Source organism: Equus asinus, chromosome 14 (genome assembly GCF_041296235.1).
Source record: "Equus asinus isolate D_3611 breed Donkey chromosome 14, EquAss-T2T_v2, whole genome shotgun sequence".
NCBI classification, from domain to species: Eukaryota; Metazoa; Chordata; class Mammalia; order Perissodactyla; family Equidae; genus Equus; species Equus asinus.
Window position 1 is genome coordinate 9,358,678 of NC_091803.1, and position 144,179 is coordinate 9,502,856.

The window sequence follows — 144,179 nt, forward strand, 5'->3', positions numbered from 1 at the left end:
TCAATAGATGCAGAGAAGGCATTTGACAAGATCCAACAGCCATTTATGATAAAAACTCTGAACAAAATGGGCATAGAAGGAAACCACCTCAACATAATAAAGGCCATATATGACAAACCCATAGCCAACATCATACTCAATGGGCAAAAACTGAACCCCATCCCCCTGAAAACAGGAACAAGACAAGGATGCCCTCTATCACCACTCTTATTTAACATAGTACTGGAGGTCCTGGCCAGAGCAAACAGGCAAGAAAAAGGAATAAAAGGAATCCAAACAGGGAGCGAAGAAGTGAAACTCTCGCTGTTTGCAGACGACATGATCTTATATATAGAAAACCCCAAAGAATCCATTGGAAAACTGTTAGAAGTAATCAACAACTACAGCAAAGTTGCAGGGTATAAAATCAATTTGCATAAATCAGTAGCATTTCTATACTCCAGTAATGAACCAACAGAAAAAGAACTCAAGAATACAATACCATTCACAATCGCAACAAAAAGAATAAAAATAGATTGGGGTAAATTTAACTACGGAAGTGAAGGACCTATATAATGAAAATTACAAGGCCTTTCCAGGACCAATTCTTTGATTTCAAAAGCCGCTATCTTAGAGCTTCATCAGAAAGCGTGCTTTTAGCCACACGTAACAAAGGGCTTTGATTCTTTCAGGTTACACAATAAGAATAGTTCGTTACTGCACATAAGGAGAAGTTTGGAAGGTAGGGTGGCGCCAAGGTTGGATAATTCAGCAGCTCAATGATGTCACTGGTGATCTGGTTATTCTTGGCTTTCTCCTCTCCTGTTGTGATAGGTCAGTTTTCTGTACAAGCTAGCTTTTCTTCATGGTCGTGAAGTAGATTCAGCAATATTAGGCATCACACCCAGAATCAACACCATCCAAAAGAACAAGAACGTGAAAAACAAGATATGACACCACATTTCTGGTGCCATTTTTTTTTTTTTTTTTATCAGAGAGGAAACCTTTCTCGGAAGCCACCCAGCTGATTTCTGCTCAAGTCTGTTCTCCAGAATTGGGTCACATAGCTCCCCTGCATGAATCACTGGCAAGAGAAATGGGATCATCATAATTGTTTTGGATTAATCAGAGGTGTCCTCTAAGGCAGATGGGGAAATGGACACTGGTGCTCAAGCCATCAAAGAAGGAGCCACGAGAACCTGCTGCCACAGGGCAAAGGGGAGAATAGATGTCGTTATGGGTCACTTAAATGATAAATGACAAACCTTTTTATGTGCGTACATCTGTGGGCTAAGCATTTAGAAAATATCCTGCGACACATGATAGAATCCTTACTCCTAAGTCATTGTCTTCCCTCCTCGTTCAAAGGGCCCCTGTTTATAAATTTCTACTGCCTGAGTCCCAACTATACACCTTTGGAATATGAAAAAATACTCTTTTTAATTTCAGAAGTAAAATCTGTTTTACCTTTTCAAAAGTGAAAGTCAAACTCTGAGCTGGAGAATATCTGCATGCAGCCATGCCGTCGGGGAACTATAGAGAGGTCCATTCTTAAGAGGTAGTGTGGCTTTCATTGGCCGGTAATTGAAACACTGCCTACTGAGTGCTTACTGTTCAGTCTAACAGCCCAGCTTAATATTTCCTCTTCCAAGAAGACTTCCTTAGTTCACCCAGTCTGAGGTCCTGTTTCCAGTTCTCCGTGAACATTGTCTTCTCTGTAGTCTAGTTATTTAGGTCCACATTTACCTCCTCCTTGCTGACTAGTCTGTGAGCTCCTCTGGATCTGGGCCTCAATCTCATTCTGTTTCTCCAAACTGTGGTGCAGAGCTGGACATAGGACGTATGCAGCAATATTTCTATATGTTGATAAATGAATGAATACGTGACTGAACCAGCAGAGGAGTTAGCTGAGAACAACTTAATAACATTACTGCCAATCACGCCGCTACTAATGGTCAACACCCATGAAGCACGTTACCAATGTGCTGGGCGCTTAAGAGTCGCAACCTTATGAACTGGGCATTCCTTTATTACACGATGAAGAAACTGAGGCTTAGGAGAGGTTTGATACTCGCTCAAGTTGACACATCTGGTACCACGAGGGGCTGGGCCTAAACTCAGTTATGCCCGACTCCAGGGTCTTAAGCACTTTGCACATCTCAGGATGTGGTTGGATTATGTTCCATCACACGGGAAAGAAATGACCTGGATAACAGAGTCTTCTTAATTTTGGTCTAAATGGACTAAATAGGGTAAAAGAGTGAGTGGGTGTGAACTTGGGGTTCTGTTTTTAAACCTCCTGAAAATTTGTGATAAATGAATAGAAAACTCTGTTGCCTTGAATGGATGTGTTTGGTTATCAAGGAGAGAAGCTTCTCGATCTGCTTGTTGAGTGCAGCGTGGAGGCCTGGTCCCTGGGATAGCCCAGGGATGAGGTGGCCTCGGCAGCAACAACAGTTTGTTAAGAAGTTCAGGCTACCCGGCGTCTCCACTTGGATTTCCTCTCTAGGCTTTGGGAAGATGTTCATGGCACTGGATGGTTGTTGACATGTGTTGATTCCATCTCTTGGCAAAGCCTAACTGGTCCAGGCCCTTTTTACAATCCAGGCACAAAACTGTCTGAAGTCGGGATTAGACACAGAAACCCTGAGCTGTGGGCAGGAGGCACAGTAGCAGACTGTGTAAGAACATGGGCTTTGGCGTCAGAGGATCTCAGCTTTGAGCCCCGGGACTCCACAAATGTTATGCATTAGTTGTCATTTCATTATTATTCTGATCTTGACATGGTTACTAATTCCGAGAACTTGATCAAGTCATTCTTGGCCTTACAGATTTAGTTTCCTCAGCTGGAACTTGGGCGTGACAATACTCAGTTCCCAGAATTGTCATGAAGAAAAAATGAGATAAGGGAGGTGACATTGTAGCTCAGGGAGACCAGGGGCAGGCCTGGCTTTGTGGGCATGTGGCCTGTGCAGTTGCACAGGGCCCTGTGCTTAGGAGAGCTCCACGCTTGGTTTAATGATCTACTGTAGCCATCTTGAAATTCTTAATAATTTCTGAACAGGGGTCCTCACGTTTTCATTTTGCACTGGGCCCCACAAAGTCTGTTGCTGCTCTGCCTGGAGATCCCCTGGACATGTTACAGCACCAGTCCCAGGAGGAGAAAGATGCTCCCCAGAAGGAGCTGGCCAGGGAGGGGCTCTTCCTGGTTGGGAGAGCACCGTTTCCACATCTGGTGTCAAAAGGAGTGAGTGATCATCTGGCCCATTTTTTGGGGAACCAGGATGTGCTCTTCCTTACCCCTGGACCTTTGCACACCCTTTCCTCTTGCCAGTAACACTTTTCCCCTGCATGCCTGTCAAGACTGAACTCCTAGTCCTCCACATCTTTTGCTCTTTATGAGAAAAGACCTTTCAAACTTGCGAGCAAGTGGCATGATAGTATAGCCCTGGGGACGTTTGGGAATCTAGGCTTCCTTTAATGCAAGATCAATTTGTATCTCATCTTTGAGGAGTGAGTAGACATAGTGGGGAGGAATTGGACCCGGCACCAGCCAGCCTGGGTTCACATCCCAGCTCTGCCCCTTCCTAGCTCCATGACTTTGGGGGAGTTTCATAAACACTCAATCCTTCAGTCTCCTCATCTGTAAGAAGGAAATAATACTAAAATTACCTACATTCATAGGTCAGCTAGGAGGAGCAGATGAACCCATGCAGACACAGCAGCTGGAGCCATGCCTTTGCAGAGTGGGTACTCTTGTCCATAAGCTAGAATTATGATGCTTTTCCACGCTCTGTGACCTGATTAACTGAAAGACCTTTAGAATCAGTAAGAACCAGTTTGCAACTGCCCCTGGGAACTTGCTAGCTGTGCGAACCCAGGCACAAGCTGTTATATCTTGATCTTACCCCTTCAATCATAGGAATTCTGGGAGTAAGACCTGCGATCAGCTGCAAGAGGTAGGATGTGAGGGAAGGAGCATAGGTTCGGGTCTTAGAAGCCAGCGCGTACATTTCATCTCTTCTCTTTACCAGCTGTGTGAAATTCCAAGTTATGAAAACTCCCAGAACCTTATTTTTCTCTTTAAAAATGGGGGTAGCAGTATCATTTAGAGAGGTGCTCCTCCACAAAAGAACATAAGTTCCACAAGGAGAGGGGTTTGCTTGCTTTGGTTCTTTGCTGCATCCCTCGGACAGTGCCTAGCACTCAGGAAATGCAAAATAAATATTTGAAGGAAGGGATTGTTGAGAGAATTAAATAGCATGATTTATGTAAAGTACCTAGCATGGAGACAGGCCCCTACATAGCAGACGCTCAGGAAAGCAATGGCTGTGGATATTTTCAAGTCAGGTGGGTGGGAACACTGTGGGTCTAGCCAAGGGCTCCATTCGGAGCAGGACTGCCTGTCCCTGCTCCTGCCCAGGCGTGCTGCTGGGATTGAGAAGAGGGATCTGCCACAGCAAGGATGAGCAGAGTTGCTGAAGTGAAAACCAGGTGCGTGGATCTCTCCAGCAGAACGAGGGGAAGGAGATGGCTGTAGGTCACGTGGCAGTTTCCACTTACGCAGCAGCAGGAAGAATGCCCCCCGACTCCCTCAGGCAGAGATGAGGCTCTCATCTCACTCTTTTCTATCAGAGTAAGCTTAGAATCGTGGTAGAGCTTAGCTTACCTGAGGAAGGTGTTTGTATTCCAGCCAGGGAGGGGCTGGGGAAGGCTGGCACCCACTGCAACACGCTGCACAAAAGCAAGCTCTGATTATCACTCCATTTGTTTTGACTAGGCAAGTGTTAGATCCTAATCAAGCAGAGAGGAGCAAATTGGTTCCAAATTTAAAAAATGAAAGAGAAGAATGATCATTTAGAAAGCGTGTCAACAAGGGGCGCTGGCCTGATTCACCGGCAGCATGGCCCAGCAGAGAGTAAGGTGTGGTTTGAGTTCTGATTTCTACTCTAAGCCAGAGTATCCTCATAATACGTTAGGAGAAAGTGGCTCTAGCTCAGGTGTTCTCTTTACACTCACTGGAGAGTGTGTATGAGGTGAGACCCCCTCATCAAGACCTTGAAGAGAGGCTGTGAAGTTGAGTGGAAGGAACACAGGCTGTGGAATTGGGCTGGTCTCGATTTGATGCATGCTCCACTGCTTGCAGGCTGGACAATCTGAGCCTCTCTGAGCCTCAGTTCCCTAAGCAAAAGTAATAAGAACGCCAGTGTGCAGTGAGAATTAAGTGGACATTACATATAGTCTTGCTTAATAAATGTTCCCTGGGTCCATACCCCCGCAATCCAGAATCCCAGGTTCCACAATCAGATTTCAGCTCTGGCTGATTCTAGGAAAGCCAATGAGAGCTGCAATAAATGATTGAGAGAGTCTCACCCCTGATCGCCTCTTCTCTAGGACCTTCCTGGAGTCTCTGGTGTCTGACTGAATTCCACAGGTTCTTGGGTGGAGGGTAGGGTGAGGGAGGGACGGCGGGAGGCAGGCCCATGGATATCTTGATATCAGGGGCAAGACTCTGCTGGGTTCTAAGTGCAGATGCCCAACCACCGAGGCAGCACTTAAGGGTAATATGTGCCAGGATGTCTGAATGACATCTTCAGCATCCTCAGCCAGGCCTCATCACTGCTCCGTATATTCATCATCTGCAGAGTTATGAACACACATTTATTGAAGCCCGCTTTGTAACAGGCCTGTCCTGGCCCAAGAACACAAGAGGTGTAAGTCATGGATCCTGCCCTTATTCTTGGAACCACATGGAATAAGTCAGATAATATCCCCAAGTTACCTTGCTCCCCGTCCTGCATGGCTTCCAGCCTGCTCTCTGTGCTGGACCCTTGTCCACAGGACATAAACTAGTTCATCCATTCCTGTCCTAATGTGTAATCTCCCAAACTGGAGATGCTTCATGAAGTATGGAATAGGAGGTCTGGACGCATAGAGTACAGGGTTTCAGATTCCAGATGCCTGGTGTCTCCATTTCAAGAACCAATAAAAGACAAAGTAGAATTAGCCTCATCGTCTGCCCACATCTCTTTTGCCATCTCTGTGCAAGGCATTGGTATGATTCTGCCATGAAAAATATTTAACAAAGTCAAAATACCATCTGCAGAAATTAGCAGGGGGGGAATATTGGGTTTAAGTAGGAACAAGTCATGTGTGCGTGCATTTTGAGAGGTAGAAAAACCAAGAGCATAAATGTAAGATGGAAAGAGAGAGTTGTCGGAGGGAACACAGAGGGGGCAGTTATGAGGTTGGTCTCTGGCTCGCTCTTCTCCTCTCACTGATATAATGCACGTCTTTGGCTTTCTACGTGGACTGGCAAGTTAATATCTCCAACTCAGATACATCCTCAGTGTTCCATATTTGTATATCCAATTGCCTCTTAACACTTTCTCTTAGGTGTTTCAAAATACTCTGAACTGAAGCCATGCTCTTCATGACTCCCTTCCTCAAGTCTGCTTCTCTTTCTGATTTCCCTCTATCGGTGAAGTCACCGTGATCCATTCACTTGCACAAAGCGCAAACTTAGGAATCATTTGTGACATCTCTTTCTCCCTCCATCCCCCATATCCAATTCATCACCAGCCTGTTGACTTTAATTCCTAAAAGTCACTCGAGTCGATCTACTTCTCTTCCACCTCCTGCCAATATGCTAGTCCAAACTGCCATTTCTTTCCTCAAAACTGCCCGCAGTCTTCCAGCTGGTCTTCTTGCATGCAGTTTCTTCCTCACCCTGCACCCAGAGGGATTCTACCCAGATGCATCTCTGATCACATCATCCTGCCATTGACTCTGTCCTCATAGGGACATACTAAAACTCTTCAGTGGTGGCTCCTTGCTCATATGATAAAGATATGCTCTAGAGCTGGAGGCAAAGTGAGCTCTCCCCAGCTGAGCACGGAAGTGGGAGTGGAGGAAGGGTCCTTTATCAAGGCCAGGTACGAAGCTGCTATAGCACAAGGGGAAGTGGATTCTGGTCATGGAGAGACAGCAGACATCCACCACAAGGACAGGCTCTCAAGGGAGAGTTTTCTCCAGGAAGAACTTTGCAAGGGATTAACAGGATTTCAAGACCCTGTACAGGTGGGCTGAGATAATGGTTTCAGCAAGAGACTAAGAGACCTTATAGGCTTAGGGAAAAGCTGACTGAGTGGAATCAGGGCACATATATCAAGTTTAGGGCAGCGTTAGTAAGACCGCACTAGTGGTGAGGCCAAGGCTCCAATATACATCTGACTACTGAAGACTTCCAGTTCATGGAGCTATACAGGAGCAGGCTGGGGCTGACAGGAGTCTGGCATGACTTGGTCATACTGAACCTCCGTTGGCTTCTCCCTGCTCAGAAACCATCTGTTCTATAATGTCTTCTAGAATTGAACTGGGATTTGATGTTGTACTGCCCGATCTCTAATTCCTGGGAGTCGGCCTTGAATCTTTGTTCTTGCCTGAAAATGAGCTCAATTGCTCATCGCCAGTCTCCTGGTGTCTCTCTCACCTACCTACCCTGAAGATTTCTTCTTTCTTTCTTGAAGTTGAACTTATATTTCATAATAGGTGCCTCTGTTTAATCCACCGTTTGAAGTGCTGGAGGAGCAAGGAAGGCCAGACGAGTTTCTTCCCTTTCAGCCCATCTTCTGTGTCTCTCTAGAGACATTAAAAAAAAAAAGCCAGCTCTCTGTTTAAAAGCCTCCAATTTTCTGCAGACTAAAGTTCAGCCGCTCTAATGTGGCACATGGAATTCTTTGTAACACGGCCTGCATCTTGTAGGGTTTCTTGGTTACAGGCACAGTAACTATCTCTGAATGGTGCAAGCCTTAGAAAGCTCACGGAATGGAAGGCATAGCTGATCAAAGAAGCCTAAGAAAGGACTGGAACCAGGAGACCTCCAATAATCCAGAGAATAGGACTTAAGCGACAATCTCTTCAAGACGCTGTGGCTGGTACAAACCAGCTCCAAGACATTTCCCTCAGCCCCTCCGTTCATGATTTAAATTCCTAAGAACCACCTCCCACCACCATTGTGTGGCTTCTTAGAGGAAATACCAACCAAGGTGTCCCACGTCCCTTGGGTAAGGAGCAGTGACCTAAGCTCAGCCGGCTTGATTGCGGAGGGCAGCGCCATTCTTAAGCCCATGCAGAAAACATCCCTGCACTGAGTCATCCGCCCTAGAAGTCTCCACTCTAGTCCTTCTCCCATCATGTCTTCCCAGGGGATAAGGAGGCCACAGGCCAATGGCACTTGCCTACCTCAACCTGCACCCTCCCTTGTGGACCATTCTCTTGGTCACGGAGACCCTGGACTTCCCTGCCCAAGTTGGCTCTTCCCTGGATCTGTCCTCCCGAGGGCACATGGCACATGAAAGCCAGAGGGGATGTAAAGACTGCTGTCCACCCATTTTCACTGTGCAGGTTATGATGTACTCACACACGTACAAAAAGCCACTACAGTGATGGGCAGAGCTGGGAGTAGGAAGAGAAGTGGGGAACAGGCTGAGGGTAGGGATCCGGGAGCCATAAGCCAGGAGCCAGCTCTCCCCATGCTGCTATATTCTGGCAAGAAAATCTGAGAAGTCAGAGGATTCCAAATTTGAACTTGGCCTTCCGGGTCATTATGAAGATAGGAGGATAGTACATATTTTAAATGACACTTTAATAGATTGCTTTATCACTTTCAAATCCCTGGGCATGTGGTATATGGCCCTTCATTTGTACTCTTCCTCTGGGTCCTGCAAGGGTATAGGCAGGTCGGTCAAAGAGCATCAGGATGCTGCTACCCGAGGAAGAGGCCAGTGATGTCCACATGCTGTTGAGATTCCGTGTTCCCACCCCTGTGTGTAGTGACCCAGCGCCCCGTGACTCAGCTGCCCTGGCCCTGAGCAGACCCTGCAAATGCCGGAGGCTCCCAACTGTCTTCCTGCCTCCACGTTCGCCCCCTGGAGTCTTCTCAGTCGAGCATCCAAAGGTATCTTTGAAACATATAACGAATCAAGCCACTTCCCAGCCTCCGGTGACCGCTCCCCACCCCCACCTACCCCGCCCAGAGGAAAAGTCAAAATCTTTTCCACATTTCACAAAGCTTTGCACGACACCTTCCAGCCTCCCTCCACCGTCTCTCTGTCCTCTTGCTGACCCACTCCAGCCGTGCTGTCCTTCTGGTGGTCGCTGGGACACGTCAAGCTCAGCCCTGCATGGGGTCCTCTGCACCTGCTGTCCTTGTGGCTGGAACATTCTTCCCTTGGTTGTCCCCATGGCTAGCTCTTTCAGCTCCTTCAGCTCTCTGTTTATGCTACTTCCTAGCACAATCTTCTCTGGTGACCCCAACTAAAGTAGGGGACCCCGTTCCCACCGCAGCGTCTCCCACCTCCTTTCCCTGCCTTATTCTCTGCACAGCACTCCCCGTCACACTATGCGTCTTGATTGTTTCTTGCATGTTATCTATCTAGACAGACTAGAAGAGAAGCAACGTGCGGGCAGGGACCTTTGTCTGTCTGTTCCCTGCTGTCTCTCCAGCACCTGAAACACTCCTGAGCTCAGAGGTGACACTCCACAAATGTTTGTTGAGTGAATAATGGGATGAATGAATGAAAGCATACATGCCATGCCTCTGAGCCCCTGCATATGGTCCCCTCTCTTTCTGGGATGCCACCATCATCTTCTCCTTCAAGGCCTAGCTCAGCATTACCCTATCTCTGCGGCACCTCCTCCTCTCCATCCCACCCCAGCAGCATTGTTTTTGGTTCCCCCATCATACTTTACACATACTTCTCTAACAATACTCACTACATTCAATTATTGTCTGGTGGTTTTTTTTCTTTTAAAAGATGTACATAAGCAGTACATGAATACATTCACTTTATTAAATATTCAAACAATATAGTAAGTGAAAGATCTCCTCTAGGCTACTCTCAGAATCTACCTTTCCTTTCCAGAAGTAATCTTGTCTGGGAATTTACATACACATACATGGATAAAAAAGTAAAGTTTTGTTTTGAGTGTGCATGTGTGTGCTTTATTATCCCTATGTTCTGGCATTTTCTATGATTTGCATCTTTGACACAGAGTACTTTGTGTGATTGTCCATTTTGTACCTGTATGCATTTAAATCACTTTAAAAAATACTTTAGCATTGAATTAGATAGAATGGAGGCATGAAGATTTAGTTGGCCAATCCCCGTCTTATGGGTATTTAGATGGTTCACATTGCTGCAGCCATGCCACAGTGAAAGTTCCTACACAGGTCTGTTAGAGCAAATGTGTTTCTCCAGCCTACATACCTAGAAGGGAAATAGAGGATTTGAAAAGTGTGCAGATTTTAACCTGCCAATTCACCCTTTAAAAAGCCTGTAAAAATTATGCTTCTGTGAAGGTGGGATATTTTTAATATTTGCCTATTTGCTGGGAGAAAATGTCTCATTCGAGTTTTGTTTTTCATTTCCCTGATTATTGCTGAAGTTTACATGTTTGTCTATATTTATTAGAATTTAGTTTCTCTTTTGTGACTCGTTTTTCCATCTTCTTGGCCCGTTTTTCTTTTCTCTTGCTGTCACTATCTTACGTGCCTGTTTATTTTACTTGACTGTGAGCTCCTTCAGGTGGTCATCACATCTTATTTATCAAGGTTTTCCCTTCCAGATCACACAGACAGTGCTTAATGAATGTATATCCAATTGCATTATTGAAGCCATAGGCATTACCCTCCATCATGGTTATCATCATTATCATCCTCCTCATCACCGCCAGTACCATTTATTTAGTCTCACAGGATGCTAAGCCCTGTCTCGGGAGGTGTGCGTATATTGTCTCTCATCTTCCTAATACCTTGCCCAACAAAGTGACTATTGGTAGCTCTGTTTTACAGATAAAGCAGTTGAGACTCACGCAAGTTACACGGGCTGCCCAAGGACACTCAGCCGGATTATGAAGGGAGGCATTATGGAGCAGAGTCTTTTCAGACTGGTTCCAAAGTATGTGCAGTCTCCCTTAGAGCAATTGGCCTCTTCCTGGCCACGCATTAGAATCACCTGAACAGGCTTTTAAATGATAGCTATATCCAGTCCTACCCCAGGCTAATTGATTCAGAAACTCTGGGAATAGGTCTGGGGAAGTGATGTTAGAAAAATCCCTACATGATTTTGATGTGCAGAAATGGTTGAAAACCTTTGGTCTACATTGGGAGTGAACGAGCTTTTTTTGTAAAGTGCCAGATAGTAAATATTTTAGACTTTGCCTGCCATACAGTCTCTGTGGCAACTATCCACCTTTGCTGTTGTAGGGTCAAAACAGCCAAAGACAAAAATGAACGAACATGACTGTGTTCCAATTAAAACCCATTTACAAAAACAAACAGCAGCCAAATTTGGTCCATAGGCTGTAGTTTGTGGACCCCTAGTCTATATCACAATACTTCGAAGATCTTGGAATTTCTGATTGTCCCAGTCAAACCATGACATCTGGTCACATTAATTACCTTGCTAAGTCTCAAGGACAGTGGCATGAGAATCCTTGCCCCACCTCAAGAGATTCTGCTTCAGTAGGTTGGGGCCTGGGCGTCTGTCTGCATTTCAACAAGGGATGCAGCTGATTCTGATGTAAGCAGACTTCGTGGGTCCTTACTGCAAGAATCACTGGGCTACCGAAGCATAATGTTCTTGGCAAGTAGCGAAAGCTTGGCTGGAGAAGCAGAACTGGTTCTTATCCAAAAATTCTTTAAGCTCACGGATAGACATTATGTGCGTCCCTGCCTGCCTTATGTTCCAGCATCCTGCCTCCAAGGTTCTGGAACCCTTGGTGCCCCAGCATCAAATCTTCCCAGTCTGCACGTTGGCAGAGAAGGAAGCCGTCCTGCCTCTTCAACTCTGAAATTAGTAGAAGACCAAAGTCCTTGTATATTTCAAAATATTGAAGAAGAAAGTGACTGTTTAACCACCTACGTGATAAAACTGATACTGGCATTTATCAGTCTGTGTGTGTGTGTGTGTGTGTGTGTGTGTTAATAGTTCAATAGTTAGAAAATGGAGCCTCCATTTTCCCGTCATCCGCTTTGAAGCTATGTAGTGGGTGAATGCCATCATTTCTGTTTCCGACCTCTTTAGCATCCAATATTTCTCTGTTGTCCACATCTAATAGTCTGGATCCTTTTAGTTGTTGATGGCGCAGCGATTACTGGGGCTCCTGCTTTAGGATGACTTCCAAATGCATCTGAACAGTTGAATTTACTTACTGCTTCCCTCCTGAAAGCTTTTTAGCATGATCCAGCTGGGGTGGTTTCATCGGGAAAACCATTATTTGCGGCTCTCTTTTTTTGAGGGGTAGAAATAAATTTCCCAAAAGGTGAAAGTGGACGCTGTTCATTGTGGATCTGCAATCTTACTTTTTCTTCTCTCTCCTTCTTACATTCCATTTGCACAGTTTTTCTCAGGAATGACTTCTTTCTGGGTAAATGGAATGTTCTAAATTGCACGATTGAGTCAAATCAATGTTCAGAGTGGCTTGGACTTTTAAGCCTTTTGCTGGATTTTGGCAGTATCATTTTATACTGTAAAACCCCTTTTTCCCAGGTAACCTATAATATTCATATTGAACATTATTCACAGCTTTCTAACACCCCCTCATTTCACTTAGCTATCAGCTAAGCAAATAGTGCTGAAGAGTTAAAAATATGCTATTCTTCCACTACAGCATATGCACTTTTATGTGAAAGGGGAACCGCTCTGTGTTCCTAATCTCTATATACATATCTATCTGTGCATGTAGTAGCTTTCAATACTGTAATTAGACACGGAAACCACACCGTGCCAACTCAGTGCACACATGCAGGTTTATAGAGCAGCTGTGACAAGTATATAATATGGTAAAACACCTTTTCACCAGCTGGGACAAATTCTAGAGTATACAAGGAGAGTTTCAAATGAAAATTAGGTAGAAGAATCTGAACTATTTCATGCAGGAGGACTGCACAGATGAAAATATCTAGGACGCCTCTCTGGAAGAGTGTATTTGAGAGGCAGTGTGCAATACTGGAAGGCTGATAGCTCAAGGAGTCCAATCCTCTTGGATTTAAATCCCAGCCAAGGTGCTGTGTGATCTTGGGCAAGTTGCTTTACCTCTCTGAGACTCAAGTACCCTGTTACGTCACAGAGATAATAGCAGCACGTTTACCTCATGGGGCTCGTGTGAGGATTAAGTGAGGTAGCAAATGTCAGGCTGCAGACACACTTTCATCATCTGAGGATCGGAACCACAGTGTGGTGATGAAAATGAAAGGAGATATGTCATCATTACAACAGAACTCTCTGGAATATGCCCCTCCCTGCCACACACACAGCAAATATGAGTCTCTTTTGTGAACTGTCAATGTTAATAGCATCCACATTTACTCAGCTACCCTCATAAAAAAATTAGGAGCTACACTTAAATGGTTTCTCTCTCTTCCTACCTGTCCTCTTCTTCTCATGCCTGATCCCCCACGGTCACTTGGTACCAAATTGTGCCATTCAGCCTCCGAAATAACTTTCTAATTCGGTCTCCTCAGCTTCATCCTCCCTGTCACTGCCTGAGTTCAGACCCTTATTGTCTTTTGTCTGGATTAATGCAAGAACCTCTTAACCAATTTCAGTATCTTCGGCTTGGATCCTCCATGATCCATTAGTAGCCCCATTTTACAGATTAGAAAATTGAGACAGAGAGAGGTTCAATCAAGAGCCCCAAATCACACAGCTAGTAAGTGGTGTTATAGGGATTCCAACCTCAGCATCCTGGCTCTAGGATCTCTGCCGTTTCCTACCTTGGAGCTTGGTGCAGTGCATTATTTGGTTGTGGAAATCGGCAGTACCTCCTACGTCTGGTAATTGCCTCGAGTGAGTCCTGTTTCCCCCTCACCAGATGTTTCCTTAGAGCTGCTCTAACTGATACATCGATCCTGCAGGAGCTCCAAGGAGCAGCCAAGCCATTCTGCAGGAAGAGAGCGGGTGAAGGAGGAACAGGCAGAAATGTACAAATGAGTTCTGGTGGGAGACCATCAGTGCATCGTGGATGCTGTCCAGAGGCTGACGTGGGCCACGTATAAAAAGAGGAGGCTGAACTAGGGATGGAGAAAGTAGGGATTCAGGTCCATTTCAGCATTTCAGGAGTCTGGTCCAGTGGGTGGGGCCTGGCATGAAGAACTGCCAGGGGGGATGATGCTGGGATTCTGGCAGTAACAGAGGCTGCTGGTTTAGAGCAGGATCGCAGGCAGACGTGATGCTGTGGTACCACAGGGACAGATCATCCATGTTCCCGTGAAGCCACAGCCACTCTGAAGGCGGGGCCAGGGCTTTCCCACGCCCTGTGGTCATAGGCACTAGAGTGGCAGGAAAAGTAAACTGAGAAACTACAAGTTTCTCCTTGTAGAAACCTTACTCATTCTTTAAAGCTCACTTAAAAATTAATATTTATCTAAGGAATCCATACTTGTGCCTTTAAAATCAAATAGTACTGAAGGCTTTATAAGAACCGTGACAGGCCCTCCCCAACCTCACAACCCCAATCCTTACTATCCCCCCAGTTCCATTCCCCATGGAAACCACTTGAGCCATTTCTATCATAGCTGTTCTTCTGTTTACCTCCTTTTATATAACTAGTATGAATACTTGTATTTTAAAGTAATTTTAAAATATTAGATACTAACTTCTTGCCGTGGTAGATAAAATTTGAGTAGGTAAAATTGCAGGTGGATGAAATTTGGTCGACACCCCATTCCCCTCTTCACTCTTCTCAGTCTGTCCTCACTTAAATCTTTATTCATGCAAAGTTCATCTTGGCATGGAAGGTGACCCCTTTCCTGGAACGTGTTCAGAGACTGGTCCTCCCCTGCTCCCACAGAGCTGTGTATCTCTCTTAGTGCACTGTTCCCCTTGCCCTTCCACGTTGGGGTTATCTATAGAACAGGTCACACAACTGTGGTCTTTACTGCTGTGTGCCCGATATTGGTAAACCCTGCTCTTCTTCCCTGTCCCTAGCCATCTCTATATCTCTCTGCTTTGCCAGTCTCTGGGTGGGGGGAAACCAAAGTGGGTACTTCCTGTGTGCCCTGAAAGGCTGGGACGCTGGTCGTTCACTCTGCTCTCTCTTTCCCTGAAAGGAGAGCTCTTTCTAGCTGAGGAGTTCCCTCTTAGCACTGAGTAATGCCAGCTTAAAGGACGGGGTGATGCAGGCAAAATGAAGCTGTTCTTCTTTCTCTTTATGTGTGGTTATTCTCACATTTTTTGTTCTGCTACATTGCTAAAGTTTCTTAAGAGGGCTTGAGAGCTCTCCCAGAACTCTTTTTTGATCATGGGTAGGTAGCAGTCTAATTGTCGATCCTTCTGGGAGGACAGAGGCTAAGATCTCCTACTCCCCCATCTTGGTGACATCACTCACTAACACATCGTTAAGGATTTTTCATTTATATTCATGAGGGATAGTGGTCTTTGCATGTGATGTCTTCACTTGCCATTGAAATCAAGGTAACTCTGGCCTAATAGAATGATGTGAGACCAGCTCTCTCCTTCTATATTTTCTGACATAGATGGTGGGAGATTGGGATTATTTTCTCCTTTAATAGTCAATGGAATTCACCAGTTGAGTCATCCGAATCTTGGCTTTTCTTCCCTGAAAGGGTTTTAATTAGTAATTTAATTTTCTTGTTTGTTACAGATCTATGGAGATTTTCTATTTCTCTTTGAGTCAGTTTTGGAAATTTGGATCTAAGAATTTGCCAATATCTTATAAATTGTCTAATTTGTGGCATAAAGTTGTTCATAATATTCTCTTATAATCCTTTAATTTCTCTGTGGGTGGCCCTTTCTAATTTCTGATTTTGGTAAATTCTATCTTCTCTCTTCCTTGGGGATGCTAGCTAAGGGATTGTCAACTTTATCTGGTAAACAGCCAATTTCTGGTTTTATTGATCTTTGTGTTTTGTATTTCACAGACATGTGTTCTAATCTTTTGTATTTCCTTTCTTTTGCTTGTTTTCAGTTTGGTTTATTTTCCTTTCTTTCCTTTCTTAGGGTAGGAACTTAAATTATTGATTTGAGACTTTCCTCTCTTCCACTATAGGTGTTTAATACTATAAATTTCTCTCTAAGTACTGCTTTAGGCACATCCCATAGACTTTGATATTCTATTTTTTAAATTTTAATTCACTTCAAAGTACTTTCAAATTTTGTTCCCAATTTATTCTTTGACTCATGCGTTATTAAGATGGGTGTCAAGTTCCAAATGTTTGTGGATATCCCAAATATATTCCATTCTTGATAGCTCACATTCCATTGTGGTTGGAGAACATATTTTATATAATTTCATTCTTGCTAAATCTGTTGAATTTATTTTATGGCTGAGTACACGGTCTATCCTGGAGCATGTTCCATGTGCTATTGAAAAGAATGTGTATTTTGTAGTCATTGAGTGCAGTGATCTATACACGTCACTTAATTTAATTTGGTTGATAGTGCTGTTCAAGTCTTTTATAACCTTGCTGATTGTCTTTCCTCTTTTTAATCCATTATTGACAGGAGGCAGTTGAAATTTCCAAGTATTGTTGTTGAATTGTCTCTTTCTCCTTTCATTTCTGTCAAATTTTACTTCACGTATCTTGAAGCTCTGTTGTTACATTTGTAAGCATTGATAATTTTTATATCTTTCTGATGTATTGACATTTTGTCATTTGGATATGTCCCTCTTTGCTTCTAATAATATTTCTTGTTTTAAAATCTGCATTGTCCAGTATTAATACAACCCTCTAGCAATCTTTTGGTAACTATTTGTGTGATATGTCTTTCCCATCCCACTAGTTTCAACTTCTGTTTGTCTTTGAATCTAAGATGTGTCTTTTGTAGATCACATATAGTTGGATCTTGCTTTATTATTCATTTTCCCAATCTCTGTCTTCTAATTGTTTTTTTTAGACCATTCACATTTAGTGCAGTTATTGATAGGATCAGAGTTACATTTCCCATTTTGCTATCTGTCTTCTATGTCTTCAGGCTTTTTTGTTCTCTGTCCTTCCTTTATTAACTTCTTTTGTGCTAAATAAATCTTTCAGTATATCATTTTAATTCCTCTATTGAATATTTTTTACTGTTTTTGAGCTATTTTCCCAGTGTCTGTGCTAGGGATTCCAATATGCATTTTAACTGACTGTGGTCTATTTCAAACGAATATTAACTTAATTCCTATGAAATATAGAATGTTTCCTCCAATGTAACTCTATTACTTTCCCCTGTTGTGCTATTATTTTTATATATATTATATCTATATATGTTACAAAACCAATACTAGAATGTTACAATTATTTCTTTTTACAATCTCATGTCTTTTAAAGAATTTAACAGAAGAAATGAGAAAATATATTTATAGATTCTTTTTTTTAAAACCCAGAAATTTATTACTTCTGGCACTCTTAATTTCTTCCAGCTGATTCGAGGTACTGTCTGATGTCATTTTCTTCCAGCCCAAAGAATTTCCTTTAGTATTTCTCACAATTCAGTTCTGATATCAAGAAATTCTTCCAGTCTTTTTAAATTTAAGAATGTCCTTATTTTACCTTTATAATTAGTGGATAGTCTTGCTGGATAAAAATATTCTTCGTTACCATTTTTTCTTTCAGTATTTTGAATATGCCATTTCTCTGCCTTCTAGGGTCTATTTTCTCTGATAAGCAGTTAGATATTATTTATGTTGATGCTCACCTGTACATATTCAGTTGTTTTTCTCTTTCTTCTTTTAAGATTTTCTCTTTGTGTGTGGCTTCCAACAGTTTGACTATGATGTGTCTAGGTAAAACTATATCTTTGTATTTATCCTACTTGGAGTTCAGTAAGCTTCTTGGATGTGTAAATTAACATTGTTTCATCAACTTTGGGAAGTTTTGGACATTATTTCTTCAAACAATTACAATAACTATTCGATCCACAATTTGAGGAGGTGTATTAGATGAGATTTGGACATTTACTGGGAAAGTCTAGGAACCTGGAAATTGGAATGATTACCTGTATTTGGATTCAGATATAGCTGAACTCATTGGGCACAATGAGTCTCCCTTGATTTCATAAGCAGTTGTTTCTCCCTGTGTGAGGCTGTTCCTTCATTGCTGGTATTCAACTATAGGATGAATCTCAAAATCATTATCCTGAGTGAAAAAAAAGCCAGACAAAAATACACTGTATGATTCCTTTTGCATGAAACCCTAAAAAGATAAAACTAATCTAATATTGACAGGCATAGAGAGAAACAGTTCCCAGATGGAGGTGTCTGAACAGTTTGAAGAGTGAGCCAATATACTGGGGCTCTCAATAGATTGCCTCAATTACTCACTCAGATAAGGTTTGAATACAAGAATATCTTCAAGAGGGGCATTATGTTCCTCAATATTTTATAAAATGATCACTACCCATATGAGGGTGAATGCCAGGTAAGTACACCTCCCCCAGTTACTGCTAGGATGGACTCAGTGTGAGGTCAAGATTAAGGTGAAGAAATTGTATTCCTTCACTTACATGGATTTACCGAGCATCTAGGAAGCCCAAAGTTATTATCAGAGGAGAAGGATATGGTCAAACATATACTACTACTTGGTCGGAACAGATATTCTAAACTCTGTGCACTTTGCCTGGCAGGTGCACACTTGCCTCTGCACAGCTTTGAGGCTTATTAGACAGTTCAAGTTTGTTGTACCTGCCACACTCTCTGCAATTTTAAGGCCTTTAAGGTATACTAAAAGTCACTGCTTTGAGGAGCTTAGCAAAAAAAGTGAAGAGTAACTGAATTCTGACAGTGTCTCTCTCACTTCTCTCTCTCTCTCCAAATCCTAAGGGGTGATCCTAGTATAAGTTACCCCTGAAGGAGATACACACTATCCTCAGGCCCTGTCCGAACTTCCTTACTGGCTCCAGGCCCATAATGGGAATAAAAAACTAGCTATGTTCAGAGTAAAATTGCAAGAAATCCAGAAATTAAAAAACCAAAAACACAAAAGGAACTCAAGATCCTGCCCAATAAAGCAGAAACTAGGTAGCACATAAGGGCGTGGATCCTTACCATATTAGATTAGGAAGGATGAATTATGTTTGGATAGGCTCAAATTAATCAATATGAGTATACTCCCTGTGGACTCAGGAGCAGCCCATGTTGCATTTCAAAGCAATGAAATATGTATTTTCTCTAATGGGATACTGACAAATGTTTTTTAAAACTCTTAGAGTGTTTCTCATGTGCAGCCATCTTTTGTGGTGACACGAAGGGATCGGTGGTGGTGGCTCTTTGATCATGAAGTTCATTGAAATGAAATAGATGGGTATTCTACCTTGATGCTTCTTGAGATATGTATCTAGATACATGTGAAATTCTGGATCTTGTGGGCAGAAAACGAACACAAATCACCACAACAGGGATTCAGATTCTCTTTCTAAATCATTGATATATCCTACTTTATAGACAGGAGGCTTTGACTAAAGGGAAGGCTGGGTCCCTTTGACAAAATTCCTCATAACTTGGTCACAAGAATATACAATTAAACATTTCCCAAAAGTCCCCAAGGGAGACCTGTGGCCACATACCCATCAACTCTCCTTCAAACTGGGTTTACAGTGTATGGTGGCATCATTGGAAATTATGGCTGCTACAATTACAGTCTCACATAGGGGTGGTTCTGAAACGTGTGGTGAAAAAAATCTTCCCAGTGGGTAGAGTTTAAGGAGGTATATTTAGTTCACTTTGTGAAGAACTGACATGTACTTGAGTTTCGATTTATACTGATTTATGTCCAGTAGCTCAGTGAGTTGACAGGTAGTAGGGGGCTAAACAAGAATAAGACTGGAAAATTGGTGACAACAAGGTCTAGAAGAGACATATGTGGATGGAATTCTAAGAATAGGTATTGAATGGGGTTTATAAATGCTTAACAGAGGATAGGATATCAGAGGGAAGAGAACAAGTGAGGTGTTGGGTATTTATTCCTTTGGCTCTCCATGCTGAGCCATGTAATGGGCATTCACAATGTTTCTCTTCCTAAGGCCACAGCTCTCATAAGGGTGGCCTTTTGTGCTAAGTTCTGATAATGTTACCTACTCTCACTACAGCCCTGGGGGTGATAATAACTCTCTACCAACACTAGTTACAGGATGCTTCCCTAACCCTACTCACATTTTTAGAGCCCTATTTATTAGACTCTCCTCAAGTGTCCCATGGTTTCTTGACAACTCACACCTGTTTCTTGAGGGGACCCTGACTAATAGGCCCCACAACAACCCTGATCATAAACTCCATGGGGGTAGGGAATTTACTCTCTTTTATTTGATGTTGCTATCCCAGCACCTAGAATGATGTCGATTGTACAGTCAGTTTTCAATAAATGTTTGTTAAATGACATATGTTGTGACCACTTTCTCTCCTTTGTGATATTTATGTTAAAGTCTATTATGATTGATTTAATATAGTTTAACCAGCATTCTTGTGCTTTTATGTGTAATTTGCTAAAGAATGACAAAGAATTATAAACGTCAGCAAAAAGCAAGCAAACTTGTCGTTATGTGCATGGAAATCCAAGATATTTAACACAAGTATTTATGAAACAATAAGAGAATTCAGCAAGAAGCACTGTTAATGTATAAGACCCAACAGATTTCCTATAAACATCCACCCCTGGAGCACCTGTGCAGACCCTCAGTAGAATCTGCACACTGGGCCCCAGGCGCGCCAGGATGGGGCTCAGGGGTTGGTGGGTCCGGCGGCTGTAAAGGAACAGGGTGGAGGTCCCAGGTTGAAAAATTGTAAAATTATAATTTTACAGCTATGTAATTTAACTACTTCAGTCGTCATGTCTTTTTCTTTTTACAAAGTCAATTTTCCTACATAACTCCAAATTTTTTTCACACCATTTAAGTAACGATATTTTAATATTTTCCGTATCCAATCCGTATTCAAATTTCCCCACTTACCTCCAAGTGACTTATGAAAAAAAATGCTATTTTAATCGGGAGCCAATAGCGGACTACCCTTTGCATTTGACAGCAGAGTTCAGGCTTAACCCTTAACCTCTTTGGGCTCAGAGGACCCTGGGCAGAAAAGGTTTAAGGACATCGTGATCCCGCTTTCGCGGAAAGTCCAAGAGTGACTTGAAATGTAGACGCAGAGGCCTATGGGAAATGTAGTTTTAAATAGGTGAGGTTCACCGCCTGGACTCTGGGAAGGGCACGCCACGCTCCTTCTGCGCATGTGCAGCCGTAGCCTCCTCGTTTGTCTTCTCAGGACTCCGGAGAACCGTTGGGGAACTTTGGGGTGTGCTCGGAAAATGCAGGGTGCGCACCGAGGGCGAGGGACTAGCTGGGAAGGGTGTGCCTGTGCTTGGGGATGGGAGCAGGAAGTGTCTGGGACCTCGTCGCCCCCCGCGGCGGTGTATAAACCCGGGCGGGCCGTCAGAGCGGGTAAGGCCGATGGGGGAGACCCCGGCCCTCGGGCTGCCGGGGGGCGCAGGTGTTCGGGGCGGTCCGGGATGCCCGAGGATCGTGTGACCAGCCTGCCTGCAGCCCGCCCGGAGAGAAGCCCGTGTCGGCGGCGGTGGGTGCGGGAGGGAGGAGTGCGTTTATCAGGCGGACGGTGACCGTGGGTCTGCGGTGGAGCCGAGCTCTGGAGCACTACAGGCCCGGTCAGTGCCAGCTCTGTCACCTGTAAGCAGGGGCGACAGAAGGAACCTGGGCGAGAGTCAGGGTTCTCATCTATAAATATTAATAATGATTGTTTCACGGCGACGTTTGGAAACATAGATCACTATTTTAGACAAGTGCCAGGTAGGAAGCCTTAAGTAAGTGACAACTGCTGTTATAGTTAGAGGACGCTTTGTTTTTTTACTGGATAGTTTAATGGACCCTGACAACCACTTCACCAGAAACCGAGGCTCGGGTCGGTGGCCCAATGTGCTCGAGTCAGGAGCTCCCAGCCAGGGAATTTGGATTCGAGGGCAGGTGTGCTTCGCTTCAGTCTCAGGCTTTGTCTGATGTCACACCTGCCCAAGACTGGCATTACAGCCTTCACAGCACTTAGGAACATGGCCTGTCCCTGCGTCCCCAGGGATGTAAAGGAAAGGATGTGGATGGAATCCCACCGTGTGTCACATGTATCCTGGGATTTCTAGTGTCTCTTCAGGTCCCTTGGGTCAGACAGAGGTGCCTGGCCCCCTCTGCATTGTCAGGCTTTCTGTCCTTGAAGTCTAATGTTATCATGAATTCCAAGAGTCAGGCTTTTTGCCCCCAAGATGAATTTATTTCTCAGATCCATGTCCCAGTTGCCTTGAAACAAACCAGCCCTTGTGAGGCAGGAAGCAGGGGGCCTCTGTGAGGGAGTCGTACCTGGAAGAGAGCGCCCCTCTGACCTTAGACCTCTCTCCAGAGCTTCAGAGCAGAGACCAGAGCCCAGAAAGGAGAAGATGCTAGATTTGCAAGATCAGAAGCAGGTCTTGATCCTCCTGCCCAGAATGAACCAGACTTGATGATGATGCCACCTTCAGGAGCCACCACACTGTGTGACAGTGGGGCATTTGGGCCGTCCCTGGGAAGTACAGGTGAGCTGGGGTGGCCCAGGGGCAGGCTGCTCAGGAAAGGCTGCTTTGTTGGAGAGCCGTGAGGGCAAGGTCTGGGGGTAAGGGACAACCAGGCAGAGGGAGGAAGTTCTGTCTCCAGTCCCCTTAAATGGCCCCCGCTATTTACAGATGCGCTGCTGTCACACATGTCCACCACCACATGTGACATTAGTGACGTTATCCTGATGTCACAGGATCCAAGAATGATGATCTGTGAAGAGTTTTCCAAGGTCACCTACTTCTAACTCTTTTGAAAGATTTAAAGACATTGGGCCTGAAAATTTCAGTGACTTGTCCAGGGAAACGCAGTTTGTGACAGTTCACTCTCTCACAGGTAAGTTACCAAAAGCATCTATCAAAAGGGCCTTTTGAGAAATACTTCCCAGCTGAAATGAACAATTAAAAATTCCTGCCTTAAATCCTCCCATCTCTTTTACTAGGCTTTCCGTGGATTGTGTATACCAGGGGTTAAATAATATTACTGAGAAAAATAGATAAATGATGCATACTGAGTATTTTTCTGCTAAGTTAACTTTAATGAAGGAATAGTGTCTTGTCGTTTGGCGTACTTTAATTCAACGGATCGGTTGTTTTTATTTCTTTCTGTTATTCAGAAGGACGCATGCGTTATTGTTAAATCAATCGAGTAAAGTTTATGTTCACTCAGTAAAAAACTGCAGATTTCAGCTCCGTGGTCATTTCAGAATCACACAAAGACAGGTGTTGCTGCCTGTCCATGATCCTTCTTGTCTCTTTTCAAGGCCCAGAGGGCCCTGTGCCTATGGGGAGGATGATCCCCAACTGGGGTGCTGAGATTTGAGGAGGTGAATCTAAGAGCTGTAAGACAGCTGAATCTCAGGACCCCTGTCTTCTTTCTGTCCCCTCAGCTGAACCACAGTCCTCTGTACTCGCCCAGGAGCCACAGAAAGTGAACATCCCTCAGGTGAGCTCTTTATTCATTCCCCACTTTATATTGTAATGGATTTATAAGGTTTAGCAGGATCCATGCATTAAAGGAAAAGGAGAAGTAGAAATAGTAGAAATCAAGTCAGTCTTGAGGAAAAATATACCGTGTTTTACTATTAATTGTGATGTTGGCTGTTAGCTTTGAGTGGGTAACCTTGTCAGGGTAAGTAGTTTCCCTCTAAGCTACCTGTTTCAATTTCTTTACTTGTGATTGGGCTATTCAGATTCTCTGTTTCTTCTTGATTCAGTTTTGGGAAGTTGTATGAGTCTTAGAATTTATCTGTTTCTTCTAGATTGTCCAGTTTGTTGCTATATAGTTTTTCATAGTATTCTCTTATAATCCTTTATATTTCTGTGGTATCTGTTGTAATTTCTCCTCTTTCATTTCTAATTTTATTTATTTGAGCCTTCTCTCTTTTTTTCTTAGAGAGTCAGGCTAAGGGTTTGTCAATTTTGCATATCTTCTCAAAGAACCAGCTCGTTGTTTCACTAATCTTTTCTACTGTTCTTTTTTCTTTTTTGGTTTCGATTTCATTTATTTCTGCTCTGATTTTTATTATTTCCCTCCTTCGGCTGACTTTGGGCTTTGTTGGTTCTTCATTTTCTAACTGTATTTTAAGATTGCTTATTTGAGATCTTTCTTGTTTTTTAAGCTGGGCCTGTATTGCTATGAATTTCCCTCATAGGACCACTTTTTCTGCATCCCATATGAATTGGTGTGGTGTATTTTCATTTTCATTTGTCTCCAGATATTTTTTGATTTCTCTTTTAATTTCTTCAATGATCCATTGGTTGTTCAGTAGCATGTTGTTTAGTCTCCACATATTTGTCACTTTCCCAGCTTTTTTCCTGTAGCTGATTTCTAGTCTCATAGCATTTTGGTCAGAAAAGATGCTTGATGTGATTTCAATCTTCTTAAATTTATTGAGGCCTATCTTGTTTCGAAACATAAAGTCTGTCCTTTGAATGCTCCATGTGCACTTGAGAAGAATGTGTATTCTGCTATTTTTGGATAGAATGTTCCATATATATCTATTAAGTCCATCTCGTCTAGTTTTTCATTTAATTCCACTATTTCCTTGTTAACTTTCTGTCTGGGTGATCTATCCATCGATGTAAGTAGACTGTTGGGGCCCCCTGCTATTATTATGTTGTTGTTAATATCTCTTTTTAGGTCTGTTAATAGTTGCTTTATGTACTTTGGTACTCCTTTGTTGGATACACGTATATTTAGAAGTGTTATGTCTTCTTGTTGGAGTGTCCCTTTTACCATTATATACTGCCCCTCTTTGTCTCTCATTGCCTTTTTTATCTTGAGGTCTACTGTGTCTGATATAAGTATTGCAATAACTGCTTTCTTTTGTTTGCCATTAGCTCAGAGTATCATCTTCCATCCCTTCACTCTGAGCCTGTGTTTGTCTTTAGAGCTAAGGGTGTTTCCTGGAGTCAGCATATTGATGAGTCTTGTTTTTCAATCCATCCCACCACTCTGTCTTTTGATTGGAGAATCCAATCCATTTACATTTAGAGTGATTATTTAAATATAAGGGCTTAATGCTGCCATTTTATCACTTGTTTTCCAGCTCTGTATTTCCCTTGTTTCTCGTCTTGTGTATTTTGGACTGCCATTTCAGTTTGGTAGTTCTCTATGATGGTTTTCTCAGTTTTCTCTCTTTTGTGTGTGAGGAAGACTGGCCCTGAGCTAACATCTGTAAGCAATCTTCCTCTCTTTTAGCTTGAGGAAGATTGTTGCTGAGCTAACATCCGTGGCAGTCTTCCTCTGTTTTTTGTATGTGGGATGCCAGCACAGCAGGGCTTGATGAGAGATGCATAGGTCTGTGCCTGGGACCTGAAGCTGCAAACCCTGGGTGGCTGAAGCACAGCATGCGAACTTAACCATTATGCCACTGGGACAGCCCCTCAGTTTTCTTTTTTTTTTGTATCATTTGTGTCTCTGTTCTGATTATTTGTTTAGTGGTTACCATCAGGTTTGTATAAAAAATCTCATAGATGAGATATACCATTTTCTGATAGCCTCTTATTTCCTTGGTCTAAGCCAGTTTCATCCCTTTCCTCTTCCTCTGATTTGTTGGTCATAACATATTCTGTTTTGTGTTGTGATTTTGTGGTTAAAATCACAAGATTATAGATATTTTTGATGTTTTCCTTCCCTTTATCTTTCATGTCATAATTAAGTTTTTGCTAACCTCTTCTGGTAGAGAGCTGCAATTTTCTGACTTTGGCTGCCTATTTATCTCCTTGCTCAAGGCTTTGTGAACTCTCTTTTTTCTTTTTCAGGTATGAAGGTCTTCTTGAACATTTCCTGTTTGGGGTGTCTTGTGGCGATGAACTACCTCAGCTTTTGTTTATGTGGGAAAGTTTTTATTTCTCCATCATATCTGTAGGATATTTTTCCCTGGATAGAGTATTCTCAGCTGAAGGTTTTTGTCTTTCAGAATTTTGAATATCTCATTCTCCCTTCTCGTAGCCTGTAAAGATTCTGCTGAGAAATCTCCTGAAAGTTTGATATGGTCTTTGTAAGTTATTTTCTTCTGCCTTGCTGCCTTTAAAAATATTTCTTCTTTGTCACTGACTTTTGCCAGTTTTACTACTCTATGCCTTGGAGTAGGTCTTTTTACATTGATGTAATCAGAAGTTCTGTTAGCGTCTTTTACTTGTAACTCCAGCTCCTTTCCCAGGTTTGAACAGACTTTCTGCTCCTTTCTCCCTCCTTTCTCCCTCTATAATACCCATAGTTTCTATGTTGCATTTCCTAATTGAATCAGATATTTCTCAGAGAATTTCTTCATTTCTTTTTAGTCTTAATTCTCTCTCCTCCTCCATCTGAAGCGTTTCTATATTTCGGTCCTCCAGATTGCTAATTCCGTCTTCCATAACGTCAGCTCTGTAATTCAGGGTATCCAGATTTTTCTTTATCTCATTGTTTTTCATCTCCAACATTTCTGATTGGTTTCTCTTTATAGGGTCAATCTCTTTTGTGAAGTATTCCCTCTGTTTATTAATTTTATTCCTGATTTAATTGAACTATCTGAATTTCCTTGTAACTTGTTGAGTTTTTTAATGTTAGCTATTTTGAATTCTCTGTCGTTTACATTGTAAATTTGTGTGCCTTCAGGATTGATTTCTAGGTGCTTTTCATTTTCCTTCTGGTCTGGACTATTAATATATTTCTTCATACTATTTGATGGGGTTGGTTTGTGCCTTCACATAGATAGTATCTGGTTGCAGATTCCACCTGCCACCACTGGAGGAGGTTCAGGAGCTGTGTATTCTGAGCCTGCTGTGATCCCTGGTGTCTGTGCTTGTCCTTTGGAATCTATGCTGACAGGACCCATCTGCGATTGCCTGCTTGTAGCTGCTGCTTTTCTAATGTACGCACGGGCACTCTACACGGGGTCCCTTGCTCTGGCTGACTGGCTGAGCTTGTGAGCCCAGCAGGGGGAGGGGCACTACTTTTGCATGTGCCATCCCGTGGGTGTTCTCTGTTTGCCCTCGCTGTCTGTCCTCCTGGCGTGCTGCCTTCATGAAGACAACCCCACAATAGCTTAGCCTCCTCTGTGGAGCTTTCCTATGGGATGTGAGGGAACTTGGAGAGCGAAGGCATTCCCACAGAGTCTCCCCCCAGGCCCCTCTTTTCTCAGAGCTGTGCATGGTCCTGTGCCCTAGGTCATTGCTGGGAGGGAGAGGAGATCCCCTTACTTCCTCCTCCTTCCTCCTGGGGGGTCCAGCACGTCCACCTTCAGACATATGGCTGCATGGTTCTCTCAGATGTCTTTTGTGTTGTGTGCCTGTCCTCTGTTGGTTTATGAATGTCCTTTTCATTGTTTCTTAGGGAGGAGAGTCTAAGGGAAGAGCTCACTCCGCTGTGATGCTGATGTCATGCCTGGTCATTCTATTTTTAAGTTTTTGAGGAATCTCTGTACTATTTTCCACAGTGGCTGCACCAATTTACATTCCCACCAGCAGTGTATGAGGGCTCCCTTTTCTCCACATCCTCTCCAACACTTCTGTTTTCTTTGTAAAGATTGGCACCTGAGCTAACATCTGTTGTCTATCTTATTTTCCTTCTTGTTCTCCCCAAACCCTCCCAGTACATAGTTGCATATTCTAGTTGTATGTCCTTCTGGCTGTGCTGTGTGGGATGCCACCTCAGCATGGCTTGATGAGTGGTGCCGAGTCCAGGCCCAGGATCCAAACCGGCAAAACCCTGGGCTGCTGAATTGAGTAGCGCACACGGACTTAACCACTCGGCCATGGCACTGGCCCCTCTCCAACACTTCTTATTTCTTGTCTTTTTAATAATAGCCATTCTGATGGGCATGAGGTGATATCTCATTATGGTTTTGATTTGTATTTCTCTAATAATTAGTGATGTTGAACATCTTTTCATGTGCCTGTTGGCCATCTGTATATCTTTGGGAAAATGTCAGTTCAAATCCTCTGCCCATTTCTTGACTAAGTTTGTTCTTTTGTTGTTGAGTTCTTCATATATTTTGGATAGCAACCCCTTATTGGATAAATGGTTTGCAGATATCTTCTTCCAATTGCTAGGTTGTCTTTTCATTTTATTGATGTTTCCTTTGCCATACAGACGCTTTTTAGTTTGATGTAGTCCCATTAGCTTATTTTTTCTTTTGTTTCCCTTTCCTGAGGAGACATATTCAAAAAGATACTGCTAAGAATGATAGCAAAGAGCTTACTGCCTACGTTTTCTTCTTTGGAGTTTTATGGTTTCAGGTCTTACATTCAAGTCTTTAATCCATTTTGAGTTAATTTTTGTGCATGGTATAAGATAATGGTCTGCTTTCATTCTTCTGTGTGCGGCTGTCCGTTTTCCCAACAGTGTTTATTGAAGAGACTTTCCCTTCTCCATTGTATGTTCTTAGCTCCTTTGTTGAAAATTGGCTGTTCCTAAATGTATGGGTTTATTTCTTGGCTATCAATTCTGTTCCATTGATCTGTGTCTGCTTTTCTGCCAGTATCGTGCTGTTTTGATCAATACAGCTTTGTAGTATACTTTGAAATTAGGGAATGTGATGCCTCCAGCTTTGTTCTTTTTTCTCTGGAGTGCTGTGGCTCTTTGGGGACTTTCGTTGTTTCCAATAAATTTTAGAATTCTTCCTTCTATTTCTGTGAAAAATGTCATTGGGGTTTTGATAGGGATTACATTGAATCTGTTGATTGCTTTCGGTAATATGGACTTTTTCACTATGTTAATTCTTCTAATCCATGAGCACAGAATATCCTTCTATTTCTTTATGTCTTCTTTAATTTCTTTCAACAATGTCTTATAGTCTTCAGTGTATAGGTCTTTCACCTCATTGGTTAAATTTAGTCCTACCCACTTAATTCTTTTTGTTGTGATTGTAAATAGGATTGTATTCTTGATTTTTTATTTCTGCTAGTTTGTTTTTAGTTTTTTGATGGATTCTTTAGCGTTTTCTGTATGTAAAATCTCATCATCCACAAGTAGTGACAGTTTTACTTCTTCCTTTCCAGTTTGAATATGTTTTATTTATTTTTCTTACTTGATTGCTCTGGCTAGGACTAAGAAGAGTGAGCGTGGGCATCCTTGTCTTGTTCCTGCTCTTAGAGGGATAGCTATCAGTTTACACCATTGAGTATAATGTTAGCTGTTGGTTTGTCATATATGGCCTTTATTATGTTGAGGTACTTTCCTTCTATAATTATTTTATTGAGAGTTATTATCATAAATATGTGGTGAATCTTGTCAAATGCTTTCTCTGCATCTGTTGAGATGATCATGTGATTTTTATTCTTCATTTTGTTAATGTAGTTTATAACATTGATAAAGAATACTGTTGTAATCCTTTGTATTTCTGTTATATTGCTTGTGATTTCTTCTCTTTCTGATTTTATTTATTTGAGGCTTCTCTCTTTTTGTCTTATTCTACCTAAAGGTTTGTCAATTTTGTTTATATTTTCAAAGAACTAGCTCTTAGTTTTGCTGATCTTTTCTATTTTCTTTTTACTCTCCATGTCATTTATTTCAGCTCTGATTTCTAGTAGTTCCTTTGTTCTCCTGACTTTGGGCCCTTCATTTTTCTTCTTTTATGATTCTTTTGGATGTATTGTTAGATTGTTTATTTGAGATTTTTCCTGTTTCTCAAGGTAGGCCTGTGTTGCTAGGAACTTCCCTCTTAGTACTGCTTTTGCTGTATCCAATAGATTTTGGTACACTGTATTTTCCTTTTCATTTGTCTCCAGATATTTTTCCATTTCTCCTTTAATTTTGTTGTTGTTCCAATAGTTAATGAATAGCACGTTGTTTAGGCTCCACCTATTTGTGACTTTTCCAGCTTTCTCCTTGTGGTTGATTTCTAGTTTCATACCGTTGTGGTTGGAAAAGATGCTTGATATCTTTTCAGTCTTCTTAAGTTTATTGGGAGTTGTTTTGTTTCCAAACAAACAGTGTATCTTTGAGGATGTTTCATGTGTACTGGAGAGAAAATGTATATCCTGCTGCTTTTGGATTGAATATTATATATGTATCTGTTCAATTCATCTGGTCTAGTGTTTCATTTAAGATCAACGTTTCTTTGTTGATTTTTCTCTCTAGAAGACATATCCATTGATGTAAGTGGGGTATTAAAGTTCCCTACTCTTATGGTGTTGCTGTCAGTTTCTCCCTTTAGATCTGTTAAGAGTTGTTTTATAGACTTTGGTGCTTCTACGTTAGGTGCATATATATTAATAAATGCTATGTGTTCTTGATGGATTATCCCCTTTATCATTATATAATGCCCATCTTTGTCTCTTGTCTTTTTTGGCTTGAAGTCTATTTTGTCTGATAGAATTATGGCTACACTCACTTTCTTTGGTTGTCATTTGGTTGGAGTATCATCTTCCACCCCTTCACTCTGAGCCTGTGTTTTCCTTTAGAGCTGAGATGGGTCTCCTGGAGGCAGCACATTTTTGGGTCTTTTTCTTAACCTTTCCAGCCTCTCTGTCTTTTCATTGGTGCATTCAATCCATTTACGTTTAGGATGATTATGGATATATAGGGACTTACTATTGCCATTTTATCTTTTGTTTTATGGTTGCTCTATATTTCCTTTGTTTCTTTTTCCTTGTGTTTCTCACTACAATTTCAGCTTGACGGTTTTTGGTGATGTGTTTTTCAGTTTCCTCTTTTTTTATGTTTCGTGACTCTGCCTTAATTTTTGTTTTGTGGTTACCATGAAGTTTGTATAAAAGGTCTCACAGATGAGATAGTTCTTTTTCTGCTGATAGCATTTTTGCTTCATTTGACTAGGGAAGTTCTGTCCTTTTCTTCTTCCCTTGCTATTTTTGTTGTCAAAATTATTTCTTTCTGTATTGTGAATTTGTTACCAAATTGGAATGGTTAATGTTATGTTTAATGCTTTCTTTCCCTTTAACCTTTGCATCATAATTTTTACTAACATGTTCTGATACAGAGTTGCAGTTTTCTGATTTTATCTATTTATCAACTTGTTTAAAGCTTTGTATCCTTTGCCTTTTCATTTCAGACAGGAGAGCTCTTTTTGACATTTCTTATAAGGCAGGTCTAGTGGCGATGGACTCCCTCATCTTTTGTTTCTTCCTCACACTTTATTTCTCAGTTGCAGCAGTGGACCCCCAGCTGTCACAGCACCCAAGGACACAGAGCTGATTATTACAGTGTTGATTAATACAGTCCCTAAGTAGCTCTCAAGTACTTGCACTTTTCTGCATCCTTTCTGAAACCACCCTAGTCGAAGTAAGCAACTAAGTAACTGGATGACTTTAATGACCTCATGTCTCTGATCCTCAATTTCTTGGTTTGTGAAATGAGGCAGTTAGAAGGAACACCAAGTTTCTTCCTTCTCTATATTCTGTGATTATCAGAATCTACAACTATGGAGAGACTCAGGGAAAATCAATTCCAGTGCTTTGGGAAACCATCTCACTTTCTCCATTTAAATTAACTCTTGGGGTGACTGAGATTGTGCCTCATATCCTCTCATAGCACTGCTCTTAAGGACAGTCTCAGAATCTTCAAGACAACTTAAAAGAAGGCCCTTTCTCTTAAATAGGAATCTGCCTTATGCCATGTTTTGAGCTGTAGAAAATATTTTAGAATGAGATTCTAGTGTTGGTAACAAATTTTTCTACATTGTTAATTCATCTGAAAGCTCCTATTCTTGAAAATGTCCCATGTGGGGGTAAAGAAGTTCCATGTAAAGGTTTAGTCCATTTTTGTTGACAATCTCTTGAGTGTATGTTAAAAACCTGGATAACAGGATAATGTTAATGGAGATTGGGGGGAGGGACAGTGATGAATGAGTTGGGTTGACTTTCAGCAGTAGTAAGGTCAAAATGAAAGCATTATAAAAGAAGAGTAGAGATTTAGGTCAGGGCTTTCTATGAAAAAAAAGTAAAAACCCTAAGCAGATGGAAAAAGTTTAAGCGACACAGTATGGTAGATTCCACTGATGAGTTTAATAGGCAGCCATTTTAGTGGCAGAGAGAGTAGACTGAAAAGTGAGGAGAAGTTTGGAAAATTCAAGGGACAAGAGCGAGAAAAGCAAGGGGTCCCATCCTGCCCTGAGGATTCTTTTGTTCTGAAGTGTGTTAGCCCAGCTGAGTGAAGACCTGGGGAGGATGTTGTAGGTCCTCTAAAAGGGGCATCCATCAGCTGCAGGAAGATGTGCCATCTCTCCCCAAAGCTCATTAGCAGATTGGAAGTGGGATGCTGCATTACTCTGATTAGCATTAATTTTATAATTCTAGGCATAGAACTTTCCTCCACATGAGTCAGCCTTCACACAAAAACACAGACTCACATGGTGTGGATAAAACACAAGTAACCTTACTGCTGCTTCCCATCTTCCAAGGACCCAGTGGGAAGGAAAACGTGGTTCCCTAGCAAAGAGGGGAGTTAAGGGCTGGAGTTTCCCAGCTCTCCAAGCTGGGTGCAGGTCCCACAAATCGGGGAGAAGTGCAATGCCATCTTTCTGGCAGACCAAGACTTTGGGAAAACTGGGTCCTTCTGATCTGGTTAGGGAAGATGCAGTACTTCCAACAGCCACTGCAGCAGGGCAACAGCAGCATTACAAGTGAGATGAGGAACGTTACCTCAGAGCCTCCCAGGGAGAGAGCATTTAGGCCCCTACCGTTTATTGGGATAACTGGTTCCTGGTCCTTTGGAAAATACCCAGTCATCCCAGGGCTAGACTTCTCAGGAAAAGTAACTTGCCAATCACTTTAAAATTTGCAGCTAAAACCTATCTACACTTTTATTTGTTACATATATTGTTGGGGCTTCATTTCAAACTGCTATATTACAAAACTGTTTCGGATAACTTTAAATCCATGGCAGTGACTTTCAAATTCTTTCGATGGCAACTCACAAAATAAATCTATAAATTATTTTTTATCGTAAATCAGTATATACGCACACACACCAAAAGAATATAAAAATTTTATGAAACTGTTCTTACCTTTTTACGTGTAATACACTCTAATATTATCTATTCCATTTTGTTTCATTGTTTTTTAAGTGCTTGTCACACCCTCTAGAATTATTTTATAATCCACTAGTGGGTCAGGACCTGCAGTTTGAAAAGCATTATTTTAAAATTATTGCTTCCAGGTACCCTAGCCGGTAGTCTGGTATCCAGATTTTTAAAAGGCTTATTAAAATGCGTGATCAAAAAGCAATATTTGCTAAAGGACCCTCAGTCTCTATAAAGAGCACTCTCTTGGGGATTCCAACCACAAGTTACCAGATAAATAACCAGCTTTCCTTTGCAGAACTGAGATATGAGCTCAACACCAAGTAAAAATGACATAAAATCAGAACAAAGTTGGAGAAGGAGGACCACCTCCAAATGCAATATGTGGTCCTTCTGGGAACCATGAAGCAGCCTAGAGTGAGGTGAGGGGGACAAAACAGAAAAAAAACATTAATGGAGAAAAAATCAAGCTTGTAACTTCTGTCTCCAGGCTTCACAAGGTGCACTGGTACTTTCAACCCCAAGAGACAGAGTGATGTTCAGCATGACTCCATAATCCTGTGGCCTTGAGAACCTCAGCAGACATCAGTTAAGTCATTTAAGGATAACTGCAAATTAAATTAGTTCATCCTAATTACGCAAAAATGATAAATTCAAATAAGCAAGGTAATTCAATTCTGAATTAAAAATTTTTTCAATCACTTGACATCTCAAATCAAAGCAAATGGGTAATGTTACCAATTATATCAATTCGACTCTATATTTCAATACATAAACATATGATGAACAATTAAAATTCTTATGTGATATGCATTTAACTTGTTAACATTTATGCTACAGTAGGGAACCACACTCGAGAAACGGGGTCATGTCCTTGAAAACCAAAGAAGGTTATCACAAAAGAGTCTTTGTAAGAATCCAGCAACAGGATGAGTCCCCAAAATCTATTAAGTAAACTATCCCACAGGAAAAGTGAGGCAGATCACACTAGTAAAGGCAACACTATGGAAGCTTATGAAATAGTTATCAAGGGAAACCTTTGATACATAATAAAAATATTTAGTTTTAGGAAGCAGTATGATAGGCTCTGATATGGTTGCACTTATGAGTACAGGACTTTCATAGGAAGGAAAGAAATGGAAATTCACTGAATGTCTGTGTTTTGTCATGCATCACTAAATACCTTCGATTACATTATAGCATTGGAAACTAGGAAGCAGAAATGTTAAATAACTTGTTGTAGGCCACACAGTAATAAATGACAGAACTAGGACTTAAACTCCATCTTCTAATTACACATCCATTATTCTTGTCACATCAATACCACTTTATCCTGAACTAGTACTCAAAATATGATAGTGCTTAAAATATTTGCTTAAGCATTTCTTAGGATTTCTGATCAAGGTCAATTCAAATTCCAATTTCAAGGCTAATGAATAAGAAAGTGACCTTTAAAAGGAAAAAAATACGTAAAAAATATACATGCATTCCGGGTGGCATTATGAATCTTCAAACTTTCGATATTCTTTGTGTCTCGTGTAAGGATGAAAAAAGTTATCTATTGCTGTATAACAAACCACAACAAAGTGGAGTAGCTTGAAACAGTAACTTGTTCTTGTCTCTTATTGTTCTGTGGATTGGCTGGGATTCGCTGGGCAGTTCTTGCTTGGGGTCTCCTAGGAAGTACAGTCAGATGTCAGCTTGGGCTGAAATCCTCTTTGCCTCTATTGTGCTGGATGTCAAGATGGTTCATTTCTGTGTTTGCTGAGGATGCTGGCTATTATCTTATTCGCGGCTGCCAACTGGAGGGCCTGCATGTGGCCTCTTCATGTGACTTGGGCATCTCTCAAAGTGGTGGCTGGGTTCCAAAAGAAAGCATCCCAAGAGGAAATATTCCAAAAGACCAGGCTTCTTACAGCCTAGCCTCAGAAGTCCCAGAAAGTCACCTCCACAGCATCCTATTGGTTGAGCCAGTCACTGAGGCCTAGGGGGAGGGATGTAGACTCCATCTTTTGATATGAGAAGCAGCAGGCAATAAGGGAGGGAGGGAGACTGCCCATCTCACCTTAGTCTTTAGCCTCCCATCTGGCATCTCTACTTTACCCAACTGAGTTAGAAGGGGAAATAGATGATACAACTACAATAACACAAATTATTGTGTGGTGTTTTCTCTATCTCTTTGGCACTCTCTCTTTCTCTGGAAACACAGCACTTCTTGAATGAATGGATAAATGAGTCTCTCCCTTTTCCTCTCTACTCCTTTTTTGCCTCCTCACCTTTCTTTTCTTCTTTTTAACTGCAGATGAAAGGTTAAAAAAAATGTTTTAAGCAGTAACATACTCTAATTAGTAAATCTTATAGTTAGTTTCTACTCATATCTCCCATTTGATCTCTACCTGCCTGATTCGGTCATCGTCCTATAAGGGAAGGTGATAAGAATGCAAGCAGAGGAGAGAAGAGAGGGAAAAATGGGAAAGCGAAAGTAGATTATCAAGGGAAGAAGGAAAATATAAATGGGAAGGGAAATAAATCGGGAGCACTGAACACCGTTAAGCCCAAATGGCTGAAAAGACAAAGGGAAAGAAGCAAATTTTTCCCTTATGATGCTGCAGCCATCCTTCCTTCCTTTCCAACCCATGGCCGCCATCGCCAGCCTAGTCTAACCTTATTTCTTAATGCCTGAATTTTTGCTATATCATCTTACCTAATCTCCCTGCCTAGTTTTTACCCCTTAGAAATCATCAAAAATGGGGCCAGCCCGGTGGTGTAGTGGTTAAGTTTGTGTGCTCCTCTTTGGCGGCCTGGGGTTTGTAGGTTCCCATTCTGGCACAGACCTATACACTGCTAATCAGGCCATGCTGTGGCAGGCGAGCCCCGGATGAAATGGAGGAAGATGGGCACGGATGTTAGCTCAGGGCCAATCTTCCTCCAAGAAAAGAGAAAGAAATAAAATAGATCATCAAAAACACTCCTTTCCTCATGGTGCTCTCAATTACAAAAAAAGAAAAGAGAACACTAAATGACTTCTGAAGGATTAAGTCCAATATAAACATTTTAAGAATTTTCATAATCTGACCTAACTTTCCTTGCCTCTCTTGTTTCTCCAGTCTCCCATATGTGAAACTCTTTACTCAGCCAGAGCACTCTACTCAATGTATCCAAATACACAGAAAAATGAGACTAGATGTCACTATTACATCATGAAAAATACAAAACCTGAATCAAGGAAAATAACAGACAACAAAAATATTACATTACAGAAAGCAGTGTGGTGACATTATAAGCTTCTAATTATAGCGCTTATGGTCCAGCTCACTTCTCACGAATACAGCCTTCTCCTTTTGTCTTCTGTCCTTTGCTCTAAGGATCCTATCACCAGGAGCATTCCCCACCGCTCTCTGCCTTCCTAAATCCTGTCTCATCAGGACCCACAACATTAACTGACTAATTTGGAAGACGTGTGATTAACAGAATCATTCTGGACCTGAAGTCCCTTGTTAACACTACAGCATCAGATTTGATTCTCGATGGACACCAAGTCACTCAAATTCCATCTCAGTTTTTACTCTGTAGATTTGTTCAGTATACGGTTGATTAAAAGACCATTCACCCCAGTTTGGTAGATAATTCAACCAGCCTCCAATCCAAAGTTTGTACAACTTTGATTTGTAGTAATTACAAACAGTAATTACAGAAACAGTTAAAACATTCATTGCTAATATTGTAACTCTTTGGGAACCTGATATAAATGCAGTTTTAAAAAAACAGGATATTTGAAGATAGTAACGTACACCGTGATTAACAAGATTTTGTGGTGAGAGTAGTTTATTGTCAGGTATAATTAAAGCTGTAGATGCTATTCTGAAAGTACAGACTTTAGGGGGCAAGGGAAGAGAGTTTTTGAAGCAAAGTACAAATTAGGAATAATTACAGTGATGGTTATGGAATGTCAACATCCATTTCATCATGATGAGCTCAGTCTCCTTCAAAATTCACTTGAGTCCGGGAAAGCATTAGTGTAAGACAAAAGGCAGCTTTGGGAAAAATACCTTTGAAGTATTAAGGAGTAGAGTGATTGGCAGTCAGCAAACATAAAAATGGACGAAAGAGTAAATGTCTTGATCACCTACGGAAAGTGTACACTTCAAGTATCTTATTAAAAAACCAGTTTTCTTTTTCATGTCCAATGTTGAATGCACCTGCAATTGTTGTTTTTTAATCTATTTTGATCCCCAAACTGGATATAACTAAATGTTTTATGGGAGTCTATAAAGGTGATGAAATTATAAAGAAAAGTAAGTGAAAGATTATCAGACAGGAGAGTGGAGGCTTCTGGGGTGATATCAGCATTGTATGATTTGACATGAGTGGTGGGTCTGTGGGTGCTCACTTCATTCTCCTTGTTTATGGTTTATGCGTGTTGCTGTTTACAACGCAGTTATGTAGAGAATCCGCTGACACTAATACCTTCGACAGTTCATTAGCCCAAGGGTGTCTGTTATGCTTTAACCAGGGCTTTGCTCACGTTCCCTTTTGCCCACATGAAGCCAGTTGTGCATTAAGAGATGACACAAACATCTCTTGAAACAAGAGATTTCTTCTTGTTTTCTAGAAGAAATAGCGAAGCTGGTCTAGCGCTTGGTGATATTTCCAAACAGTCCTTTTGTGAATGGCCGTGAGAAGATGTCCTTCTTCAGCCAAGGATGAAGCCTTGTACTTTGTATTATTTAAAGTACCTGATGCCATGCTACACAACTAGTGTGTGTGCATCCATCCATCTGACAGATATTTATTGACTCACCTACCAGCTGACTCCCTGGGAAGCCAGAGCAGTTTGCCAACTAATATGGTTAATTGGGATTTGATAAGTGCTATAAAGACACCAGAGATTCAGCAGTTTCTCCCAGCTATCGAACTTATTTTGGCTAATGGGTATCACTCCCACTGCCATTTCAATCTTACAAAGAAGAGGATTGAGCAGTCAGAAGGTGGAAACTTAATAAAAATTGAAAGTCAGAGATGGGAGGGAATGAAAGCAGCAGAGGAAGGAGGAGGCAGAGACTGGATGGCCAGCAAGGCCTCAGTGCCCTGCACAGTTTAAGCTGAGCCAGGTATTCTTCCTGTTTCCTTGCTTGATCTTTGCTTGATCCACCCTCTTGCCGACGCCCTCACCTGGAGGAGTCAAGCCCAGCACAGATGCCACTGAGACAGGTCAAAGCCAGGGAAAGGTCCTGGGATCAAAACTTGGCTAAGTATGATCCAAACTTCCAAGCAGTCAGAAGTAGAAAGAGCCAGAAGATAAACCTAACCCATTTTTGAAGGGGTGCCAAAGGTGAAAAGCAGGAAAACCAAAATTACTCATCAAGTCTAAAGGGGGAGCACAGAGCCAGAAGCTGAGAGGAGAAGAGGAGTCAAGCAAGTCAGTGCCAGGTAAAAACAGAAATAGAGAGTTGAAAAAAAAAAAAAAAACCAAAGCAAAGCGAAATGAAGGGTCCAAGACAATAATTGGGAGCATTCCTTGGGGTTTGATAATGGATTTTATGGGTTAGCTTAAGTTAAAAGCAAAAGATGTGAGCGGGTACCTTCCTTCCTTCTGACATTATCTCCCACCTTGTCAACAGTCCATTGTTACCAAGGCATTAACAACACTTACCAAACAAAGTCTAGAAGCCCTTTGGGCAGTCTTGCTAAGAACCAGCTTAGTCTAGACTGATTTGGCCTTGAGGATGACCACATCTCCTCAGGACAGTTCTCCCTGGATTCCTCCATTGGCTATTTTGGGAAATGACGCACTTGGACAAATGGTCTACCTAAATGAATGGTTCAGGTCTGAGCAGCATGAGACACTGGCAGATAGGAATGCCTCCCTTAGCAGCAGGAAATTCAGCACTTAGCATGTCCCATGCGGCATGCTCTCCCAGAATACTTTTAATATGATATCCCAGTGTATTTAACATTTTAAAATTACTCCATTTGGTTAAAATCAATCAGATTTTTTTGAGGATCTTGGTCTTTCTCCAGCCCAGTTTAAACCAGGATTATCTCGCCATGTTCTTTTTCACGTCCCCGTCGTTTCTAGTCAAGCCTCAAAACGTGAAGTCTGCACTGTGGGTTCATAGCACCTCAGAGATCATCTCGATTCTCCCCATCCCACAGTGGGAAAGTGACCTCAGTCAACGTGGAGTAGAGTGTTTAGTATCAGCCTTAAAATAAGTGTTTTCTTTTTTATTGTCTTTTCTTCCTGTCTGCTTTTCAGAGTAGAAGCAACAGTAATTTAAACTTTTCTACTATGTGACCTACACTCCACAGGTACCTTATAATAGCTGAGCCAGGGCTTAACAAAGGAATTGGGTGTGTGTGGTATTTGTGTGAGCATGTGCTTGTGTGTGTGTGTGTGTGTCACAATCTGATTGCCGATGTGGGATGGGAGATGGGAAAGAATGTTTAGGCACTTGTGTATTTATATCAAAGAGATGGTAGGACCCACAAAAAAGAATTCATTTTTTGTGATGTTAATGTTATATTTTGGGGGGAGGTTTTGGGGGAGGAAGATTTGCTTCTAAGGGGTGGACTCATACCTCTGTGTGGGGAGGCTCAGTTATAACGACAACTGAAGTCTCTCCTGGCGTTGGGATATTTCATTCTCGTAGGGAGAAATGCAATGCTCATCCCTCCTCCCTCACACCCCCCACCACTTCCTTGGTGCCCTTCCAAGGTAGGGCCCTTGGTGCTGGCTGCTCATTCCTCCCCCAGGGGTGGCTTTCCAAGGCCAAGAGGGCCAGAGAGGGCTGCTGCCAGAGATGCTTCTGTTCTGGCTCCTTCTCACTCCCCTTCCTGTCTGCTGGGGCTTTTGGTGGCAGCACCTAGTCCTGACGGGGTTAGAGTACCACCCTGGAGCGGATGGTGTGTGCACCAGCAAGCATCCAGTCAATTCATGAGTTATCCTCTGCGTGAGCTGGGCTGTGATGTGCCGTTATTTTCCTGCTCCCATTTTACACTTCACACACCAGCTTTCTCTCCAGACAGTTGTTTGATCACTAACTACTTCGAATATCATGACCATAGGCTCATTTATTTTTTTCTGTTTTAAAGGATGGTGCTGGTGTGCACAGGGAGCAGCCACGTCAATTTACACATTTGCCAAGGTATCCGATTGTGAGCTGCCTATCAAGGTGCTGACTTTAATAAAAGCTTATTACCATGAGCATTATTTAGCATTTATGTGGCTCCTCACAAGTGTTTACCCATTATTTCTCAGCGCTCCCCTGTCCAGGTGATCAGTGTTAGCAACCCGCATTGTAGAGGCAATAAATCCGGGGTCCTGGAGAGGTTTTAGTAATATCCCCAAAAGGACACAAAGTGAATAACCACAGAACAGTGACTTTCCTGGAACCCCTTGAAACTGGCCTGGACCCCTCTCCCTCTAGCATACTTGGCGAGTTCACTCATTCCATCATCTGGTTTGCAGACCTGCACAGGGTGGGCTCTTCTCACAGATTGCAGCTCCGATACCCTGAGGCCTTCCCTGGCAACCTTATCTACAACAGCATCCCTTCCCCAAGGCTCTATCACATTCCTGTGTTTATGGACTCCACAGAGCTTAGTGCCACCTGAAGTTCTCGTTTATGTGAAGTTGTGTGTCTTTGTGTTTGTTGTCTGTCTGCACCATTCAGGAAGTTCATCACTATGAAAATAGCAGTCTTGCCTGGGTTGTTCATGCTGTGTCCATCCTCTTTGTTGAAAGCACCTGTCATTACAGTAGGCACTCAGTAATGCTTGTTGAGAGAATGACAAAGACAGACCCTGTAAATACTGTTACTCACACGTCATTTCCTTTGCCTTTTCATCTCTTTCTGGATTTTCTGGCCATAGTCACACATACAGTCAGTTCTTCTCAATTACGCTGGAGCTAATGATCCAGGCTGTGGATGGCCCAGGTCCTTGGCTTCCTTCCCTCTCTGGCTTCCTCTCCTCTGGAGATTCCTCCAGATCTTTCGGTCTTTTCTGGCCTTAGTTGAGAGGGGTTGAGAGGAGAGTAGGGCAATGAAAGTCCTATTAGACAATCTTGCAAGTTCTAATAGCTTTTGACAGGTACAAAGTTGAAATTATTCATCTGAAGATTTATTTTTTACCTTATTTGTGGATTTAAAAAAATGCATCTGTTTTATATATGCAGTACAGTGAAAAGTGCTTTGAAGAAGTTAAAAGCACTGGATAAATGTAAGAGAGAATTATGTATGCATGTAGTCCCATTAACCTTGGTAATTGAGACTTGGTTGTAGATTTAAAATATAATTAGTTTTGATAGAACAGTAGCTCACACTTTTCTAATGGGTAGAGCCAGACGAGGCTTAGAAAACGTACCTTTGGTAGATTTTATTTTTGAGCCATCAAATCAAGACAAAGCTTACAATCCCTTCAGAGGCTAAAAGGGTGGCAGTAGTGGTGATTTCTCATCAACAAGTAAGAATAGGCAAATGGTCTTAAATGATTGAGTTTTCTTGCTTCAAATTTCAGGACAATGAGAATACAGTTTCCTCCGAAAAAATCTTAGGCTGATCTTGGAAGAAAGGCCCCTGGATCATCTAAAAATAAAGTTTTCTATTTAAAGGTTGGTTTTAATGTTCATTATAGCCCTATGTGCTACCAGAAAATGGTTTGCCTTTTTGTTTTAAACATAAGGAATCAATATAACGCCTTATACCTGATAACCTGTGCTGTTGTATTTGGTCCTCCCTACAACTCTGTCCATAGATATTATTGTTGCCACTTTATAGATGAAAAAATGGAAGCAAAACCATTAAGTGCCTTCCCCAAGGTCATAAAAGAAGTCACCAAGAAGGTGGTGTGGCTCAAGTCTCCTGACTCCAGTTTACTATTCCCCACAATAATGTTGGAAAACCACATTGGAAGGGGAAGACTCATTCCAAGTACTGCTGTCACACCAGCAAGCTTCAAAGGTCAGGCAGATATTTTACTTTACGGTTAAATTGGCCACGTTTGCTCAGTGTGTACTATATCACAGGCCCTGTGCTTTGCCCTGGGAGGATTCAGAGAAAGTAAAAGACGGATTAGACTTTCCTGGCTCTTACAAGCTGGTGGGAATGGGAGACACATACATACAAACGTGGAAGGGCAAGGGGGACAGTGCACTAAGAGAGATACACAGCTCTGTGGGAGCAGGGGAGGAGCAGTCTCTGAACACGTTCCAGGAAAGGGGTCACCTTCCATGCCAAGATGAACTTTGCATGAATAAAGATTTAAGTGAGGACAGATTGAGAAGAGTGAAGAGGGGAATGGGGTATCGACCAAATTTCATCCACCTGCAATTTTACCTACTCAAATTTTATCTACCACGGCAAGAAGTTAGTGTCTAATATTTTAAAATTACTTTTAAATACAAGTATTTGCGTATTAGTTATATAAATAGAGGTAAACACCAGAACAACTATGATAGAAACGGCTCAAGTGGTTTCCATGGGGAATGGAACTGGGGGGATAGGAAGGATTGGGGTTGTGAGGTGGGGGAGGGCCTGCCATGGTTCTTTATAAAGCCTTCAGTACTATTTGGTTTTAAAGGCACAGGTATGGATTCCTTAGGTAAATATTAATTTTTAAGTGAGCCTTAAAGAATGAGTAAGGTTTCTCCAAGGAGAGGGAGGAGGGTGGGTATTTATAGCAGAAGACCCAACATTAACAGAGAGAGGCTTCAGGAGAGCAGAGGGAAGAGCAGGTAACCCATTAGGATGACTGTGGAACACACCTCCCTGCGTGGTGACACATGAGCTGGTGCTTGATTGCACAAGGCCTTGGATAGAAGGGCGCGCACAGACACACACAAACACACACACACACACACACTCATGTGGTTGTCGGCAGGAAAGCAATAAAGGGTATTGGGCAAAGGGGTGATATGCTCAGAACTGAGCTTTACGTACAGCAGTGGTTCTCACCTTGGAGATTACCTTGCTTGTTAAAATTGCTGGGCCCCACATCAAAGTTTCTTCTTGAGTAGGTCCAGAGTGAGGCCCGAGAATCTGCATTTCTAATAAGTTCCCAGGCAATGCTAATGCTGCTGGTCTGGGAATCACAATTTGAGAAGCAATAATAGAGTAATCTGGCAACAAGGAGAAGTCGAGACTAGAGTAGTGGGAGAATGAAGGTCAAGGGACTGTTCCACTAGGACAGAGCAGAAGGAAGGGGGCCCTGATGGGGAGTGACGGTGAGACAGTCCAGAACAGCAATCAAGAGAACAGACTGACTGCTTCAAAGGATAGAGGACCATTGGGCCATGTTCTGGGTCACACCAAATCACAAATCACTGTGAAATCTCCAGTGCTTGGGCCAAGTATGCCAAGAAGCACCTGAAATTCATTTTTAAAGCAGCAATCCTGTCTAGAAATTAAGCTGTCAGTTTTACCTTACTTTCCCTTTCTTCCCCATCTCTAACCTCATTCTAGTGCAATTTAGGTTACAACAGCATCTTCCAGGGAGATCATTCATATCTGCACGTGGTCAGAAAGTGTATCTGTCTGTATATATAAAATCGTATTAAAGCTGGTTTCCTTATTATTCCATTTTAGAACATCCCTGTAGCTAAATGGTGTTCAAAGTAAACATGGAGAACAGAAAGCATCCATCTCTACCTAGTGGGGCAAAAAATGACTGAATTCCCATACCATATAAATACCCCATGAAAACACAGAGGAATCCTTGATCCACCCAACATTCACTGAGTATCTGCCTCGTGGCAAGCACTGCGGATGTGCTTGGATACAAAGATAAATAAAACGTGGGCTCCACTCCCAGCAGTTCAACATCTAGCAGTCTTTGTCCCATGCTCTTAAATCTTGCTAAGGATTGGGTTTTGTTTGTAATAGAAATTCTAAAGCAGGGACAGAAGAAGTTATCTTTTCTAAATTGCCCACCTCTGTTGTCTAATTATTCCACTGAGGAAAACACTTGGTCCTGGGTTACTTCGCTGAGCTCAGATATGTTTTGCTGACACACAGAGTCTGGGCAGCATCCAGCCCCCCGTTTACTCCCTGGTCTTTAAGTCTAGTAAGTATTTTATCATTTACACCTTTCGATGTCCAAAGAGAGTGCCGCTCGGGGTTTAACACATGTAATTTCCTTTACTACCTCCCCAAATAACGGGGTCATTTCAGGACCAGGACAGTTTGGCACTGGGACGTGTTTCCCAGAAGTACTAATAGCTCGAGAGAGGAGCAAGTGTCTTCACAGCTGCAGGTCTGGGTGCCGAACTTTCTACTGTCGGTGAGAATCATGTCCCAGTGAAAATGTAGAAGTGAACCAACCCTGAAAGGGATAAGGTGACAGGGAGTGGTGTTTACTTGAGTCAGAGAGTAACTGAAAATGACTTCTGCAGCTGGAATCAAACAAAGGGTTGAAGGTCAACTTCCTCTTTGATTTTGGCTAGTCAGCAGTTCAAGCAGCCTTTTCAAATGTTTCGTGTCTGCTGACTTGTCCAACTCTATAAAAGACCCCACATCTTGCACCGACCTGCACCTCTTGGGCACTGGAGCGAAACAAAAGGAAAAATGTTCCGTCTTATTAGAATTAATGAAGTCATGCCACTCACATCTGTCCACGTTACTCCACTTTGGTCACCACCATTGTGGTCCATGCTGACATCATTTCTCTCGTAGATTACTGCAGTGGCCTTCTCACTGGTCTCTCACATCCTGTTTACCCCATCCAAAGCATTCTTCACATTAAATCACTGTAATTCATTAATTCACAGTATTAATTCACAGTAATCTTTTGGAAACTCAAATAATACAACTAAACTCTGAATACCCTACACATATAAAGAAATCCTAACTTAAAAATTTCCCCTGGCTCCCCATTGCTCCAAAGACTTAACTAGTTGATTTAGCCCAGAGAACTCTGCTTAATCTGTGCCTCCCACGCTTTTCCCTCTTCTTGCTGCATCACGTTCCTCCCTCCTCACTCTCTCTGCTCTCATCACCCAGATTCCTCTGCCTGGAACACTTCTCCCTCCCTGCTTTGCCAAGTTGTCTCCTACTCACCTTTTACCTCTTAAGCCTTATCAGCTCCTGAGGGGTGGGTGAGGAAGACCCTCTTCTCCTTGGTTAGGCCAAATCCCCATGTTTTGAACTCCCTTGGCACCGACAACCAGCTCATGAACCCTTCATAGAATGTAACATGGGACATTTACACAATCTTGTATGATTAATTTCTGCCTGATCTCCCCTCTAGACTGTAAGATCCATGAAGGCAGAGACTCTACCTTTTTGCTTACCATTGTATTCCAGAGCCTGGCATAGTGTCTGGCACATGTTAGGTACTAAATAAATTCATTCTGAAGGAAGGAAGAATGAATGAGTGGTAAATTGATACTTCTACAATAATAAAGAGGAGGCCTAGCATTTTAAATGAGTGATAATAATGGGTAGCACATATTAAACTTCTAGTGTTAGGTAAACACTGTTCAAAACTCTTTACTCATTCATTCCAGTTCCGAGGACCAACCCTATCAGTACACGTCAGTATCTGCACATAATAGATGAGATCTGAGACTCAGGCTACTTGTGCAAGGCCAGGCAGCCAGTGTAAGGTGAAGCCTTAACAGTTGTCAATGTTGTTACTCTATTTATTACTATTCTCACCTTGGTGGAGTTCCTAAGAGTGCCATCGTCAAAGGGGGTGGTGTTGGGCAGGCACAGCCCTGCCCCCAGGCCTCTGAGCGCCTGCTAAGGCTGGGCCTGGAGTGAGAGTTTGGGGGCCCAGGGGCTGTGAGGGCCTGCCCACCGTAATGGAAATGGCAGATGGAGGAAAGGATCCTTCAGGCTGGGCAGTGGGGAAGGTCACTCAGGCATCCAGAAACCTTCCTCAGAACCTGTCTTTGAATTAAATCTCAACTCATATCTTCCAGAAGCCTGAGGTGAGATGTCTGGCCGTGTTGCTAGTGCCGTCGCCCTCAAGAAGCCAAACAGGCTCTCAGTCTCTCAGGCCCTGCCCCCGGACATGGCCCCGCCCCAGAGCATGCTGGGCAGGACCTCCCCATAGATCCCTCCCATTGCCAATGTATTCCTCCAGAGGATTCTGAGCTCTGCTTGGTGTTTCCAGCTGTGATGAGGTAAATGTAGTCTTGGTCCTCTGGAAAAGTAGATAATTAAGGCAGATAGTCCACACATGTGAAAGTGTTGTGACTTGGAAAGGGCGGGCAGATCCCAGGTTGGGAGGATTAAGGAAAGCATTGAGGGAAACCTTTCAGGATGGTGGGAAGGAAGGAGGAAAGAAGAGATGGAGGATCTCGTTTTGGTTTTGGTTTTGTTTTGTGTTGAAGTGTTTATGAAGAAAAGTTCCCATCTGATGACTTCTCTGTTTCCCTCTGGTGGTCCAGCACATATGATCAATGAGCGAGGAGTGTGGACAAGGTGTAGGAAAGTGGAATTGTTTTGAGAACTTAGGCAAGCGAGTTGACTGAGAAAACAATCACAGAAGCTCCCCCGAGACAGGGCCTCTGTTTGTTGCCTCCACTGGGTGTCCCAAGTGCTTGGAAGAGCGTCTGGCACATGGTAACACAGGAGGAATGACTGGATTCGGAGGCAGTGGTGGAGCTGAGCAACAGATGTAGAACAGAAGTTTATGGGGCACAAACACACTTGTGTGATTTTATCCAAGAGGAAGCAGGCCCTTATTTGAAGGCAGTTCTAAAACAGGCAGAGTTGGATTTTGCTAGACAGGACGAATGAAAGAAGGGGGTAGGCTGTTTAGAGCAGAGCAGTATATTTAGGTTTAGGATTAGGTGATGCCCCATGAAGTTTTCCTTGGAGAGGGAGGAAATGAAGACAAAGGTTGTCAGGTGAGCAGGGGAAAGTATAGAGTGGCTTGTAGTTCCTGAATAGGTTGAGGCATTAGCATGTTGAGGGCATAAGCTGAGAGGATAAAGGGAGGAATGTCAGACTGTATTTTTTCAGAACACACAAGTGTTGCTGGTGATAAGTTCTAGGATATGGCCATAACTGAACTGGAATGAAGGTAAGGGACTCTAAGATGAGAAGGAGCAGACAGTGAGAGATCAGATCATTGGATGGTCTATCTGCATGGATGTTGGGGCCTCTGATTGATTCCTTCCACTTTGAGTTCCTTTCCTGTCCACAGAATTGGCATTTCCTCTACCTCTAACCTTCAGTCCATGGCATGACTCTGGACCAGAAGGCAGAAATGGGGTGGTGAGAGAGAGGGCTGAAGTAGACATCCGTTTTGTTTTTGTTTTTATTTTGACACTCAGCATTCACTCACCTTCCAAAAATAGTCCTTCTTTTGCCCTCTGGGGATCTAACCCCGTTGTCAGTTTCAGTCCATGTCAGGTGGAGTTGTTTATCACTAACGCTCTTACTTTAAAGGAGGGCATTGAAGTCAGGCTTGGCCAAAAAGATTGGTCCATGCTTTTGGCAACAGTGATTAGTCAGGGATGGGCATGTGACCCAACAGGAAACAATAAGGCACAGTGGGACTTTTGAAGGGACTAGTGGGAGAAACAACCCATTTTTAGCTGCGCTTTTAGTTTGCAAGATGTAGCTACGAACTTGCCAGACAGACTTACAAGGTAGCCAGTCCAGAATCTAGAGCAGAGAAATGGATAGAAACTGAAACTTGATGACATCAGCTGAGCCCCAATATGAATCCTCCTGCGTGAGGGCAGCCTTACTCCCAGAGCTTTTTCAGGTGCCTGAGTCAACAGATCCTGTTTTTAAAGTCAGTTGAATTGTACTTGCCATCATTTACATCCAAATAATCCCTCACAGCGTAAGGGGGCTCTCCATCCCTGGCTCCCTCTTCTGTGCTAGCACTCTGAATATATATTACCTTCTCTGTCCTTCAGGTCGTGCCCTTCTATAAAAGAGGGTAAAGAAACCTACTTCAAAGCATTGTAAAGTTTAAATGGGATAATATACATAAAAAGCATAAATTTGTTTCACAACATTGAAGTACAATAAGCAGTACTTAATTTTTCTAAATTAAATCTGGCTCAAAGACCCCATTTTCAAGGGTAGGAAGATATACAATAGTAGTCATTAATGGGAACTTTTTGCCTATTTAGTTAAGTATTCACCATGAAATATGTAGGTAAGAGCCTGTGATCTTGAGTCCATCTTGGTTGCCCCTGGGATTTTCATTGCCCAAGCCCTTCAGGCCCATTGAAAGGCCAGTGGCTGCACAGCCTCTGTGCTAAGTGTGAGCAATGCCGTGTCTTGCGACAGCTCTCAAGATGATGGGGCTTGATGATTAGTCATCTCAGCATCATCACTTCATCCCTTAAAACATTGTGCTGTCTCCTAGAGGACTTCCACACAGAACCCGTCCACCTAAGGGACTCGTCTCTACATCCTGATTCTCAGGGTCTTGGAGCCACTGCTACCTTTAGGCAACTCTCCTTCTCTCACCCCAGCACTTGTGTCAACCCCTATCTCATCTCTCCTTGGAGCAGCCAGCTAAAGTCTCCTCCCACATGAGGGTCTGGACAGGACTGTACAACAGGTATCTCACAACTTCTGTTTGGGTTCGGCAAACATGAAAGCCATTAATAACTCCTGAACCCAGAAGCCCAGAACTTCCTGTAAGACAAATGAGGAAAGGTAACTTTTATTCCTTCTGGAGTCCCCTCAGGTGGAGGGCAGAAACAGCATTATCCTGCTTCAAATGAAGCTTGCCTCAAGCTGGGCAAGAATCCCTGCAAAGGAAAATTACCTACTCTTGTCAGCCCAACCTCCTCCCACAGTGAAGCATTGCTAAACTTGCATAATACTCAGTTCCTTCTCTACCTCCTGGCCCCCATAGAAGGAAGGAACAGACCCCGAGTCTCCTGGGAGAGATAGGGAGGCAGCCTCCACCAATCTCTGAGCTTCCACTTGGCCTCCCTAAGGAAGACCAAACGTGTCCTTGTGACCCCAGGAAAATAGCCTAAATTAGGCTCTGATCCAGGGCCAATGGAAGTTCCAGAGGAAAGGCCTCAAGAGGAGCCCCGGGGCCAGCCCCGTGGCCAAGTGGTTAAGTTCGCACGCTCCGCATTGGCTGCCCAGGGTTTCACTGGTTCGGATCCTGGGTGTGGACGTGGCACTGCTCCTCAGGCCACATTGAGGCGGCGTCCCACATGCCACAACTAGAGGGACCCACAACTGAAATATACAACTATGTACTGAGGGGATTTGGGGAGAAAAAAGAGAAAAAAAGAAGGAGAAGATTGGCAACAGTTGTTAGCTCAGGTGCCAATCTTTAAAAAAAAAAAAAAAAAGAGAGAAGAGCCCCTTCTCATAGCCTGGGCCCCTTCATTGTGGCTGCAGATTACGGCACAGTTCTGAGTGTTAATCCATGTGAAGGCTGCCTCAAGAAAGCTGATTCCCTTAGGCAGCACCTGGTACCAGAGAAATTCACAGTGCCTGAAGCTGAGATCTGGGGTTCCCATACCCAAGCCACATCAAGGTACCAGTCAATTCATGCATTTTATTCGCCCTGACATTAGGTTTGGAGTGTGGGCTTGAGGGTATAAAAATTCAGGTAACCCATTCCCATCACATTCTATGTCACTGAAAATTCTTCGGGTGCCACAGAGTACCATGTAAATGAGACCCCCACCCCCACCCCCATGCCCCCCAAGCTGCACAGCACTGATCTCTGGGTATAAGCAGCAAGCCCATGAAATCTGTTTCTGGAGAAATTCCTCCTCATCTCTCCAGTCACTGTTCAGCTAATACGTTTTCCTTCTTTTGGTAAGAGTCCTGCTTTCCCATAGGAACTGGAATCTGGGAAAAAGGAAAACAGTACTAGAAGCAGAACAAGAGTGTGGGATCACTCCTGGGTGGTACTGTCACCTCATTTGGACAGTTGACTGCCTAGATGTGCTGAGTGTGCAAATTCTGTCTCGTTGCCTCATCCAGTGTTTCTCTGAATAGAAGCAAATATCTGGGCACCAGGTATGACTTGTTTTGTGACCCCAGCCAGTAAGTCAGCCCTTTTGAGCCACCACCTCTCCCTTGGTTAGAAGCTCTTTGGCAATGGGTTCATGGAAAACATCCCAGAATGGGAGCTACATGCTGAATTCCCTAGTACTGGCTTTGCCATCGATTGTGTGATTCATTCTCTGATGTTCAAGCTGTGAGAAGCAAATTTGAAATGATGGATGTGCTATATTAACTATATCAATAAGAGCAGAAGTTAAACCTTGCAAGCTGTAGGGTTTGCTTCCTCTATAAGCCTGGCTATCTCTATGGGAACTGAAGGTTGCTTCTTTAGGCCTATAGTCGGGGAGCTAGAGCAGAGTGGAGATACGGTGGCGGAGCGAGGATGAGCCTTCTTGCACCTAATTTTTCCTCCCCTCTAAGTCTGAATACTGGCAGTGGTGAGGCAGGTGGTTCTAAGGGCTCCTTTCACTTTACCGTTCATGATGACCCCACACCGCCTTTACCTCCATGCCACCTTTCCCTCCTTCTTTGGATGCTTCAATCTCTTTGATGTTTTTCTTACCAGACGTTACTCCGCTTAGCCATTAAACAGCTTTAACTTTGATGACGTGGATATGGATGAGCACAAGGATCCACTTGGTCCCTTTGGTCACTTTTGCTTCAGTGAACTCAGTGGGATGTCCAAGAAGAAACCCTTGTGTTAGGAAGAGTTCTAAGAAGGTTCCAAAGATCCCTTCTTTTGCTAGTCACACCCTTGTATAAACTGCTCCCCTTGAGTGTAAGCTGGACCTCGTGATTTGCTTCTGACTAATAGAATAAGGGAAAGGTGATGGGATATCATTTCCCTCATTAGTTTCCAAGATTGTGACTTCTGTCTTGCTAGCAGACTCTCTCCTGGCTTTGATGAAGCAAGCTGCCATGTTGGAGAGGCCTACATGACAAGGAACTGAAGGTTGCCTCCAGCCAACTCCAGCCAACAGCCATCCAGGTATTGAGGCTCTCAGTCCAACAGGCCTTGAGGAACTGCATCCAGCCAGCAACTATAGAAGTGAGCAAAGAAGTGTGTATTTCCCCAGTCAAGCCTTCAGCTGAGACCCCAGCCCCAGCTGCCACCTTAATTGCAGCCTTGTGAGAGACCTTGGAGCAGAGAACCCAGGTAGGCCTTGCCTAGATTCCTCACCAACAGAAACTATGAATTAATAAATACTTGTTTTTTTAAGCCACTAACTTTTGGGGTATTTGTTATATAGTAACTAACACACCCCTAAATTACTGTAACCTTGGTGTAAGATGTAGCATGGATGGGAAGGCAGGCACCAAATGAGAGGACAACCTCCTTGACAACATTCCTGGAGATACTGTCTTTAATCTCGAAGACTATCCCAAGTTCTCTTAGCTGCAGTGGTATCATTGTGCTCCCCCCAGCCCTGATTAGTCTCCAGGAGGTGAGGCCTAGGTAAGGTAGTGCTGGGTGGAGTGGATGGCCAGGATGTGGGGTGTTAATCTGTCTGGAAGGGACATTTTGAGCTCAAAGTGACCCTCAGGGACCATGAGGAGTGATGATGAGGTCATTCTTCCTTTCCTCATCTTTTCCTTGCTTTTTCACTCACTCCACCATTCCTTTTTCCCTACTTGTTGTCTCCTTTTGCCCCAAGTTCTGGGTGGCTGCCCGACGACCATTCCTACAAATGATAGCCAGGTGATCTCTTGGTCTTGCAATAATTCTACCAAGCTGGGCATCCTGAGGAAGTTTCCCTCGGGAGCGGCTCTTCCCATTCCTTGAGGTGTCCTCACATGCAGGGAGACCTCATTGTTGAGCTCAGAATGTGCCTTCCAGACAGATTACCACCCCACATATAACAGATTCTTCGGCAGGACCCACCCAGTTCCTGGACCCTGCCCTGGCCACTCTAGTGTCCACAATCGCAAAACCCATCCATACACACACCTGAACTGACTGCTCACCTGTGAGATACTCAGGAATCAGCAACTTTTTCTAAATGAAGGTAAGTTACCGTTTTCAGGAAAAGATTCATATCTCTGGTCCTTTTCAGAGCTGCAAGGTCTCTCCTCCCGTCTGCTCCAGGAAGGGTAGAGGAAGGGCAAGGGTGAAGTGCCCCCCATTTTCGTTAGGGTCAGCTGAGGCGTGGGGACGCGGCCCACCACCCAGACCTCCTGAGGGAGAGAAAGGCTCTTAGGAGCAGGTGACATTCATTTCTCACCAAGAGATCCAAGAGCAACATTTCCCCCTGCCACTCACCTCAGGGCCTAAACACCCCCACACTTCCAATTCCAAAACTTTCTGAGGCAACAAGGGGAAATTCTGGCTGTATCCTTCTAGAGGAACGCATCCCACCCTGCAGCTGTGTATAGTTCAGGATAGTGAGGGAGCAGATGGAAAGACAAGTTGAGCCAAATTCTGAACTTGAAGGGTTTTTCTCATTTTGAAAAGGCCTGGAAGTTTTTAGAGTAAACTTTTTGTACTTTTTATGAAAAAGTAAAGTGTTTTAAGTACAGGACATCTGAGTAAGGTCAAATACAGGACCCAAGATAAAACTGAGAAAGCCACTGTCAGGCCCTCTACAAGGGACTAGTCATCTTGCAGAAACCAAAAGAGGAGATCAGTCAGAGCTGACTTCCCTCCTTCCTTTCCCTGAGCATAAGTGCTGGGAACCCCAAACCCACTCCCCCAAAGCACCACACAGAGAACACTACTCTCTCTTGGCAGAAACATTTATTGAGGATGATCAGTATCCTTGGTTGTGCTAACTATGGTTCTCATCAGAGGATGTGTTCTCGTGAAAACGGCAATGCTTTCTCCACAAGGACTGAATGATTTCTTTGGGGACATTTTTCCTCCCTGGAAGTGTTGGAGAAGCATTTCCTGTTTGAATAGAAGAGTCAGATCTCTGAACACAGTGCTTTCATTAGAGGTGAGGGTGGCCGGAGGGACGTGGGATACATCATGCATGCAGGTGGGTCTTGGATGGGGCACAGACTCCCTGTAGGGTGGGGAAGGGGGTTGACTCTGGCATAAATGCTGGTCCTTGAAGGCCACAACTTTCCAGGGCTGTCTGATCCTGTCTCTTTTCTGTCTAACCCTTGTACAAAAACTCTTGTCAGGAGGGACAGCATCTTGGCTGCAGGATGTGGTCCTTGCCCATTCCCCTGGCTGTGGGTCAGAGAGAGCCCCGTAGTTGGAGGGATGTCCCTCGTCAGGCTCTACCTGGGCCTGCAGTTCCCCCTTCTGCTGACTTAACTCTGCAGCCTCAGGTTCGTATCTCCATGCCAGTTTCTCCTCTAGGATCTTCCCGATGGCTGCCATGAGCTCATGAGCTTCAGGAGGCCCACAGCTCACGAGAGCTGCACTTTGAGCTGGGTCTCGGAGCGGTGCAAAGGTTGACGTGAACTTGGCTTTTTGCTGGGGACTTTCCTGCCCTGTGATTTTTTCTTGGAATTAATCCACTGAAAAAACTGCCTCATTTTTTTTCTGAAGTAACTTTCAGGAGGAAACTGTTCATTCTGTGACAGATACGGGGAAGTGCCCTCTAATTCTCTGTCCTCAATAGAGTGGCTCTTCTTTCTGGCTTTAGACGTCCCAACTCCTGAATCCTCGCTTCCACATTCTCCTGCTCTGGAGTCCAGAGGTCTCACTGTCTTTGCAGCTGGTGGGAAATTCCTATCCTGGCATTTCCATGAGACATGCTTAGAGGCCCAGGGTTCCCGCCAATCCCCATTGTCCTCCAAGTGGACTTGCAGTACCTGGGAAACTCCCATGTCCCCACTGGAGACGCTCTGGGACTGAGTCAGTGAGGAGTCGGAAGGCAAGCTATCTGAAGTAAGGGATATGTCAGCGGGAGAGCCTTTAGGCTGGCTATGTTCCTTGCTCTTCAATTGCAACTTCAACTCGGTAAGGAGCTGTTTTTTAATGTCTGATGGCTTGGAATCTTGGGGAACTGGTATTTTTGGTGAGGGACATTCACTGGTCAGGGTAGTTTCTACTTTGCTCACATTGATATTTACCGTTTGGGAGCTTCCCAAGTTGTTGGTTGTCAAGATGTCACAAGATTGTGATGTAAGAACGCACAGCTCCTCAGCCTTGAATATCTCCCTGAAGTTCATGGTGGACGTGGAAAAATGTTTTCAATTCTCCTCCACCATCTTTTGGCCCTGAATCATGTCATCTCTATCACTGGAACTTACATTCTCATCCCTTGGCACATGTCCAGCCCCAGCTTGCCTTGTGGGCACCTCTCGGCTGCATCTGTTATTGTCTAGTGCAGTCTTACTCTGACTCACTTTGTCTATAAAGCTGTGTGTGAGGATCTCTGAAGTCTGTCTGCCATGCTGGATTGCCTGGATGTCCTTGGCAAGCTCCTGGTCGATATCAGAGTGGGATGGTTTTAGGGCCCCCTGTCCTTCGTTGCCCACAGATGAGGTAGCAGGGAGTGGAAGATCCAGGATGGGGACTGAATTCGTTGTTTTCACCTTATTTCCCTGAAAACTTTTAGAGCTTCCCTCAAGGGGCTTGGAAACCTCAGCTTTTGGAATCCACCCCAGAAATATAGGTGGCTGAGGAGAGAAAGTCAAATTGGGGAAGAGGCCATGTTTTGGCTTCTCTCAACTTATAGGATTTTATGGATTCAAGAACTTTGAGGGGTAGGCCCCACCTCTGACTCACGTGAAACCTTATAATATGGGCTTCTAGCACCCGTCGGGTGTTGGGATCCAGAAAAGAAAGCTCTGGAGTGGTCATCTGGGGGTGGACCCCACCTACTGTTATGTTTTTCAAATTTCTGTTTTCCATATTGTTCTGGGAACTCCCAGAAGGAGGGGATGGGTTGTCCTCAGCCAGCCATGAATGACACACCCCAAGGGGGATCCTCCCCACAGTGATCTGCCAAAACTACTGGCTTACATGTAATCTAAGAATGGTTTTCATTTCATTCTGGTCTGTGTCCTTCCTTGAGACATTTAAGAGTTGATTCCCTGAGTAATTCCTTGAGTGACACACACAGCTACTTTTTGTCTCTGAGGCAGCCCTCAGACTCTTTAGTAGGTAGCATTCTGAGACCCTTGGAGGACTATCTTCTGGGCTCTTCTCTAGGATATGTCCAAGATTCCTCTTCATGTCCTGCCTTAGTTGAAACTTTGTTGAGATCGTCTCATGGAAGCTTCCTGGGAAACTCAATTCAGTCTCTGCTAGATCCTTGCTACTCTGGCCCTGAAGCTGACGGAGCTGTGAGTGAGTGTGTCTGCCTTTTTGCTGAGATGTTTCTGTACATTTACACAGAGACTCTAGATTCCTACTGGCATGGAGGCAGCAGTGTGAGAATAGCCTCCTTGGAATGTGGAGCTCCATTTTATCCTGGGGTTCACTGGTGATATGAAAATGGCCAGGAAGGACAGAGACTGGTACATAGGCATGGGAGGACTGGCTGACCAAAGGAGGGGTGAGAGCTTGAGGACAAGTGGCTTCTTGAGATTTTTGGAATGCAGGGACTAAACCCCACAGACTTTCTTGTTGCTTCTGCAACATATGCCATTTCAGGTGTTGATTTTCAGTTGAGATATGAGAGTCTGACTCAATCTGGGATCTATGGAAAGACACTCCATGGTCCCTAATCTGGGATGGAGAAGAAGATGGTAGGATTGAGAGTGGGGATTGAAGGTGGGCATGGGGCTGGACCTGAGTGAAAGGTGGGGGCTGGGATTGGGGGTTGGTCTGAGAGAAGGGTTGCGGATGTACATCGGAGAGGGGAGGAGGGTGAGAATGGGGAAGTGGTGGAGATTCTGGATCCCACATCTTGACTGCAGAAGCATTACAGATTCCATTGAATAAGACAAAATGAGACCCTAGTGGGGCACTACTACTAGAAACCAGGAGAGTGGCCACCAGGGACTCACTGTGCAGAGAGGGAAGACCCCAAAAGGGCTGGGTATATTTCTGCTGCAAGTTTTCTCCCAAAGTCTTGACATACAGTAGCTGTTGACGAATGCTCAGCTGCTCTGGTTTGCCTGTGATGTCCCAGCCAGTTTTGGGGGCTGTGGTGTCTTGTACGTCAAGTGGCTGCAATGAATTCCCTGAAGACATCCGTTGGTTTTCTGAGCACATTTGTTTTGAAAATAGTCCTTCCTCCTTTTCTTTCTTCTCTAAAATCTGGAAATCCATTCTCTTTTTTATTTGTCTTGCCAAGAATGCCTGACCGTTAAGGCCAAGGAAAGAATGGCTGCTGGCCTCCATGTGATTGGTAGCAGAGTCTCCCCAGAGACAGGTCTCTAGTAGACAGAGGGAAACTTGCTCTCGTTGAAAATCAGAGTGTGATAATGTGGGGAGGAACATGTTCCTGGCAGGAGCCTGACAACAAGAGAATTCTGAAATTGACAGACTTGAATGGTCAGTGCCTCTGACTGTTGGGACATAAGTGGACAACCCACCAGGGCTATCTGGAGATGAGTTCTCTGGAAGAGACTTCAATAAGATGGAAACCGATTTAGACTGAGTCACAGTTAAAGGGTGGTCTGTCGGTGGTGAGACAGACAGGCTTGGTGGTCCGTGATGACAAGCTAGTGAATCAAGCTAGTGGATTCATTATCTGGGACAAATTTGGTAAGGCGTTAATATCTTGGGAAAGGGTGCGGTCAAGAGAGAAGATCGTATTCAGAGACAGAGTGGCCTCTGGTTGGAGAATAGGATCCATTGCCTGGGTGTCATGTGGTGGGAGAGGGGGAAGGGCAAGGGGTTGGGGTGGGGAATAGTCTGCTGGGAATTTGGACTCCAAGGGAGGAAAAGGCTCTGGTGGCATAGAGTGACCCGGTGGTGAGGGTGAAAGAAAGTCAGCTAAGGGTGTCATTGGGTTAGGTGAGAGAACAGAGGGGGGCGGTGGGGATGGGTCAGGTGGTGGGGATGGTGTTAGGTCTCCTGGAGGGACTTCTGAGAAGGCGGAGGACAGAGTAAATGATGACTCAGTCCCAGAAGCTATGGAAGCCAGAGAGGACACAGAGGCAGTATCATCTTCCAGGTCCTCCAGGAACAGCAGCCAATTGACCTCCACGGTTGTGCTATTACACACCTCCCAGGAGGGGTCTGGACATAGCAGTTGACGAAAGCAGATGGTATCACGATGCTGGCCCCGGGGACTGAAGGAGACAGGACATACACAGCTGCAGCCAGGACCAGAACAAATATATGGGGCCCTGGCAGGTCTGACAGAGGTAGGGGCACCCATTGCATACTGTCCTTTCACATCCCCCCACTTCCTTGAGCTCACAATCTATGTTGTTTCCTTCTCCCCAAGACTTTCACAATCTGGATTTCAAAATCTGAGGATTTTCCCTCCCTTAGCAATCTCACGTTTCACTGAGGCCCTAGAAATTCTGAGACCCTACTAAGAAGCAGGATACAGGAAAGAAGGATTGTGTTTAGTCACCTTTGCAGCAGAGAAAGCACCTTCCTTGCCTCCTCTGCTTCGCGCTGGCAAGCTCTCCCACCTGGGAAACCAGAAAAGTGATGAAGACAGAAGCAAAGAGATCTTTTAGGAGGCAGAGTAGAATGTCCTTTATGGTACCCTTGGTAGATTGGACTTGGAGAGCTCCAAGAATTAGGATTCAAGATCGCACGGTTAATGATAATAATAAAGCTCACGTATGTATGTTGCTTTATCATTCACAAAGGGCTTTCATTCATATATGTATGTCATCCCATGTGAGGCTCAAAAACACCATGTGAGGAACATAGGTCACTGGTTACTCCAAGGAAGAATCTGATCATCCAGGAAGTCAAAGTACTTTCACAAGGTCAGGAGACAGAAGTTCTGACTCTTGACATCTCATATGGCCACTTATTGGGCAAAGCCCATTGCCCAGGTCCATCACTGCTTCATGCCCAGAGCTGGGCAGAGCAGGAATCTGAGAAATGTTTCAGGTTCTGACTGCTTTCCCATGAGCCTCTCCTCTGAGGGCTCTGTTTTCTGAGAGGGACTGTATCTAGTGACTGACATCCTCAGAGACCATGGACCTGGGACCTCATGGAAAAGACAGGAAGGGTCACCCTTGGAGAGCTCAGGTGGGATAGGTAGAACCTTACCACTTGGTGTTCCACCTTTTCTTCTCCTCTTGGCTCTGTCCTGACACTGAGAACAATGAGAAAAGAATGAGGGGCTGGGACTCATTGGTCTCACTTCTCTGTTTAGGAAAGTCAGATATTTGTTATCCAAGAATAATATGACTCTCTATTTTAATTCCTATAATTTTGCGTTCCTTCCTTTTATTAATTTTTAAAGGTGATAAAATTCTTTCAGTTTTTCCTTCTTTGAAAACCTCGAAGGAGGATTTTTGGCTATGAGGTCCACACTTGATATTCTCAGTCAGAAGTCCTCTGCTCAAGGAGGGCATAGACTCTGAGGCCCACAGTCACATCTGTGCTTCCTCAGATAGGCCCCTGTATCCTGGGACAGAGCTCTTGCTCCAGCATCTGCTCAGAGACTCAGCTCTGTTCTCCTGATCTGCCCAACACGAAGGAAGGCTTGGCAAGTGGCGCCTGACATGGCAAGATGACTCATGATCAAGTGCTGGGAACGGTGTTCTCCTACACAGATCTGAAATGCTAAATAACTGAATCAAGGACTACAGAATCACTGTTTGGGATTTTATTTGGGAACCTACCAGCACACCCAGACAGTCTGTGAGCTTTAAATGGAATCCTTAGTCCTCCCTGAAGCCCTAGTTCTGCCTGTTCTCTTCCCCTAAGAAAGCAATGGTCTGTCCTCTCCTCAGACTTCCCATTTTAGGTGTCTCTCTGGCCCAGCCAAACTCATTTAAAAATGTGAGAAAGGGAACAGGAAAATAAAGAATTATTCTTTGAGGAGTGACTTTTGGTTCCAGCTCCAACACTTAAAGAGCTTGGGAGTCTTTACTACGGTCCTTAGGAGAAGCAAAAGCTGAGCAAACTGAAAATCAGTGGCTTTTCTTGAAGTCACCAGAGAATTGAGGTTGCAGGGCAAACTACTACCCAAAATCTTCAGAGAGGGTGAATGCAGAGAATCACAGTTAAGATCAGCTTACCTGGAGCAGAAGCCACTAGAGCCATAAACTGGTAGAAACACGTAAAAGACACTGACAAACTGCTGAGGATGCATGTGGGCTAGCATGAAAGTGAGAAACTCCTGGAGGACCGTTTAAGGGGAGGCCCCACCTACTCGTGAGTTTTACTTCCAGGAACCCTACTAAGTTCTCACAGTGAAGAACCATGAAGAAACTCTGATGTTTCTGGCACGGGAGGGTGGGGGAGAAAGGTTACCATTTTGAAAGGATTTTGAAATATCCCGAATGTGCTCCATAATAGAAGCCTCCTCAACAGGGGAAAAGACTACCAAGCCTTATCCCACGTGGGTGAAGGGCAGTTACCCAACTGCAGCCCCCTGTAGCCTTCCCGTCTCATCTAAAGAGTTGAAAGAAAAGAAAAAAAAAGCTTAGAAACACTTGTGAACGTCACAACCCAGGGACACAGGCCCACTAAAAGATTTAATTATATCCCCTCCCTTAACACCTTCCCACCGCGTCCCCAGGGCTGCAGTATAGTGATGGGATCATAGCTGAAAGAGTTGCAAGGCATGGGCTCTGTTTAAGGAGGAGATTTAGGGGAACCTAAAGACACAAGAAACACAAAAACAAGGACACTAGAGGAAATGGAAGCCTCTGATACGCACAGCTACGGTAAATATTAAACACAGCCCAACACCTAGCCAGATGAGCATAAAACTTCACACTAAAGGTTTATTTATTTCAGTTCCTATTTCCTAATACAGCGTGTCTGGCTTTCAACCAAAAATTACAAGGCATCCTAAAAGGCAAGAAAAAACAGTCTAAACAGACAAAGCAAGCATCAGATCCACATTCACATTGACACAGGTTTTGGAATTATCACACATAGAATCCAAAATAACCATGATTAGTATGTTAAGGGCTCTGATGGAAAAAATAGATGGCACACAAGAACAGATGAGGAATGTCAACAGACAGAGGGAAATTCTAAGAAAGAATCAAAAGGGAATGTTAGAAACCAAAAACACTACAAGAAATGGAGAAGGCCTGTGATTGGCTCATCTGTAGATTGCATACGGCCAAGGAAGGAATATGTGAGTTTGAATATATGTCAATAGAAACTTTGCAAACTGAAATGCACAGAGAGAAAGAAAAAAAGTTTTAAAGCCCAGAATATCCAAGAACTGTGAGACAGTTTCAAAATATGTAGCATGTGTAATTGGCATACCAGAAGGAGAAAAGAGAAAGAACAGAGTAGAAAAATATTTGAAGTAATGATGGCCAAGGATTTTCCAAAATTAATGACAGGTTAACCATAGATTGTAGAAGCTCAGAAAAGACCCCAACAAGATAAATACTAAAAAAGTCTATACTTGGACATATCGTCTTCAAACTGTAGGAAACCAAAAGATAAATCTTGAAAGAATCCAGAGGAAAATAAACACCCTACATCTAGAGGAACAAGGATGAGAATTGTGGGATTCTCATCATAAACCACGCAAGCAAGAAGAGAGTGAAGTGAAATATTTAAAGTGTTGAAAGAAGAAAAAACACCACCCACCTAGAATTTTCTATCTAGTGAGATTATCATTCAAAAGTGAAGGAGAAATAAAACCTTTCTCAGACAAACAAAAACTGAGGGAATTCATCAGCAGCAGACCTGCTCTGCAATAAATATTTTTAAAAAGTTCCTCAGGGAGAAGGAAAATGATAACTTGGATCCTCATTAAAAAGAGGAAGAGAAGGAATAAATTAAGGTAAAATGAAACTTTTTTTTTCTTATTCTCAATTGAGCTAATAATAATAGTGACAATGTATTGGGTGATTATAGTATATGGATAAGTGAAAGGAATGAAAACACTGATACAGAGGACTTACATTAGTTATAAATGTATATTACAAACTCTACAGCAACCACTGAAATTTTTTTTAAAGAACAATTGATATAGTAAGAGATGAGAGAAAATGGAATCATATAAAATGCTTATGTAAAACCAGAAAACGCAGAAAAAGAGAAGAAAAAAGAATAGATATAATGAATAGTAAACAGTTATAGACATTGTAGATATGAGTCCTACCGTATTTTTAAAAAATCACTAAATATAAATCGTGTAAATTCACCAGTTAAAAAACAGAGACTGTCAGTGCATAAGAAAACAAGACCCAATTAAATATTGTATACAAAATGCCCGCTTTAAAAATAAAGATACAGATAGATTACAAATAAAGACAGAGAAAAATGTACCATGCTAACACTAACCAAAAGAAAACAGGAGTAACTATATTAATTTCAGACAAAGCAGACTTCAGAACAAGGAAAACTATCAGGGATAAAGAGGGGTATTACATAACCATAAAGGGTCCATGCTCCAACGAGACACACAGTCCTCAACATGTATACATCTAACAACATAGTGTCAAAATATGAGGCAAAAACTGGTAGAACTGCAAAGAGAAATAGTTGAATCCATTGTTATGTTTGGAGATTTCACCCTCTCCCTCAGAAATGGACAGATTCAGCAGGCAGAAAATCAGTATAGATGCAGTTGACCTGAACAGCACCATCAGTCAACGTGATCTAATTGACATTTTTCAGAGTACTTCATCCGATAATACACATTCTTCTCAAACTCTCATGGAACATTCACCAAGATAGACCACGTTCTTGGCCACAAAACACACTTTAACAAAAATAAATAGAGATTGTACAAAGTATGTTTTCAGACCATAATGGAATTAAACTAGGAATCAATTACAGAAGGATAGCTGGAAATCCTAAAATGTTTGGAGATTAAACAACACGCTACTAAACACATTGGTCAAGGAAGAAGTCTCAAAGTATTTTAAACAAAATGAAAATTAAAATAGAACTTAGTAAAATTTATAAGGTATAGCAAAAGCAGTACTTAGTGGGAAATTGATAGCATTGAATGCATCTATTTGAAAAGAAAGATTTGATATTTCTGAGGGACCTGATTTACTTACCTGATTGATGTCTCTCTCTGTCCGAAATATTGGGAAACATGGACTCCTCTTTAGGTAGCAGAGTGACAGAAGAAGGAGCCCCACCCCACACAGGAAGGCAGGGATGGGAATACCTAGGAACTCAAGCTGGAGCTCAGCCATGGTGCATTAACATTCCTCAGACAAAGAGGGTGATCTGCATCACCAGAAGTGCACTGCCACCTCAGGCAGCTGGGCATTAAGAGTGCACATTCTAGACTAGAGTTCCAGGCCCGCATCACAGAGCTTTAGCATAGACACCAAAGGTCCTTGAAGGTCGGGGAGGGGAAAACACAGAAGTGATGAACCCACAACCCTTCCCCCACCATCCAGGCCAGCAAATCAGTCCACCCCTCTGAGGCCCTTTAGATACTTCCAACTTACCTTCCAACTCCACATATTCACCATAGCATATATTTCACCTTGGTGAAATTTTCTATTTATTCTGTTACCCAGCTATTACCTAAGAGCCTTTTATTGCTTGGCGATCTCCTTTTGGACCCCCACGTCATCTTTGAAAGTCGGTCCTGTGCCCAGGGATTTACATCCCCAAGATCTACTCGGCCTTCAACTAAAACTTCCCCTCATACATAATGTGTTTTTACCTGTATGAAACCAGAAATACACTCAGCAGCAGCCCCACCTCCCATTATCTCCTCAAAAGAATCCACTATCACCAAAAAGCATGAGAGAACAGAGTAGCCTGTATCAACCAACAGAAAGCATGAGAAAGAGGGCCACAAGGGCGTGGCGCATCCGTGGACCCAGGGCAAACAACTTGAAAATGTTTGGTAGTTCTTCTTTTCCCCGAATCCCTCTTAGGCTAGTCAGCCTCTAAAGGTTCTCAAATCTGGCCTCCTCCACCCATACGGTGTCTCACCCTGCTGCTCCCTCTTTTTCTCTGCCAAATCCCCTCCTCCCAGCAAAATTTTAAACTTTTCCATTATTTTACAGAGCAATTGTGCTGGACCATGACCTGCAGAGTCAAACTCATCTTGATTTAGGGACTAGGCTTCTCTTTAGCATAACTTCTAGTGAGCACAGTTGTAATCATATTTGACAGTACCTTTAGATTTTGTTTGAATCACACCTATGGTTAATTCTTCCATGAAAGGTTTTATGATTTTTTCCCCATCTACTTTCTATCTTTTCCCCAAAATTCCCATTGACATCTCTGTACCTTTTTAAACAATAATGTCATTATTGTTGATGGTGTATATATATTTATTTCATCTCCCCCCACGCTAGCTAGTCATTTAATAGTTATAACTTTTACAGCTTCATTGTTTAGTGCTAAACTGCTGGAATGAAGCCCTGTGTCATGTCCTCCCTTTGCGTGCCCACATTCCCTCGCTGAGTCTGATGAACCTATCTTGGCCGCAGACACCCAATCCTTTCCCTCCCATGTGAGAGGGTTTACCAGTAATGACAGCTCCTTTCTTTCCCTGTCTTCTCCCTCATCCACAGCTTCACCATCGTCTCTACCCAAAAGGAAGGTACACTTCAAGCCCACCCCTCTCATGTACCCTCCCTCGACTGCAGAAGGTCTCTGTTCAGACAAATCCCTCTATGTATCTTTTCTTCTCTGGCATTGCTTTTTTATAGCAAGTCTGGTCCTGACTGCCCCTAAGGTCCCCAGGACTGATGATTGTAAAATCATCCTTTAAAGTCTGAGCAAGATAAGCTCCACCAACAATAGTTTCAGGTCGGGCCGGCCCCATGGTCGAGTGGTTAAGTTTGCACACTCTGCTTTGGTGGCCCAGCGTTTCGCCGGTTTGGATCCTGGGCGCGGACATGGCACATTCATGGACATTCGTGTGTGTGTGTGTGTGTGTGTGTGTGTGTGTGTGCGCGTGTGCTGATAGAGAAAGAGGAGGGAGGGAGCGGAGACAGAGACAAAGTGGAGAGATATCGAAAATGGGTCAAAATACTAATGGGTACACCTGGATAAAGGGTATATGGTTGTTTACCATCCATGCAACTTTTCCACAAGTTTATCTTTAAATAAATACATTTTAAAAATGGACCGTTGGCTGTTGTCCCAAATTTTGCCTAACCTTTGAGATTTCTGGCTTTGATTCCCACAGCTGCCATCACTAGCGTACCCAAACCCCAGAAGTGTGCAATGGTGACTTTAAAACAGTTGTCGCAGGTTCTGTCCCAGGCAAGAAACCCTGGATCCTCTTCGCACATTTAAAGTGTGCTAACATTCCAACAGGGTTTCACAAAATACTGGAAAAGAGCATCCCCCCCAAAATTTTTTTTAAAAAAATTATGCATAATATAAAACAAAAACCAAAGCAAAGAACAAAATATTCAACATGTGTACAGCATGAAACCCTTAATTTCTTCCTTATCTGGTGCCACTGGGTCGTCCGTCTTCTGGGGTTTTGTGGTGTGAGTTGGTTTGCCGGCACTTCCTCTGCTCTGCTAGTCAGTTACCACTCCTGCACCGGATTTCCGTCTTCAAAAAATGTGTTGACATCTTTTGTCATATCTTCTCCCCTTCTTGTCATCCTCAAGGGCCTTATTCTTTTTAAATCCTTTACTTGTTTTAGCAGCTTTATTGAAATAGAGTTCACATACTATACAACTTACCCATTTAAACTGTATAATTCCATGATTTTTAGTATATTCACAGATGGGTAACCATCACCACAGTCAATTTTAAAGCATTTTCATGACTTCAAAAAGAAACTTCATAACCTTTAGCTGTCATGCCCCTGTCCTCTCATCCCCCCAGCCCTAAGCGACCACTAGTCTACTTCCTCTCTCTCTAGATTTCCCTGTTCTGGACAATTTCGTATGAATGGAATCATATGAGGTTATTTGTGACTGGCCTCTTTCACTTCTGCGTAATGTTGTCAGGGTTTGTGCATATTGTAGCATGTATCAGTACTTTTTATTGCCAAAAAATATTACATTGTGTGGATATACCGTAATTTATTTACCCATTCGTCAGTTGATGGACGTTTAGGTTGTTTCTGTCTTTTGACCGTTATGAATAATACTGCTATGGACATTTGTGTACAAGTTTTTGTGTGGACGTATGTTTTCATTTCTCTTGAGTGTATAGCTAGAAGTGGAATTTCTAGGTAATATGGTAATTCTGTGTTTAACTTTTGAGGAACTGCCAGACGGTTTTCCAAAACAGCTGCACCATTTTTCATACCCACCAGCAGCGTAGAAGGGTTTCAGTTGCTCGGCCTTCTAACACTTGCTATTATCTAACTTTTTGATTCTAGCCATCCTGTGTGTGAAGTGCTATCTCACAGTGGTTTTGATTTGCATTTCCCTGGTGACTAATGATGTGGAGCATCTTTTCATGTAATATTTTACTTTTGGGGAAGGAGAGGAGATAAAAAAGTGTTTGATCTCCTGTGTTTAACTCATCATACAGTAGCTTGTTTTAAATGTATTACAGGAAAAAAACTTTCTTCTAAATCTTTGAAAACACTTGCATGGTGATGTGAAGTCCTTATCACATGTACCGTTTTCTCCTTCTGTGCTCTCTACGTGCTGCAGTCACTGTGTGACTGAGGGACTGCAACACCGTGCACTGCATTTGCTTAGGAAGATTCCTTTCTGCGTGGGGTGGAGGGAGGAGTTAACTCAGTGACTTCTCAGGCTTGACTACAGGGCTGAGCAGAACTGATGGCCAGAGCATCTAAAGCTCAGTGCGTTTCCTCCCCATGGCTCTGTCCATCTGTTTTGGGTCAGTGAGCTCCACAGGTAGTAAATGTCAAAGAAACATGAGAGCTGTGACATGGGCACAAAGCATACACCTGAGAGACGGACGGCAGGATGTTCCCATGGGCTTTTGCCCCTTAACCGTAGTGTAGGAGACGGGCCGTATCACACGTGCCAGATGATAACAGTGAAAGTGGGGTCAGGGGTACATGGGAAGTTCCACTGCTCTTGTGCGTGTTTAAACATTTCTGTAATAGAAGCTTAAAATAATGAAAGAAGCTGGGTGCCTCCTAAAGAGAGGGAGGGGACGAGAGGATACCTGGCAAGGGGGCTCAGTCCATCAAGATGAGGGTTCAGCTCTCTCAATAAGGACATTTCAGGAAGTGTAATCATTGAGGTTAGCAAGGAAACCTCTTTTCATATAACAGGAAAGAAGGAAAGGAGGAACGGGAAAAGGTTTTTGTGAAGCTTTATTGACGGAAAGTTCCTGTCTCCTGACTTCTAGTTCCTCTGTGATCAGTGGTCCAGCACATCTACTGAGCAAATGGAGACAGCCTAAATTTGAGGAAAGTGAAGGAGATTTGAAATAAATTTGAGTGTCCCTGGAGAGAGAATGGAGTAAGGAAACAGCGACCTAAGCTCCATTTGTTTTGTTCTCATGTTAGTAAGCATGGGATAATTCTTTGTGGAATGAGTGAGTGATTTCCAGCTAGTGTTGGGGCTGAATTTACTGTGGCATCGGTAGACTCCATTGTGAGATTTAATCCAATAGTGATCAATTAGATATAGGAAGGCATTTCTGGGAAAGGCAGAGAGATGGGATTTTGCCAGACAGGAAGGATTAAAAGGGATTGGATGGGGCCCATTAGTAGCGGAGCTTTTTAAATGTTGGTTACCTGACAGACCATCAAGTCTACCCCGGAGAGGGAGGAAATGTAAACAAGAGCTTGACGGACAGACAAGGAGTAAGTGGAAAAATGAATGGCCTGGAGTTGAAAAGTTAACAAGGGGCATGTGAATCAGAAGAATGAGAGACGAGGCCAAAGGGTGGAATGTCCGACTGTAATAATCTGGATGGCTGAAGTGTTCCTGGTGATAAGCTCTGGAGTGTGGCAGTAACTACACTGGAATGGAAGGAAAGGACCCTAAGATGAGATGATGTAGAAACTGAGAGGCTGGTCTTTGGCTGGTCTATCCACATCGATGGTAGAGCCCTCCGTGGCCTCCTCACCTCTTCAAGTCTCCTGCCCTGGGCCCCATCCCCTTCCCAGGACCTCCACAGAATCTGCATTCTTTCTTTGACCTCAAGTTTCAGACATTGTGGGGTCAATGGCATAACTCTGGACAAGAAGATACAAGTGTGGAGTGAGAGAGGCTGTAGTGGACACCGGTTTTGTTTTTGGTTTTTGTTTTAACACCTAGCGTTCACAAGTCTTTCTGGGAAAACTACCTCCAGTGCCCTCTGGGATACTCACCCCATTTGTGTAGAGTGTGCCTGCGTGCGTGTGCGGTTTTGTTACAATAGTTACCATTATACTTGTATCTTTTCTAATGTCCTCAAATTCCTTTCCCTTACTTGGAGTCTTATTTCGTTTGTCACCTATATCTTGACCCCCTCTTTTTACTTACAGAACAATCATTTTATTCTATTTTTCCCTTTTTCTCCTCCCTTCCATTTTTAAAATCATGTTGTTTTTAGAAAACAAAATTGGTATTTTATTTTTCCACCCTTGTAACCATCTTTATTTTACTTAGACATCTACAACTTAATGTATTTAACGCTCACCATCATAATGCTTTTTGAATTTTGCCCCAGTTGACACTCAGCCAATTTTTGAGTCCCAGTCTAAGTGGAGTTGCCTTTCCTCCCAACCCCTATTGTAAGGGTGGGTATGTGTGCAGTCCATGGTGAGACCCCCATATATCTGTAACCTGGTGCATAGTCTGGGACTCATCTCTGGTTCATGAGCTGCAGGTGTTCTGGGGGAGACCAATTCAAGGCCGTGAATATCAGAGGCAGCACTTCCATCCCGACAGGTGAACTGTACACACTAAGGGCAAGATCTTGTATATTCTTATTAAGCATAGATGGAAGGAAGGCAGCAAGATCACCTTCCCCAAAGAGGGGGATGCCATGCCTCATGACCTCCCTGCAGATATTGTTTAGTATTCAAAGAACAGCCCAGTGCCTTTTTGGAATAAGGCATCAGTGTGCTGTGCAGTGCCTGGATCAGCCTCAAGGTGGTGATGCCTGGATCAGATTGAGGAGGGGGCGGGGGGAACAGGAAACAGGACAGGGTCACCATATGGATGATGAGGCATAAAGCTTTGTTCTACCAGCAAGGTCCTTCTTTCCCCTCTTCATTTTTTCTTCCCTCCTCGCTTACTCCAAGTCATCTTTTCCTTACTCTCAGCTTTATTTTATCCTGGGAGGTAGGTGGCTACCTGGTCAACATTGTTACTACTGGCAGCTGAGTGATGCTTTTGCTCTGCAACAAAATGTCATTGGGCAGTCTGAAGAAATACCTACAGAGGGGAACCACTTCCCCCAGGTGCCTTTCCAGTAGGGAAACCTCAATGTAAAGTTTAAAGTATTCTTCCCTAACACTTTAATATGACTCACATGACAGATTCTTAAGGAGTGTCTGTGCTGTTCCTAGCCCCTCCCCCACCAGCCCAGGATCCACTGCAGCAATACCCTCCCCCACCCCCCAAATCCCATTCAGGGTTCACCCACCTGTGGGGTCCTCTGGTCACTGACCTCTAAATCATGATGAAGCCACTGTTTTCTCTTCATTGTTGTTTTATGAACTGCATACCTATTCTTGACCCTCTTCGGATAGAGAAGACCTGTCTTCCCTACTCTCTGAAGGATGTAAAACATTCAGTGAGCGGAAGGTGTGGGCTGCTCTACACTTTCGTTAAGGCTAAGCGAAGAGGCAGGAGGCAGAACCCACCTCCTCAAACTTCATCAGGGAGGAAATGGGCTTTTGGGGGCACGTGATATCTCTTTTGTCAACAAGAGCTCCAGAGCACTGGTGACCTTTCAGAAGCCAGAGGAAGCAATCAGTAAGAGCTGAACTCACTCCTCCTTTTCCCTAAGCACAAGCCCTGAGTTACCTGAAACCCATGCCCCCAACACAGGACGCAGAAAAGACATCACTATTATTAGAGAATCATTTATTGGGGAGAATTAATATTCTCCACAAGAAGGAATTATTTTGCGGTGGGAAATTTTCCGCTCTCGAAACGCTGGAAAAGCGTTTTCTGTTGACATAGAGACGGATCCCTAAACATAGTGCCTTTAGCAGTGGTGAGAACAGCTGGAGGCCCCTGGGCCGGCTTGACGCCTGCAGCTGGAGCTTGGATGGGGCACATGCTCCCTGCGGGGCACAGATAAGGGACGCTTCTGATCCAATAGCTGATCTTTAAGCGCCACGACTTTCTGAGGGTGTCTGTTCTGGTCTCTGATCCGTCTAGAACATGTAGGATAATTCTGGCCAGCAAAGACAACTTCTTGGTGGCAGGACTTGGCCTTTGGCACTTTACAGGAGGGAGCCCTGTAGTTGGAAGGATGCCCCTGGAGGGGCTCTGCCTGGGCCTGCTCTTCTGCCTTCTGCTCAGTTTTCACAAACTTCCTCAGGGAAGGAAGGGGCTCTTGAGGGCAGGTGACCTCTGTTGCACACCGCTGCCCCAGTTTCTCCACTGGGAACTTCCCAGGGACCGTCCTGGTCTTCTGAGCCGTGGTGGTCCCAGTAACGGCAGCTCTCCCTTTAACCAGGCCTCTGCTCTGTGCAGATGATATGGGGCGGCCCTTTTCCTGGGGATGTTCTTGCTTTTTGCCTTTTGTCCCAGGACGAAGCCATTGAAAAATGTGGTTCATCTTTTTTCTGAACAGACTTTCAGGAGGAGGCTGTGCCTTCTGTGATGAGGTCTGGGAAGACTTGCTCCCAAGCGTCTCCTCTGATGCTGTGATCTGAGTAGGGAAACTCTTTCTTGTAGGCTGGGATGTCCCCAACCCTGCATCCCCTCCACCAAGCTCTTCTTTGTTGGGGCCCGGAGGGCTCAGTCTCATTGTAGCTGGTGGGAATTTCTTATCCTCGGACCTCTTTAGGTCTTTCTTAGGGACCCAAGGCTCCTTCCGCTGCTGCCTGCTGATCCCACTGTCCTCCAGATGGACATGCAGCACCTGGGAAGCTCCCATGTCCCCACTGGAGACACCGTGGGCATGAGTCAGTGAGGCCTTGTAAGTCAAGCTCTCTGAGGCAGGGGCCCTGTCAGTGTGTTGGCCTTGGACCTGGCTCTGATTCCTCTTCTCTAGTTTCGACTTTAATTCCCCAAACAGATGTTCCTTAAGATCCGATGACTTTGGGTCTTGGGGAACTTGTCTTTTTGGTGCAGGGCTTTCAATGGTCCCAATAATTTCTATTTTACTGTGATTCTCACATATCATTTGGGAGCTTCCTGGCTTGCTGGTTGTCAGTTTTTGACTGCACAGCGTTGAGCTCCTTGGCCCTGAATATGTCCCTGGTCGTGTTGTGCCCGGAAAAGGGTTCCGACTTCATCTTTTTGTCCTGTCGCCCTTCTCTTCTATCACTGGAACTCACTCTCTCATCTTTTGTCTCATGTTTGGCACCAGCTTGCCTTGCAGGCAGCTCTGGGGGGCATCTGTTGCCTAGCTGAGTAAATTTCTGACTCGCTTTGCCTGTGATACCACATGTGACAGGCAGATGAGTCTGCCTGGCACCCTTACTCCTCTGAACAACCTCTGCAATCTCTTGCTTGATACCAGAGGGTGATTGTCTCGGCACCCCTTGTCCTTCCCTGCCCATAGGTGAAGTAGCAGGGCAAAGACGATCCAGGACCAGGGCTGAATTTGTTGTTTCCGCTTTTTCTTGAAGAACAGATTTAGAGCTTCCTCTATGGGGCTCGAAGCCCTCGGATTTGGAGTCGACTTCCAAAGTTGGGTTATTTGAGGGGGGACAGTAGAAATAGGGCAAGGACTGGGATGCAGCATCTTCCAATTTAAACGCCTGTATGGATTCAAGGACCCTGCAGGGAAGGCCCCACTCCATCCTCATACGGAAACTTTTAATATGGGTTTCCATCATCTGTTGTGCACTGGAATCAATGAAGCAAAGCTCCTGGAAGGTATTCAGGGAGGAGTCCCCACCCACTGAAGGTGGCAAACTCCTCTGTATTATTTGGGTGCGGGATTTGTCAGAAAGCAGCAATGTCTGCTTGCTAGCATGCCATGAACTGCGCACCGTCCCAGGGAGCCGAGCCTCACTGATTTCCTCAAACTTCTTGCTCAAATGTGCTTTCAGGACATTTTCAAGTTGTTTCTGATCTAGACTTTCCTCCAAGGCCCTTGAAGTTTTCCCTGACAGACTTGCCTTGTGACTATTTAGGTCCTTCTCAGAGTCATCTGCCGGATCTTTATCTGAAGAGCTCTCTGGGTCACTCAACAGATGAGCTTTTGGGCCGTTCTCTGGGCTGTGCCCCTGATCCTTCCCCATCTCCTTCTCTACCTGAAGCAGTTCTGAACCCCTCTCATGGAAGCTTTTGGATTGGCTCAATCCAAAATTTAGATCTTTGTTCACCGAGATCCATGAGAGTCCACGATTGCTCTCTGACTTAGCTATCTCTGAGAAATCTCTTGGAGGCATCATCAGTGACAGACACTCACAGATCCTGCGGGGCAGGCCCCACCGGTGTTGGATGAGCCTCTTTCGAAGGTGATGTTCCAGTTTCTTCCTCAGCTCATCACTGAGAGGAAACTCTACGGGAAGGGTAGAGATGGAGGCATGGGCCTGGGAGGCCTGATGGTAAGGAAAGTTGGGAGCTGAAGAACAAAATTCTTCCTGAGATCTTTGGACTACAGAGGGGGAACCCCACAAACTTTCCTGTTGCTTCTGCAACACTTTCCATTCCAGTTGTTGAATTTCAGATGAGGTGAGAGACTCTGATTCATCCTGGGGTCTATGGTAACACACTCCACAGATCCTTATCTGGGGTAGAGGACCAGATGGTAGGATTGGGAGTGGGGATTTAAGGTGGGCCTGGGACTTGACCTGAGTGAGAGGTAGGGGCTGGGATTGGGGCAGGGTTTGAGGCAAGGGTTGGGGCTGGATCTCAGGCAAGGATGGAGGTGGGCGATGGAGAGGTACTGGGGATTCTTGGCCCATGGAGGCATTTGAGATGGTATTGAAAAGGAAGATTGTGGTGCAGTCACTTGAGTCACGGATAGCAGAGGGCAAGGACTCGCTGTGCAGAGATGGGAGACCCCAGAAGAGCTGCATACATTTTTCCTGTAAATGGTCCTCCAAGATTTTAGGATATGGGGGCTGCTCATGCATGTGCAGCTCCTTTGGTTTGCCTGCACTGCTCCAGAAAGGAAGGGAGAATGCTGAGTCACACTCATCAGCATTTGACTCTAACATTTTCCCCGAAGGATTTAGTTGGTGGCCTGGCCTAAGTTTTTTTGGAAAAGAACCCTTCTCCTTCTCCTTTTCCTTCCACATCAGGAAATCACTCCTCTTTTGGACTTGTCTCTCCAGGAGTGCCAGGACATGAGGGCTGAGAAATGAGAGGTTACCAGGCTCTATAAGGTTAGCTGTAGGGTGTCTCTCCAGAGAGGACTCTGGAGAATGGAGGGCAAGAAACTCTCGATTAAAATCACGTGGTGCCAAGGTGGAAGGTGCTAAGAACAAGTCTTTGGCACAAGCTTGCCACCAGGATAAGTCTGAAATTGACAGGCTTGAATGGTCAGTGCCTCTGATTGTTGGGACATAAGTGGACAACCCACCAGGGCTATCTGGAGATGAGTTCTCTGGAACAGACTTCAATAAGATGGAAACCGATTTAGATTGAGTCACAGTTAAAGGGTGGTCTGTCGGTGGTGAGACAGACAGGCTTGGTGGTCCGTGATGACAAGCCAGTGAGTCATTGGGATTCATTATCTGGGACAAATTTGGTAAGGGGTTAATATCTTGGGAAAGGGTGCGGTCAAGAGAGAAGATCGTATTCAGAGACAGAGTGGCCTCTGGTTGGAGAATAGGATCCATTGCCTGGGTGTCATGTGGTGGGAGAGGGGGAAGGGCAATGGGTTGGGGTGGGGAATGGTCTGCTGGGAATTTGGACTCCAAGGGAGGAATAGGCTCTGGTGGCATAGAGTGACCCGGTGGTGAGGGTGAAAGAAAGTCAGCTAAGGGTGTCATTGGGTTAGGTGAGAGAACGGAGGGGAGCGGTGGGGAAGGGTCAGGTGGAGGGGATGGTGTTAGGTCTCCTGGAGGGACTTCTGAGAAGGCAGAGGACAGAGTGAATGATGACTCAGTCCCAGAAGCTATGGAAGCCATAGAGGACACAGAGGCAGTATCATCTTCCAGGTCCTCCAGGAACAGCAGCCGATTGATCTCAGCAGTTGTGCTATTACACACCTCACAGGAGGGGTCTGGGCATAATAGTTGACGAATGCGGGTGGGATCGAGAGGCCGGCCTAGGGGCCTGCGGGAGACAGGAATTAGAAAACTGTAGCCAGGAGCAGAACAAGGAAAGGAGGACCTGCTGGCCTGTCAGGGGAGGGGCCACCTGAAGCCTGCTGCCCCTTCACAATGCCCCACATCTATGACTTCACCATACACCCAGCAGCCCTCACCCCAAGGCCTTCATTCACATACCCGTTCCTATGGCAAACCCCTCCCATGACTACTGCAGGCTGTACTGAATCCCTGGAATTGCAGAGAACATGTCAAAGAGGGATCAGGAAAGAAAAGACTAGTCACCTTTTCAGAATAGAAATTAGCCTCCTTTTCTCCTCTGTTTCCCTCTGGTAGTTTCTCCAACCTGGGAAACCAGAAGAGCGAATTACATGTAATAAAGGTAGAAGCATAGGTGTTACACAGGAGTCCCTTTATGGGAGACCCTTGGGATATTAACGGGATATTAACTCTGAAAGCCCCAAGAATCAGTAGATGTGGTCAAACGGTCAATGATAATATTAATAAGGTTCACATGTGTTTGTTGCTTCATTTATAAAGTACTGTCACATACATTATCCCATGGGATGTTCAAAACCACCATGTGAGGAACATAGGTCAATGGTTACCTCAAAGAGGAGTCTGATCATCCAGGAAGTCAACGTAGTTTCACAAGGTCAGAAGACAGAAGTTCTGACTCTTGGCGTCTCCCACGGCAACCCACTGGGCAACACCCATTGTCCAGGCCCATCACTGCTTCATGCCCAGAGCTGGGCAGAGCAGGAATCTGAGAAATGTCTCGGGTTCTGACTACCTTCCCATGAACCTTTCCTCTGAGGCCTCTATTTTCTGAGAGGGACTCTATCTAGCGGCTGACATCCTCAGAGACCATGGACCTGGGACCTCATGGAGAGGACAGGATGGGTCACCCTTGGAGAGCTCAGGTGGGATAGGTGGAACCTTACCACTTGATGTTCCACCTTTTCTTCTCCTCTTGGCTCTGCCCTGACGCTGAGAACAAAAAGAAAAGAATGAGGAGCGAGGACTTAGTTGGCTTGCTCCTCTCTCTAGGAAACTCAGATATTCATCCAAGATTAATGTCACTCTCTATTTTTATTACTAGCACTTTGTGTTCTTTCCCTTTCTGAATTTCTAAAGGTGATAAGATACTTTCAATTTTTCCTTCTTTGAAAAACTCGAAGGAGGATTTTTGGCTAGAGTCCACACTTGATATTCTCAGTCAGAAGTCCTCTGCTCAAGGAGGGCATAGACTCTGAGGCCCACAGTCACATCTGTGCTTCCTCAGATGGGACCCTGTATCCTGGAACAGAGCTCACACTCCAGTGTCTGCTCAGAGGCTCAGCCCTGCTCTCCTGATCTGCCCAATACAAAGGACGGTTTGGTCGAATGACGCCCGTCATGGAAATGTGACTCATGATCCAGTGCTGGGAACAGTGTTCTCCTACACAGATCCCAAACTCTCTAAATAACCTAATGCAGGGCCGTGAAATCACTGATGGGATTTTATCCGGGAATCCTCCACCACACCCAGATGGTCTGTGAGTTTTAAATGGGAAACAGTCCCAGCTGAACCCCTAGTCCTGCCTGGCCTATTCCCTTAGAAGGATGATGTTCTATCCTCTATTCAGACTTGCCATCTTAGGAGTCTCTCTGGACCAACTCATTTAAAAATGTGGGACTAGAAATGGAAACAACAATAAAAAATGCCTGTTGGTGGCTTGCCCAGGGATCCTTACCTTTTGGTAGATTTTGGTTTTCCAGAAGGTTGGTAAAGATGGAATCCCCACCAGGAAGCACAGGAACAGAAGAAGCAACCACAACCCACACACGATGGTGAGGTTATAGTCACTATCTAAGAATGTTGAGCAGATGCTCAAAAACAACTCAATATGGCTATTCAGAAATGAGAGAACATTCCATTGACTGAACTCCATTTTCTGAATCGCAAGCCTGCCTGAGGCAACTGAGCTCTGAGAGTGTCTGCACTTGCCTATAATCCCAGGCCTGCATCACAGAGCACTGAAGAGTCACAAAGGGTTTCAGAGGGTGGGGGAGGGGACATGAAGAGGGTGTGCCCATGGCCCCTTCCCCCCACCAGCCCAGCTGATCTCTCCATGCATCCTGGGCCCTCCAGGTCCCTCTGCCCTACCCTGCCATCCTATTTTCCAACTCTGTCCGTTCATGAAATCATACAATTACATTAATGAAATTTTCTGCCTGTTCCACCTGTACTCCAGATATTACCTGGGCCCCCTTTACTGTTTGGAGAGCTTGACTTTGGTTTCACCAATTCCACTGCCTCGAAAGTCTGAAATGCTCCCTGGAATTTTTGCTTGTACCCAGACATTTACACTCAGAATCATATATGTCCTCAAATCCATCTTTCCTTTAGAAAGTTTTTGCCTTACATGAACCCTGATATGGAACTTAAAGTTCTTCTGTACTCATTTGGTTTTGTGAATGTTGAATAACAAATTTTAGTTTTTTGCTTCAGTCAGCCTTTACCATCTTCAGCCAGTGGGGCTGACTCAAATAATTGAAATGAGTAATTCATTATTCAACACTCACAAGACTAAAATCAGTGCAGGCGTACCTCACTTAATGAAAGGGAAATGTTTAGAGAAATGCATCATTAGGCACTTTCACTGTTGTGTGAACATCACACAGTGTACTTACACAAACCTAAGTGGGAGAGCCTACTACACACCTAGGCTATGTGGTGCTACCCGTATGGGACCACTGTCATATATGTGGTCCATCAGTGACCGAAACATCGTTAATATTGTTACGTGGTGCGTGACTGTGGTGGATGACAATGACAAAATGGAGTACCATTTTCAAGGCTTCTAAAATGGAGCTGGGAGGCCATTAAGGAAGTGGGGCTTATGCTTGTACACCACATCCACCACCAGATGTTAACTGAACTTTTGAGCTTTACCTGACAGCAGAGGTCACATCTTGAAGTGTTTCCTCATTCCAAGAAGGGACAGTCTGCCTAGGACCAACTAGGTTCTGGCAAGTCAGCTCACCCCATGCCAGAACCAGTCAGTAACTGTTCACTGTAGACCTTTGTAAGCCTGTGTCCTTTCCTTTTATCTACCCCTGCCTCCTTTGTCTTCCTAGGAGCACATTTGAGCTTCTACTCGAATCTACATCTCCTGAATTGCAATTCTTGAGACCCCCAAATAAACTTTTTGGTTCTTTTGCAGTTTATGCCTCTTATTTGCTGACTTTACATGGTGACAGAAGTGGGATCCCTAGCTACTGACCTTCAATTCTGGTGCCACTTCACAGACACAAGCAAGGTGCCTGCAAAGAATCTTTTGTGCTCTGTCGTCTCCTCCTGGTGGCTCTGGTTCCTGGTGGTAAGTCCTCCTTGGCCTGGACCTCCCATTTTTGGTAGAGGTCCAGACTCTTTCTGTAGGCGTCCTTTGATACTGGTTCTGGCCATCCTTCCGTTGTCAGCTTTGTTAGAAAGGACACAGGCTTACAAAGGTCTACAGTGAACAGTTACTGACTGGTTCTGGCATGGGGTGAGCTGACTTGCCAGAACATAGTTGGTCCTAGGCAGACTGTCCCTTCTTGGAATGAGAAGTTTCTTTGTTAGAAACTTCTGTTTCTTTCACTCCTTTTTGGGGCCTTTGATCCTTTGGTAAGTTCATACAAATGAGAAATCCATTTTCTCAGAGGACCACCAAAGAACAGCCCCACTCTGGGACTCCTGCTGGTTTTGTCTTTAAAGAATACAGACCTTCTACATGTAGATTTCTGTCCCACTGGGCTCAGATTACTCAGGGTGATTTAAGGCTTCACTGGCCTAAATGGGGCTCCTTTGAAATTCCTAAATTGGTTTATCTGTGCACTCAATTGGAAAAAGCCTATCAAACCAAACAAATAAAATGGGAAACTTTTTAAAATTGGTATCTTGAGGCCTCTAAATGAAACACTGAAAAGGACACTTCCTTGCAAGCCATAACAATGTCATAACTAAGAATTTCAAATGATTAAATGTAAATGCCATCAATAAAAGAATATTAACTCCTGCTGTATTCGTCAGGGTTCTCTGGAGAACCAAGGAGATTATATAATATATATATATATATATATTAATATTGCTATATAATAGAATATATAATCCATTGTATCTATATTTAAATTCACTTATTTAGTTCTATAAATTACATATATACACACAAAATTTATATATGAAAGAAACTTTGGCCTCACCCCTAACTGCCTAAAAGAATTTAAGACAGAAGGCCTGTTCCAGGAAGGAGCTGTCAACGTAGGGAACTCTAGATGTGGTAGAGAAGAAGGTACCTAGCCGGGCCCATTTTACACAAGTTCTCTCTCATTTGTTTAGAGATGGCCCAGCAAACATTTGGTTTTCTGTCTCCTTGTGAATTGGCTTCCTCCTCTTTGAAGTCCCAAACCATGACCCCCAACCCCGCGCCTTTGTAAAATATCTAAACCCTAACCATAGGCCTGGCAGACACGCTGTGGACTGAGCAGCAGCATGAAGACCAGGGTCAACCTGATGACATTGTGGGTGGGACTACTGGCTGTTTGTCCTCCACATCCTTGTCCTGGGTGCCCAGGAAGGCAGTCACCCAGCAACTTGCAGTGAGGTGTGGCGTGTGACTATGTTTCAGCCAATGCAATGGGAGTGGAAGTGGTGTGTGCCATTTCCAGGTTGGAACTTTTGAAAGCAGGTGTGTCTTCTCCGTGTTCCTTCTTTCTCCTTGTGCAGATTGGTTGCAGACAATGCTACAGGCATCAGGAATGGCGGAGCCAAGAGACGGGAAGTCATGGGTGACTGACACACCCTGTGGAAGAGAACCACCTGCCCAACACGAAACCCACCTTGGCCTGTAAGGTAATCAGACATAAATTTCTACTCTCTGGTTATTCTTTTTAGGGATGTGCTTGTTATTTTCTTAACTATTATGGAAATATTTCAAATATGCAGAAGAGTACATAGTATGACCTCTATCTCCGGCCCCAATATCCAGAAAGAACAGACGTTCAATTCTGCCCTATTTGCTTCCGATGTTGCATTCATTTGCTGGGGCTGCCATGACAAAATGCCACACGTAGGGTGGCTTAAACAATAGAAATTTATTTTCTCACGGTTCTGGAGGCCGAAGTTCAAGATCAAGGCGTTGGCCGGTTTAGTCTCCTCTGAGGCCTCTCTCCCCGGCCGCTTCTCCCTGTGTCCTCACACGGTCTTCCCTCTGTGTGTGTCTGAGTTCTAATCTTCTCTTCTTACGTGACTATCAGTCACATTGGATTGGAGCCTACCCATGTGACCTCACTTGACCTTAATTACCTCTTTAGAGGCCCTCTCTCCAAATACAGCCCTATTTTGAGGTCCTGGAGTTAGGACTTCAACATATGAATTTTCAGGGACATGATTCAGCCCACAGCGATATCTGTGTTTTTAAGAAGCAAAATGTTGCCGTCACACCTAAAATTCACATTTCCATCCCGTTCTCCTCTCTCCCTCATCATAGGTATCAATATCCTAAAATTAATTACATTCTTTATGATTCCAAGAATATCCATGTGCATGGCTCCATTAACAAAAGATTACATTTTTATGCAGAGTCAAGACATACATGTGTATGTCTCCGTTAACAAATTCTTACATTGTTATGCACTTATAAAATGTACGGGAACAGCATCACACTGCACATGTCCTTCTTTGATTGGCTTTGGGCTATAAATGGGGAAGGAAAAACAGCAGCCGAGGGTAAGAGAATAAATAAATGGCTTATGCATAAAAACCCAAAAGGACAGATTTCCAAGAGCGTCCCAGTTGGTGACCATGTGGAGGTTCTGGGAGAGAGGTGGTTCTGGGAGAGTGGTTACCTGGAGAGGGCGTGGAAGCTCAGTGCCCTTTCCCCATGTCTTGCCCTATGCGTCTGTTCCATCGAGCTATTCCCGAGTCATATCCTTTTCTAATAAACAGGTAATCTAGTAAGTAAGAGGTTTCTCTGAGTTCTGTGAGCCGCCCTAGCAAATTCGTCGAACCGGAGTAGAGAGTCTTGGGAACCTCCTTCTGACAGCCAGTTGCTCAGAAGCATAGGCGACAACCCAGACTTGCTGTTGGCACCTGCAGTGGGGGCAGTCTTGTGGGGCTGAACCCTTAACCTGTGGGGTGTGATGCTGTCTCTGGGTACATAGTGTCAGAATCGAGTCGAATTGTAGGACACCCAGCTGGTGTCCCAAGAATTGCTTGTTGGTGTGGGGGACTCCCCCGACCCCCAACCCCACACACATTGGAATTGGTACCAGAACCTAGGAACAAACTGTGAAAGATAAGCGTCTTAGCTTGGGTTCCCATAACAAAATGCCATAGCGTGGGTGACTTAAACAACAGAAATTTATTTTCTCACCATTCTGGGGGCTGGAAGCCTGAGAGCAGGATGCCAGCATGGTTAGGTTCTGGCGAGGGCTCTCTCCTCAGCTTGCATAAGGTCCCCTTCTCACTGAGTCCTCAGATGGTGGGGTGTGTGTATGCGTGTGAAGAAACAGAAAGAGAGATCTCTTCAACTTCTGATGAGGCCACAGTCCTATCTGATTTAGGTTCCACCATTATGACTTCATTTTCACCATAATTACTTCCTAAAGACCTTGTGTCTGGACATGGTCACAATGGGGGTCAGGGCTTCCATTATATGAACTGTGGGGAGACAGAATTCAGTCCATAGCAATAAATAGAGAGCAAATAAATAGAAACAAAGGTTTGGCATTTCTCTTTATCATTTCCTTTCTTCCTGACTTTACTGTCTCGCTCTTTGTCTAGCTTCTTGAGCAAGCAGCTCGTTGGTTTCTAATTTTTCTTTTTAGATAAGTATATTGAAGGTATCTTTCTTCGAAGTATTGTTTAATTCCATCCACCAGATTTTGTCACGTAGTGCTTACAGCTATAATATTTCCTAAGTTCCATATGAGATGCCTTTCAACGCAAGGTTCTGTAAGTTCCCGGCCATTATTATTATTTTCTCATCTGTCGCTCCTTTTACAAGTATGTAATGTTCCTCCTTGTCACCATGTTGGTTTTGTCTGGAGCCTTACCTCCAGATTTCTATAGATATACTTGTTTATTGACAAGTAAAGGACAAAATGAGGAAATATCTTTGCTATATATAAGCGTGGTATCAGTCTACACTCCTGGGACAGTGTAGACTTCTAATCTGTCACTTATCCACCTTTGTGAAAAGGAATTCTAATATTGGCTCACTGAAGTCATTTTGGTCAACAGCAGAGGAAATTGATAATATGTATGTTTTCATCAGTCAGATAGTCCACGTTGTGCTGTATTCACAACAAACTCCTAAGTCTCAGCTAAAAATAACCAAGGTTTATTTCTCGAACATGCTCCATGTCATCAGGGGCTGGCTCTGTATTATCCTTGCTCAGTCTGGAGGATTGAGTAGATGGCAGCTAAAAGATGCTCGATCCAACTTCTTGCACAACTGCCAGGCAGGAAAAACACACTCCCACTGTTTGCCAAAGGTTCTGTCTGGAAGAGACAACCTCACTTTTGCTCAAGTTTCATTCGCCAAAGGCTCACAGAGTCACCTCTGACTTTAAGGGGCCAAGAAGATACATCCCTTCTGTGGGCCAGAGAAGAGCCGACAATGTCTGGTGAACAGCAGTAATAATAACTATACACTGTGCTCTATTGTGCCTTCCAAAGCTTATTTTTGCTTTTTGTTTGTTGATTTTTCAAAAATTCCCTTCAGTTATGTGAGTTACCATAAATCCTTCTAGTCAATTTCTTTAATAAGAAAACTGAAGTTAGCCAGAGTTAGCTTCTTTCGCTTAAAAAAAAAAAAAAACTATCTAAGGCATTATATTTGGCGTTATAAATGTCACTGAGCGGCTTAGGAAAGTGAACTTCAGTTTTTACACCTTGGGCTGGTTTTGAAGAAAGGGTACACACCGATTTTTCAAGGATAAGGTTTTAATAGGAAAAGAAGCAGGGCATGGCATGAGCCAATATTTAGGTCCGAATAATTATTGGTGGCTGCAGCATGTCAGGCAGGGAGCCAGCTGTTTTTGCATATGCTCTCTAAGTCAATTTAATTCTTTATAAAAACAATATGAGGTGAGTCTTACTATTCATCACTTACATATGCAGAAACTGAGGGTCAGGGAGGTGAAATTACCTGTCCGAAAGTCACTTAACTAGCAAATGATGGCTTTGTTTCAACTCCATCATCTGATCAGGCAGAGGTGAAAGAGAAGAATGCAATGTGTGCTTTTGGGTAGTGGGTACTGTTCGGTTTGGCAGGACTGTGGGATACATGCAAGGCGGAGGGGCCCTTGAGTGCTAAGGCAGAGAGTTGGAGTCTATCAGGTAGGCAGTGAGAGGAAGGTTTCTGCATCAGAGAGGGCACTGGTGGAGCCATGCCTCAGAAACATTGATCTGCTATTGTCCTCTACGATGAAGAGAAATGAGGCACGCTGGAGGCCTGGAGACCAGTTGGAGGAGCATTGTAAAAACTCTCGTAGGCCTGAATGGGCATGGCTGTTGGCAGTGGAAAAAGAAAAAAGTATTCTATCGAGTCTCCAGACGCCCAGGGAATTGCTGAACGAAGTCTGAGTTCTCCCTATGTAGATAGCTCGTACTTTTCATTATAGGTTTCTCAAGAACTTGCTCCCAGAAAAAACCTGGATGGAGAACAAAACAGGTAAGTGCCCAAGTGAGAAATCTACAAAGCTCCTCTCCCCAAAAATCACCTCTTCCCCATCAGTTGTGGGACCTATCATTTCACCAACGGGGTTCCGTTCTTTCAAGAGTCTCTTATTTAAGTAGGACTATCTGTGGACGAGAGGGAGAAGGGACACTGGGAAGTGTCCTCATTAGCAGCATCCAGGCAAGTAACATAAATGTATGAGGGCACTCTGGGGGGGCACCGTGACGAACAGGGCACATGCTCCATGTCAGGGGGGCCTCTCGGTTCTGGCTGAGGGGCCCAAAGTTGCTGGATCTACTATTTCAGCAGAAACCTCATAGCCAAATTTTTTGGGAAAGTCCTCAATTTTACACCACTGCAACCAGTTTCAACTTTTTAATATCACTGCGCTGGCCACATTCAGCTCTTAATTTGTTAGCAGTTTGCCACCTCTAGGTTAAATGTTAGTACCATTTCATCAAAACCTTTCCAAATTTGAAAGCACATCTTTAGTAAAACTAGCTACAGAGCAAGTTCATTTGGATTGCCCAGAGCGGGGATAGAGAAGTCCGGGAGCTGGGCAGGGACTGTCGGGAGGCCCCTGGACCACGTGCTGGGCATCCTGGTGCCTTAGCTTTGAAAGGGAGATGGAAGACAGCAGTGACAATATTTGCTGCAACCGGGCCCTCCTGGGCGACCACCCAGAGCTGGGCTTGGAGCCGAAGGAGGGATGGGCAAGCTGTGCTGCTCCCAGCTCCAGTTGGCCCCTTCCCATTAACATTACAGGAGTGCAGTTGCGTGGTGTTTGAAAAAGCATCCCTAGTTCCACGAAACGATTTACAGGACACCAGACTCTGCATTTCAGAGGTCTCCGGTGTACCATAAAAAATATATTCTAAAGGAATAATCTTTATCTGAGCTGAAGCTGCAGTGAAGGAAGCTCACGTCCAGCTGAGAGCAGCCGTGAGCTTCTGTTCACTCAGGGAAAAGTCTGTGTTCATGTTATTGGAGCAACAGTTTTTTCTCTCTTTGGCACTAGGTATCTAGTTAATATTTAGACACTATATACATTTTCTTTCAACTGTTGTCCCTTGCCAGGGTCCCGCCCCGGCGGAGTCCAGGTTCCTGAGGGATGGACCGCGTCGGCACGATGAGGGAGGGGGCAAATAAAGGGGACGTGAGACTTGGGTTGGTGTTAGCAAGTCCGACTTTACTGTGCACAAGTGTCGTTTATATATTTTTCAGGATTAGTACAGAAATAGTTTTACAAATATTCTCAGAGAGATAAGGAAGTAAGAAACGAGCACAAGAATATTTATTAGCATTCCATTCTATAGAGCATAAGGTTAATGATCGTCTTCTCTGCAATTAACTAGTGTTTGTTGTCTCTAAGCTAAAGGAGATAGGTACCTAGGCATCTGTTGTAATTCATGGTAAAGTTAAATCAAAGAGAGAAGGTCCAGGCCTCCGGACAGGACAGCAGTCCGTCTGGTTACATCCTGGTGGAGCCATCCCTGCCTCCCTCAATCATTTATGCCATTAGTGTAGATGGTTAATGGGAACAAAAGGCGACTCCAGGGTGTCTTATCCCCAGGGCTATCTGCATTCTCAGCGGGCAGTTAAACATCTTTACTTTTTCGCGCCCTTTAGGGGGTGGAAGCATTCCTTTGTCTTTTAGATTGTAGAGCTAATGGTCCCTTAAGTACACTGCCGGAGAAAGTATCATATTGTTAGTAAAATAAAGGGCTGAAAAGCTAAACTAAACTATATATCTTCAAGAATAAAAAAGAGAAATAAGTATACACATAACCTTGATAGAAAGCATGCATATAATTCAGAAAATATCGGGGGTGTTGGCCGGCCATCCTTCACCGAGGGGCATTCTTGCACCCCTCGGCCCTTCTACTCACCAATTATTTATTATTTATTGCTTTTAGGAGAAAACCTCTATAACATTTTAACAGAAAGCAGAAGGTCAAGAATAATATATAGATACTTCTTGATCAACCAATTAACCAACAAACTTAGAAGGACGATGCATATGTATATTTAGAGAAAGAACTGGAGGGAGAAGGAAACATTAACCAGATGGAGGCCATAAACCTAATTCGACATCTTATCTGGGCAGGATTCCTTTCTGATTGTCTCAAATGGGACTGTGTGCTCCTCCATTAATTAACTGAAAAATATCTTGAAAGTTACCTGCAGGTGGTCACATTCTCTTACTATATCTAATTTTCCCAGGAGGTAGTGCCTCCCAAGCAGCCACCCAAAGGAGTGAAAACTGGAGGTTAAGAAAGGAAAAGGAATGAAGGGCAATTAGAAGCAGCACAGGTTTCAGAACTATGTGAGGGGCTGGCCGGTTATTCTTCACCAAGGGGCGACCCTGCACCCCTCGGCGTTAATCGGCTGGACCCTGTCAAACAGCCGATCAAATGATGTAGCCACGGCTCCCAGCAGTCCCTGTTATGTGATCAAACAAAACTGGAGATGCCAACCACATCAGCCCTGTAGGTGAAAGCAGACCCTCCAGGCACCCAGCTGTGGCTAGCAGGGTAAACAGGACTCACTGGAGCCAGCCTCTGGGAAAGACTGGCGCCATGTGCGTGCAGGGCCAGCCCCTGCCCCCAGGAAGCAGAGTTCGCTGGAGTGCCTCAGTTGACCGCTCTGCCTCTTCCTGCCATTCCAGCCTCGCGTTTCCTCTACCTCCCTGAGCAAAAGGAAACAGGAAGCAAAGTCTAGTCTTGAATGTTCCAAAGCCTTATGATGTTTACCATTCCCCCCAGGAGAGGAAGGTGAGGGCCGGAAATCTCTCTGCAAAGAAGATACTTTTTTTTTTTTAATTCAATGAAGTGACGCACAGACACAGCAACACAACTTCTCTCTGCTTATAAGTTGTTAAGAGTGATGATAGTCTCAGTCTATTTTAGTCCAGGGAAATCCGAACTCCTTTAGCCGCAATGGCCCCCAAGGGGCGCATGTGCATCTGTGGTTCAGGGTGTCCAGGAGGAGACAGCCTCTCCTTTTGGAGCAAAAAGCATAGTCAACCGGTGGCGGGACAGAGGCAAAAGCTCTAGGGCAAGGAAATCTGGGGGTTTGTGTCAAAGCTCCACCAATCAGGAGCTTCAAGCTAAGATGGGGAGGCTGGAAAGATGGAAGTTGGCATGGGAATCCTGGTATGGACAAGAAATTCCTCCTGGGTCAAAGGCAGGAGGATGTCCAGGAAGGGAGAAGGGCGGGTCATGGATGGACCGAGTTTGCTTGGAGTCCCATGAGAAAAGGGGAAGCGAGAGCTCACCACCTTGTGGCCCCCAGCTTCCTGGTGTGCGGCTCTGGCGGCAGGTGTGGGGCTCTAGTCTCTGAAAGTATTGGGAGAGGGAAGGAGAAACTGGCGTCCCAGGCTCCCAGGGGAGGGGAAGCACGCGGGGTTGGGCGGCAAACCCCTCCAGCGTGAATGCGTTGCGGGGCGGGGGGCGGGAGGGGGGGCACGATCTCCGCTTTGCCAGGTGCCCCAGCCCTAGCGCACGCCTCCGTTCCGCGTCCCAATCCGCAGGCGCGCGCGAGGCGCACTCACCCTTCTCTGGGCGACGCGCGGGGCGCGGCGCGCGGCGCGCGCACGGGCCCCTCCGCCTCCCCTCCGCGCCTCTCCTCTCTTCCGGCAGGAAGTTAGCAGTGGGGAAGGAACTCGGGGCTGCAACAGCGCGCGGCTGCAGAGGCTGAAGCAGGAGCCGCGGCGGAGCCGGGAAGCGGGGGCGCTGCAGACGGAACAGGTGCAGCCGACGGGTCAGTGCGCCCCCCTCGGGGGTGGTGTAGGGCCACCCGGACTCCGCGGGAAGAGTGGGGAGTGGGGCCATGCAGCCGGGCTCTCCCCTGGCGCAGCAGCGGGACAGCGGCCAGGGCCGGGGGTGCATTGGCGTCGCTTCATGCAGCCGGGGCGCCTGGGCGGCGGCGGCGGCTGAAACCATGTCCGGGCAGCGCCGGGGGCTGCTGCCGCGAGCCGGGAGCCGCGGTGGCCCCGTGGCCCGCACCTCCTCCGCCTCCGCCTCCAACTCTCACCGCGCCGCTGCCGCCCGGCGCCTCTGCTAAGTGGCCGCCGGCGAGCAAGTTGCTTTTTCTGTGCACCTTGTCCCTGTCCGTCACCTACCTGTGCTACAGCCTCCTGGGCGGCTCGCGCTCCCTGCAGTTCACCCTGGCGCTGCAGGAGCCGCCGCGAGCCGCCGCGCGCCGCCGCCGAGCCCCCGCCGAGCCCGCCGCCACCCTCTCTGCTGCCGCCCCCCGTGCACCTCGGCACCCCCTCGCAGCCGCCCGCGCCGACGCCGGTCAACGCGAGCCGCGGGGAGCCCCCGGAGCCCTCCGAGCAGCCCGCTGCCCCCGGGGCAGACGGCTGGGTGTTGGCAATCGGCGGCGGGGGCGCTCGGGACACCTGGCTCCGGACCCCGCTGGCCCCTGGCGAGATGATGACTGCGCCGAGCGCGCTGCTGGAGTGTGAAGCGCAGGAGACCAGCACCACCGACGAGGAGCTCGCAGGCCTGAGAGCGGCCAACGGGAGCATCGAGAGGCGCGGCGCCCTCAGCACCCCCGACTATGGGGAGAAGAAGCTGCCACACGCACTCGTCATCGGGGTCAAGAAAGGAGGCACCCGCGAGCTGCTGGAGGCGATCCGAGTCCACCCGGACGTGCGGGCCTGCGGACCGTGGGCATAGAGCCACACTTCTTCGACAGGAACTACGAAAAGGGGCTGGAGTGGTACAGGTAGGACTCTGGGCTTGGCGCAGGGGATAGATGGGTGGGGAAGACCCAGAGGGAAAGCTGCGGCTTCCCACGCCCTTGGATATCCAGGCACCTCCCCGAGAACCCTTCGCCCCACGAGGGCTCTGCGGACCCTGGCGGGCCTGCTCGGGGGAGCGCGGAGAGGACTGGAGGCTGGCCAGGGATTGCTGTATTTCAGGGTTAGGGGAGCTGGTGTCACACTGCCCTGCCTGCCTCAGGCTCCTCACCCAGGGAGGTGCTTTCTGAAGCTGCCTAGCTCCACGCCTGGGAATCCCCAGCCCAGGTGCCCGCGGGGTGTTTCCCAGCCTGGGCTCTTGTGGGGCTCTGCGCTGCTGCGTTGGGGACGCTAAGGCATGAAGCAGGATAGCTAGATTGACTGAAGGGCTTTGAGATCTCCTGGAATCTCTCAAAATCGCCCTCAAACGTATTTGCGTGTCTGGAATCCGACTTTAGTATTTTCAGGTTAGAGCAAAATGAACAGGGAACAGTTAAAAAGATGATGCTGGCGAGTTTTGGCTTGCTAGAAAAGACTGAGGATGTTCCCCATCTCCAGCAACCCTGGGTTGCTTTGGCATCAGGAGCATCAAGGTCTGCACGACAGTCGGTGCCCTAAGAGTTTTTACATCCTGCACCCCTGCCCTTTCTTACCGTCGCCTCCTTGGCAACAGATTAGAGCTTCTGTCTTGTGAGATGTTCATCTCCCTTGTCTTCCACCGTCTCCCAGCGGTGAGGGAAAGGAGAGGAGAGTAGAAAGTTAAGTGCAGGTAAAATAACTTAGTGATCCGGCTTTCTTGCCCGCCATAACATTTAAAAAACACTGGAGCAGATGCCCAAAAGGCAAACCTCCTTTACTCCCCACCCCTTTTTAGCTCTTTCTGAAAAACATCTGGATGGCTGGTCCCATCTCTGTTGCGTCTCAGTAATTAATTGGAATTGTCAGACAAACACAGGCTTTGTCAGCTAAAGTGGTATTATCATCTTCACAAGGCCAATAGGTAAAATAAGGATTGTTTCCTGACGAGTTGCCTTGCTGTTGAAGAGATGTGCTTTCTAAGTTTAAATTGCAGCCTGCGACAGTTTTAGAAATAACCTGACTTCAGAAATATATAGTAAATGTGTATTATATAATAATACATATTGCTGTATGTGTGTATTATATAACATCTATTATATATGAATATATAATATGTATTGATTGATTTCTTCCGCTTTAGAAAATACGCCTTATGCTTTCAAAGCTTGAGAAAAAGTACACTTAGGCATAAACATTCCAGCAGGTTAAATGGAAACAGCAAACGTGTCTGTTAATGTCTCGTCTGTTTCAACAGACGAGTTGCAACATTTTAGGAGGCTTCAAACAGCCCCTTCCTATCAAAACAGAAACCAGTCAATGCCTGCTTGAACTGGAAAATCAGTATTTATAACATTGCAAGTCATGGCTTCGAGTTTGCGATTATAATTAAAAAGGTGTCAGGATGATTAATGCAACAACAGCAAACCAGAGAAGGAAGGGGATGTTTGGGAAGGTTTCGGTTGTTTAATTGTTGGTTGTAGGAATGTTCTGATTTCTGCTGTGGGGCAGCTTCAGCCCTATGAGGGTCACTGTGGTCTTTTCCAGTTCTACCTTTAAAGCTGTGTATCTTGTGAGAAGTGTCAGATGCCATTTGGGGGAAAGGAAGGCCTGAAGATCAGACCTTTCCAACGTGTGTTGTGTTGCTTTGTGGCAGCTGGAAATAGAGATGGGGGTGTTTGACTCAGGTGACTTAAAATAACGTTGATGACGTGTGCGTGGTGGAGTGCGTGTCAGGAAGTCCCATCGTAGGGTCTGGAGAATTTTCTGAATGAAAGGATAGAAGATGCCAGATTTTCTCATGTTGTTTTACACTGTGGCTGGGAAAGGAAGGTATGAACCGGCCTCGCTGTCATGACATGGCTACTGACGATGTCATTCCAGCTCGGTGGTACTCTCAGCCATCACTTGTGGTATTTGGACCTTGTGGTATTGCGTGTCAGTATTTGGTAGCCACCTGTAGAACTGTTCCACTGGAGAGGTGTGGACAGAACTGGATCCTCTTGATCCTCACTTCAGAGGACCATGCGGTGTCTCTGTGTCCTCGATCTGCTACGCCAGTGACTTGCCTGTGGGAGACCCTTATGCTCAGTGGTGCCGATTGGAAGTGCGGGAGGAGAATCTGTCTAACATAGAGGTAATCATTAGCCACCCAAACCTGGCTGTTGAGAAGACTCCCAGAAACCCGTTGGACCTGCAGGAGCCGAGTGGGCTGGCACTGGCCTTGGACCGCTCTCCAGCCTTATGAGGGACAGCAGTGCTTTGAGGACATTTGTGGGAATTTTACTTGCTGCACCTCTTCAGGCTCCTCTCTCTCCCATGTAGGAAGAGGGGATGACAACCTCACTCTATTGTAGAAAAGGAAACAGTGGCATTGATTGAAACCAGTAACAGAAACCCTTCCTCTTGGTTCCCTGGTGCAACTGCGTCTTTTCAGTGGTGGCATCGCTACTTAAATGGTTATACCACGTATTCTGCCTGAAATCTTACTCTACTGTTTAACTGGTTAGAGATCCACAGGTTAATTAAAGGCTTTGATTTCCCCCCATATATTTATTTTGTTTTTGTTTTTCTTTTCAGCGTGTTTCCCAATAGCCTACTAATTCTGCTAGTGTTTCTGTTCTGGTTGTGTTTTCAGCAAGAGGGAGAGCGAGAAGAAATTGGGGCTGCTCTCGGCACAGCTGGCTTGGGGTTTCCTCATATCCAACTAGGCAGCCCTAGCAGTTTTATTTCTGGTGTTCCTCAGGCTGTATCTAAATCTGGGTTTTGCTTTCTCCTGTGCTGTTGATCTAACGTGAGTCAAAGACACATCTGAGATGAGAACATGTGCATTGGATTTTCAGGGCAGGGTGGACTGATGGATTAGGATGTGTGTGTTAAAGCTATGGAGAAGCAAGCCTCACTTGGTGGATGGACAGAGGCCAGTGATTAATAAGTGGGAGTAGATTAAACCCTCCACTCCTTCCTCTGTCCACCCCCCAAATAAAAGGGTAAAGCCAGAACACACCTTTCAGTATGAGCTGATACACTCTGGCTGGGCAGAGACCTGAACTCTCCTAAGGGATGGGACCTTGTGGCAGGCCAACTGGCTGCCACAGCAGAACTCATCAAAGTGACAGAGACGACTCGAGCTGTGGCCTCCCTCGTGGTTTACAGACTGAACAGTAACCGTGACCACTTTGCTCTGGGAGCCACTCAGCTCCAGGGTGCTGAGAAGGGACCCTCCACGGTTTCCAGTTGTCTGCAGTGGTAGCAGTTAATAGGCAGGTCCCATTGGCTGGGGGAAAATAACTCAGGAAAACAGCTTCAGTCATGCTCATGCCACACAGAGGAAAGTGGTCAGCAGCGTTATTCGCATGTGGTATTTGGAGAGAATGAAAGAGGACAATGGAAAGGCACTGGCATTGATTGAATGCCTGTGATTGTGGTGGTTGGTGCTTCACAGACATGTTATCACATCGGGGTGTCATGATGAGGCTGTGAGTTAAACAGCAACATTCCTGGTTTACACTCCAGGTGGCTCCCAGAGGGTGAACCACTGGCTGAAGGTTGCTCAGCTGGTCAGTGGTTGAGTTGACCACATCTGTCCAATTTCAGAGTGCTGGTTTCTTTCCCTGTGCCACGCTGCCGCACAGAAAGTACTAGAATGTGTTTTCCTTCTTTCATTCAACAAACACTTAATAACGTTTACCATGTGCCCAGTACTGTTTTAGGTACTGGGGATAAAGTGGAGAAGAAGACAGAGGGAGGACCTGTTCTTGTGGAAATGGCATCTTTTAGTAGGGCGTTAGGGGAGACAGCAAACAAACGAGTCGTTCTTTTAACCTTTTTAATGTGGCTGTGGAAAACTTAAAATGACACTTGTGACTCCCATTGCATTTCCACTGGGCAGGGCTCCTGTAGAGCAGTGCTTTTTAAACTTGAAATGCACATGTTAACATGCAGATTCTGATTCAGCAGGTCTGGGGAGGGACCTCAGACTCTGCATTTCTAACTTCCCAGTTGATGCTGATGCTGCTGATCCCTGAACCTCACTTTGAGAAGCAGGAGTCTAGAGAGTAATTGGGGGGTGTATGTGTGCATGCACAGATATTATTTTGAGTCAAATGGTTAAGGGAAACCTCTCTGGGGAGGGGATGTAAATGAAGTGAAAGAGTAAGATCCTTCCATGTGGAGATCTAGGTGGAGAGGTTTCCAATAGAGGGAACAGCAGGTACAAAGGCCCTGAGGTGGAAACAGGCCTTATGGCCTTAGAGAGTGTTCTTTCATTATTTCAAAAGCAAGGTGTTTGTAGCTGGACAAAATTGGGTTTTGCAACTTACTAGTTAGATGATCCTGGTTGGATAACTGATTTAACATCACTCATTTCAGTTTGTTTATCTGAGAATAATTCCTTCCTTGCAGGACTGTTGAGAGGAATAAATGAAATAATAAAAGTGAATGTATTTTCTAAGCAAAAAGTGACTATCCTAGACCAAAAATCCGAATGGACTCAACTGCTAGGTTTTTCCATTTCTCAAATCCTTTTGGTCTCATATGCCTTACCTTCTGTCACAGCTGTCTTAATACTGAGAGAAGAGTCTGTTATTGGGGGTGTTTTTAGGAAAAGTCTAATAATGATTGGCTTTGCAGTCTACATCTGCTTAACCTCTTAAACCAAGGGTCACCAACTCACATGCCTTCTGGGCCCACAGCGATTGTATAAATGAGTGAAATAGACCAGGTGGGGAGAAACTGGGACGCACATGCTCTGTCTAAAGGGGCAGCTACTCTTTTCCACGTGCAAATGTGGCATCAGGGTTATCAGATCTTCCACTTGGTGAGAGAAACTGGAAATCCAGTTTTTGATGTGAAATTATCTGGTGTTTAATGTTGGCAACAGATGGAAATTTCTTCCGAGCGCAGTGTGGGCTAGCACTGCGGACAAACAAAACCCACCTGTGGGCTGGGTACAGCCAGCCGGCTACCAGTCTGTGACTCTGGCTTAAACTCATTTCGGAAAGTAACTGGCACACCCGTACCCTTTGTGGTTGTCAGAATTGTGGCTTCTGTGTGCTATTTTAGGTTAGAGTTTTCCTCCTTTGCAGATTTTGCAAGAGCGTGGGGCAAATACCTGCCTGATACATTGCAACAACAGCAAAAGGAGCTGGGTAGAAAGAGGAACATTGAGGCAGAAAAGGACAATTCCCCCCAAAATTTCCCATTTGTTCCCAATGAACATTTTCCAGAAGTTGAGAAAATTCTCAGCTTTTCACTCATTAATGAGGCAGTCCCCTATTTGATCCATATTGATAAACTATACTTATATAATAGGTTCTGGTCAGGTGGAGAGTGAGAAAAATTGGATTCTGGCTTTGCCTTGCCCCATCCTAGTTCTGTTGGGCATCGGGTTACTTATATTAAATTGTTTCTTTCTCTCCTTTTCTTTTCTTTTCTTTTTTTCTAAATTCCTGTTTCTTTTCTGATGAGGTTGTATTGTCTCCGTAGGGCCCATTGGCCCACTAGAATGCTTTGGTTCTGGAGCAGACGTCTGTGTTAGACCCTTCAGAGGAAGCACGAGAGCACTGTAGGAGGAACATTATTTGGAGCCTGTTTTTGTATCTCTGAGTCAGAATCTACTGCATCCTCCTTGTGTGACCTTAGACAAGTTACTTAATATCACCAAGCCTCCAGTTTTTTGTCTGCAGAATGGGCTCAATGTTACTTACTTGCAAGTGATTATGTGAGGGTGAAATGAAGCGGCCCTTAAAAAGTGCCCCCACGCAGAGTGTGTGACATGATGAATTTCTTCTTCTCCTTCTCTCCTCTCTCTCCTAATTATCCTTTTCCTTTGCTTTTCTCCTTCATTTTCCTTCAATTCCTTCCTTTTATCCTGCCTATCAGTATGGAGGGCCCTACAAGGAAAGCTGTAATGCATTTTTCATTAACAAATCGTCTTTCATTTCAAGATTATGTCTGAATGAGGGATTTCAAACCCTGAAGCGGCTCTTAAGTAGCTCTCCAGAGAATAATCCAAACCAATTCCAGAATTTGGTCTACCGTGACATGAGCCGAAGGAGGAGAAGAGTCTGATTTCCTGGGGTACCTGCAGCCAGCCTTCTCCACTAAGCGGACGCCGTATGGAAGGGGGCAGGCTCTCGGGGCTTTCCTGCTCACATGTTCTTGAGCCCACTGTAGGAAGGAGGCCGCTTGCAGTGGAGAGGGACTGAGGCATTTAGAATGCCGAGGGAATGCTTTGCCTTCCATTTTTCTGCAGAGCTGAAGGCACTGGAGAAGGCAGGACTGTTCTGGCAGACCCCGCCAAACTCCCTACGTTGCGATTTGGCCACTTTCCCTGGAGTTCTCTGGCCATCACAACATGATTTAATTATTTTAACTTTTGTAAATCATACCAGGCATTTTTAGTTTTAAATTGAGTCAGGAGAGGGGCCTTGAGACTTTAGGTGAATGAGAGATTGCTAGGGTTGTGCGTTAGAAAGTTTTAAAGGTTTTGGGTTTGCATAATGGATGCTATTTCTGAAACTGATTGAAACACTGATCTTTCAAGTCATCTCTTGATTCCATTGGTTTCTGCGGCTTGACAAGCTCCTCTATAACTGTTTTGGGAATTTCAGTCTGAAATTATAATTCACTAAGGGAGCTTTTCAGCCCATCTTGCCATTAATTAAAAGCAAGCGGTTGATGATTTTTTTCTTAACACTCACTAGTTAGGCTTGCCTGCCTTTACTTTTTTTTTTTTTAATCTTTATTTAAGAATGTGTAAAGCATATTTACAGGGAAACAAAGCAACACATCAATTAGGCAATACTTTTTTGGTTGTGAATGATAGAAATTGAGCTTAAATTATTATAAACGAAAAAAGATGCTTTATTGGCTTAGGTAATTAGGAAGTCTGTGGGGTAAGTGGCTTCAGGAAAAGCTGAATCCAGGGGCTTGAATGATTTGACAAGGTCTCTGTCTCTTTCCATTCTTTGCCAGGTTTGTCTCTACCTTGCCTCATTCTCAGATAGGTTATCTCACTACATTTTAGGCAAGATGGTAAGCAGGAACCCATACAAACATTATATGTTTATTTAATTCTTTTGGAAGTAATATATATTTTTTAAATTGAGAGGTTTATACTTTCCCCCAAATTACAGAATTGTTAAACCTCATTATGGAAGTCTCTAGTGTATTGTTTTCTTCTGCATTGTGTTGAATTGTAAATGCTATTGAAAATTCCAGAAATATAAAATTTTCTAAATTTTATAGTCTCTTTTCTTGGTCTCTTGAAAATTTTCAGCTAGCTCTATTCACGTAAAAATACCCTCAACCAAAAGCAGTAGTAAACCATAGAGAAGGAAATAACTTCTCCATTAAAAGACAGACGGCTCCACCACAAAGGCCCATATGAAATGACCACACATTCAAGCAAAGCTGAGTTCCCGAAGGCCAAGAAGATTCCGTGATGGATTGCCTCTAAAGGAGAAGCGTAGACCCATATTTTCATGAGTACAGTTTTGCTGATCTAAAGATGTCTGGGCACACTGAACAAAGTACTTTACTTATAAATGTAAGTTCACATTTGTGATGTCTGATCACTGAGATAATTAATAATGAGGCTACATGAAACTTAGGGTAGATAAGTGATTTGGAAAAAATTTTTCTTAAGAGTTTCTGCAAGAAATTCCTGGAGATGCCTGTGGTCCAGGTTGGGTCATGTGCTCCTTCCTAAAGCTGTCGTTGTGTAGTACCCTGATCGGGCCTGGCTGATGTAGCCACCCCTTTGGCCTGGAGTGGTGGGGGGAGTAAGCAACCAGGGCTAGTCCCATTGAGACCATAGGGAATAGTTTCCCCATGAAGATGAGGTGTTCGAGGGTTCTGTTGCTAGAAGAAGTGGGGACCAGTCTAGCCACATGTTTATTAAACCTATAAAGATCTACTTGGGACAGGTGTATGATCTCTCTGAGTATTTTAACCCGGAAAGAGGGACAAAGGGTTAATTTTGGGAGGTTCCATGCACTTGTTATTTTAGTTATTCATTCATTTATTTATTCATTAAACATGTATTGACTTCCAACTTTGTGCTGGGGCAGACATGAATCAGTCATGGCCAGTGATCTGAAAGAGCCTGCAGAGTGGAGAAACGGACAAGTGAATGGTTAGCTCACAAAGTAATAAAAGTCCTGACACAGTGGGGTTTATTCCAGGAATGGAAGAATGGTTCAATCTTAGGAAATCTAATAATTTGACTTATAATTTGACTTATTCTTAATACGGGTAAATGAGAAAAATTCTGTGAATTATTTGATGGATGCTAAAAGGCAAGTGATTAAATTAGCATCTATTTCTAATTTTTAGAACAACTCCTAATAAAGTGGGATCTTACCCAAAGCCAGCATCATCTTTTTTTTTTTATTAATGTTATGGTAGATTACAACCTTGTGAGATTTCAGTTGTACGTTATTGTTAGTCATGTTGTGGGTACACCTCTTCCCCCTTTGTGCCCTCCCCCCACCCCCCCCTTTTCCCTGGTAACCACCGATCACATCTCCTTGTCAATATGTTAACTTCCACCTATGAGTGGATTCATATAGAGTTCATCTAAGCCAGCATCATCTTTAATGGTGTAATACTAGAAACATTCCCATTAAATCCAGAGCAAGACTAGAATGCCCATTATCATCACTATTATTTACCATTGCTCAGTAATTAATAGATGATGCAGTTAGATACAAAAAAGAATAAGAAAGGGGGAGGTAGAATTATCACCATTTGCCAGTAATTTCATTTCTTTTGGAAAATCTAAGATAACCAATCCCCCCATGAATCTATTAGAAACAATAATAGGGTTCATTAAGGACACTGATGAGGAAATTACTATGCAAAATCTGTAGTTTTCCTACATGCCTACCCCAACCGTTTTGAAAATATAATGAGAGAAAATATTCTATTTATAGAACCAGCCAACCAAACAGAATAACTTGAAATATATTTAGCAAAAGTTGCAAGGGACTTGTAAGAACCAAATTTTAGTACTTTATGGAGGGGCATCAAAGAAAGAGGAGTAAATGGAAAGTGACCTCTTTCTCTTGGCTGGCATGTCTTTTTTCCATCCCTCCCCCCCCATCTTGTCCCTGGCTCTTCCCTCCTCCCTCCCCCCTCCCTCCTCCTTTGATTAGAGTTCTTTGCTGCTAAGTTGAGGGTGTGTTTGAGAGTGGTCTGAAAGTATTGGTTATATGAACGTGGCGAAAATGTTGTACTTCATGTATAGAATTCCCTTACTTTCCACATTACAGAGAAGATGGTAAGACAGCTGTTACTGTTTAGATTCATAAACAGTGGGGTGGGTGCTGATTGTTTTCTATCCCAATTCAGGGGTGGTAGGACTGTGCCAAGGTGTGGATTAATAGTTGAATTGGTGTAAATCAGTAAATTTACATGCACTCCTGTTGTTGCAAAGCAAAAGTCCAGTCAGGGACAAATGATGGTTATTCTCAATGGGACAGGGAGATGACGGTGTGGATGGGAAAGAATAATGGTGGCGGTGGTAGTGACAGCAGTGGTGATAGACACATATTGTATTCCTGTGCGTGTGCCAGGCTCTGCTCCAAGCAGTGGAGTCATTGAGTCTTCAGAGGACCTGGCGAGATAGGCGCTGTGATTTTACAGGCGAGGGAGCGGAGGCACAGAGAGGTCAAGTAACTTGCTCGAAATGTGGAGTTGGGATTCAGACCCAGGTGTTTGGCCACAAACATGCAGCATTTCCTTTTATTTGTTACAAATCTCTTTCCCACTGGAGGTGGTGTCTTTCAGCATCACGGGAGTGAATAATCACTGCTGGCGTTCCCTTCTAGGAGCTTGTGATTTTCTGCATGCAGATGGACTGCTTGCCTACCAGATGGGCTAATTGAGGTGGTCTCGGCCCAGCAGCAAACTGTGGCAGTGGCTTCCATTCTGGGACCAGGCTCATTCCCACTGTTCCCTTCTCCTGAAATACTCGGCCCCAGATCCTTAAACTACCATCGGGTCCTTATCTGTCCTTCAGGTGTCGGCTCAAATTTCAGCTCCTGGAAAATACCTCTCCCAGTTACCTAATTTAAAGACCCTTTTCCACGTCTGAGCTTGTGACGCTGTTTTATTTTCTTCAGAGCATTTACTACTTTCCAAAATCATGCTACTTAGTTACTTCTTCCTCACCAGAAGGCAGATTACATGAGAGTGGGGGTCTTGTCCATCTCGTTCCTTGCCGGTGCCCAGAACAGTGCTTAGCACCCAGCAGGCACTCCGTCATGGTAGTTTATTAATCACTAATTCTGAATCAATGAATTAATGAATGGAAGGAGGGCCTGCTGTGTGCTAACTTTTCTTGCAAAACTCCAGGCTTCTGAAAAGAAATGACACTCACGTTTCTTGGGAACTCTGGCTAAGAATTGTTGTCAGCTCTTTCACGTACTATTTTTGCAAGACTATTTTGGGTACAAGAAAGAGAAACCCAGGGGCTGGCCCCGTGGCCGAGTGGTTGAGTTCGCGCACTCCGCAGCAGGCGGCCCAGTGTTTCGTTAGTTCGAATCCTGGGCGCGGACATGGCACTGCTCATCGGACCACGCTGAGGCGGCGTCCCACATGCCACAACTAGAAGAGCCCACAACGAAGAATACACAACTATGTACCGGGGGGCTTTGGGGAGAAAAAGGAAAAAATAAAATCTTTAAAAAAAAAAAAAAAAAGAAAGAGAAACCCACTCAAACAAACCATGTGGGCTCAACAGTCTCCCACAAGCTGCCTACCGCACAGGACATCACCTCCTTTATTCCTCACTGCAGCCTCATGAAGTCGAGACTTTCTTATCCCAGTGTTACACAGAAAGTGAATGTGACCTGGAAGGGAGGGCAGGAGTCCCAGGGTCACACAGCAGGCTGGCACAAGCCAGGTGTCTTCACTGTAACGTGGCTTTTGGTTCCTGGCCTTTGTTGCTGATGCTGCCGAAGTTTTAGAAGAGTTCAATTACTCCCGATAGACCATTATGCTCTAAGAGTGGATTATGTTTCTCTAAATGCGTTATCGAAATTACATAGTTGGCATTTAACAATCAAAACATTACGCTGAGGCCCGTGTTCGATATGTCACTCACTGTAGGTACAGGGGCACCCTTCCCGGTGCCTCCTGGCTGAGCCTTCTGCAGGGGGCTGGAGGGTTGGGTGTCGCTAGAGCTGAGGAAGTATTTGAGCCTAACTGCCTGAGCGCCTGTGTCACAGGGCAGTTGGACTGTTTGGAGCCATGTTGTGTTTTGAAAGAAAAAGCTGAACCTGAAGTCAGAATTAAGGCTTTGAGTCTGAGTTCTGTGTCTACCTTGCCTTGTGCACATAGGTAAGTGTTCAGCCTTTGAGCTTCTGTTTTCTTATCTCTCAAACGGGAGTACCAGTCTCTAATAATTCCGTGGTGCTTTTGCAAGGATAGAATGATGATGCTGTGCTGGGATCTGCTTTGTCTACGTCTGTTAGTTGTTATTAATCCATGCACGTTTTCGTGAATTCCCCCAGGTAACTGGTTTTCTGGAATATTGCCCTCCAGGGAGTACCTGAAATACAGGACGAGCATTCTTATCATAAAGTTAGATTAAGAAATTTAATTTACAGAAACTATTACACACCATGGATATCAAACATCGTGAGGGCAGACTGCATAAAGATCCCGGAATTCTGGAGAACCTCTGTCTGCATCACTCTTTCACCCAGCTCAGGACCACTGATGCATCATTCTTTTGTACTGAAAACGTACAGAGCGGTGGGGTTTCTCATGTATGCCTCCAAAAAGAAATTCTTATTTTAAACAGTGCAAGATGTATTTTAGATCCTGTCTATCTTTCCATTGTCTGTGGCCGTGGGTCCTCTGATTCTCTCAGAAGGAGGACGGATGCAGGAACCGTGCATTGCACAATTTTCAGGACAGATTTCATTTCCAATGCTCACGTTCGCCATAGGCTCACTTAGATTTCTTCTTGGTACCTTTACTTTTGAGTTGGAGGGTACCATCTATGTAAGAACACGTACATACCACAGTTAGAGCAATCCTACCTTCCCTTCAGTTTGCAGAAATCTCAGCTGTCTAGCAAAAAGGCATATGCAAATTGTTTTATTTTCAATGGCTAAAGATTGGAAACCAACTCAGTATATATCAGTATGAGACTGGTTAAATAAATTATGGCATGTCCACAGAAGGGTTGCAATGCACTGTTCCAAAGAATGGGACAGCACTGTGCTGATAGACATGAAGCCATCTCCGGGGTCCATTGTGGATGACAAAACCAGGGCGCAGAGCAGAGAGTGGTGTAAATCCTTTACACCGTGAACTTCTCTTTTTAAAAAATCATATGAGTGTATTTCTTCAATTGAAAATAGGTAATGGAGGGGCCGGCTCCGTGGCCGACTGGTTAAATTCCTGTGCTCCGCTTCAGCAGCCCGGGTTTTCGCCAGTGTGGATCCCGGGCGCAGACACGGCACCGTTGATCAAGCCGTGCTGAGACGGTGTCGCACGTAGCAGGACTAGAGGGACCTACAGCTAGAATATACAACTATGTACTGGGGGTCTTTGGGGAGAGGAAGAAGAGAAAAAACAAGATTGGCAACAGATGTTAGCTCAGGTGCCAAGCTTTAGGGAAAAAAAGTAAAAAAATAAAAATAGGTAATGGAAAAGAGTGAAGATTTGTAAGCGTCTAAGATATTTTAGCAAAAACGTCCACCAGGAAAACTCGGTTGTCTAATGTTGATACTGTGTTGGTTTTGCTTGAGAATTGCGTGCTGAGCTCTCCCAGGGTGGAGGGAACCCTTGGGGATCAAATAGGCACTTGGAAAGAGTTCACCTCTGAGAATGTCCACTTCCGCCCTGTCTACACCTAGGGAGGACCTGCGTCATTCAGTCATACTTAACCCATTTAGAGGCAGCCTCTTTAAAGCTGAGTTATGCCAGTCGGTACATCTCATGACTAGAATTATGATCGGCTTCTAGGGTTGCTGATCATTCAAGTGTTTTATGGAAGACTAAAACTGGGGAGAAACACATGCACACTCTCACACACCCGTGCACACACTTTAAAATGATAAAGTCAGTATTTATGACTTCAACATTATGGACCTCGTGGAAGAGCCGGGGTGGGCTTAAAGAGAGGGGGTTTGGCTCAGCGTGGAGACCCTGGAAATGTGTATTAGACACTTCACAGCACTTGTCACCTGTATTTAATCCTACTCTTCTATTCTGATTGGATTTTCAGTAGGTTTATGTTCAGGTTTTAGCATCATTCTGACCCAGGCTCAAATCTCAGATCTGCTAAATCCTAACTCTGTGACCTTGGGCTAATTGCTTGGCTTCTCTGAACTTTATTTTGTGATCTTGCAAAGTAGACAGTGTAATACCTTTGCTATAAGGCTGTTGATTGGGTTAAGGGAGATGAATTATACAAAGTGCCTAGCCTCATGGCAGCCCCTGGTAGATACTGATTAATTGATAAGTGTGTCTCGTTATGATGATGTTCTGGGAAGAGAGGCCTTCTGTTAGGAAGGTGTTAGTGGGAATTAAAGAAGATCTCTGCAAGGCTGAGAGGGCCAGAGCAACAACACTTTCAGGAACAAGGAATCAGAGACCCAGTGGGGGAAGCAGCTGTACAAACCAAGATTCCAGAAGAATTTCTCACATCTGTTTCTCAGTAATGATAATTAAATTTAAAATCCTTGAAATGTCCTATGGAGTTTGGGAGGGCATCAAGGAAGAATCTGGAGAGATGGGGCCCCACTGAGGAGCCAGGCTGGGAGCAGCAAATCAAGGAATTCAGTGGCGACAATAGGAGTTCCTTTCTGGGATCTCCCTGAAAAAGTATCGGGACACAGTACTTGGAAAATGAACCCATACATCTAATGGTGTGAAAATCCTGTGGTTTCTTTTATTGGGCACAACTTCTGTACGTATGCATATCAGCCCTCCCAAATCCCAGGCTTCCTATACACTTCATAGCACACCTGCCTCATTCTGATCCAGGAGATGCAGAAGGCATGGAACACATTCAGCTTCCCTCATGGGGCCAGGAGTCCCAGCCCATCCTCGTTTGATGAGGTGTAGTTCGGTTTAACAACGCCACCCGGGCATACAGGGAAGCGATAGAGAGGAAGTTCCTTTCTGGGATTTCAAACCCAAAGACAGATTTCCAAGTACAAATTAGGGATATCTCGTATTGTAAGAGACTTGAGGCTTCAGATTCTCACTCATCTCCTTTCCCTTCCTGTTGTCATGGGGACTTCTTTTCCCTGAGTGATTACATCTTGCACTTTGTGTATTGCTTCGGGACCATCGAGTCTCACGTGGGACGTTTTTCACCGCTCGTGGTGTAATACACAGAGGTAATTTCTTTCAAATGATCTTTGCTTGAAGTGGTTTTCAATGAATTCAGAAGAGTCAGAGAATGAATGGAGGACCGACTTTCGAGCCTCGGGTCCAGGCATGGAGCATCTCCCCTCAGCCTTGCCAGAGTGTTAAATGTGGGCTGTTCAGTTGCACTGATGGCACAGAAATAGACAGCTATCCATTTTATTCTCTTGTTTGACCATGAAAGAAAACATTATGTAATGCTATAATCTGTTTAAGTCTCTTCCAGATCACTTTTGAATGTTTTATTTTATTTCTGAAATGGAATGTTGGGATGTTTTCATCAGAAGGGAATAGCTATTATTTCTCCAAGGTGGAGGTTAGTTGTTGCACTGGGGAAACGGTTAGACAAAGCAATCTCGAGGACAGCGTGGTGGAGTCTAAAATTATGCCCTGTGTGTTGCACAGGCAGCCTCTAATAGTTATCTATTTTCAGTATTTTTCAAGGCTCTTGCATACATGGTGTTTTCTTTCCTCTTGTTACTTTGAGCTCAAACAGTGAGAAATTTGACACTAGAACACTTTCTTGGGTTCTTTGCTTCTTGTTTCATTTTATTCCTATTCTTTTCTTTCCCTCTCTTCCTCTTTCCTTCTTCCTGTCCCCCCTTCATCCCTCCCTCCCTCCCTCCCTTTCCCCTCCTCCATTCCTCTCAGGATGGGGCCTCCAAAACCAGCTTCAGGTTCAGTAATTCACTAGAAGGACTCACAGAACTCAGAAAGGCTGTTATAGTTATGGTTTATTACAGTGAAAGGATACACACTAAAATCAGCAAAGGAAGAGGACACGCTGGCCAGAGGCCAGGAGAAACCAGACCCGAGCTTCCAGTTGTGCCATCCCAGTGGACTGGCACAGACAGTGCTAATTCTCCCAGCAGTGGTGTGTGACAAACGTGCTGAGTGTTGCCAATCAGGGAAGCTCTCTGAGGCTTGGAGTCCAGGAATTGTGTTGAAGGTCACTTGTGTAGGCCTGGAGTGCCCACATGACTGACCTTAGGCACTCGGACTCCAGGTCCTCCACCTTCCAGAGGTCAAGCTGATATGGGCTGGCCCAGGGTCCCAGGAAAACAGAAACAGCTTCTCATTGTCAAACACATTGTTTGCATAAACTATTTGGTGCGGTCCAGTGTCCCAGTATACAGAGACACTCTTATCAGGCAGCATATTCCAAGGGCTCAGAGGTTATCTTCCAGCACATGGTCAAGGGCCAGTCCTTTCTTTGGAATGTGCAGGGTTTGGGCACCCCACGCCTGCTGAGCAGACCCTTTAACGTGTGCTGCCATCCCAACACGACTCAAGGTCAGGCAAGTCCAAGCTGCTGGGAACGTAAAGATGCTTCCTTGTATTATATGCAAATCTGAGAACTTCCTTGGGACTAATAGAAGATTTACTCTTCTCTCTTGGCCGTCCCACAGTGAGTAAACAATGTTTTTAGGACCTACTTTGGAGGGAGAAACCTTTTCATAATGTTTCAAAGGAGCAGGGAGTGTAATCATTTTGCTGCACTTCCAATTGGCCTCTCCTGATCCAAGATTGGGATAGAGAAACGTCACAGAATCCTTAAGCGATGTGACTGGAGATGGCCTGCCTTCTCTCGGAATCCAGGGAACATTTCAGTCACAGCAACTGGATCAGGCTTTCTGTTTTTCAAACTTATGTCTTTCAAACAAATATTGTAGTTTCCCCCCTCCTTTGGTCTTCCTCTCACTCCTCTCCCTGCCCTCCCAAACCCTGGGGACCAGGTGAGCATCAGGAAAAATTGCCAAGTGGGCCGCGCTTTTTGGAGGCGCTTTACTTCGGCTACCTTTTTACATTGTATGAGTCCTTTCGACACATGTCTGCTCAAATCAATTGATATTCTCATCCCGACCGACTCATTTGATGAGCCACACTGATATGCCATCTCTTAGGCTGACCCTTGTAACTCTGCCACCAAACCATAGGAAATGCATGATTATTTTCATGCTAACAAGCCCCGGAGAGCAACAGGTGTTTCCTTTTCTAGCTTTTCACAGTGGCACCCATTGACCTTCAGCTGACATTCTGGGTGTCACAAAGGATGGTCAGAACCTGGGTGATCCCATGGATCTCTTGACACCCTGAAGAAGCCTCAAGAAATGGCTTTGCCAATAGTCTTGTGCAGTCTCAACCGATCTAACAATAACAACAACAAAACCTCAAAGGCACCCCCCTGCTTGAGTGGGATCAGTTAGATTTCTGGAGAGAGGCAGTGTAGCTGGGTTATCAGAAGCCGTGTGTTTTAATTGGTGGTCTTGCTCCTGCTCCTTTCTAGCTGTGAGACCTTGGGCCTGTCATCTACCCTCTCAGGCTTTCCGTTTTCTCATCAGTGACACGAGGGTAGCAATAGTACCTACTTCCTGGCATAGTGATGCTGATTAGGAGGATAGAGCACGTAAGGCTTTTAGCAAGGTGGTTAGCACACGGTAAACAGCCATACAATGGCAGCGTTATTGTTGGCAACATTCATAGTAATAATAAAAGTAATACATTCTGATGCAGCCATGGATCACCACACCTACCTTGTAAATTTATGGGTGAAAGGTGCCTTCCCAATAGATGGTCTCTGAGCTCCATCCCATGTAGGGAATTTCTAGAACCTTCTACCTCGGCTTCCTCTTCCTCTAGGATATGGGGAAATGGAGACAGTGGATGACGTTTTTTAGAGTTTATCAAGATGGAAGCACTGCATCTTATTATTAAAAAAAATGGTGATGTGAGATACACATTTTTTATCTTTGGTTATTCTTCTTATTATTTTTGAGGAAGATTGGCCCTGAGCTAACATCCGTGTCCGCCTTCCTCTACTTTATACGTGGCATGCCTGCCGCCGCAGGGCCTGGCAAACGGTGTGTAGGTCTGTGCCTGGGATCCGAGCTGGTGAGCCCCAGGCTGCCGAAGCAGAATGTGCGAACTTAACCTCTGTGCCACTGGGCTGGCCCCTCTTTGGTTATTATTTAACTGAGTAATCTTGACTCTCTCCATCCTGAACCTGGGTTCAGATAACTGGACTTGTTGGATAGTCTCCTCATCAAGCATCTTGGTGCAGGGTGACAGGGGAGTCACCTGTGTAGTGAACAGGTGAGGGCAGCAGTCTGCGTGTGAGTTAGGCTGGGCTCTTTGAGCTCAGAAGCACTGGGCAGTGGTGTGTAATGGGTTCTTGCAGGTTGCCTAAGTTCTAATCCTAGCTTGGCTGCTTACTGGCTGTGTGACCTTGGACAAATTACTTAACCTTTCTCTGCCTCAGTTTCCTCTTTTTTGAAATCTAGATACTCATAGTACCTATCTCATAGGGTTACTCTGAAGATTGAATGTGTTAAACAAATGTACTGTGCTTAGAATGATAGCTGGCATGTATAATAGATGCTGCATGGATGATAGATGGTATTATTAATTGTGTGAAGATTAAGTTCACTCCTACAAAAAAATGTGCTCTCTCTCAAAATTTTTTAAACCGTGACTCTCTTGGTATGTCTTTATAGATGTTTATTTACTAAAAGAAAAGACATAGGGCCATGTAATCATAAATGGCAGCCGACATATGGTGCTGGTGCAGGACTGTGATGGGACTGTGGCTGCTGGGAGATTTGGGGCCTCACCCAAAGCTACAGCCCTGATTCCTTTCTAGCCCGTTGCTGCCCTTTGCACTGTGGGCTCAGTGTTGTCAGAGCTTATGTCTTGCAAGAAAAACCAGAGATAGGAATTTTTCTATGAAATCTCCCAGGTCTTTTTTTTTTTTTTTTGGTGCAGAAGATTAGCCCTGAGCTACCAGCTGTGCCAGTCCTCCTCTATTTTGTATGTGATTCGCTGCCTCAGCATGGCTGATGATTGGTGTAGGTCCGTGCCCAGGATCCAAACCTGTGAACCTGGGCCACTGAAGTGGAGTGTGTGGAACTTTAATCACTGTGCCCCGGAAGTGGTCCCCTCCCCGTTTTTTAGATTGTTACAAATGTATAAAATCAGAGGATAGGCCAAAGAAACCCATCTGTGCAGGATTCCCAGCCAGGTCTCAGAGGCCTTCCTCCTCGTTTGTTTGAATGAGGACCCAGGCCCTCAGAGGGGCACAGCATGACTGTGAGTGTGTTGGCTTGGGGGAGAGCGAGGACTGGAAACCAGGCCCCTAACTCCCAACCCCAGGGCTGCTTGCCATACAACCATTTACTCAACACATGCGGATTGTGTGCTTCTGTTCCCGGCACTGTATGAGGTACCAGGGTACAGCGGGGCCCAGGAAAGACACAACTCTGCCCTCTGAAGGAATTTACAGTATGGTGGAGCACTCAGCCAGAAGCAAGTGAACCATCCCAGGCCTTTCTGGTTTCCCTAGGAGGCCGCAGCGAGTGTCACGAGCAGACCTGCGTGATCAGGACAGGTGAGGTAGTGAGTTGAGGTGGCCTTTCCCGTGTGACACAGATGTATACCAACAGAAGTCTTTGAGAGAGAGAGAGAGAGTGCTAGAAGCTGAAGGGGTCACCTGATGGTGGGGATTTCAGGCTTTGTTATGGGCGGGTGAGGGGGCCAATGGCTACTTTGGCCCAGTGGAATTTTCTTGTGCATCTTACATCATTGCCCCTGGGACACCCACGCCAGGCTATGGAGGGCTGACCCTACCAAGAGCCTGTCTACAATGCAGTGTGCTTTGCGGATTCTGAACGAGCCGTTGGTTTAGAAAACCCTCAGCAGAGTATTGCAATGAGTGCACTCCCGATGTCCGTGCACTGAAGAACTTGGCCACCAGCCCCTTGAGCTCTTGCAGAAGAAGTCTCATTCCAAGCCTAGATAAGAAGCCAGCATGCTCCACCTGCCCCAACATTTAGGCCATCAGCATTATAGGGCATAGTAGTCTATAGTGTTTAGATTAAGTCAGGACTCTGTCTGTTGCAAGTGACATCCCCTTTACCCAGAAAGGAATTTATTTCCTCAACTAAGTGAAAAACCAACATTGTCCAGAGGTTTCACGCCAAGCTGCACCCAGAGCCTCAAAACCATCAGTGTTCCGTCTCTCTCCAGTTCTTTGCTGTGCTCTCTGTTGGCTTCATTCACAGGCAGGTGTCCCTTACGTGTGGCTGCCAATAGTTCCAGGCTTACTTCGAAATGGCCTGCTCACAGCAGAGGAAAGGGAATGCTTCTTTCTCAGTAGACTCAGTGGACGTTCCAAGACTGATTCTCATCGGCCCCAGTTGGGCTGCATCCCACAGACCTGGGTCTCCTGCCGCCCCTGGAGCTAGCGTGAAGGTGGACTGCCCCAAACAACACAGACTAAGAAGAGGGAGGGATGTCCCCAAAGGAAAACTGGGGTACTGATTACTACAACATGGAAGAATAAAAGTTAGGCAGAGAGGCTCTGATGGGTCAAAGTCTCTGCCTAAGATCTTGGACCAGTTTAATTTCCTTAGTCACTAAGTTCAACTTCGCAGTGCTTCTCACAAAGGCCCCTCCGTCTCTCCTAGTCTAGGCTTTCATCCCTTCGTGCCTCAGAGTTGTCTCCAAATAGGCCTCCTCATGGTGTCTGAGCAGAAGTCACAAGATATTTTCCAAGGCTGTCATGGTCACAGTTCTCCAGAGAAACAGAAACAATAGGAGACAGAGAGAGAAAGCTAATGACTGATTATAAAGAATTGGCTCATGTGATTATGGAGGCCAGGAAGTCCCACAGGCTGCCATCTGCAAGCTGAAGAACCAGGAAAGCTGATGGTGTAGTTCATTCTGAGCTTGAAGGCCCAAGAACCGGGAGTGCTGCGGTCCGAGGGCAGGAGAAGATGGATGTCCCAGCTCAAGCAGAGAGAGTAAATTTGCCCTTCCTCCATCTTTTTGTTCTATTCAAGCCTTCAACAGATTGGATGACGCCCACCCACACTGGTGAGGGCAGATCTTCTCTACTCACTCTACTGATTCAAATGCTCTTCTCTTCTGGAAACACCATCACAGACTCACCCAGCACTGTTGTACCAGCTCTCTGGGCATCCCTTAGCCCAGTCGAGTTGACCCCTAAAATTAACCATCGCAAAGGCATAGTAAGGGAGCTAACTGGAGCGGTGGTCCAGAACAGTGTTAGAAGAGCATGTCGTTGAGGATGTGACCACTCTTGGTCATAATGTCCTTACAGAATGACCTTGGCTCTTTAAATGTTGCGTATGATTCATTTGAAGGGAGAAAAGAAACTGTGCTATATGAAGTCGCCTATTAACATGTATGAGGTAGAATTCATCATATGAATTTTGAGGATGTTGCTGTGAGATTACTTGCTGTACTGCACATATGAGATTCCTAGCACTCACTGGATACTCAGTAAGTGTTCTCAGATTGCCTCGAATCTAGACAGTGCACTCTTGTTTGTGTGATCCCTAGGAATAAAGCATTGCCAATTAAACCATAACAATCCTTTTGCATTTAGAATTTTCACATTTTGCATTTACTGAAAGAGCCTTCCTATGCTTGGACATTATCTTCTATCACTCTTGTGATTCATGTATTGGAAAAAGTAAATGCAATTAGTTGGTTCATGTATTCCTCAAATTTCCTTTTCGGCGTTCGACTCTCTAAGTCACCCCCAGGTTGCAGTGTCCTTCCCTGGCATGCTCTTCATAGTACTGTTCATAGTTCCATCAAGGCCATTGCTCTTGCAGCATTTTTTGCAGAGTGCTCATTATGGTCCCCGGGATTTTCTTCCAGGCTGTTACTGGTCTTGGTGCACAGGCCCAGGCAGTAACAATATGTCATGACGACTATGAGACACATTTTTATTTCAGACAGGTTGAAATGTGAATAAAAATATTCATTTGAGATTGATGAAATATGGTATCTTGCTCACTTTTCTCTGCTCTCCCATCTTTACTAATAGCAGCACCAGGGCAGCACACCTTATATTGCTCACTGAATTGTATGCCCTTTCCTGATATGTGCAGAAAGTGTGTGGGTAACTGTGCTTCTGTCCTCTGCGCATTGTGTCTCCTCCAGAAAGTCTTCCCGGCGGGCAGCATGCAAAGTCAGTGTACAACAGCTAAGCCTTTATGACTGTCAACTCAGCTCTCCCTCTTTCCCCATCACTCATTGTGTGCCAGACACACTGGCTGTCTCTCTCTGTTAATTGAAAAGCCCACGCTCCGTTCTAACTCAGGGTCATTGTCTTTGTTCTCTCCTTCATCAGTGGTTCTCAACAGGGACAGTTATGGCCCTTCCTCTTGGGAAGTGAGTGGGAGCATTTTCAGCTGCCCCAGTGACTACAGAGGGGAGCTTCCATAGAGATAGGTGGGTGGGGTCAAGAGATACCGAATGTCCTGCAACGCTCAGCACAGACCCACATAAGAAAAAAACCCCACTCCATACGCCAATAGACCCCCTTCAAGAAAACCTGCACCTCCGTGGCTCTTGCCCTTAGCTTTGCCTGGCTGTCTCCCTCTTCTCACTCACTCACAGCATGAATGGTCTCCTCTGGAAGTGTTCAGAGCACAGCCTGCATCCACAGGCTGCAGCCCTGGTCACTTTCTATCATGCCACTTCGTTTATTACTGTTGTACACTTGCCACTGCCTGAAGTCACCTTGTTTATCTGCTTACTTCATTATCGTTTGTTTGTGTCCTTCCACTAGTGCATATACTACCAGAGAGCAAGGATCTTGCCTGTTTTGTCTACTGCTGTATCCTCAGCATCCAGGAAAGAACCTTGCACTTGATAAATATTTATTGAATAAATGAATGAACAAATGAAGACTTAGAATTGTCTGCTAGTTATCTGAAGCCTCCAATTAGACAGCAGCTATTTGCATCTGCCCACTTTCCCTGTCTCCTCTTTAGTGTGTGACATGCTTAAAAAAAATACGGAGCAAGCAACTCAAAAGACTCACCAATAGTTGGCTGTCATAGTGACTGCGATTCCTGTTCTTGTTTTCCAAGGAACTGTTGACATTGCTCATCATTGTCAAAGTGAATTGGCTGGGTGATGTCTTAAGCTGATGGTTTCCTGAAAAGAAGCAAGACTCCCTGGACATGTCTGTCTCTTTGGGATGGCAATACATGGGGGAGATTATGATGTTGGTTATTGAGAGATGTCCTTTCCACTTAAGCTTTCTCTGAGAATGCCAGTGCAGGTTCACAGACCTTTAGATTACAGGGGAACAATGTATTCCAGCTTTGGCATCTTTCTGTAGTTGAAGTGATTAAAGTAATGGTATCTCTTCAAAGCTTCCTCTGAAAAGATAGAGATAAGACTCAGGAGAGGCTGTTTAGCCAGTGCTCAGGGCTCCCTCTAAGCATAGGACATGTTTCTGTCTGTTCCCTTAATATAAATATTTGCCTGCTCTGAACAGGTCCAGTCTCTTAGATGGAATGAGCCTCAAAGATGGAATGAGCCTTAGGTTCCAGGTGACTCCTTTGACGGATGGTGAATGAACTTGGTCAAGGTGGGACAAGTAGTTAGAAGCAGAGCCACGATTAGCAACCAGGTATTCTGGTTGTGGCTCCTTTCATGTAGAAGAGTCTTGTTGATTTTGTGGTGGCTGATTCAAACCATGCAAAATGAAAGGATGGTTAAAACAATGATCACTCCTTTGTGGTAAGCACTTTCCATGCCGTTTTCTCCCTCCATCGTAGCAACCTATGAGGACACTACTATGTTACCCCTTATGTAGATGAGGAAACTGAGGCTCAGAGAGGGGGAATGACTTGCCCAAGGTCACACAGTGGCAGAACCAGGGACTCACATATTCCCTGCCCTTCCAAACCTACATTCTTAATTGCTATAGTGGGTGGGGTTCCCCCTCCCAACATTATTTACTTTTTAATCTCTCTGTTTACCAAGATCCATGGAAAGAAAGAATGTATGAGTAAATATAGTTGAAAGATATGGTGAGAGTTTCTTATTACTAGATTTTTAGTTTCTGTCTCGAATCTGTCACTATTGCATTTTTGATTATACTATACGGTTTGTGTGTGTACACACTTTACTTTTGCAAAAGGTGTTTGAATTGAAGAGATTTCTATTTTTGAATCATTTGTCTTCTTTCCTTCCCATGCAGGACTTTAGCAAATGTTGCAAAATTCATTGTACACAGACATTTTTCCGTTCCATTTTGCATTTGAACATCAGAGATCTATCATAAATTGGTTTTTTTCCCATTACTTTAAATGATGTACTCCTCAGTCTTTTTTGTTTTGTTTTGTTTTATTTCTATGTTAAGGAAAGCATTTACCTTGCCGAGATTTGATTTTAAGTACCAGCACTGCATTTCCTTAAAGGATGCATTCAAGAAAGAAGAGGAAAAAAAAAGCAATGGGTCCAGATTGGTAGGACTCTATGTAGCCAAATAAAGTCCTCAGTCATAAAGAGCTCTTCTCAGTGAACTTGAGTGAACTTCAGACTCAATCAAGTTTTAAAAATAAAAGAGGCTATTATATCATCTTTGTGTGAAATCATAGTAAAATATGCTCTGCAGCTTCTAACGTCCTCTTGCCTGTATTATTTCATTTCGTTGATTCAGCTTCGTTCAGTGAGGTTCGTTTCTACTGTGAATGTGTCTGGCCCTGTACTAGGTATTGCCATGTGGGGGAAGCACGTTTCTTGCTCTCAAGGAATTTGTGTTGTTCTAGAGAGGCGTGGATACATAAAGAAGTGCGTGTTCTGATAGAGGTGTCTCTGAAGCATGGTGGTGATATATTGGCCATCACTCTCAGTGGCAAGTGACAGAAACCAACTAAAAGGAGAATTTATTTGCCTACATAACTGGAAAATCAGGAGGTTTGTGTAAATATTCAAATAGCTGCGTCTGAGTGTTCAGATGCTCCCCCTGCCCCCCAGTCAGTCCCTTGGCTCTTCTTTCCTTCATGTTGCTTCATTTGTGGACAAGTTCTCTCATAGTGGCAAAGATGTTTCCAGCAGCTCTATGCATTCATCTTACTGGCTTAGGGACCCTGGGTGGTGAAGAGGAAGCATCTTTCCTAATAATTCTACAAAAAGTTTCAGCGTTGATTTGGATTGGACCCAGTTGGGTCTTATGTTCACCCTAAGCCAACCATGGTGATCAGGAGAATAGGCTATGCTTATTGGCCAGGTCTGAAACGTGGGTAACCTTGGGTTCTGGGGAATAGGGTCAACCACACCAGGAAAACATGACAGAGCAGGGTGGCTCCCAGAGGAAAGTAGGGTGCTGTTAGAAGAATAAGGGGGAATGGAACCTGGGCAAGTAAAAGGAACAGAGGTCTGTCATGCTTCTAAGTCATTCAGCCTTTTGAAAGGCTCATGTACTATCTTCTGTAGCATTATGCTGTTTCCATGTTTATCAGCCACTGGGTTCTCTTTCTGCTCTCTGTGTACAGTGTGTGGTTCATGGTTTGAGCCTTAGCATCTGCCTTCCTTTGTCTCTGCTTCTACCTTCTCAAATGGGAATGCTTCATGGCTTCAGTTGTCACATATGCGAAGGGTGGTTTCGAATTCTTCATCTCTAGCCTTGACCTTCCTGACAAAGATGTGCCTCTGAAATCTAACGCTTCTCTTGAACCACCTTCCAGTTGTGCTACATTCACATCAAAGTTTACATGTCACAAACCCAGGATATCAGCTGTTCCACAAAACTGGAATCCCAGTGAGCTTCCCCAAAGCCCCAGGTCATTGAAGGTACCAGAGAGGTCCACAGTTCCCAGTTGCCAGCTCAACATTCTAGACAGTTAACTCTTAAGATCTGCTCCAATAACGGGGCAATCATGGGAAGCTTGCATGTTTCAGCGTGAAAGAGACAGTGTAGCTTTCTGGTGGTGAATGCATGGGCTCCGAGCACCAGAACTCTTGTCTTTGAATCTTGGCTTTGCACTCATCCTCTCATCTGTGTGACCTCAGGCAAGTTATTTAACCTTTCTGTCTCAATTAGCTCATCCATAAAAATAGGGGTAATATTAGTAACTACTTAAGAGTGTTGTGTGAATCAAATGAATTATACATCTAAAGCACTCAGAATAGTGTTATCACATAATCCCTTTAAAAATGTTAGATATTTATTTTGGGAGCAAGATGAGGTGTAAATCAATTAATCAATCAGTGTATCAGGGAAGTTGATATCCTGTAAGACAGCTCATTCTTTGGTTTGATGGGTCTTCTTGTACTACTGACTCCCTCTGACTCTCACATCCTGCTCCACTTTCTTCTTCTGTAGCTATGCAGAATGTCTTATTGTTCTAGAACGTGATGGCTTTGCGAATATTTCCCGTCACCTGTATCATCCCATCTCAGTGTTCCCTTCTTCAGGTTAGGTAGTCTAAATTCTTTGGTTGACGTTTTCTAGGCACTTGCCCACTCTCTCTGTTCCATCCTGGATCCCTTCAATTTTGCCAGCATTCTTCTTCAAATGAAGTGTGCAGAAATGAATTCAATATTCTATCTATTGTCTGCAAAGCCTATTAGAAGGCTCATCTTCTCTGTTGTTTATAATCTACCTCCATTAATGTAATCTGACTTTGAATTGCCTTTCTTAAGTCAGCTACATCACACAGTTGACCGATATTGAGTTCTGTGGTGAGTTAAGACCCCTAGGAGACATACTTTTTCATTTGTTGAGATTTTGACCAAATGTCTTTTATGGTTGCATTTTTCAGTGGGTCTAGACATTTGCCTGAAGTTTGGTTCTGCCACCCAGCACACTGGATAAGCAACCAGCTTGATGTGAAGTGCACGATTGATAAGCTGCAGATATGAGTTAGGATTAAGTTCAGCTGCTGTATATATAACAGAAACGTTCCAAAGAACAGTGACTTAAAATAGGACAGAAGTTTATTTTTCTTTTCAATAAAAGAAATCCAGAGTTAGGCTTGGTCTAACGTAGTCCGTAATTTCTCCATGCCATTAGGGACTCAGGCTCCTTTTAGCAGGTGTTTTTCCCTCTTTAATATGTTGCCTCAGGGTTCAAGATGGCTTCTGGTATTCCAGCCATTGCATCCATATTCTAATTGAAGGAATAGAGAAGAGCCAAAGAAAGGCACATTCCTTCCTTTTAAAGGAGTTTTCCTTGAAATCTTGAAAAATGCTTCTCATTGACCAGGATTTAATCACATGGCCATGTCTAGTTGCAAAAGAGGCTGGGAAATACAGTCTTTTGGCTGAGGAACTATGCACCCAGATAAAAATAAGGGTTCTGTTACTAAAGACGAAGGTGAGTTGGGCATTGTCAGTCTTGGCCACACATGTGTTGGTGATAACATTTTGAACAGGATCAGGCATTGGCTCATGCATTGCACAGCTAGAGGTCTTCCTGAGTATGGCTCTGAGTAGATGATCAGTCCATCAGCATTTCTGAAATGTTTGTCCTCAGACCATCTGTATCCGATTTGCTAGAGATGCTTCTTGAGGATGCAGAATCCTGGGCCATGTCCTATATTTTTATACACATTAAATATTTGATTACTCCCTTTAAAATGGATTTTATCGAAGCATAATTTACATTCAATAAAATGCACAAAATTTAAGTGTGACATTGATGAGTTTAGATGAATGTATAGTCAAGTGCACCATCCAGATGTCCAGCACATGTCCATCATCCAAGAAGGTTCTTTTGTGCCCCTTACAGTCCCCTCCATCACTGTGGCCCCAAGAAATACACTTTATGTCAGTTTATTTTTGCCTTGTGTAGAATTTTATATAAAAAGAGTCATATAATATGTAGTCTTTTGTATGCCATTAAAACTTGAGATTCACTGATCTGCATTTTTTTTGAGGACTATTAGCCCTGAGCTAACATCCACCACCAACGCTCCTCTTTTTGCTGAGAAACGTTGCTCCTGAGCTAACATCTGTGCCCATCTTCCTATCTTTTATGTGGGACCCCTGCCACACCATGGCTTGATAAGCAGTGCATATGTCCACGCCTGGGATCTGAACCAGCAAACCCTGGGTCACCGGAAGCAGAGCACATGAACTTAACTGCTATGCCACCAGGGCAGCCCTTAATCTACATGTTTTTGATAAAAATAAGCTCTGACTTCTCTTAACCATTGTTTCATTTGGTTTTAATTTCTTCATCTGGTTTCTGTAATATCATGGGACAATTTGTCAGATGTTGTATTTGGCAAATATTGAAATATAAATTATCCACTGCATACAGCCTTTCCCCTGCATTTTCCTCTGATTAAGTCATTTCTTCGTTCCTCTTATCATGCATGAGTTGCTTATTACATAGGCTACATTGTTCAATGGACCTACCTTTTGACTCTAAGCTTACTCCATGTCTATTCCATTAGTCTGTGTGCTTCGTAAGGCCACTGCCTATTCTTTGCTCCTTATCGAATCCCCAGTGCCTCTGACAATATCTGGTTTGGTCAGAGAAAAAGTATTTTCAAGTGACTTGAACACAGAATGTTGTTACAATTGTTATAATATGATGTAAAAGTGCTATAGGGCAGCAAAAGAATGCGGCTGAGGAAATTCAGAGAAGGACTTGTGGAGGTTGTCTTCTGGACCTTGAAGGAAATTTGCTAGGCAAAGAATGGGATTAGAGCATCTTGAATAAAGCAATCATTGTGCACAAAAACGTGGAGATATGAGTGCATAGAAGTTAGGTGAGGAGGAAGGAAGAGTTGCCAGTGATCAGAGCATGTGTCGTGTAGCAAGCAAGGAGGGGATCAAGCTGTCAGTCAAAAGTTCATGTTAACCATCACCATTAATCAGAACACAGTGATAGAAATTGATGGCTGGTGTGGAAAAATACTCTCTGCATTATGCCTTGATACTAGCATTACTCCTCTTTCCATAGATTTCTGGCCAGTAGAGGCTGCGGACATGACGGTCACGTAGCCGAGAGAGCTATTTCCGAAGGCAGAGACATGGTTCATTTTCAGCACCATGGGTTGTGGACAGCACCTGTTGCATCCCTGAGCTGTTGCTGCCTTCTACAGCCCAAGACTTTTGGTTTGTCTCCATGCGGGACAGGCCTCTCAACCTGTGGTGGCAGAGTACCAATTCTTCAGAACCAAAAAATAACAAATACTCTTACTGGCACAAGGGTAGGCATAGCCTTTGCGTTTCCTCATCTAATGCTCACAGCTCTTCTCGGGCAGATGTCATTTTGGCTTTTCTTTTAGAGGAGGGAAATGAGGTATAGAGAGATGAGATGAGTGGCAGATTCAGGACTCAAGCCTGCGTCTTCCTGACACCGATATCTGCACTCTTAGCCGCTACCCTTGTCTTCCAGCGGGCACTAACAGACTCTTGTGGAAGCCTTCAGCCTCCTTCAGATGCTCAAGCACAGATACGTCCTCTGCGTAGAACCAGCATTGCAGATAATTTATAGTTGGAATCTGGCTAGGGCCAGCTCAGTAATACTGGGAATGATGGGAAGAGAGAGGCTTTTCCTAGCTGGCTCCCTCGTGAGTTTGAAAGGGCACTCTCAGATAACATGTCAGCTGGCAAGCAGGTGTGTGCATCTGAAACGTTCTAGAAGTTGCACCTGTGAAAGGGAAGTTAGTAGCATCCAGGAATTCTCTCTCTCTCACACACCAATAAAAGTCTTGAAGCGCCAGTAGAAAAAAACCCTCAGCTACTTTCTCACTAATTTCATTTATAATTATACTTCCCTAATGGTTGTCTGGGAGTTGGTCGGTGGGAGCTCCATCTCCAAGTCTGTGGGAGAGATGTGTTGAGCTCTCCCCAGAGTCGCTGGTTCCTGGCTGTGCTTGGATGAGCATGCTCACATATGGCATAAGCATTTCTTTCTTAATGGTTGCATGCCACTCCTCCTCACTTTAAAATGAGCCCACCCTGTGCCCCATTAGCTGAAATTGACATGATGGTTATTTTCAATGCCATTTCTTTAAAGAACTCAGTCTCACTGTGCATTGCTAGCTTTCCCCCCTTGCTAAGCAGAATGAAGAACCCCTGGGAAAGTGTGGTGGCAGCTGTTTGGAAGCTGCGGAGCCCAGCTCCTGCCTTCCCACCTTCACATCTACAGCTCAGAGAGCATCACACGTTATACAGACATTAAATCTTCCTCCCTCAATGCAGAATCTTCTGGAAATCTCAGAATCAAAAAGCTCCATGATAAAAATGCATGAAGCAATGTCCTTATTGGTAAACTTACATATCCAGCTGAGATACTGCACATGATAATGCAATTTTCTATGCAAAAAGGGTTTATCTCCATCCAAATATTCTTCCAAATCATTATTCATTCTGGAGAAGTGATTGCTGTCCTAGGTTAACTGATTGAACTTTTGGAACCAAAGCTTATCTTACTGGCTATTGCCTGACTTCTCGTAAATTGCCATTAGATTGGTAGGAATGAATATATGTACACTCCATTAGGAAATATTAAAGTTTTTTTTATACTGGTTTAGAATAAAAACAGGATTAAAAGGGGGCATTTCTGAGATTCAGTACAGCATGAAATTGAAATCTTTTTGGCATATGAAATATACAATATGAATATTCTTCCCATTTTCTGATAGCTGAGGGGGTTAGGAAGACCGGAAAAACCACTCCCAAGTTCACCTGTAGATGCTGAAACTGGAGAAGTGGGAAAAACCCATTTTGGTAGTCCCAAAGTCTACGTCTATTAATCATCAGATTCTGAAGCAACAACAACAATAATAACAATGAAACATTCTTAAGCTTAAGTGTGTGTCAGGCACTGTCTCATATGCTTGTCTGTTTATAGGCAGATTTTTAGAGTTGTTAAAAAGCTGGAGCAAGACTGCCTTGGTTTCAAATTCATCTTCTGCCTCTCACATGAGTTTTGGCAAGCTCCTGCTCTCTCTTTGCCTCAGTTTCCCACTTTTAAAAGGGATAATAACAACTGTATTACCTCATGAGCCTGTTAACAGAATTAAATTATGTCAGAGATGCAAAATGGATCCTGAAACATAAGAAGCTCTAGATAGATGTTGGTTGTTGTTACTATATTGTTATTATCGTCATTATATTTTGGTGGCTTTTCAAAGACCTCTGTGAGGTAGATATTATTAATCTTAGTCCCATTTTCCAGATGCTGAAATTAAGGTTAGTAATGTAGAAATTGATCATTTCCTGAAGAAGCAGGAAAAACACATACTTTTCTGGTTTGCCTTTGTGGTGTAACAAACTCAAAAAATTTTGTACCATAGAGCAAGCACTGTTTTCTTCGGCTCGTGTATTCTGTCGAGAAGGAATAGGACGGGCACAGCAACGTTGGCTTGTCTCTGCTCTACAGCTTCTGGGGCCTCAGGTGGGAGAACCCAAATGGCTGGGTGCTGGAATCCTCTGGCTGCTTCTTATTCATGTTTCTCGGGCCTGGCCGGTATGATGTGAAGGCCGGGTTCAGCTGGGATGGTTGATTAGAATGCCTCATGTGGCCCCTCCGTATGGCTTGGGCTTCCTCACAGCATGGTGACCCGGGGTAGTCACACTGCGGCTCAGGGCTCCAAGGGTGAGTGTTCTAGTGACAAGGGTAGAAGGCACATGGTCTTTAATGGCCTAGCCTTGGGAGTCACATAGCATCACTTCCTAAACTAGGGGTCAAACATGGTGAGCCTGCCTAGGTTCAAGGGAAGGGAACACAGACGTCCATTTTCCATGGAAGAAGCGTCAGAGACTTGGAGCTGTGTTTCATGGCCACCACGCTACTGTTGAGACTTGATGCTACCTTTGTGTCTCGGGATGGACCGCCATTACTCACTCCATGCGATACGTTGTAGCTCTTGAAAAGCTCAGAGTATGAACTGCTTGAGGAACTTTCTGAGTATTGATGAGCTCAGCCCTTGGTGGTACTGCCATCTTGAAAGCTATTTGCATTCACACTTACACAATTCCTCTCCTGTGTATATTCAGGTTCCCACTCACTCGCCCTGCCCCCATGTGGGATGTGTGTGTGCGCGTGCACGCAAGTACAGTATCAGCCTCTCCTGTTTTCGTTATTCCATCATGTTACTTCACCCTCCTTTTCCCTTCTACTTCTTTCCAGTGGATTCAATTACTTCTCTTTGCTGCCTTAGCAATAAAACAGTTCCCTCCACAGCATTAGAATGAGTCTCTCTCATTATTTCATTTAGATTGTTGTGGTGTTTGAAAACTTGAGGACAGGGCAGGCAGGAGGAAAGGAATGTTAATTTGCAGGGAGTCCCTGTTGTGTGGTGGGAGTGCTGCCAAGAGGAGCCAAGAAGCTGCCACTTGATGTACTCATGGATACGTAAAGAATTGATGAGGGATGCTGAAAACCGCACAACCCCAGTGTCTGCTCATGCTGGGACTCATGACCTTACAGGAGGGGGCGCTGTGTAGGTCCTGGCCAAGCCCAGTTTGAAATGGCCTATTGGCACAACTCCTCTTGTCCATTTCAGAAGAGATATTTCCCCTGAAAATGTGTGTGCAGATGCGACTACATGTCTGTGTGCTCACGTGTATATGTGTGTGGCCTCATTCAGTTTTCCTCCATACTCTCCAATTATGGAAATGCTCTTTCATTGTGGTCATCACTGGGAAAATGCAGTAGGTGGCAGAGACTGAGCTGAGGATCCTTATAATTTGACTCACAGAATGTCAGAGAATGTTACACAAACCAAGGAATTAAGCTCTGTGAGTGCCAGAGTGACATTGATTATGTAGGAATGACATACGAATAATTACAAAGCACTCAGGGTTTTTGTTAGTAATCTGTGTTTAGAGTCCCCTTTCAGGAGTTTGAAATGTCATCAGGTAACTGAATAATGCTAACAGACCTGCATTACATTCCTGCTTCACACTGTGCTAAACAGGAATCATGTTTGTTACTAGACTGAAGAGCATCTCGGTGAAAAAAAGAAAAAAGGACTGGTGGGGAGTAAGCAGGACTAGATTTCAATCTAATTGTCTTTCCTGTTTTCCTCTGCTGTTTGGCTCACACACAGTGGTAGTATTGGTGGGCAATGAGGATTAGACCGTTTGTTGGAAGGCAGAGTGAGAAAGGGCTGGTTCTGCTGCCGTCGGCAGTGATCTCAGCCGAAGATGGATGGAAGGAAGTCTCAAAGTCATTATGCATTAGATGGTTAAAAAAAAATGGCTTTCCCACTGTGTTTCTGTGAGTAGAAGTTTTAAATCTACTCCATGGCTTCCATTTTCTTTTCTTTTTTCATCCTAATATTAAATCTGGGACTGTTTGAAAGCTTCCAAACCAGAGAATGATTCAGACCAGATTTGGGAAGACAGGTAGAGATTGGATAAGATGAGCCTTCCCAGTTCCATTTACTCTCTGAATAAATATGTCGCAAAAAGAGGAATTTCATGGAAGACTTTTGGGGTCGCAGTCACTAATTCTGCCAACTAATTATCAAATCAAGGTGTCGGGCTCTTCCCCAGCATTGCCCAGCTGACTCTAGATAGTCAAGTTCACAACTGCCAATGCTGGCTGACTGGGCCAATGGAAAGCTATCGTTAATAACCTGGAGACATAAAATGGAGGTGCTTTCGGGAGTGCAGACATGCGTGCTCGGATAAGAGAGACTATCCTGCACATGAAAAATGAGATCTTAGAGTTGTGCAAGAATGAGGGGAAAGTTTAGTCGTTAATCACATAGGTCATAATGAGGAGAGGAAATCACCGTGCTGAAAGGGTTTGTCTGAATGGATTATAGGCAAATTCAAAAGAAGGAGGAAAAAAAGCAACAAAGGGCACTGCTGGTTTGGGAATTGGGCTTTTGAAAAGTCCTCAATCATTCTCACAATCAATTTTGCATTTCCTCAATAGCCATGTGAAACAGGGCTGTCTCTTCATCGTCTTAGATTAACCACTAAACTGCAAACCATACATTAAATGAAGTACCGAGTATTTGTCCTCCAGAAATACACTTGAATGTTGTTTATTTCCCCAGTAGGTCTGCTGTGATGCATTTAGGTGCCATATCGCTAAATACTTACTGTGCTTTAATATCTGCACCAGCTCGTCTCCAACTGCCTGACTTAGGAAGCAGCTGTGCGGGGGCCCCACAGTTACAGATAGAGTTTTTCTCATAAACTGTTTAATTGTTTGCTTCTGAAAACAATTCGACTGACAGTATTATAGAGTGAGTGTTGTATTGCAGCTGGCAATCCCCTTTATGAGTTTTCTTAGCAAAATACCATGTTGACATATGCTAGGCCCACACAGAAGATTCAGTTATATGGCGGCCTGATCTCCAAGGGAAATGTGCTCAGCAGAAGTTCCCCGGGGAAAATGACGCTGCCGAGGGTAAGGCGGTCTGTAAACCAGTGCTCTCCTGGCATGGGTTGCCTCTGATCAGACTGGCACTGGGTGTGGACCAGTGGTTCCTCCCCGCTCTGTTGCTGGGGCAAAACCCTGACTCCTTCTTCAGAGCTGAGTGAAAGTGCAGTGTGTGATGCTTCCCTCATGACGCTTCACTCATGACATCTGTCCAGCTCCGCAGGCTTTCACAGGGCTGCTGGTCTGCAAAGCCTGGATAGGTAAAGTGCTTTGGGAAGGAGGCAGGTGTGCTGATATCTTTGTTTCACAGACCAGGTCTCCTAACATAAGTGGCCAATGGGCAGAATGGCCTCCCAGCTCCCCAGTGAGGGTGCATTTCCTTTGGGTGTTTAGTTTCTGGCAGACTTTGTGTTTTGTGCTTTTCATGCACGATGATCTTATTTAATCCTCACAAGCACTTTATGAGTTTACACTCTTCTTATTATTTCTGTTTGACAGATGAGGACACTGTGGCTTAGCAAGTTAAGTGTTTTATCAAAGATCACTTAGCGATGATGCATGACAAGTCCTAGTCTCAAGCCCAGGTCTGTCTGGCTCTAAACCCCAGGCTTCTAGAGGAAATCTTAATAAGGACAAGAGATTTCTTATGCCCAGTGTTTTTTTTTTTTTTTTGATGCGTCAAAGGCCAATAAAAGCACCAAAGAAGTGAATTCCCACTCATTCATTTAATACATATTTCCTCCTGCAGTAATCAATGTATTAAATTTTTCCGTATTTATTCAGCATCTGCAATGTGTCAGACACAATGGTAGGAATGGGTGTATAGGAATGCCTTCATGAAGCTTTCAGGTGGAGGTGAGTGGGATGCATAAAATCGACAGGAAAACAGAAATCTAGACAAAGCAATTTCAGACAGTGAGAATTACTAACAAGCACAGTAATGTAATCATTACTGACTTGATTGTCACTCTTATGATTGAGATGGTTGAGAAAGGCTTTTCTAAGGATATTTCACCTGAGTTGAAGCCTGAATCACGAGAAGGAGCTAGTCTTAGAAAGAGCTGGGGAGAGAACAAGTTCAAAATCCCTGGTAAAGGAATGAGCTTGTTGTGTGTAGGAACTTAAGTAAATCCAGGGTGTCTGGACCAATCCTTGGCAACTATACCTAAGGCCCTGGTGAGGAACCTCCAGTCACACAGTCCACCCATCCCTGCTTCTGTCCATCCATATATCCAGTGTCCATAATCCATCCATCATACATCCGTTTATGCATGGCAAAACCATCCATCCAACCATCCACCTAGCATTCATATATTCATGCATTCCTATATCCATATAGAAACTATCCATCCATCCATCCATCCATCCATCCAACAAATATTCATGCAAGGCTGCTCCTTAAGTCCCATTGCTTGACATTGGAGCCCCAGAGATGAATAAGACATGATTCTTGCCTTTAAGAATTTCAAATACTATTAAGAGAGACAGAAATTAATACAAATAATGTAAAACGTGGGTTTAAATGTAATGTTGAGAGTACTAAAGTTGCTGAGAGAGGCAGTGATGAGCTCTGTCGGGAGTCAGGGAAGGCTTCACTGAGGAGGTGACATTCGAGGCATGTTTTGGGAAGGAGCTTTTCCAGGTAGAAAAGGAGGAAGAGGAAATGGCATGGCCAAAGGCCCAGAGGAGGGTAACCCGAAGCATGCATACAGGGCATCTAAGGGGGAATGGAGTGAGACCGGGCAGTGCTGGGAGGGGAGGATGACCTCTGTATTCTAGGCCAGAGGTCAGGAAATGGAAGCCACAGGTTACATTGGGCTTGCAAGTCTGTGTTGTTCAGCCTGGACTGAAGAAAGGTTTTAAAAAGTAAATCCATTTCTCAGTTTTTAATTTGGAGAGCTCGCACACAAAATTCCAGATTTCCAGCTTGTCTTGGAAAAATTTGGCAACACTGGACCCACCTTCCTGCAGGGTGACAGTGGGCTGGCCGTCCAGTCAAGGCTGCCCTCTTCTGTTGGGGCGTCTGTTCCCCGGGGGCCTAGGCCTGCCCTCCCCGTTTCTCCCCCTGACACTGCAGCTGAGTATCAGTTTTCCTTTGTCATCCCACTTGCGTTGTTGTTTGTCTTAGAGTAAAGAGGAAAGTAAAATACTTCTTTTCCTTCCGTCTCTATTAAAAGAAGGCAAACAAAAGGTAGACTGAGAGGTCTGTCTGTTTCAAGAAAGTGAGAGAGAAAACATATTTCTTTGTAGAAGTGAAGACTATTCCTTCATCTTTAATATGCAAACAAAGTATGTCAGTGTGGGAAGGATGCAACCCTAGGTGGCATTATAGAAACACACACACGCACATGCACACGCACGTGCCTGCCTCTTTCCTTCATGTGGCCTGTTTGGCCCTGAAACACTTTGGAACCTATAAGACTTACTGCCGGCCTCAGGGAGTCTGGAAGGATTTTAAGCAGAGGAGTGACATAGGTGGTGTTTGATCAGCGATTGAGTAAGACCACTCTGGTGACAGTGGGAACGCAGATGATGATGATGGTTTTGCAGTGGGAGGTGAGGGGACTGGGCAAACCCACAAATAGAAAAGCTGTGACCGTTATGCAGTTGAGGAAGGGTGTCAGTCTGCATGAAAATAGGACAGTGGCAGGAGGAGTCAAGAGCAAGGGCAAGAGTGGAGGTTTAGACAGGACGTGAAAGAGATAACTCGTACGACAGCCATTTGTACCCCTTCCTCGGCTCTCATCTCGCCCCAAAGACGAAGACAGGTCTTCAGATTCAATATTGACCATAAACCTTCCCGCGGAAGAAGAGCGTATGCAGCCCCTGGAAACCTACAGCATATCCTCATGGTGAAACGGCTCTGTTGGTAAAAATGCTCCCGGTGTGAAACAGATGTCACTGGTGCTGGTGCAGAAAGATGAGGAAAGATAACGAATTACAATGGAGTTGAAAACACTGTTAAAAAAAAAAAACAAAAAAACCTAACAGCATAGCATGGCAAAGGAGCAAAACTGTTTTGAAGCTGCAAATCTTTCCTGCACCTGATGGTAAAAGCCTGTGAAACTTTCTACTTCATTGAAAGCATCCAAGCAAAATGTGTTACAGTAGCTCCCTTCAGCTCTCATCCTGTGAGTATGTCTTATATATTTAGTAAGATCAAGAACACGCTGAGGGCAGGGATCTAGCCATATGTTTCCTGTATTATTTTAATTACCTGTTACTTGTGTTTTTAGTTTAATAAAATCAGTTTCCCATAGATTCAAGACTGTCATATAAGATTGAGCAGGTTGTGCACTGCACAAGTCTAGCAGGACACTATTCACATAGATCTCAATATGGATGGTGCTCTCTAGATTTATGCACTGTTCAACCTGTGCAGCTGTACTTACTGGCCCTATTAGACTGAATTAACTCCAGTTATCACACTATTTTGATTACTGTAGCTTTGCAGTACATCTGAAATCGGGGAATGTGAGCCCTCTAGCTTATTCTAGTATGACTTTTTAAAACTTGGGTTCAGATCTCAGCTCTAACACTTATAGGCTATGTGACCTCAGGCCAGTTATTCAACTCCCTCGAGCCTTATGTTCCTTACCTTTTTTTTTAGGATTGGTGCCTGGGCTAACAACCGTTGCCAGTGATTTTTGTTTCTTTTGTTTTTTTTTGTTTTTCTCTGCTTTATCTCCCCAAACCCCCCCTGTACACAGTTGTATATGTTAGTTGCAGGTCCTTCTAGTTGTGGGGTGTGGGATGCCACCTCAACGTAGCCTGACGAGTGGTGCCATGTCCGCGCCCAAGATCCGAACCTTAGGCCGCCGCAGCGCAGCACATGAACTTAACGACTCAGCCACAGAGCCTGCCCCTGTTCCTTAGCTTTAAGCCAGGTCCAGTTACATCCTAGGCTCTGGAGCCAGACCACCAAGGCTTGAGCATCTCTTTCTGCCACCTCCTGGCTGAGCGACTTTCAGAAAATTCACTTAAACTGTCTGTGCCTTCCTTTATAATCCATAAACTGGGGATAATAATAGCACACATCCCATGGAATTGCTGTGAGGATTAAATGAGTTAACATGTGCGAAGTGCTTAGAACAGAACACTGCACACAGTAGGTCTTCGATAAATGCCAACTCCTACTATGATGTGCACTTGGTGCAGTGTCTGGTGTACAATAACTGCTCCGTAAAGATTATTATTTTAAATCTGCACGGACCAGGAACAGTCCCAGGGCCTGAGCACACAGTAGGTCGTCTGTTAGTTGAATGACTGCTACATGAGCCTTGCTGGTTTGGTTTTGAACAGACTAGAATGAGGGAACAGCAGATCAAGCAATTGAAGAGGAGAGTGGAAGGTTTTCCTTTGTTAGGTGGGTACTATATAAAAATAAGTTTATTTTTGTACTTTTAAATTTTGTTTTAATTCGTGTTTATTCTATCACTTTTTTACACTTTATAGTTTATTACCATTTTTATGCCTCCCTTTTTAATAGACTATTTTTTTAGAGCCAGATTAGTTTCACAGCAAAATTGAGCAGAAGGCACAGAGATTTCCTGTATACCCTCTGCCCTGACGCATGCACAGCCTCCCCCATTTTCAACCTCCCCCGCCAGAGCGGTGCCTTTGTTACAATCGATGAATCTACATCGACACGTCATTATCACCCAGAGTCCCTGGTTTATGTTAGGGTTCAGTCTTGGACCATCCGTTCTGTGGTTTTGGACAATTTATAATGACTTCTATCCACCGTTATGGTCCCACGCAGAGTGAGTTCACTGCTCTGAAAACCCTCTGTTCTCTCCCCCTTCATCCTCGCCCAACTCCCCATCCCTGGAAACCGCGGATCTGTTTACTGTTTGCATAGTCTTGTCTTTTCAAGAATGTGATGTAGTTGGAATTACATAGCATGTAGCCTTTTCAGAATGCCTCGTCTCACTCAGATAATGTGTGTTTAAAGCTCCCCCACGTCTTCTCATGGCTTGGTAGCTCATTTCTTTTCGGCCCTGAATGACGTTCCATCATCTGAAATAAACACAGTTCATTTACCCTTCACCTACTGAACGACATCTTGGTTGCTTCCAAGTTGTGGCAGTTGTGAATAAAGCTGCCGTAAACATCAGTCTGCAGGCTCTCATGTGGACGTGAGTTTCAACTCCTTTGGGTACATGCCAAGAAGCATGGTTGCTGGATCAGATAAGAGTATATTTAGTTTTGTAAGAAACTGCCAAACTGCCTTCCAGATTAGCTGTAGCATTTTGCATTCCCACCAGCAATGAATGAGAGCTCCTGTTGCTCCAAACCATGGCCAACATTTGGTGTTGTCAGTGTTCCAGATTTTGGCCGTTCTAGAAGTTGCATAGTGCTATCTTACTGCTGTTTTACTTTGCATTTTTCTGATGACACATTATGTGGAACATCTTTATAATTTATTTTTATACTCTCTATAAAAGTAAAAAATATGTCCACCCATTACATCCTGGTCACATGTTGTGGAATTCCTGTGTCCCTTCCTTTTCTTCTCTTCAGGTGCCAAATGTAAGGGACTCTCAGACTCCTCAGCCTTTCTTCCTGGACACTATGGTAGAGCCTGTCTGGTGCAGGCGTTTGCTCAGCTGGGAGCTGCTAGAGAAGCAAAACCTCTGGAGGTCAAGGACTGAGCCTGTCTTGTTGACTGTTGAGTTCCCAGCCCCTCTGGTGTCTGGAATGTTGAAGGATCCCAATAAATGTTTAACATATATGCCCCCGGGTTGGGTCATTGAATGGAAGATAACTTTTGTCCTGTAGGGCAATGTTACCTTCCAAGGGGCATGGAGTTCCTGCATACTTTCTCTCCCCTGCCTCTGACCTGAGCCCCTAGAGTAATTGAAGGCTTTCCAGTATGTTACAAAAAGATTCTTCTGGTACCCAAGGTGGGATAGTGGAGACGCCTTCCTCCTTGGGTACCCTCTTTACCCATTTCCTCCAGTTCTCCCCAACCTAAATGTGAGGGAGGAAGAGGGAGTTCTGAATAGAGCAGGTACTTCCTGCTTCTTTCTTACTTATTTGAACAATGTCTTTGCTCTAGTCACTGTATCATTCCAATCCGATACCAGTAGTGATTATATCATTGATCCTCTTTTCAGTTATTTCTAATTGGTTACAGACATTAATCACGGTCTCTGCATAACAGATTGTATCTGCTGTCAATACCTGTGCTCAGATAGCCGTTGCCTTGTAGATTTAACCCATTGTCAGGATTCTTTGAGGGCACCCAAACTCATTGTCTCTTATGTTGCCATTGGGCCAAGACTGCTTCTCTTTGAGTCCTTCTTTCCATGTGGCTGTCACTGCCAGAGTCCTCAGGAGGGTTGAGACCATCCAGGGGCCTGGGCTTTCTCACTTCTCCGAACTTCAGAATGGATAATCCGTTTGCTGATCCCCCGTCCCCTCCAAGGGCATAACGACCACCTCGGCTCTGAGCACTCAGCCACCTGGGCAGCTCCTTCTTTGCCCTGTGAAGGCAGGTGGAAGAATGGCGATTGGGCGCTCACAGTTGCCTGCAGGCTCCAGATGGTCGTAGCCAGAGAGGAAGAAGGGACTTTGGTGTAAAGAAAGGTACTGAGAAGGGTCACCATGGCTCAGAGACAGCCTCCTTGGGAACAGGAAGTGAGAGGCTAACCGCAGTCACTCAGGTGCCCAGTACATGATCAGAGCACCATTGATTAAGGCGCCTCACTAAAGACCCCAACAGCTGGTGTTCGGCAAGAGCTCCCTCTGCCCCGGCCAGTGTGTTCGTGCTTTTAGGGACTGTCTGATGGAATCTTCCCTGCAGCCCTTTCCTTTCTCTCTTTGCAGCTTCTGTCGTGTTGTAGGCACAGTGCTGGTCACTGAGGATGCTGAGATGAACAAAAGAGAGCACAGCCCTGCCCTGTGGAGCTCACAGTCCCGTGGTGCAAACCGGTAGCAGTGAAATAACCACATGCGGTGACAGGTGTTGGGAAGAGAGGCTGTGGGGCCGCCTGTGCGGGTAGAGGGGCCGCATGCTTGCAACAGGCCCTTTCTGGAGGCTGGACAGGCTGGGCAGGTGGAGGTCCGAGGGACAGCAGGCTCCGGTGGCTGGAGAGTGGAGGGAAGGACCTCCTAGCAAAGGGCCAGCCATGGAGCAAGAGCAGGAGTGGAGAGTATGCGCGTCCGAAGCCCTGGGAGATAGGAAGTAGGTGTTTCCATCGTTTGTAAATAGGAAAACTGAGGCTAATCCAGATTCAGAAATCTGCCTGAGGCGATGCAGTAGATGGCAGACTGTATGAGTTTGCTCCAGCTGCCGTAACAAAGTACCACAGACTAGGGGCGGAAACAGCGGGAACTCCTTGTCTCACGGCTCTGGAGGCTGGAAGCCTGACATCAAGGTGCCGGCAGGGCTGCTTTCTCCATTGGCTTGCGACCGGCCATCTTCTTGCTGTGTCCTCACCGTGGCCTTTCCTCTGTGCTTGTGCGTCTCTGGGGTGTGTCTCTCTGTGTCCTAATCTCCTCCTATAAGGACACCAGTCGTATTGGATTAGAACCCACCCTAAGGACCCCATAAGCTGAATTACTTCTTTAGAAGCTCTGTGTCCTAAGACAGTCACATTCTGATTACAGGGCGCTAGGGCTCCAGCATATGAATTTAGGGGACACATTCAGCCCCCGGCACTGACCTTCCCAAAAAGAGGGCTTGGTAGAGTCTGAGGAGGCGGGTGGGGGCAGCCCGGGGGTGCTGAGTCGGAGACGAGGGGGAAGAATTGCAGCGCCGCCCTGGGGCGGGGCTCCGAGCAGGAGTGCACAAAACGCAGAGGCTGAGCCAGGCCGGGGAGGGTGACCGCGCCTTGCCAGTGGAGTGAATGCATGTGCACTGATCTCCCCGTCAGACACCAGAGTCGGAAAGAGCCAGGTCAGAGCCGGGGCCAGCCTGGGGCGAGGCACAGATCCTGGGGAAACCAGAGTCTGGTCAGAACCCGCTTGGGTGGATTTCCTGCAGCCACATCTTGCTCTTAATTACAAGCAGGTAATCATTGTGCGTCATTCTGTAGCTACCATCAACTCAGATGCCCTGCACCCGCCACTCAATACAACTGTCTGTGATGATGGAGATGTTCTCTGTGCCCTCCAAGATGATGGCCGCTAGTCACAGGCGACTGTTGAGCGCTTGCAGTGTGTCTAGTGCATGTGGCTGAGAGCTTTTACTTTTATTTAATTTTAGAAAGTTTACTTTTAAATTTAAAAAGTCACACGTGGCCACCACATTGGATAGCCTCGTCCTTGACAGTGCAGCTACAATCATACTGATTGCTAGATCAGCCAGGAGGGGTTTGGGATCTCCAGGAGCAGGGTGCGGGGATGGGGAGCCCCTCTGAGAGGTGCACTTGTCAGCTAGAGCAGTTTGTCCACGTCTGCTGGACGCGGAGACCCAGCTAGGGGCGGGAGGGAGCCAGCTCTTGTGAGCTGCCCTCCCATTTCTCATTCTAAAGAGAAGGCAGGGCTCACTCGTTCAGCAAATGTTTCTGAAGCGCCTCCTCTGTGCCTCTGACCTCACGTCACTGCGGGGCTCCACTGGGGCAGTAGTCAGTCCCCAAGTATACTGTTTAGTGCGTGGTTGCCATGTGCCAGCCACACACTCTTTCTGTTATTAATTTAATCCTCAGAGCCATCCTCTGCGGTAGATACTATCTTTCCCACTTCACAACAGAGGAAAGTGGGATTCAGAGATTTTGAGTGACCGCTTCAGCAATTGGAAGAGGCCGGGTTTGAAGCCAGGTCCCTCTGACTCCAGAGTCCACACTGGTAGTGTCTGTTCTCTTTTGGAAGATCTCATTGGAGAGGGGTGCAGGTGAGGGGAGTGGGCCAGGGAGCACATCTTGTTGACTTTTGGAGATGCTGTCACTTGCAAGGCCAGCTTGTGTGAGGAGGACGCTGAGGGCGAGGCATCCACAGGCATCTGCTGAGAGACTTAACTCAAGCAAAAGCCAGGGAGGAAGCTGACTGTGAAAAATGGTGAACCAAAGGGGCAGGTCGTCTGGACACAGGGAAGGGCTAGTCTGTTGGGTCGTGAAATGCATATTGGGACAGGGACAGGCAGCTGGGTGCCCAGGAGGGAGCGTGGGAGTGGAAGGGCTTATCTCCTCCACCTGCTGTGCCCACTTCCTGCACGCTGCCCCTCTGGCCTCTGCATCACATGCATCTGAGAGCAGCAGCACGCTCGGGGTAGCAGCTGCCTGATAAGAAGGCTGCTCCGACCTTGACCTCCAGCAAGGTCATCTGAGACCTGGAAGTTAGGAGAGGAAACAGCAGGTTTAGAGGAAAAACTGGCCTTTGGGGAAGTTGCAACAACTTGTGATTTCTATGGCTGTTTTGCTTTCTGCTCAGCTGCTTCTCCAGGATGGAAGACAGCCCAGGCAATAGGAAATGCCACCTGATGGCCAGCTCTCCAGTCTCCTCCCAGCATGCTTCAAGCGGATTGTGAGGATAATCTTGGGAAGTTTAAACCCAACCAAGGCCCTCGGGGTCCAGAGCAGACATTTTCCTGCCACCTCTGGTCAGACCTTTGAGTGCCGAGTTATTCATGCATTTACCAAATATTTCTTGAGCGCCGGGCACTGTGGTGGGTCCTGGGGTACGGGCATGGAAAGGACAGCACTGTCCGAGGCAATTACCAGAAGGACGCAGAGAAGTTAGCCAGATGAGGGCATGTGGCTGGGGGAGAGACATGGAGTATGCAGGCAGAGAGAAGGAATGTGGGCTCTGAAGGGTGCATTCAGGAGACAGAAAGACATTCATTGTGCCTGGATCTTAAAAGCAAGGAGGAGGAGTAAGAAGTGAGGCTGCAGGGGGATGAGGAAGATCAGACGATGAAGGGTTTCCTAAGCCGCAGTACGTAAACAGATGGTCTCTTAGGTTGACGGCAGTACTGAGCCGCTGAAGATTCTAAGCAGGGGTGCGACTTGCTCAGATTGGAATGTTTATAAAAATTACTCTAGCTGTGTGGGGCTGGAGAATGGATTAGTTGGGGGCAAGAAAAGATTCAGGAAGAACAGTTTGAAAACTAGCACAGGTGATGGCCTGGATTGAATTAGAGACGCAGAAGCCGGGATGGAAAGAAGGGGAGGGGTCAAGAAATGAGGATGATTCTAAGCACTCGGTGAAGGAGAGTGCAGCTTCCAGGCTGACTTCTGGCTCAGGCGACTGGTTAGAAGGAGGTCCCAGTTAGTGATGCAGGAGACACAGAAGGATGAGCAGGTCTGTGGGGGAAGATGGTGAATTCTGTTGAGGACATGTTGGGACATGAAAGGGAGGTGCCCACTGGAAGCTGGACTCGGCGGCCTGGAGCTCAACAGTCGACCTGGGCTGGAGGTGATTTGCAGAGCTGCAAGGCAGCGAGGGTGCGAAGGGCTTATCAGTGCCTGCTGCAGAACGGGAGTGCCTCCATGGATGAGGAGGCGGAGGCGCAGAGAGGCTGAGGACCATTCAGGGCTTCGTACCCAAGCTGAGATTTGAACCACACCCTTTGTGTGTTTGTGTGTGTGTGCGTGTGTGCACACGTGCACGTGTGTGTTTTCCCCAGTAGGCAGTCCTGTCATTACTCATGCCTGTGCCAGCCAGTGTTTGAAAATATCACAGTTGCCTTTGCCAACTTGGTGCATAGCATTGGCTTAATTCTGTAGGACATCTAGCATTGACTGCCCCTAGAATAGGGACGGCACATTGATACTGGAGCTGGGGATTCAAATTGGCATTAGCTTGGTGGACAGGCAAATGGAGGGAGCATAATGTAGCCATGCGTGGTGAATGCTAGATTCAGAGGGTTCCTCTTTTGCACCCGGCCATATGGGCAGCTTCCGTGGCCATGAGCGTATATCTTGGTGAAATCGCTTCTCTGCTGAAGAACGAGAGATCAGAAGATAGTTCCGCTCAGTGCTGCGTGTGCATGAACTCGCCGCGGTATTATTTGAGGTGAGAGTAACCTTGTGAGAGGCCACCTTCTCATCCTGCCAGCTGTCTCCTTTACCTGGAAAAAAGCTTAGCCATAAAAGAAGAGAAATAGCTTAAGGGGAAGGATGGAAGAGAGGGGAAGAAATAAATAGCCGAGATGGTCAGCACAGCCATACTTGTGAACACTCTGGGCTGTTGGAGCGTGGCAGAGTGGAGTCTGCGTGAAATGTTTTGTGAAATAGCAGAGAGCAAGGCCATAGCCCCTGGGCTTCGGAGGCCATAAGCTTATTAAAAGTTATGTTTTGCTCCGTGGAAGCAGACCCTGTTTGTGTGTGCGTGTGAAAAGGAAACAAATCCTGGCATGAGATTCCGTTCCACTGAATTCATTCGGAAAGAAGTTCCTGTTCGGTGGGCCAAGACGTTATGAAAAACCATAGACGCTGCTGAGAAGCTGTCCTAAGGGGTCCGGCTTGTCAAGACCCAGTTCTGAGCAGCTGATTGCTGCTTGCCATTGTTCGACCTGGACTGGGGCTGAAAATGCTGATTCCCTGAATGTCCCTAAAATAGAGGCCAGCTCAGACCGGGCTTAGAGCTGGGGTGAGAGCACATGAGCCAGATTCTAAATCAGATCGAAGCAAGAGGGGTTGTCAGTGCTTTGACCAGAGAGATTCCCTGGGTGTTAATTCCACCCTCTGTGAGTAGGACTCGGGACTGGAACGCATCCTCAGCTCAAGGTTGTGGCCATCTTCTTGTCCCTTTTAGCCCTGCATGGGCCGTTGTCTTCTCTGCGTCTCTCAGTGAATTTACTTGGACTAGTGCAGAGAGAGCATCCTGTTGGCTTAACCAAGTACCATCGCCCCCTAGTGGGCAGAGCCCTCTGTACGAAGCCTCATGGTAATCGTTGGCCAACCTATGGAGGTATCTTCTTTGAGTCAGATGCTGTGTTCCAGTCCAGTCAGTGGCCAACTCAGACAAAGCCATGTTACTTTGCCAAGTGGGCAGTGCTGGGAGGGGGAGTTTGAAATGGCTGGACCGTGGCCGACTTGCACACTCCCAGTATCTATTGTCGGGGCAAGGGCTTGGCTCAAAGCTAAGTTACCAGACTGGTTAATGGCTGGTGTGTTAATCGGCCGCTGTGTTAGAGAGTGGGCCCAGGAAGAGCAGGTGTGTTGAGTAGCAAGTCCAGAATCCCAGAATGATGCAAAGACCTTCCCGGGCTCGTCTAGTCTATTCTGTCAGGGATGTGGGAATCTCTCTGGATTTGGGTCAGAGGGCGAGGTTGAAAACCAGACACCACCACTTAAGAGCTGCGTGGTCTTCGGAAGCTTGATTAACCAATCGGAGCCTCACCTCTTGTGCTGTGAGCTGGACCAACAACAATGCCCCCTCCCAGGGTTGTGAGGATGAGGTGAGGAAGGTACCTCCCCTAGCATCTGGTACCCGGAAGGCACGTAGTGCCTTCGTCTCCTTCAGTGAAATACCAGGGACCTTTCAGCATAGAGTCACTTGCGGAAGGAGTGTGTCCACCCAGGGGCAAGTGAGTGGGATATAAGTTACATAAAGATTTTAGTTATTGCAGCCAGAAGAGTTTGGCAGACGGTGGCCAAACTTTCTAGGTCAGTGTCTGGAGAGGAGAGATATAGAGAGTGTTAGTGGTGATAATTTTGTCTGTCTGTCTTTCCTGCTCACTCACTCACTCATCTGTCACTTCTCTCTCTCTCTCTCTCATCTACTTTTTGTTCCATCTATCAGTCATCTATGTACACACACCTCATTTTTTAATTAAGAATTATTTCTGGAATGCCTAATATCTGCCAGGCACGGGGGGTACAGTGATGAAGAAAACAAACCCATGACTTGATAGAGCCTGCGTTTGAGGCGTGGGGTGCAAAAGATGATACATGAAAACTAACTCATGGCAGACGGTGACAGTCTAATGTGCTTCCGTGTGCACTGCTTCATCTTATCCTCGCGGTACCTCTGTGACGGAAGAGGGTCTCATCATCCCATTTTAAAGACAAAAAAAGTCAGACTCGGGGGGCGGGGGGTGCCTCGATTTCACCAGGTGGACACAGCCTGCCTGGGGCAGAGCTGCCTGACTCGGCATCCTGCATTCTTTTGACTTCCCCATAATGTAACTTCCTTGGAAAAGGGAGAAATATGAACTGACAGGAAAAAAGAGAAGGTTTTCAAAATAAGAGTTTGTAAATCAACCTTAAGAAGTTCCATGAGTTGCAAGGGGTAAAAAATAGCTCACTCGGTTACCTTTATTTTCCCTTCTGGTTTTAAATTCCCATAGCACACTTTCTGTGAGCGGTGCAGGGGACTTTAGCTTCTCGCATTGCCAGGCAAATATTTATCCTTATGGATAAAGCAATGCCATAGTCGTCTTCACGGCCTTATTCTAAAACGTCTTCCCTCCCTCTGGAATTTTACACTAGGCCAGCATTCTTGTTTTTGTTTGTTTTTTGGTGAGGAAGATTGGCCCTGAGCTAACATCTGTTGCCAATCTTCCTCTACTTTAGGTGGGACGCCACCACAGTGTGGCTTGATGAGCGGTGCTAGGTCTGCGCCTGGGATCTGAACCTGCGAACCCTGGGCTGCAGAAGTGGAGCACGCACACTTAACCACTTGGCCACCGGGCCAGCCCCCTAGGCTAGCATTCTTGACCGTTCCTCTCCTCTCTTTGAGGATTTGTCAGGGGCTGCAAGGCAGATGCCCAGTGGGGCCGGGCAGGTGTGACAGTGCGTGAAGGGGGCCTGGTGGGAATACTGGTGACCTTGAGAGTGAGCGTGTGTCCTCTGGGGGCAGCCGTGACTCAACGCCATCCAGTCCCCACGGGTGTTGAGGGTGCACCGTGTTGCCAGTGCTCGTCCTTTGGGAGAAACACAAGTCAAGATTTCATGCACAATATCTTCAATTTAAATTTTAGTTCAGTTTCAACAAAACAAAATAAAACCCATAGTGTGGGCCAAACCAAGCATGCCCGCGGGCCAGGGTATTTTGGGTCATAGGCTGGGTTACAACCTGCTGTCATGGGACAATTCTCAGTGGAGAGAAGGGATGTCTTTACATCAGAGATCAGATTTGATTTGTTTGGCCCGGAGAGTTTTGAGACCCATTTTGAGTTAATGGCTAATATTTTAAAAGTGGGATATTTCACCCAAAGATCTAGGTTTCTGGCTTCTTTAGAAAACAAAAATCAAAAGATGGAACAACACTGAGTCCAGTGTTACCCAGTCACAGACTCCTGGTGCTGAGTGTGGCACTTCCTTTAGACAGGGGCTGCCTAGTTTGCCACAGTCCCCATCTATTGTTGAATTCTGGCCCACTGCACTTACTAATGTGATCTCCCTGATGCCTGTAGGCATTGGAGTTTGTGCTCACAGGTTCAAATCTGTGTTTGATCAGAACGTGAAAGGGGCATTCCAACTCACCTGACATCAGTGTGGGTTGACGGTGAAAATCAGCGTGCTAGTTCTCCCCAAGCAGAAGATCGTTCCCAGGAGCAAAATCAGTCCTGCTGGATCTTCCTAGACCCTTTTACTTTTTATCTGTGCCTGGTGGAAGATCTGTGTGTGTGTGTGTGCCTGTGCCTGTGCGCACACCTGCATCCATCCTGTGTGTGCACTTGTGCATGCATGGCATGGAGGTTTGATCTTTCTCCCGTTTCCCTCCATCTCCCCCTTTACCAAGCAGTTATCTCTGCTGTCTTCGGCTCTGGCTCTCAGGCTTGGGGAGCAACCTCTTGCTCATTGGTGCCGGGAGGACCAGGCATCCTCACTCTCGTGGTGGGCCCCTCTGAGTGGCTGGCGATCTTGCTGTTTTACGTGTTGTTCGCCTCTCACAACCCGTTTCTATCTGAGATGCTCTGAAATCCGTGGCAGTCTCCTTGAGATACACGTGTTCAGCAGCTGGGACCACTCAAAGCTTTATCCCTCTATTCTGCCACCATTGCTCCTTCATGGAAAGCATTTGAAAAGGAAACCTTGACTTTCAGATTGATTTTTAAATAAGCACCTATTTAGCTGTTGGTGCTTGAAAAGCAGCCTGGATTATAGTCTTCCAACAAGCAAACAGTATTCTAATTGATGCCTCTCCTAGCTGATGAAAGGGGCCTCCACGGGTAATTCCCCCCAGCCTGGGGACAGACCTGATATTCACAGGTTGTTGACAACAGCGGGGAGTGGGGAGAGGTCAGCGAACGCGGGCACAGGCGAGTGCTTTCTCCTCTCCTCTGTCCTTCCCCCGTGGACTCTTGTCCTGCCGCTTCCTCTCCCTTCTAGTTGATTGCCGTGGTTTTGGTGGTCATGCCAAGGTTTTTTTGCTGCATTTCTGAGAACAAAATGCAGACTAGGAAGTACTGTTGCATTGCTAACCCAGTGGTTTCCAGGAAAGATGATGGACAGAGTGTTTAAAATTGGATTGGAACTTAGAAGTTTCCAGATTCGTAGATGCCTCCCACCGGGTGAATAGTTTTCTCTGCTTTTACTAGAGATGTCTAGAATCTAAAGTGCTTTTGCCAAGAGATGAATAAAAGCCTTTCCTCCTCCATCGGGCCTTCCTAGAGTGTGAGAAAGAAAACATATTCTCCTTTCACTCCAGTCATGATGGCCTTGAGGAGAAGTGAATAGCCAGCCTTTATTGACCACTCCTTAGACACCAGGCTTTGGGCTGAGTGCGTCACATGATCATCTTGTCCTCACAACCAGCTTCGGGGGCTGCTCTTGTTGTCATCTCCAGTTTACAGATCAGGAGACAAAGGTGCAGAGAGGTTAGGTAACCTCTCTCAGGCCACACAGCGGGGGAGGTGTGGTACCTGGGTTTGAGCTCAGCCCATTCTTTTAAGTGGAACACACTCTGCGCTGCAGCCTATGTTGATACATTTCATCCGGCTGCGTGTTTCCTGATACTTTTCTCTCTGCCATTTACAGAGTCTGTGGAGGCCGAATGTTGCAATTCGTGAAGAGCGGTTAGTGTGCAGGACATTACTCATCATAAAAGTGAATAGTCAGTGTTTATGACATGGCAGGGACTGTGCTAAGTGCTTTAAATGCATTTTCACTTGGGGCTCTCACACTGACTCTGAAACTGTGGGTATGGAAGTCACCGACCACGATCCTACCTCCAGGATTTGAACCAGGATTGATACAGTTAGAAGTGAACCCACCCTTTAATTTACCATGTTGCAATTTCATCCTCTGCTGTTCTCTCTTCAGTGTCTCGTTTGCTCCAGCCACAGGATGGCTCAGTGCTGTTGGTTTAACATGCTAAATGATTTCCTACCTCAGGACCTTTGCACAACCTCAGCTCTCTGCTTGGCACACCTTTTCTCCTCTTCTCCCCTCAGCAAACCATGCTTTAGCACCCCGTTCAGGTGTCACCCTGGGAAACTTTTGGCATCTTCCATGGAAAGAGCTAGTTGCTTCTCTCTGCCTCCTCCCCTGGAACCCTGCTGTCTTTAGACTCTCTTACTGCCCTCCTTACACTGTGTTGTCATAATTTGTATACCCCAAGGTGTTGTAAATCCTTTGAAGTGGAGATTATGAAGGATGCATCTCACCCGACTGTGTGGTTTGTCACTCTCCCAGAACCTACTCCAGTGGCGGGTAGTCATAGGTGCCCAGGCGCCAATGATGAGTCCCTGTCTCGCTGGTGCCTAGCCTGGAGCACAGGAACAGACATACTGAGCGCATATGACAGTGCTTGTATTAGTCAGGGCTCTCCGGAGAAACAGAGCCAAGAGGATATATAGAGACATATTTAAGGGGACATTTGTCATGGGAATTGGCTCACGTGGTCACGGAGGCTGAGAAGTCCCGTGCTCTGCCACCTGCGAGCTGGAGACCCAGAAACCAGGTGGTGGAATTCAGTCTGAGTCTGAAGGCCCAAGAACCAGGAGCTCGGATGTCCGAGGGCAGGGGACGATGGACGTGCCAGCTCTGAGAGACAGAGGGAATTCACCCTCCCTCCCCTTTTTCCTGTTTGGGCCCTTGACCGAGTGGAGTTGCCCAGCCGCTGTGCTGACAGCGGATCTTCTTTACTCCGTCGGCTGCTTTAGTCCCTTCCAGAAACACCTCGCGGACACACCCAAAATAGTGTTCTACAGGTATCTGGGCATCCCTTCCCCAGCCCTGTCCAGTGGACAAGATTACCCATCACCGTTCTCAGTATGGTTTTATTGATGGTTTTGTATCATTCTGACCCCCTCCCCACCTCTTTGTTACCTTCTGGCTTCAAACAGCGTTTAGTAGACGATGGAATCATTTTTCTCGCCCAGAGGTTGGCTAACCTCTTCCTGTAAAGGGACAGAGAGCAAGTATTTTAGGTTTTTCAAGCTGTGTGGGCTCTGTCAACTACTCACTTCTGCCATTGTGGCGTGAAATCAAACTTTGTTTGCAAACATGGCAGCCGGCAGATGTGGCACACTGGCTGTCGCTTGCTGACCTGTGTTCTAGGAGATTCTTGTCGTGACAAATACTGGAAGATGATAATTGGGCTGCTCTTATCACAGTCAAGATTAGCTTAGTTGCCCAAGCCACAGTCTTAAACTGGTCCTTGAAGAAAGGATTGTGTGTTCAGTGTCATGCATAGCATCACTCCGAGTGCCTCACTGTTGGCCCATTTAGGTATCATTAAAGGGGTCTCGTAGGTTGTCGTGGAAAGGACCTATGCTTTGGAGTCAACTATTCTGGTTTGAATTCTGCATTTAAGCTGTGTGATCCTGGGTAAGTTACTGAAATACTTAGATCACCATCCTTACCTTGCAGCGTTTTAATGGGCTGCAAATATTTAGCCTGTTTCAGGCACATAATAGGGATTGAACAAATATTAGTTACTTTGTCTTCTTGCAGGCTTTTACCGCAAATCCCAACCTTTCAGCTGCAACATGGAAATGTAAACTGTAAAAGCCACTAGAGCCCAGGGAGGCCCAGTGTATTTGAAATTCTAGAAAGAGTCTTTGAAAAGTGAGAGACATTTAAGTCTGAGGAATTTGTCCTTTCTAACTGTCTCACCATTCTCTTTGAGACGGAGTGAGAAGAATTTGACATTTTATTTTCACACCTGAATGTTACAAGTCTAATGCAAGCTTGGGAATCAGAGGTGGCTGTGACGTCAGGGGACGGGGAACGGAGGTTGCAGACCAAAGGCAGAGATGGCCTGTTCAGCTCTGCAAGGAGGTTGATTAGATGCCTACAAGGTTATCAAAGGGACTCTTACGAACATTCTGGGACCAGGAGGAGTAAATATTGGGATGCTCTATTGGGAAAAAGAAGTTGGATGAGACCCCTGTATCTATCTGTACGTGCCACACATCATAAGTATCTATGTCCCACAGCTCCTTGCGTATGGTGTAGGGCACCTAAATGTCGCAGAGAACTGTCTGGCTCCGCGTCTGCCCACACTTCGCATTCTGTTCCCAGACGGGATCTCCGCAAGCGTTCAGAAATGCCTCTCCTTGGTCCAGGTTGACTTCTGTGCTCCTTACAGCCAGTGTCTTCGTGTTTTTACCATTGAGCTTTGGCGATGTTTCTGTCCTATTGCCTGCACGTGGGGCCTCCCATGACTGGACCCCTCCCCAGGCAGACCAAAACGCTCCTTCCTGTCCAGTCCCAAGGCATTCTGTTCATAAGCCCTCAGACCACTTATAACACGGAATGGACCTTCGTCGTGCCTCTCTCTCTAATAGATTAAAAGCTCCTTGAGGACAGAGGTCACATCTTATTGATCCTTTTAGCTCCAGTGCCTGGCATGGTGGCAGGTACTTATTAGAGGCTTGATAAATATTGCTGACTTTGAAAACAGGAAATTATTTTTAAATTTGGAGATATTTTCAAGCTGACAAACTGAAAATGTCTTGAAACGCTGGCTGTCCAGAAAAAATGGTTTTGTGTTGACTTTGAAGTTGAGTGGCCCGTCCTTTTAAACCAGCCCCGCTAGGCCCTCGGCGAGTCTCAGCGCATCTTGGTGACAGAACGACATCGCCCAGAGGCCTGCGGTGATTGGCTGCATCATGGGGCGCACTGTCGTTCCAGATGTCGGTCCTGCGGGGTTTTCCTGCGGGAGCAGCAGGGAGCAGAGCCACCGCTCAAGAAACACTCCAGGATCTGCAGCATTGACCCTGAGAACCGTCCACGCAGGTGGGTCAGGCGGAGGTTCAGTCCACGGTGACTGGAGGGCAGGGCGAATGGGTCAAACCAGGCATTTTGTGGGAAGTGGTTAATGTTTAGGAAGTGTGAGCACTTGAGTAAGAGTAAGCAGCCACGGCGAGAGCCCTTCGGGTGGCTTCTCAACCTGGGATTTAGCAAACGTCTGCTGGCTGCCCGCCATGTGCTGGGCACTCAGTGAGTTCAAGACCTTCTGAGAGAGGCACTAGCAATGTTTCCATTTCGCAGTTGGGAAAATCAAGATTCAAAAAATTAAGTAACTGTCGCAAAGACTTAGAGCTGGAGAGCTGGAGTGACTGTGATTCAGACTCAGGTCTCTGTGCTCAAGAAATGCCCTCGTCCTTTGCTGTGGCAATGGTGGTTTAGACCATGAACTCTAAAGCCAGACTGGGTTTCAACGCTGGCTCTGTTACTTATGAGCTGTGTGACCTTGGACAACTTACTTAATCTCTCTGTGCCTCAGTTTCCTCATCTGTAAAGTGCGGATAATAATAGTTCCTACCTCACTGTGATGATCAAATGATGTCCTATGTATAACATGCCCAAAACGGTGTCTGACATACAGCAGGCACTGCACAAGTGTTTGTCATTATTACGTAGGACCACCTCTTCCATAAAAGGCGCCTACTTCGTCTGTTGCATCGTTTTGCATGAATCTTGGTGGGCATAGCGCAGCATACTCTTCACCCACTGTCCCTTTCTCGGACAGCACTGAATTTCCAGGGACACGGGGACCTTTGACGCATCTTGCCCCAGCTCGTAGCTTAAAATCTGGTGATGTTATTATTTTTCTTCTGCACGATTGTGCATCGCAGGGATTTCTCTTGTAGCACTGACTAAACAGGATGCTATTTCTGCAGGGGCCTTGGTGACTGAGCTGCTGTGGAACCCACCACGTTTATGTGTAGTTTGCGAACTGGCAGGTTGATCCATCAAGAGTTCCAGGAGCAGAAGCGCACCTCATTCTGTTTTTCTGGGAGGTCCCCCGCCACACTGTCTGTGTGATGTGCCGGAGGTTGGTTTCCTAAGGGCCTGCAGCGGGAGGGACATCAGTACTGAGGGTTCTAGAGAATGAATCTGGACAATAAGTGTTGCTGGCCTGTGTCTGCAGGGTGAGCAACTGTTGCCTGCCTCTTGCCCTCCCATAAAGGAAGGCGGCACATGTCTGCAGAATGTTCCATGGCTGAAGGGTCGCGGATTCTGTCATTAGAAAACACCAGGGCTTGTTATATGTTTAGTGGGAAAAGCCTTCCCTACGTTGGTCCGTTCATCTCGCCTGCTGCTTGCAGACCTCCTCTGGCTGTGCATTAGGTACAGAATCAACTCCAGAGTCCTTAGCATGACACACAGGCCTTACGGTTTCAGGTGCCCCAAGTCCAGCTGGGTGCAAAAAGCCACGCCCTCTCCCCCCACTTGTACCCTGTAATCACTTTCCACTGAATTTCTTGACTGGTCTCCAGATAGTTTGTACTTACTCATAGCTTTTGCCTTTGCATGTGCTCTTTCTTTTGTATGGTATGCCCTGTCTCCTCTTCTCCAATGGCAAACTCCTACTTATCCTTCAAAACCCAGCTCTGATAACGCTTCCTTTGGAGAAGGCTTCTGCAAGGCACCTAAGCCAAATTACTTGCCCTCTCTCCTGTCCTCCTCTAGCACTCTCTTCTCTGGTATGATAATGAATCCATTGACTTTTGTTATCTCTCCACCAGTGCATACTCCTTCATGGCAGAGACCGTTTATCTCTGACCTCCTTTATTTCTGATAGGAGTGAACCATGAGTTCGAAGTCCTGGCTTGCAGGAGTCTGGTTTCTGCAGGGCCGTGCCTGCTTGGCGAGTTCTCCTGATTCAATGCATTTATTTTTAGCAACAAAATTTAACGAAAATCCCCAAATATGCATGCTGTCACTACAAGGTGCGTTATTCCGTGGGTGTTGCTTAGCCAATGCTCCCTCCCCGTTTTAATCCACTTCCCCCTGATCGGTGCCGTCCTGCACCCCTTTCTCTAGTGCTGCTTCTCTGAAAGGCGTTCCGTGTCTCCGCTGCCCCCTGATGTGTGGGTGGGGAGTCTCTCTGGACTCAAGCACGTTAGCCTGTCGGCGTTGGCGAGTGAAGTCAGTCATCTTGCAACTGACCCAACCTCAGAATTAACATTTCCAGTCCCCACTTTGTCTGTTTTGTTTGTTTCTCTAAAACCTGCTGGTCTCCTTCACACCTCCATAGCTTTGCCAGGATTCAGTAATCACTCATTTTTTTCAGCAAATGGTTATTGTTTACCTTCCATGTGTCAGGCACAGCTCTAGGCATTGGGGATGCAGCAGAAAGCACAAGAATGTAGAGCTTCTACCTTGAATATATGACTAAATTAAATATTGTGACGGAAGATGAGAGCACTGTGGAGAAGAATGGAGGTGAAAGAATAAGTCTTGTGGATACTTGGGGGAAGAGCATTCCTGGAAGGGCTAACAGCAGGTGCAAAGGCCCTGAGGTGGAGGAGTACCTACCGGGTTTGAGGAACATGGAAGATCGCTGTAGAAACTCTGACTTTTATCCTGGGTGAGGTGGGAAGACATTGGAGAGCTTTGAGTGGAGAAATGCCACTGACTTCATGTCTTCACAGCATTACTGTGGCTCTTGTGTTGAGAATCGACTGTGTGGGCCAAGGGAGGAAACAGAGAGCAGTCAGAGAGCCCCGCAGTCATCCACATGAGAGCTGCGGCGCATCGGACAGTGGTGTTCCCAGTCCGCGAGGACACCCTTCTCTGTGCCATCAGGAGCAGTCTTTCTCCTGTAAAATCGAGGGCCGGGGCATCCTCCTGCTGTAACTCTCCCGGACTTTCTTCTCCTGCCCTCAGCACGTTTGACGTAAACTCCTGCGGTAGTGATCATCACGTGCTGTCATCCTCACTGAGCTTTTCTTCCTGCGCTGGTTTTACTTCACTTGGGAATCCTTGGGAACTTACTCATTTGTGAATTCCCAGGGACTGGCACAGAGCCTGGGACATAGTAGGCAAGTTTGGAGGGCGGGACGCACATTGCAAAGCTACCTGGTGGACACCCCAACACCCATGCTCACCGTTTCTTGGCATTCTAGAAGAGAGCTAGTCCAAGTCTTGCCTCTGCCTTGCTGGCTCGTGTGGCTGAACAATTGTGCATTCTGAGAAGAAGAGCCCTGAGGGGGATGAAAAGAGTGTAAGAAGGAACGGATTTAGATTTGCTAACACTGAGCTAAGAACTGTGTGCATGTTTCCTCATTTCATCCTCACTCGATCTCATGAAGCATCATCTCCATTTTACAGATGGGATAACTGAGGCTCCAAGGCTTTAGATCACCCGGCCAGTAAGTGGCAGACAACAGTCCAAACCAGGTCTGTGGGCTTTGAAGGCCAGCGCTCTCCCCAAAGATAGACTGTTCCACCGAACCATCGGGAACTAATTCATCCTGCCTGATCGCCTTCATATTATAAAACCTAGTGGGGAAGGCTGCAGCTGTTAGCTCTGGGTCTTACTCCAACTGTCCACCAAGGGATGCAAGAGTTTCTTGAGTAACTCAATTCCTTAGAAAATAATTCGCCTTCTTTTCACTTTCTGCATTCTCTTCTCTAAAAATTTCACATAAATAACATAATATACCGTTATAATATTTTATAATACATAATATAAAGTATATTAAATATATATAGATATGTAAAATATAAATAGATATTATGTTATATATATATAAAGTCACCCAGGAGATACATGGACAAAACCTGAATGTCCCTTGATGGGGGGAGTTAAGAAAGGTGCAGCCCTGAAAAGAAACTGAGTGGCCCTATGACATGCCAGGACGGCGTGATTCCTAGGTGCATTTTAAGGGGAAATAATTAAAACAAAGCGTTCTGTGTATCGTGTGTTTTCGTTTGCGTAGAAAGAGGCCTGTGCAGACGCACACCGGCTGAGCTGTGGGCGGTCCTGGCGGGCGGGGAAGACGTTGGCACAGTGTCTGATTCTTCGGTGGGGCCAGGTGGACGGCAGGTCACAGGTGGGAGGCAGACTGATTTTTCAATAGATTCTTCTATGCTATTTGATTTTTCAAAGAATCTAAGATGCACACATATATGTACACATACGTATAAAATATGTATTTCGATTGGTATATAAGTATAATATATATATAAATGTTGACATGTATTTTTTAAAATCTAGCTAATTTTAAGCAGGGCTTCCCCGGTGCGTGTGGTATCTCTCATCTCTCATACACCATCGCACAACTCTTTGGCTTCACAGACGGTCTCTGGGGACAGAGGCCCTTTGGTTGGGGACAGCCACTCTGGAGGCTGTCAGCTCCGCGTGGGCTGCCTGGCTCGCTGAGGCGGAAACCCCCTGGGGCCTGGCCTCATGCCCTCCCTTTGAGCCCTTCCCCTCCCGCCCTCAGTCTGCTCCCTGCGCATCCTTCCAGGCTCAAGTCCTGCAGGATGGAGCAAGCCTGCTTCTCTTACGGCTCCAACAGGAGCTGACGTGAATCTTGCTGCTGGCCTGCTTAACTTTATGTGTCAGCTTGGCTAGGCTCTGGTGCCCAGTTGTTTGGTCAAACACCAGTCTCGATGTTGCTGTGAAGGTATTTGTTTTGAATGTGATTAATATTTAAATTAGTAGATTTTGAGGAAAGCAGATTATCCTCCACAGTGTGGTGGTCCTCATCCAATCAGTTGAATCCGTCTGTCTCTATAGATCTATCTATCTGTAAATCTTTATCATACAGACATATGCCTACGTCTATATCTAGATATATCTATACTGTCTGTGTCTATGTCTATA

General features: G+C 45.0%; 1 long non-coding RNA gene across 3 annotated transcripts; it reads left to right on the plus strand.

Moving 5' to 3' along the window:
* Nucleotides 1-21,164: 21,164 nt before the first annotated feature.
* On the plus strand, nucleotides 21,165-85,582 carry LOC123276706 (uncharacterized). 3 transcript variants are annotated; one of them, XR_011494082.1, is made up of 9 exons: nucleotides 21,165-21,290; nucleotides 22,697-22,901; nucleotides 23,455-23,510; nucleotides 50,872-51,141; nucleotides 76,429-76,584; nucleotides 77,970-78,095; nucleotides 81,872-81,921; nucleotides 84,596-84,701; nucleotides 85,569-85,582. It is a non-coding gene; the product is annotated as an uncharacterized lncRNA (long non-coding RNA). The 3 variants fall into 3 exon arrangements; XR_011494081.1 differs by lacking the exon at nucleotides 85,569-85,582 and having other exon boundaries at nucleotides 84,596-85,372; XR_011494083.1 differs by lacking the exons at nucleotides 84,596-84,701; nucleotides 85,569-85,582 and adding an exon at nucleotides 82,047-82,992.
* The last annotated feature ends 58,597 nt before the right edge of the window (nucleotides 85,583-144,179 follow it).